Source organism: Lithobates pipiens, unplaced genomic scaffold, assembly GCF_037356315.1.
Source record: "Lithobates pipiens isolate NorthernLeopardFrog02 unplaced genomic scaffold, aLitPip1_a1.2 Scaffold_8, whole genome shotgun sequence".
In the NCBI taxonomy this organism is placed as follows: Eukaryota; Metazoa; Chordata; class Amphibia; order Anura; family Ranidae; genus Lithobates; species Lithobates pipiens.
The window spans coordinates 332282033-332426211 of record NW_027507903.1 but is presented as its reverse complement, the minus strand read 5'-3'; positions in this window follow the sequence as shown (position 1 = coordinate 332426211).

The following is a 144179-nucleotide window of genomic DNA, read 5'->3' as shown; positions in this document are numbered from 1 at the left end:
ATCTTGCCTACAGTCAAGCATGGTAGTGGGAGCGTTATGGAGCTGTACTGTGACATACTGAAGCAGAGCATGATTACCTCCCTTCAAAGACTGGGCTGCAGGGCAGTATTCTAACATGATAATGACCCCAAACACACCTCCAAGATGACCACTGCATTGCTAAAGAAGCTGAGGGAAAAGGTGATGGTCTGGTCAAGCATGTCTCCAGACCTAAACCCTATAGAGCATCTGCTGGGCATCCTCAAACAGAATGTGGAGGAGTGCAAGGTCTCTAACATCCACCAGCTCTGTGATGTTGTCATGGAGGAGTGGAATAGGACTCAAGTGGCAACCTGTGAAGCTCTGGTGAACTCCATGCCCAAGACGGTTAAGGCAATGAAAAATAATGGTGGCCACAAAAAATATTGACACTTTGGGCCCAATTTGGACATTTTCACTTAGGGGTGTACTCACTTTTGTTGTCAGCAGTTTAGACATTAACAGTGGTGTGTTGAGTTATTTGGAGGAGACAGGAAATTTACACTGTTATACAAGCTGTACAATCAATACTTTACATTGTAGCAAAGTGTAATTTCTTCCATGTTCTCACATTAAAAGATATAATAAAATATTTACAAAAATGTGGTGGGGGTACTCACTTTTGTGAAATACTGTACATATTGATCTGTAGTTGAAAGGTTAAATTCTGTGGAAAGTTCCTCAAATGTTTTAATTTTCTTGACTGAGAGAAGATCTGTGATTGAGTATAATACCTTTCCGTTGCCAATGCGTGAGCTTCACGTTTGGAATTCAGTTTTCTAGAATCATGGGGGGGGGGGGGTATAGTAGTTCGGGAAGTTAGAGAAGGCTGGTTGTTCCTCGTCGCTCTCCAGGCCACCACGGAAGCTTGGATCGTGGGAGTTGTTGTAGGGAATATGGTTTCCACATGTCTGTTAGTAGAAAGGAGCCGAGCTCTCCTCCAGGGTTGAGAGTCATTGCTATTTGAGTCCACAGAATATCTGGGGAGGGGGAGAACCAGTGTCTGAGTTGGGTAAGAAGAGATGAGTAGTAATAGTCATTGAGGTCTGTTACCCATCCCTCCTGCCGTTCTATGTTTTATAAGAAGAGTTTGAGAGCACCAGGGGTGTGTAGATTTCCATAAATATTGTTTCAGTATATTCTGCAGAGCTTTGAAATGGTTGTTTCTCAAGAGTATCGGTACAAAATCGGAGGTAAGTATAGCATTTTAAAAGAAGCTAGGCACCTTGAAGTCAGCTCCACCCTAGCTAGGCATTTGGTTTCCTAGGATATTTTATTAACGAGGGGAATATTGTTGACCTCAGCTAGTTTGGAGGGGTCTGCTGTCCTAGGTATGAGCTGGTAGATTCAGACCAGGTATAGGGAAATTAAGTTTGAAATTTAGTTTTAAGGGAGGAATTGATAATCATGCCTATAATTATTGATTTACTATAATTAGCTTTATAGTATGAAATCTCGCTAAAGGTGGTCAGCATTTTGTGGACATTAGATAGAGAGGTAATAGGTTAGGCATAAAATGACATCTTCTGCAAACATATTTATAGTATGGGATTTATTGTGAAATGTGAATCCATGAATGTTTGGATGGCATCTAATTGAGGCTGCAAGGGGCTCTATAAGAATATTAAATATGGTGGGGGATAAGGGGCAACCCTGTCTCTTTCCATTGATTATAGTAAAGGATCTCAAAAGAGTATTTGAGGTACATACTTGTGCCGATGGGTACTAGGATGGCAAAAAGGGCAGGGCCTGTGATGCCAAATTTTTTAAGAGTCTGTGTCATATAGTCCCAATGGACGCTATCAAAAAGCCTTCTCCGCATCCAATGAATGGAGCAGAGAAGGCATGCGATGAGTGTTAGAATAGTAGATTATGTTTTTAATTCTTCAAGTTGCATTAGAAGCTTGTCTGCTTTCAGGTGAATCACATCTGGTCAGGGTTTATCAGGTAGGACAGAATAGGGAGTAATCTGAGAGCAAGTATCTTTGCATATATTTTGATGCTGCAGAATATACAGAGGCAAGGATGGGGCTGAGATTAATCAGAAATAATTTATAATAATCATTCCTTAGACCATTCAGTCCAGAGGACTTTGCTAAGGTTATCAAGACTCTTCCTAATGCTATCTCTGACACTATGATAGGCGTATTCAATGAGGCCAACTGGGTTGGAGAGAGGGAGGGTAAGTTAACTAAGTCTAGAAATTGTTGGATCGCACCCTCGGTAGGTTGGACAGTACTGAGGTCCTCGGAGAGGATATATAGAGAATAATAGTAATAAGCAAAGGAGTTTGCAATCTCTTTGGGGTTCATGATTTTTCTTTTGTCTCATGGGTGGATTAGATAATTACTTTTGGTTTTGGCTTTACGGCTTTTCAGTCTCTGAGCTAGGAGTTTACCAGCTCAGTTACCAGAAGAATAGTGTGATAATTTAAGAGAAGTTTGTTGTTTGTCATGCTGTTCTAGAAGCAGTAGTCGCAGTTCAAATTTGTATTAGTAATTGGATTAGTAATTTGGAAAGTTTGTGCATCGTCACAGTGTTCGGGCTTGCTTCATTAACTGACTCTATTTGTTTGATTTCAGAAAGCAGATTCTCTAATTTCTGCATTGTCTGATTTTTTACTTGAGAGCTGAGTTGTAACAATATTCTCCTGATAAAGACTTTGTGGAGTGGAGGAGCTGGAAACAGCTTACTGAATTTTTCTCATTTAACACTTCCTCTCTTTTGCTATATATATGCAGCATGGGTAGGAGTATGCATGACCTGTGAATTAGCATGCCAAATAAAGATTGGATTATTTGTTTTTTCCTCCTGCACCACTATTGAAATCGGAGTGTGGTCTGACCACGATATTGTGTGAATGGAGGAGGAAGACACTGACTATAGTAGCATTCTGTCAACCAAGCTTTCAACCAAGTATTACACGATACAAGAATAAGTGTAGTGCCTTGAGGAATGCAAAGAATAGTCACGTTCATTCACATGCTGACATCTCCAAATGTCAAATAGGTCACTGATGTGTATAAGGGGCTGAAGTGCTGGTAAAGGTTGTCTAGCCTTAGAAGTTGTATCCAACTGTCCAAGCTTGGATCTGCAGTAATATTGAAATCCCCGCATATAAGTAAAGCTCCCTTTCAAAGAGGAGTAATCTCGCGGAGCATCCTCCTGATAAATCGGAGTTGGTTGGAGTTTGGTGTATAGATATTTGTGATCATGTAAAGTTTATTATTAAGTTCACAAATTAGTATTAGATATCTGCCCTCTGAGTCAGCGTGGATTTCTAGTAGATTAAAGGAAACTCCTCTTTGTTTTGTTGGAGCAGATGCAAGGAGTATGTGAGGGAATAGTCTATGTTTTAGAGTAGGAGTGTTGGATGCTTGGAAGTGGGATTCCTGAAAGCGTAGAACGTCAGCTCCTCGTTTAGGGCTTCATCCATAGTGCCAAACGTTTAATGGGGTGGTTGAGTCCCTTAACATTAAATGAAACTAACTTAATAACCATGTATGTGAAGTAGGAGGAAGTAATAGTCCTGGCCCCTCCCTCCTGTTGAGTGCCCCCACAGCAAGCAGCTTGCTATGGTGGCACCCGAGCCAAGCTGCAGCTCTGTGTATCCATTTAGACACCCAGCTGTGGTTTGGCCCCACCCCCTCTCTCTCCTGATTGACTGAGTTTGATTGACAGTAGCGGAAGCCAATTGCACCACTTCTGTTTCTCAGCTAAGCAGGAGAAATATATTGCAAAAATCTACTAAAAAATATATAAAAAAAATTATTAAATGTCCAAAGTAAAGTGCAAGTGCTCCGTGTGCTGCACAATATCCTTAATATATATGTTGAATCAAAATTCTTTGACAGTAAAGAGGATTAAATAAGGAATGTGACCTCAATTGTTTTTTGGCCAATTTTAAATTTTTTATATTTTTTAAATATATATTTTTAATAAATCCATTTGCAATTTTTAACTATGCATAATCACAAATAATATATATACTGATTCTGTTCTATATGGATCTTCTGATGACTAGAATGGCAATAATATAGTACTATAAAGATTCAATATTCTTATTATTTTTAATATAGTTTTTAAATAATATAATTTTATTTTTTCCATACTGTCAGGGATGTAAGTGTGGTTAATATACCAGTTATTTGATATAATTAGATGTGGGGATAAGGAGTGCACACAGAACTGTGTGATATTGTAATTGATGGTGGCTGTGTACACTACCGTTACACACACAAAGGCATCATTATAGCAGTAGAGTCACTGTGAGTGTAAACACCGCTACAAGAAAATGGCCACTGCTTAGGTATTAACCACTTCAATACCAGGCACTTAAACACCTTCCTGCCCAGACCAATTTTGAGCTTTCAGCGCTGTCGCAATTTGAATGACAATTGCGCGGTAATGCTACACTGTACCCAAATGAATTTTTAGCATTTTTTTACCACAAATATAGCTTTCTTTTGGTGGTATTTGATCACCTCTACGGTTTTTATTTTTTGCTAAACAAATAGAAAAAGGCAGAAATTTTTTTTTGTTTCAGTTTCAAAATTTTGTAAATAAGTAAGTTTTCTCCTTCACTGATGGGTACTGATGGGGCTGCACTGACGGGCACTGATAAGGCGGCACTGATGGGCACCGATGAAGTAGCACCAGTGAAGTGGCACTGATGAGGTGGCATTGATGGACACTAATATGTGGCACTGATAGGCGACACTAATGGGCAATGATAGGTGGCACTGATGGGTGACACAGCTGGGCACTGATAGGTGGAACAAATTGGCACTGATAGCTGGCACAGATTGGCATGGATAGGCAGCACAGATAGGCATAGATAGGTGGCACAGATGGACATGGATAGGCGGCACAGATGGGCATGGATTGGCACTGATAGGTGGCACAGATGGGCACTGATAGGCGGAATTGTATTGTATTATACTGTACTGACGGATGCCAATCAGTGCCAAACAATAATGCATACCAATCAGTGATGCCCATTGTGGGCACTGATTGACATCCATTGTGGGCACTGATTGGCATCCATTGTGGGCATTGACTGACATCCCTGGTGGTCTAGGGTGCCATACCTGGTGCTAGGCATCCCTGGTGGTCCAGTGTGGGCATCCTCAGGGGGGCTGTGCTGATAATCGATCAGCACAAACCCCCCCTGTCAGAGAAGCAGCCGATTGGCTCTCCTCTACTCGCATCTGACAGACGCGAGTGAGGAAAAGCCGATCACTGGCTCTTCCTATTTACACTACGATCAGCCATGAGTGGACACGGATGATCACGTGGTAAAGAGTCTCTGTCGGAGACTCTTTACTGAGATCATAGTTGCGGGGTGTCAGACTGACCCGGGGGCGCGCAGCGGCTCAAAATCCTGATAACGTCATATGACGTCCGGTCAGGATTTTGAAACCACTATGCCGCCATGTTTCTGCTATAAGGTGGTTAATGTGGGCTAAAGAAAAATGGCAACAACCAGTACATTACATAGTAATCACCACTGGGGTCCGTTTTGGCCCTAGAGTGGAATAGACTTATATATGGGAGCACAGCAACCCACCTATCAGATAATAAATAAATATTTATAACACATATTATCATACAGACATTAAGAGTATAAGATACTGACTAGGAAATCGCTGCAATTATTATGTAATTGTGGGATACGAAAAAATGGCTGCAAGCACCACTATAAATGACATGGGAAGTATGTCAGACAATCACAAATCCCAGAGGAAGTCACTAGATTGTGACAAAAGGATAGGAGGAGTTTAATCGGCTGACTTGAAATATATCAGGAAGTGCTCTGGAGCACAGGCTTAGGACGTGGTGAACCCCGCTGACCGGGGCTGCAGATCCCGTTTCAGGTGACACTACCCCATTACACATGAGTTTGCTAAGGAGTTGTTCTTGATCCACATTTTAAGCCAAATAGTTACCACAGGCAGGAGGAATCACAGGAGGATCTCTTAATGCTGGTAATATTTACTACAGGCTTTTAGACAAAGCCCTTAAGGTGAGGGTGCATCTGGTGGAGGGGTACATGAGGATTGTGTGCACACTGCATGAAGGCACCAGCATCACTTTTATCTATGGTTTTATGATGGACTGTAAAAGAATTTGATTCAACATATATATTAAGGATATTGTGCAGCATACGGAGAACTTACACTTTACTTTGGACAACAAATAATTGAATGTTACTTGCACGTTTTTGGATTTGTTTCAAAAGATATATCTTATTATTAATTTAATATATTAATTTATTTAATATATTTTTTAGTAGATTTTGTGCAATATATATATATATATATATATATATATATATTTATTTTATATAGTTATTTCATCTATTTATTCACTGTCTTAGTGCCGCACATATGTTATGTAATTTTTTATTGTATAATTTAGAGAAGTATCGGGAGTGCAGGCAGCTGTCTATATTATTTTATTTTATTTTACAATAGTTTATTTTTTATTTTATTTTTCATTTCATTTTTTTTTTTTTTTTAATCTTTTTATTGAAAAAATTTCACAAATTAACAAATATCAAAATACAGGTTCAAGTATATTCAGTCCGTAACAAGATATTGATACCAAATTCGGGAGCATACCGAACGATTAGTTTAACAGGAGAAATTTGAAATTCCATATCCAGAAAACATAGTACGTGCAAACAACGAGGGTTTCAACATTCAGTAAAAAAAATAAACAAAGATAGGGTGTTATATATGCATAGATCAGACAAGCCGTAGCCGATTTTGCGCACGACTAAGGACGTTTCCTATATTTGTCCCATAGGGCCCATTTACAATGAAAGGAATGCAGTCTATTTTCCTGATATGCTATCGTTTTTTCATACTCAAAAGAATCATTCACCAGAGCTATTACCTCTGACAGTAAGGGAGAGACCAAAGTTTTCCATTTGTGTGCAATACACAGTCTGGCCGCGAACAAAATATGCATCACCAACGTACGTTCCATGGGTGGATATATATCCATTGCCACTCCTAGAAGTGCCTGATCAGCCCAGAGGGGATTCAAGATCCCTGTGATCACAGCTATTATCTTACCTATTTCCCTCCAAAAACTACATAAAGATATGCATGACCAAAAAATATGTGTCATGGTTCCCACTTGACCACAGCCTCTCCAACATACCTTTGCTTCCTCCCCTGCGTATTTCGCCAGCAAGTCGGGAGTCCTGTACCATCTAAAACGTATCTTTTGTGCTCCTTCCCGAAAGTTGGAACAACGAGTAGAAATATAGCTACCCTTAATTGCTCTGATCCATTGGTCTGGGGAAATAGTAATGTTTAACTCTTCCTCCCATTTCGCCAACTGTTTGTGCATTTGAAAATGTAATTTACCGTGAAGTAGATTGTAGATGTCCGTGATACCCTTCTTTTGAGCAGAGCATGGCTGCCACAACTCCCAGATCACTTTCGGAAGACTAAAGTACTGTGATCTATCACTAGAAAGCATGCTGGTTATTCTAGCGTATGTTAAAAATTCCGTCTTGGGGAGGCCCTGAGATATCCTCAGGCTATCAAACGAACGTAATTTCCCCTGTGAAAACAGTTGGTGCACATAACATAATCCATGGTCTGCCCAGTGAGTCACTTGTAGGTCAGGAGTAAGAAACGATAAGGCCGAGAGGGGAATAGGAAGATGTTTGAGTTCAGTAAGGTCGTGCTGGCATCTATGCAGGTAAGACCAGGCCTGAAGAGTCGCCTGTATAGTCGGGTGATGCTTATAACGTCTAGGGTCTCCTAAGGCTGTGGCATATATTAAACCCGAGAGATCCCTTTGTTGTGCCTGTTCTAATTCGCATACCTGTCACTTTTTCTGCTCTGGGGAGTAGAACCAAGTTCTAAGTTGGTCCAAAATAGCTGCCATATGATAATCTCTCAACTCTGGAACTCCCATTCCACCAACCTTCCTGTGCTTGAATAGGATTCTGAAGCTACATCTAGCTGGCTTCCCCTCCCACAAGTATCTACCTAATTGGCTTTGAAGCGATCTATAGAAGGAAGCAGGCAGTGGAACAGGAAGTGCTCTAAAAAGATACAAAAGCTTCGGTAGTAAGAACATTTTGTACGCAGCCAGTCTGCCGGACCAGGAAAGAAAAAACTTTCTAAATCTGGACAATTCTCTCTCAAAAATCGATGGAACATGTTCAAAGTTATATTTGTAAATTTGAGACAAGGAGCTAGTCAGCCTTACGCCCAAGTATTGTATAGAATCTGCTGCCCAAACATATGGCAAAGAGGTTTGTATACGACTACACATGTCTACTGGCACATTGATTCCCAATATGCTGGATTTATTCGCATTGATCTTATAATAAGAAGCATTTCCAAACTCCTCCAACACTTCATATACCATCTTCAGGGATGTCTCGGGATCCACCAAAGACAAGATCACGTCATCCGCATATAAAGTTATAGAGTGTCCGGTGGACCGAGAGCAAATACCCCGAATATTTGGATGAGTCCTTATCCTCTCCGCCAACGGCTCCATCAAAAGGGCAAAGATCAGGGGTGACAAAGGGCACCCCTGCCTCGTACCATTGGTAATGTAAAACTGCTCCGAAAACAGGCCCCCCGCGAAAACATGCGCCGAAGGCCTGGAGTACAGAGCAGTGATGGCGGAAAAAACAGGACCCGAAAAGCCAAACTTCGACAGGACTGCCGAGAGATACCCCCAGTGCACCCTGTCGAAGGCTTTCTCCGCGTCCAGCGACAGGAGGACCGCAGGCCCCCCCCCCACCGGACGCGGAGTGAATTAAGTTCAACACCCTTCTAGTGGCATCCGGGGCCTGCCTCCCCGCAACAAATCCCACCTGGTCGGGCTGTACCAATTGGGGCAAGACCTTTGTTAACCTGTTTGCCAAGATCTTTGCGTATATCTTCAGGTCCACATTTAACAAAGATATGGGCCTGAAGTTCTGCACTCTATCCGGGTCTTTTCCAGGTTTAGGCAATGTGACAATAGTCGCTGATAGCATTTCAGGAGGAAATGAGGCCGAGGAGGCTGCTACCTGAAACATCCTCTGCATATAGGAGAGTAAAATACCACAGAATGTTCGATAATACTCTGCAGAGTATCCGTCAGGGCCAGGAGATTTATTTTTAGGGAGGGCCTCTATAGTCTTTTGAATTTCCGCTATCAAGAATGGGGCGTTTAATTCCTCTAGTTGCTGTGATTGTAATTGAGGGAGGCGTATCTCCCGAAGGAAGCGATCTATAACATCAGGCGTGGGTTGTACAGTAGAAGTATCGTCCTTCAGGTTATACAAACTACTATAATACCAGCCGAATGCATCCGCTATCTCTTTAGGGTTAGAAAGTCTAGAACCGTTCTGAGGATGGATTATATAAGGTATTCGCTGTCTAAGCATTCTCTCCTTAAGCTGTGTGGCCAGGAGCTTCCCTGCTTTATTACCATGTTTATAATAGTTAGCCTTAAGTCTATGAACGTTCCTTGAGTGTTGGGCTACAAGTAATGCACGTAAGTCACTACAGGCCTTCGCCAGTTTGTTGCTGACAGAAAAAGAGGGTGCATCCTTGTTCAAGGTTTCTAAATCAGTTATTTCCTTTAAAAGGCAGTCTAGGCGCAGCCTCCTCCTCCTGTTCTCTCCTGCGCTGATCTTGATCAAGAGACCCCTAATAAATGCTTTGTGTGCATTCCATAATGTAAACGAGTCTACATCATCAACGTCATTAGCAGTAAAGTATTCTTGTAGGGAGGCCGAAACCTCCTTTACAACATCTGGGTTTTTAAACAGTTGGGAATCGCACCTCCACCGGTTAGCCCCAGTAGAGAAGGCGCCATCCCCAACCACGACTGATACTGGTGCATGATCAGTCCATGTTATTGTACCAATCTCCGATTTAGAGATACGCTGCAATAAGAATTTATCGACCAAAAACATGTCAATCCTGGAGTAGGACATGTGTACTCGGGAGAAAAAAGTAAAGTCACGCTCAGTAGAATGCTGGCATCTCCATACATCAAATAGGCAGGACTGACGCGGGGTGGAACTGGATACATCCAGAGTACTATCTGGAACTGCGTTTAGGTCTCCACAAAAAATAACGTGGCCTTTGGCTAAGTTTTGTATTTTTTTCCAGAGCTTATTCATAAAATGTACCTGTCTGGCATTTGGGGCATAGGCGTTAACTATGGTGTAGGCCACGTTGTTAATTTCACAACAAAGGATCAGATACCTCCCCTCTGCGTCCTGCAGATGAGAAACATATTTATAGGCAACTGATTGTTTAATGAGAATAGCGACACCTCTTTTCTTCGTAGAGGCGTTAGACAGGTATATCGTAGGAAAGAGTTTGTTATACAATTTAGGGTGGTTATTTTCTTTAAAATGCATCTCCTGCAGGCACAGAACATCGCTTTGCAATAACCGGGCCTCCTTCCATAACATGTGCCGCTTTTGCGGACTATTTAAACCATTAACATTTAATGATGACACCTTAAATACCATACTGGCGAGCGTGTAATCAACCAAAACCTGAAAGAGAAAACGTTAAACACGCAGAAGTGCTATACTCCTAAATGCGGCCCCTCACCAGAAGGACATATGAGTACTGTAAGAACTGTATGAGGAAAGTCTTGTTTCCAGATAGTGATAATAAGACAAAATAGACAAATAAAAAGTCAAAAAAAAAGGAATTAAAAAGGAAAAAGGAATAAAAAAAAATAATAAAAAAAAATAAATAAAAAAATGCTGAGCAAAAAATAAAATAAAAAATAATTCAAAAAAGAACACAGAAACCTTTTCCAAGGAATCTGAGCCAACAGTGGCTGTATAAACGGGGGAAACACAAGTCTCAATGCCGATGGGGTCATCCAGAGTCGCTAGTAGAAAAATGTAGACTGAGCACGGTATGTCACCGAAGCTTCTTCATCCATCCGGAGGAGTCGTCTTCGCCTGGTGCGCCGAGGGGTCAGCTGGTGTCGAGGCAATGATTTCCCACTTTTCCAACAAACGCAGACCCTCTTCCAGTGAATTAACTCTATATTCCCGGTCCTCTTTAGAGATGATCAAAGTAGCTGGGTGGTTCCACTTGTAAGGTATCTTGTGATTCCGAAGCGGTTTAGTAATGGTCAGGAGGTTTCGCCGTCGCTGCATGGTGTGCGCTGACAGATCCGCAAAGAAAGTAAGCCCCTGTATACAGTCCGGGGGTTGGGTAGCTTGACGTATGGCGAACATTAATTTTTCCTTCACCCTGTAGAAATGAATCCTTGCAATGGTGTCTCTGGGGAGTTTGGCTTGTATATGTTGCGGCTTTGGTAGCCTATGTATACGGTCGATTGCCAGTTCCTCCAAAGAAACCTCCGGCAGAAGCTCGCGCATAATAGTGGTGAGATACGCCATCGGTTCTTGGGGTTTAACAGTCTCAGGGATCCCTCTAATTTTCACGTTGTTCCTCCTGGAACGGTCTTCCAGGTCCGCCACTTTTGCTTTTAGCCAAGCTATATCATCATCATGTTCATTATGAGCGTCCACCATATTGTTAAACGTGTCAGTAAATTCCCCCATCTTATTCTCTATATGGGAAACTCTGTCACTGACCGCACTCACTTCTGTCTTGCATTGAGTCACCAATTGCAGCATGTCAGTATGAATAGCTCCTCTCAGTGTCACTAGCATTTCTTTTAAAGTGGAGTCCATGACAGGCTGATTGTTGGTGGGGAATGCTGCAATGGCGTCCTGAAACTCCAAGGTATCATTCACAGCATCAGCCATGCTTCTGTCCCCTCTGCCTGCTAGCTCCTGTGTCAGCTTGGGCTTCACTTTAACAGGGCTGTTCGTAGTGGAGGAGGATTGGGATGGGACCTGTGGTGCCTTATGTTTGTGTTTATGTCTACTCACTGTTTCCCATCCTGCCGCCGAATCCTCCGTGTCCTCCGCGGCCTGGGATCCCTGTGCGGCATCCGTGCCATCTTGCCCAGCCACGCGGCCTGACCGGCCGAAGAAATCAGTCAACTTCCCGGGCTGCGGACGCTCTCTCCTCCTCCGTGACATGACCGGATTAGTCTCCCGACCTTCCGCCGTGGTATATTGCCGCTTATCCGTGCTAACCATCGCTGTATTTAGCTCTGGATGTCCCGTAAGGCAGGAGCTCAGGACTCACACGTCCATTCACCCTGCGCGCCGGCTCCGCCCCCTATTTTTCATTTCATTTATTACGTTTACAGCATATAACAAACCTATAAAATTTGCCAATATATTGCCCAAATGAAAGCCAGGTTTCCCTCTTTCGTAAAGTTTCTGACATACTCATCCCCTTCCATGAAGGCCTGACAATATCAGGAGTAAATATTGTGAATAGAGTATACAAGATCGCAGCATTTGAAGATGACATTCTCTTGTTTCTCACAAACCCACAGATCTCGCTGTCCAATTTACTCCAAGAATTTAAACAATATAGCAAAATATCAAACTTAAAATGAACCTGAATACATCTTGTGCCTTGAATGTAACCCCACCTCAGGCACTAGCTCATAGTTGTCAGGAATGTTTTTCCTTTTCCTGGCAGGCAGAAGCCATTACATAGGCATTCAGCTACCCACCAACTCAACAGACCTCTACTCACTGAATTTCCACCCCCTTCTACAAGCATTCAGAAAAGATTTAGCTAGTTGGGACAAATCTACCCTATCATGGTTTGGATGAGTTGCTGCAATTAAAATGACGATCCTTCCACGGTTTCTTTATCTCTCACAAGCTATCCCTATAACATTACCAATAGCATTTTTCCTTTATACATGTTTTATTGTTTTCAAGGTTTGACAGAGGTCAAAAAACGAATATCATATTTGTTAAAACGATGTTATGAAAAATAAAATAAGGAAATAAAATATTAGTAATGCTTCTCTTGTGGAGTGTATGAAATGAAAAGGAATGATGATTACATTATATCATTTTACATTGAACATATTTATCTCATGCAGTGGTTTCAGAGATCAGAACTAGCAGACATAAATAATAGGGGTTAAAAAGATAAGGGGATTAAATAATACAATCTATGACAGTGTTTGAAGGAGAGTAAGATTTGTTAGATATTGTAAATAAAAAATGGTGCAGGATAGTTAGGGGAAGTAAATAGGCATTTCCAGGGCCAAGTTCCTGCAATATGGCTTACTATTATCTGGAGATAAAAAAAAACATTCCTAACTATCCCTAGTGACTCTTCCATTGACAGAATCAACTAAGTAAGGGGATAAAAAAGTAGGGCATGAGAAAGTTTCCAGAGAGGATCATTAGTTTAAAATAGTAAATATTGAATAGAGCAGTATTGTAGGTTATGGATCAAATGTCTTCAAGGAAGTAATAATGTGTTATCGAATCCTGGAGGTAGGAAATGCTTAGACCATGGTTTCCATAGGGCTTCATATTTGGATACATTGTCAAGTAGGATTGCTTCTGTTTTTGCGTGAATCATGGACTGAATAACTAAATTTTTGATGACAAAATACAAAGTGAGTCAGATTTCCACACTTTCGCAATGGTCTGTTTTGCCACTGTGGTTACAAAGCGCATTCGTTTGAACTGGCGGTGGGATAAGGCATGTGGTTTGTTTTTTAGGCGGCAAAGTTATGTTGAGCATAGTGGAAAGTATTTTAAACACTTCTGAACAAAAAGATTGGACTATTTTGCATTCCCACCAGATATATACTTGTGTTGAGCATCCTTGGAAGCAGTGGGAAGGATATTGTGGAGAAAATTTAGAAATTCTGGCAGGGACCAAGTACCATCTAGTGAGTACTTTGTAGTTGGTTTTGAGAGCTACTATATTAGGTGAGGCTGATTTGGTAGTTTGCCAGATTTGGGTCCAATGTATGTGTTCTAGTGGTAGTTGGATGTAACTTTCCAATTTTTTGGTATAAATTGGTGGGGAAGAAGAGTTGTGTGAGAGTAGTTGGATATATAGATCAGAAATGAGTCCCCATCTATGAGGATCTGTTTTACAGGCTTGTTCAAATATAATGAAACTAAGTGTTGTCGAGTCTGAGGGTAGGTTATTAATCAAAAAAATTACATTTGTAGGTATCTGAATGTTTCTGAGGGTGAAAGATTACAGGTTTCACATAGGGTTGGAAATGGTGTAATGCTCACGGATTTATATAAATGGTGGGCAGATGCCAATCCTGCTTTTTATCAGGCTAAGAAGGAGGTTAGGGTGGACCAGGCTGGGCAGAATGATGGGTTATGGAGAAAAGAGAGAAAGAGGATTGTGTCGTGATTGTAGGCCAAATATGGTTTCTAGTCTGTCCCAAATAGAAAGGTTGTGTTTGGTAATGGGGTTAGTAATTGTCCGACGTTGTGCAGTAGAGAGCCATAAAAAATTTGCAGTGGAAAGAGGCTCACAGTCAACCGACTCCAATGCTACCCATAGTAGGGTTTCAGACATGGTATTTGGGTAATTGTGACAATCAGGCTGCATAGAAGTACTTGGAGAATTTAAGGTACACAGAGACCACCTCAAATTCTGGGGGAATATAAGGTAGGTTTAGATAATCAGGGTTTAGTTCTGCCCCAGATGAATTGCAAGGTTTTACATTTTAGGGTGCATAAGAAATATGATGGGATTGTCATAGGAAGCACTCTGAAAAGACATAACATTTTTGGAAGAATAGACATTTTAATGACTGTGATTCTACCCATCCATGCCAAAGGTAAAGTTGACCAATTTGTGAGGGTTTTATTAAGTTGCGATAACATCGTGGGTAGTTTGTAGCATAAAGTTTTGTTGGATTGCCAGTGAAATGAATTCCCAAATAGGAGATAAATGTTGTTGAACACGCAAATGGTAAGGAGTGAATCAATTGGGTTTGGCTGTGAAATGGATATTTTGATGATAGGCAACTCCTATCCTCATATTGATTAGTGGTTCCAAATTAATAACTACTGCAGTAGGGAACAGACACAAAAGATACGCTCAGCATCTTTCCAAATAACCGTTCTCCTTTATTATGACGCATGTGAAGGTTTTTATACACATGATTACGTAGGTATCACATTAATATTACAATTGTACGTTTATGGTAACAAGGGGCATTACATAGGCAGGCTTATTCTAATCAGAACTCGAAAGAATGCAAAACATGTACTGAAAACATTATTAGTGCCGTGTGCACAGTGAGGGCATTGTGCAATACATATAATATAGAATACAATTATATACAGAACCTACAAATTTCCATTACAGTCTCCTGTCTTTTGATCAATATTTTGATCACTAACCATACCTGCTCTCACCTTTAACCTGGAACCTCCACACGCTTAGGTGGAGGTAGTCCTGGCCAAAGAAGCAAAAACTCCATTGTGGAGAAAATAATAGCTGAGCAGCTTTTTTCATTACAAAATGACTTTTCACTGTGAAAAACAAATGATTGATAAGACATATTTACAGAGTACTGGCTGTACACTCCTGTGGCCAGAATGGCCTTCTAGCGTAATTGCTGGTATGCTGACTTATCAGCATATGTAAACACAGACGATTCTACATAAAATGGAGGTACAAAAGACAAATATGACTTCAACATGGCTAAACTACTTTTCAAATATATATATCCCTTACAATTAAAGTAATTGAATCAAAAATTGCCCTAGACTGTGATCGCAAGAAGGAAACAAATCAAACACAGAGATTTCTTTCATTTAGTCATTTTTGCAGTGTCTGGTGTAGATCCAGGTCACTTTTCCTTCAAGTTTTGCAAAACTGTACATGAAATAGATGCTGTATTGAGTCTCCAAACATCTCCTTATATATAAATGTCTCTTAACAATCCACATGTCACCTGGCTTTAGTTTTAGATCCTTCCAAACTTTTGGATCTGGAATTGGGGAGAAAACACATAAATAAGTTTGTCAAAAACCTTAAAAAATCAGCACCATTCTCTGTGAGATCCGAATGGAGGACTTCAGCTGCTGAGACAAAATATAAGAAAGTGAGTAACACACTCCCAACCCAAATCCCAAAGGGAGAGAGTCCAATATCCCCTCACGGGCTTGATAAAATATAATAAAACATTCAGGCAAAAGTTTTATAGTTTCTTACTCTACTTTGTCGGCTACATTGTAGACAGTAGGGGGTGTAAAAATAAAACCTCAAAACTTCTAGTAAGGACTCTCCTATAAAAATGATTTCCTCTGTTACTCTCTGTAGATTCTGCACTCTGTACTTAAAAACTACTTCTGATAACATTTTTTTACTATGGCCTTTGCAGTAGCATTTGCCACTGGACATCCATAAAACATGTCCATACAAACAAAATACATACTCATAAGATTCCTGACTTGGGCATCTGGATATATCTTTTTGTTATCTCTGGAAGAGATGTTCAGCTTTTGGTAACACCTTTGGTAACAGGTAAAACAAGAAGTGGTATGTTATAAAAGCAACTGTGGAGAACCCTGGCTCTATCCCACGCTCATTTACTAAAGCAGCCATAACTACTTGTGACTGATGACACGGTCCATGTGTCAAGCTGGAGGGAAAAGAGTGTCTGCAAACATAAATGATCACCTTTTCCAAAGTCTTGTTTCGTAAGAATTTGCCCTCTGTGGACCACTTGTGCTTCTCGTTCTGGGGTCCTTAAAGTTGAATTATTAATCCCAGCTATACTGGGCCAGAACTAGTTGTGGAATCTGTGAGTTGCACAGACCCAGCAAGTGTCCGGGGCTGTAAATGCAGCATCCTTAGAGTCGCCTGGTCTGCTTCCATATGTGAGTTTTACTGTTAGTATGGCTACCTCAGCAAGAACCTAGAAGGCTGAAAACAGCCAATCAAATTAACTTAGCGTGCTTGATTGCTTTACCTGCCGAAGTAAAAACAAACTTCTGGCCCTTCAAATGGAACCAAAAGCTCTCTATCTTGACTATCTATATAAATATATACTCTTTTTATAGCTCACAGGCTTTTCTAAAACATGAAGCTCTGCTTCTTGAGCTGGGGAAAAAGGATCCAATGACTCTGAATACAGGATATCCTTCTGGGTGATAAACTTCATCCTTGGTATAAAACCAGGAATAACACTACAAAAAAGTAAATACTCGGGTCTTCAGGGAGTGTGTCCTGCACTGGGCTCACAGCACCTGATTCCCAAGCCATCAATTTTAACGCATATGCTTTTTCTTTGTCTCCAGCCTCCTCCAATATAGGTAATAAGGTGGCTGGATTCAAATGTACGCATTTTTCATTGTTAGATTTGTACATAAACAAAACAAATTCATATTTTGAACCTTTCATTAGACAAACATTTAGTTAGCTATATATTTGCTGTACAGAATATCGGACCATTAAAAATGAAATATTCAACCAAAATAATATCTGTAACTTTGTCTAATAGCAACTTTGCATAAAGCTACAGCTCTGATCTATCGGGGTGAACCCTTCATTACTGGGTCCAGCTTGCATAAATATAACAATGGCTTGTTTTCTATCATGCTGTTTGTGTAAGAACTCCAGTTTCATGTTTCAAAAAGACAACTTTTTCCTGGCAATATTATAATAAATGATAAGAATACCCTGCAGTGCTGCAGAGATGTCCATAAATCCAAAATATTCTTCTACTTATACCCACTGCACTTACAAGGAAAAGGGGCACATCATTTCACAATCCACACATTCTGCTTTGGATTTCAAAAATAAAAATACATAAAAACAAAAGGACCAACAATATGTATGACGGACCAGAAAGCACTTGGCCATCAAAAACTATAAACCAACTGGCTGCAGGAAGCAGCTATCCTAACAGGGTGTGTGGACTTGATGTGATGGGTCTGTTATATTTAAATGTTATTATTACTCTCACATCATGGACCGCACATCAAGTTATTATCAGACTTTAAGATTTCATTTCTGTAGAAAAACTTCCTTATGTATCCCATCCATCTTGGCTTTGTTAAACATTATTGCAGCTGTATTCAAATTAACATCCTCATCGTAATCTTTTTTTTCTTTCCACTCAATAAATGTAAAATTACAAAATTGTTATCTTAACCTAAACTAATTCCATTTTTACCAATTTCCCCATTAACCTGGATTTCATTTCCAACCAAAGGTTGTCTAAACCAGTTTCAATATATCTATATTTATTAATAAAATTGTTAAACTCATATTAGAAATTAATACTCATATGATAATTTCAATATCACACACTAATATATATGCACAGATAAATGTCCTTAAAGGGGGACATATTACTTAATTTTACTCAATTTCTCTCTTTTTTTTTTTTTTTAAATGCACTGTTTCCACTATCAAAAGATATTCAATTAGTGTAAGACATGGTTAAATGTAACCTTGATTTTACCATGTTTGGAAAACAGATTCAAAAATAATTGTGATCACATTGTTTATCATTAGATTCGTTAACCCGGCACATTTTGTTATAAATGTTTTGTCTAAAAAACTGAAATTGGCATGGTGTCCTCCCAGCTTATCACCAACTCTCATCCCAGCTACATTCTTTGAGGAGAGCACAAAGGAGGGGGTCACATCTGCGTACATGACACAAGCGAGCGAACTAAAGGTTCCAGCATTCACAAACATACTCAAATATATCTCTAAAATTGCTTACATTATTCCCATTTGTACACAACACATGCATATCATTCTCTCACTTTCTTTTAACGCTTTTTTAATACTTCCTTGCTTAAACTTCTGCTTTCTTTATTTTGTTCTGATATCCTTTGCATCCAATGTATTGTAATTCCATACTTCACATACTGTACCTTCTATGATCAGACGGGCAGCTATAGTGCTCATCCCATCTTCCCTCTCTGACAACATATAAAGCATTCTGTTTTAACTCTCATTACTGTTTCTTGACTTTACTAGTTGTAATGCCTGACCCCAAATTCATCCCACAACTTAACATCAAAAAGTCCCTTTCTGTCTAGGGTTAATGTCACTCTTGATCCATCCTGCTCACATAAATAGCTGTTTCTCTAGCTGTATACTCTGCATGATTCTTTGTCCCTGTGGACTTTGGTAACCCAGTTACCCATTGTGGATCCCTGTCCACTTTAACCATTAATCTAGGGGTTCAGTATAGGCGGAAACCGCACCTTCGGTTCATATATAGCGCTCCTCTTGCACTGGGCATTTTTGAGGGTCTCTTACCCGTCATTCCCTTACTTAATTTAATGCCCATAATGACTGGCCAGTCTTCTCTACGTGTGCCTATACCCTTTTGCCTCTAAACTACTTTATTTAGCAGATGTACTACATTATACTCTGTGAACAGCACTATTCTTCTCTTTCTCTATAACACTCTGATGGACAGTAGACAGTGACAACATAACATATAACCACTAATCAATACAGTTCGATTAAGGGGAGTAAAATAGGTACCCTTTGTCCCGAAAATGCCTTACCGATCAAGGAAGTCTGATAACTCAAATGTAAGCAAAAGGCTTACCTCAGCCGGCTGATTATCAGAAATTCCCGGATCGTCTCAAGCTCCTCGTTTCGGATACTCAGGGTCACCTGATAACCCCTGCTGGGCTGGCTTCGCCACCTGAAATGGATATTTTGATGATAGGCAACTCCTATCCTCATATTGATTAGTGGTTCCAAATTAATAACTACTGCAGTAGGGAACAGACACAAAAGATACGCTCAGCATCTTTCCAAATAACCGTTCTCCTTTATTATGACGCATGTGAAGGTTTTTATACACATGATTACGTAGGTATCACATTAATATTACAATTGTACGTTTATGGTAACAAGGGGCGTTACATAGGCAGGCTTATTCTAATCAGAACTCGAAAGAATGCAAAACATGTACTGAAAACATTATTAGTGCCGTGTGCACAGTGAGGGCATTGTGCAATACATATAAAATAGAATACAATTATATACAGAACCTACAAATTTCCATTACAGCTGTTAGGTAGTAATTAAATATTTGGGGCTTTTGATTTGTGTGGATTTATTCAGAGGCCCAGTACTCATTCGGATTTGGAGAGGATATCAAGAAGAGTTGATGCTGATACTATGGGTGAGGTTAAGAATATTAGGACATCGTCTGCAAACATAGATAATTTATGATGGTAGCCGCCAAGTTCTAGTCCTCTAATGTTCGGATTGGATCTAATGAGTTGGGCTAGGGGTTCAATTGCTAGAGCAAAAAGGAGAGGGGAAAGGGGGCAACCTTATCTAGTACCTCTCTCAATATTGAAGGAGTCAGATTTAAACCCTGAATAGGAAATGTATGCTTTCGGGTGTTGATCTAGGGTAATGATCCATCGTAGAAAATGTGATCCAAATCCCCATTGGTTAAGAATAAAGTATAGATAAGGCCATGATAACAAGTCAAATGCCTTTCATATGTCTAATGAAAGGAAACATGCAGCAATACAGCATTAACAGACTACATGTGCTAGGAGTGTAGCTCGGCATATATTGTCACCTGCTTAAATCCAGTTTGGTCTTTATGTCTTAGGGATCCAATAATGGTGTTAAGTCTGGAAGAGAGAATTTTGGCTAAGATCTTGATATCAGTGTTAATGATGGATATCGGTCTATAATTAGACCAAGATGTGTCATCTGTATTGGGTTTAGAAATCATGGAGAAGGAGACGGTGAGTGATTCCGTACAGAAATAGTGACCATTAAGGAGAAAGTTAAAGGCATCAACCATGAGGGGAGTTAGTAATGATGTAAAACGTTTGTAGTAGGTTGCTGATAGACCATCAATACCAGGGTGTTTGTGTAACTTGAGTGACGTTATAGCGGTTTGTATTTCTATTTCAGTGATAGGTTTCTCAAGAGTTTCTTGTTGGGATTGGGAGATTGAGGGGAGGTGGATTATAGATAAAAGTGTGGTGAGATGAGATTGGTTGAATATGTTAATTTCTTTGTATAATTCTGTTGCTAGTATAGGTATCTTTTGTAAGTTTTAAACAGATAGGATTTGGGGTATAATTGGTCTTTCATAATGCCAAAGCCAGGAACGTGTTTGATTTATTAGCTTGCATGTAAAAAGCGTGTTTAGATTTGTGGAGAGTTTTCTCAGCCGCATCTGTCAAAAAAAGATCAAGTGCTAGGTGTGTTTTATCATAATTAAGTTTATTTGATGGGGATGGTGAGGTTTGAAAATTTTCGGCAGCTTTATAAAATACTTCTAGGCGTTTATATATAGTTGTTGTTTTTTTTTTTTTTACAAATATATAAGATATAAGGTTTAAAGGCTTCCCAGCGGGTGAAAGGGTCTGTACCAGTGTCATCAGTGGCATTGTTGTGGATAAAATAATCTTTTATAGCTTTTTACAATTCTTGTTGAAATGTAGAATTTCCCAATAGACTGTCACTAATGTACCATGTTCTATGGTTGGGTTTTGGAACCAATGAGGAAAGAGTTGTTACAACTGCATTATGGTCTGACCAGGTACATGGTATAATATGTCAGTCTACAATGAGTTCTAAGGTGCTAACTGAAACAAAAAGATGGTCTATGCGGGAAAATTGTTTGTGAAGATGGGAATAGTGTGTGTATTGTCGATTTGCAGGATTATATTCTCACTAGGTGTCAAGAAGGGAGTATTGGTTTAGCAATTGGTGGTAGGAAAGTTTAGGTGTGGCATTTGGGGTTGGGGATTTATCAAGGAATGTGTATATAGTGTTTGATTTGAGTCACCAACAATAATAAGGGTATCTTGCTTATGTGATTAAACAACTGAAAAAAGATGGGAAAGGAATGATAGTGGGTTTTTGTTAGGAGCATAATATGAGATGATCATAACTTCACTATCTAACAGTAATCCAAATTAAGATTAGGTATCTTCCTTCTGGGTCTTTAAGTTCTTTTATAGGGGTGAATTGTGTTGTACAGTGGAATGCAATTATGACTTTTTTTTTTTTGTGTTAGCCGAGGCCGTATCAACTTGGGGGTATTTATGGCTAAAATAGTTTGGTGAAGAATATGAGACAAAGTGTGTCTCTTGCAGGCATATCACATGTGCCAATCGTTTGGAGAAAAAGTTAAAAGCTTTGGTGCGTTTCGGAGGAGAGTTGAGACCTTGTACATTAAATGTTAATATATTCAAGGAAGACATTGCTGGAAACAAACAGAACCAAGCAAAAAAAAAAAGAGGCTACTGAATTTGAAGCCAAGGATTCCTCTCTGGAGTAGAGAAGGTTAGGGAAGGTTGGGTTATTCTGTAGAATAGAAATAAGAAAGGGAAATTAAACAGGGGTTGTGCAGAATATACAAACACTAGTATAATAGGTGCTTAAGAGAAGCTTTCCAAAAAATAAAACATTTAATAGAATGCAAAAAGAAAAGTACTTCTAATTGGAGGGAGTATCCAAGGGGTGGGGAGGAAAAAATGGAGGTGCAGTGGGCTGTCTCCGGGATGACAACAGCCTATTAACATTTTTAATGAGAACTGTTTAACCAACGAGTCAAAAGTGCAGGATAGGATTAATGTACAGTAACTGTTAATTTCTATATTATAATACGTAAGATAATTCTGAATATAGTTATAGTATAAAATGATCAAAGGAAAAATTGAACTATTGAGTAGGCAAAAGGTTACCTTTGTAATTGTTTTATAGTTATTTTGTTTAAAAATTGACAAGGCCAACTATTAGGCCTACTTAGCAATGAGTAACTAAGGGTGTATGTAAGATAATTCGATTAGAACGTTGAGAAGTCAAGACTGTCATTTCGGGGTATATCTTGTAGGGGTCTAGATATCTTTGGTTAAAAATTCAATAGAGGGTAGCTGGTTAGATAAAATCCATATAACCAGGTAGTATTAAATCAAATATGCCAAGTGAGAAAGATTGAAGAAGATTTACCCTGTTGACAAATTTGGAGTATAGATTTCTTTGATTTGTTACCCCTAAGGTATAACATGTGTTATGTTGAAAGAGAACATTCTATGGATAAGAAAAGGAAATAAATGAAAACATAGGGGGTTATTTACGAAAGCAAATCCACTGTGCACTGCAAGTGCACTTGGAAGTGCAGTCGCACTTAATCTAAGTTGTAGATCTGAAATGAGTGGAAGCTCTGCTTATTTTATCATCTAATCATGTGCAAGCTAAAATGCTGTTTTTTATTTTCCTTGCATGTCCCCCTTGGATCTACATCGACTTTACTTCCAAGTGCACTCGCAGTGCAAAGTGGATTTTCCTTTAGTAAATAACAAGTAAAGTAAGTTAAGTAAATAGCTATCACCCATTTAGAATACATCAGTCTGTAATGTTTTCTTCCTCAGGTGGTGGTGAAGCAAAGAGTCCTCTTTTGTGGGGGCTAAGTGGGACTTGAACTGCCTATGGGTTCTGGAGGTTTTGGAGCTGTTGAGAGGGTGAATAGTTCATTCGACTTTTGAGTCCATCTGTAATTGTTGCTGGAGTTGGCAGGTCTTTAACCTCCCTGGCGGTATGATTATTTCAGATTTTAGGTGCTAAAAGCGGTACAATTATTTTGCATGAAAATTTGGCGTTTTATATTGTAGTCCTGTAATTCTTAGGAATAACTCTCTTAAATCTGTCCAAACCAGAGTCTAGCAGACATCCCGGGTATAATAAAGTTTGAAAAATGAAATCATAAATTATAATATAATAAATAACTATAAATAATTGTACCAAATAATAATATAACAATAATAAAAATTATTCAATAATGTAATCAAATCAAAAAAACTCAAATTTGCTCAGTTGCAGAATTGTCACTGTCATTACTTTTCAATATTTGATGACGGATCTCCCCACAAATCGCTGTCGCTCAATTCTGCGAGTGATTCTAATTTATTATCGCTGTTTTCTAGCTGGTCTAAAACCATTTTTGATGTTAAGGGACAGTTTTGGTTGCTATGGACAATCTCCAGTTTCCAGGCATAAAGAACAGTTTTTATAATATAAAACTGCATGCAGGACACTGGACAGACCACTAGGGACAAAGGGGATGTGAAATTATTACATACAGCAATGTAATCTGTAAGATTACATTATACTGTATGTATACTGTATGTTTCACTTTTTGAATTTGGTCCCGATCTCCGTCCCCGTGCGTCGCAACGCTCGCAGGGAAGGGAGCCCGGCGATGTGATAGATCGAGCGAGACACGGCTCGCTCGTACAGCGGGGGGACATCGCGATGCAGTCCCGAGTCTGGCTCGGGGTTACCGCTAATGGTACAAAAATTCCACCCTGAGTCAGACTCGGGAAGACCGTCAGGGGGGTTAATAGTGGTGAGAATATCATCTGTTGATTTAACGGTATATAAAGTTCCTTTATAGGAGAAGTGAAGAGAAAAGGGAAAACCCCAACAATATGATATACAGTGGTATTGGAGAATGTGCAAATGTGGTTTCATTTCTGTGTGCTTAATAAGTGTAAATTGAGATAAATCTTGGAAGATTTAATATCCATGTCCCTGAAAAATCAAGGATGCTTTGTTTCTTGCAGCCTCCATCAGTTGTTCTTTAGTGTGAAAATAGTTCATTTTCATTATTATATCTCTTGGAGGTCCATCTTCTTTATGCAAAGTTAGGGCTCTGTAGATTCTGTCCATATCTATCACGATTGATGGAGCAAGTTTGCGAAAGAGTGCTGTTATTGTTGATTGTAGATCCTCTATTTCTTCAGGAATACCATGGATTCACAGATTTGATCTCCAGGCCCTATTATCAAAGCCTTCAAGATGGGTTTTAAGGGTAGTATAATCTTCTTTAACCACTACAGCCCCGGACCAATAAACACCTTAAGGACCAGAGGTATTTTTCCAATTTTGCACTGCGCTACTTTAACTGGTAATTGCGCGGTCATGCAATATTGCACCCAAACAAAATTTGCGTCCTTTTCTTCCCACAAATAGAGCTTTCTTTTGATGGTATTTGATTGCCTCTGCGATTTTTATTTTTTGCGATATAAATGGAAAAAGAGCGAAAATTCTGAAAAAAAAAAGATATTTTCTTCTTTTTGTTATAAGAAAAATCGAATAAACTAAATTTTAGTCATACATTGAGGGCAAAATGTATTCAGCCACATGTCTTTAGTAAAAAAATGTCAATAAGCGTATATTTTTTGGTTTGCGCAAATGTTATAGCGTCTACAAACTAGAGTACATTTTCTGGAATTTACACAGCTTTTAATTTATGACTGCCTATCTCATTTCTTGAGGTGCTAAAATGGCAGGGCAGTACAAACCCCCCCAAATGACCCCATTTTGGAAAGTAGACACCCCAAGGAAATTGCTGATGGGTATGTTGAGCCCATTGAATATTTATTTTTTTTGTCCTAAGGGATTGAATAATGACAAAAAAAAATAATAATTCAGGATTTCTAAGGGCATACATTTTTTATTTTACTCCTCACTACCTATCACTACCTATCACAGTTTTGAAGGCCATAAAATGCCAAGATGGCACAAAACCCCCCCAAATGACCCCATTTTGGAAAGTAGACACCCCAAGCTATTTGCTGAGGGCCATGTTGAGACCATTGAATATTTTTATTTTTTTGTCCCAAGGGATTGAATAATGACAAAAAATAAAATTTATTTATTTTTTTTACAAAAAGTTGTCATTAAATGATATATTGCTCACACATGCCATGGTTATATGTGGAATTGCATCCCAAAATATATTCCGCTACTTCTCCCGAGTATGGGGATACCACATGTGTGGGACTTTTTGGGAGTCTAGTCGCGCACGGCACCCCGAAAACCAATCACCACCTTCAGGATTTCTAAGGGTGCAAATTTTTGATTTCACTCCTCACTACCTATCACAGTTTCGAAGGCCATAAAAAGCCAAAATAGCACAAAACCCCCCAAAATCAACCCCATTTTGGAAAGTAGACACCCCAAGCTATTTACTGAGATGCGTGTTGAGTCCATGGAATATTTTATATTTTGCCACAAGTTGCGGGAATATTACAAACTTTTTTTTTTTGCACAAAGTTGTCACTAAATGATATATTGCTCACACATGCTATGGGCATAAGTCAGATTACACCCCAAAATAAATTCTGCTGCTTCTCCCGAGTACGGGAATACCACATGTGGGGGACTTTTTGGGAGCCTAGCCACGTAGGGGACCCCGAAAACCAAGCACTGCCTTCCGGATTTAAATATAAAATGCTACCAAAAAAAACTGTTAGCGATCGTCAGGGATCAGGCCTGACTCTGCGATCGCTGCAGTTATGTGTTTAGTGTTTTGTAAGTGACAGTGATCGATCGATACTGCACTTGGGTGGGCTGGGCAGAGGGGCAAAACGCAGGTGCTAGCAGGTATCTGGGCTGATCCCGCTAACAATGCGTTTTTTTGGAACCCTAAACTGCTGGGGATGCTAGTATAGATCTGATCAGATCAGATATTGATATGTTCAGATTCTATACCACTACGGGAGGTTTATGCTTTGCGTGTGGGTGTTAGCGGTACTGGCACTAACCTAGCGCTGCCTGGAGCGACGCAGTCCCTGACCCTAAAACCTAATTGATATCACCCGCCGGGTGATCAGGGGGTTAAACCTTTATTGGGTAATAAATGGTGGGTGCCCTGATGCTATAAAAAGCAAACTAACCAGAGTCACTCGTAACACTTATACGGTGATCAGTGGTGAAAGGGTTAACTAGGGGCAATCAGGGGGTTCAAATTTTTATTAGGTAGTATATGGGGGTCCCTGGCGCTATATAAAAACCTGACGGGGAACCTAAATAACTAACTGGCTAACCAGCGTCACCAGTGACACTTATACTGTGATCGCTGGTGAAAAGGGTTAACTAGGGGCAATCAGGGGGTTAAAACCATTATTGGGTAGTATATGGGGGTACCTATCGCTATAAAAACCTGGCGGTGAACCTAAAAAAATAACTAGCTACCTAACGACACTAGTGACACTAATGCAGCGATCAGAAAAACAATCGCTTAGTGACACTGGCAAAAGGGGGTGAAAGGGTTAACTAGGGGCAATCAGGGGGTTAAAACCATTATTGGGTAGTATATCGGGGTACCTAGCGCTATAAAAACCTGGCAGTGAACCTAAAAAAAAAACTAGCTACCTAGCGACACTAGCGACACTAATGCAGCGATCAGAAAAATGATCGCTTAGTGACACTGGCAAAAGGGGGTGAAAGGGTTAACTAGGGGCAATCAGGGGGTTAAAACCATTATTGGGTAGTATAACGGGGTACCAACGCTATAAAAACCTGGCGGTGAACCTAAAAAAATAACTAGCTACCTAGCGACACTAATGCAGCGATCAGAAAAATTATCGCTTAGTGACACTGGCAAAAGGAGGTGAAAGGGTTAACTAGGGGCAATCACGGGGTTAAAACCATTATTGGGTAATATATCGGGGTACCTAGCGCTATAAAAACCTGGCGGTGAACCTAAAAACAAAACTAGCTACCTAGCGACACTAATGCAGCGATCAGAAAAATTATCGCTTAGTGACACTGGCAAAAGGGGGTGAAAGGGTTAACTAGGGGCAATCAGGGGGTTAAAACCATTATTGGGTAGTATATCGGGGTACCTAGCGCTATAAAAACCTGGCAGTGAACCTAAAAAAAAAACTAGCTACCTAGCGACACTAGCGACACTAATGCAGCGATCAGAAAAATGATCGCTTAGTGACACTGGCAAAAGGGGGTGAAAGGGTTAACTAGGGGCAATCAGGGGGTTAAAACCATTATTGGGTAGTATATCGGGGTACCTAGCGCTATAAAAACCTGGCGGTGAACCTAAAAAAATAACTAGCTACCTAGCGACACTAGCGACACTAATGCAGCGATCAGAAAAATTATCGCTTAGTGACACTGGCAAAAGGAGGTGAAAGGGTTAACTAGGGGCAATCAGGGGGTTAAAACCATTATTGGGTAGTATATCGGGGTACCTATCGCTATAAAAACCTGGCGGTGAACCTAAAAACAAAACTAGCTACCTAGCGACACTAATGCAGCGATCAGAAAAATGATCGCTTAGTGACACTGGCAAAAGGGGGTGAAAGGGTTAACTAGGGGCAATCAGGGGGTTAAAACCATTATTGGGTAGTATATCGGGGTACCTAGCGATATAAAAACCTGGCAGTGAACCTAAAAAAAAACTAGCTACCTAGCGACACTAGCGACACTAATGCAGCGATCAGAAAAATGATCGCTTAGTGACACTGGCAAAAGGGGGTGAAAGGGTTAACTAGGGGCAATCAGGGGGTTAAAACCATTATTGGGTAGTATATCGGGATACCTAGCGCTATAAAAACCTGGCGGTGAACCTAAAAAAATAACTAGCTACCTAGCGACACTAGCGACACTAATGCAGCGATCAGAAAAATTATCGCTTAGTGGCACTGGCAAAAGGAGGTGAAAGGGTTAACTAGGGGCAATCAGGGGGTTAAAACCATTATTGGGTAGTATATCGGGGTACCTAGCGCTATAAAAACCTGGCGGTGAACCTAAAAACAAAACTAGCTACCTAGCGACACTAATGCAGCGATCAGAAAAATGATCGCTTAGTGACACTGGCAAAAGGGGGTGAAAGGGTTAACTAGGGGCAATCAGGGGGTTAAAACCATTATTGGGTAGTATATCGGGGTACCTAGCGCTATAAAAACCAGGCGGTGAACCTAAAAAAATAACTAGCTACCTAGCGACAGTAGCGACACTAATGCAGCGATCAGAAAAATGATCGCTTAGTGACACTGGCAAAAGGGGGTGAAAGGGTTAACTAGGGGCAATCAGGGGGTTAAAACCATTATTGGGTAGTATATCGGGGTACCTAGCGCTATAAAAACCTGGCAGTGAACCTAAAAAAAAAACTAGCTACCTAGCGACACTAGCGACACTAATGCAGCGATCAGAAAAATGATCGCTTAGTGACACTGGCAAAAGGGGGTGAAAGGGTTAACTAGGGGCAATCAGGGGGTTAAAACCATTATTGGGTAGTATATCGGGGTACCTAGCGCTATAAAAACCTGGCGGTGAACCTAAAAAAATAACTAGCTACCTAGCGACACTAGCGACACTAATGCAGCGATCAGAAAAATTATCGCTTAGTGACACTGGCAAAAGGGGGTGAAAGGGTTAACTAGGGACAATCAGGGGGTTAAAACCATTATTGGGTAGTATATCGGGGTACCTAGCGCTATAAAAACCTGGCGGTGAACCTAAAAACAAAACTAGCTACCTAGCGACACTAATGCAGCGATCAGAAAAATGATCGCTTAGTGACACTGGCAAAAGGGGGTGAAAGGGTTAACTAGGGGCAATCAGGGGGTTAAAACCATTATTGGGTAGTATATCGGGGTACCTAGCGATATAAAAACCTGGTGGTGAACCCAAAAAAATAACTAGCTACCTAGCGACAGTAGCGACACTAATGCAGCGATCAGAAAAATTATCGCTTAGTGACACTGGCAAAAGGGGGTGAAGGGGTTAACTCTAGGGGCAATCAGAGGGTTAAATCTTTATTGGGGGTGATAGGGGGCTACCCTGGACCTAACACTAACTGCCCTGACAGTTTTTACTGTTACAACTGACACTGAATGCAGTGATCAGTAAAGAAATGATCAATGCAATCAGTGACACTGTGACTGGGAGGGGAGGGGGGCCGGGGGGGATAGGGGGGCGATCGGGGGGGGGATCGGGGGGGGTTTGTGTGCCTGTGTGTACCTACATGTCAGTGTAGTGTTGGTGCACACTTACTTTTAGTCTTCTCCTCGTAGTCCGGTCAAAAAGACCGCCCCGAGGAGAATGACATCACTTCCTCCTTCCTGTGTAAACAATACACAGTGGGAGGAAGCTTCTCATTGGCCAGGAGCGATCCAGATGGGGTGGCCAGAAACCAACGGCCATCCCCTCATCACGGATCGCTCCTGGAGCGAAGCGGACCGCCGTATCCAGCGGGAGGGGGTCCGATCGGACCCCCCACCCGCTGGAAGGAAGGCACGTACATGTACGTGCTTGTGCCTGCCTGCGCCATTGTAATGACGTACAATGGCAATACGGCGGTCCTTAAGTGGTTAAGGGATTCCAATTTTTCAGTATGTGTTGAGGTGCGTCGGCCCACTTCATGAACCTTGCGTGTTAGTTTGTCTGTAATTGCAACTGAGGTGTTCTGTACTGCCTTAAGGGGGGCCCTTTCAAATTGGACAAGCAGGTCAGGGCCGATAGAAGAGTTTTTCCAGGGTAATACCCAGGGCCGTCTTTAATATTGATTGGACCATGGGCAAAAATTTTCTTAGGGTCCCCCTCCCGCCATGCAATTTCGCTCTCCACCTTCTCTGAATCATACAATAAATAGAAGCTAGACTTAAAATCAGTTTACTGTATCAGATCAGGCAGCAATTGCGATTGGTTGCCAGATGTTACAGCATATCATTACTGCTTACAGACTGGTTGCTAGAGGTTACAGCACTCCTTAAGATTAGTTGCTAGATGTTACAGCACATTTCTGCTTGTTGATTGGCTGCTAGAGATTACTGTACAGTAATACTTCTCCCTGGTTGCTATAGGTTACAGCACATCTCCTCCTCACTGCAGGGGAACATGATATATCTATGAATGCCGCCTTTATTTACATATCAATGCCGTTGGCCTCAGCTATTTACATATGCATGTCACTGCTATTTACATATGAATGCCAGTATTTACATGTAAACACAGGTCTGCAGGTGAGCCATCTGTACACAGTAATAGGGCAGAGCTGGGCAGCATTAGTAGCAGCACTTCACACTGAGATGACAGGACACAGCACAGGACTAAAACTTCAAGGGAATGTAAACTGAGATAGTTGGCAAGTATGAAGCAGCTGCTTTAGGCCCCACAACAATGACAGGGCCCAGGGCAGCTGCCCCTTTTGCCCTGCCTTAAAGATGGCCCTGGTAATACCTGAATTATAATCAGGCCCTCTGTGCTGTGGAGGGAGACCTGTATTGTATCTGTGAATTAGGCTGTGAGGTAAAGTAAGACGATGCCGCCACCATTTTATATGTGGCTCTTGTCAGTGCTTCTTGAGGCTTTGCTGATTTTAATTCTCTTCCCCTGTACATGTCACCAAATTATGCCCAGTAACTCCAGGAATAAACTAGACACTATGTAAAGGTTTCAGTCCAGTTTGACTCGGTATATGAGGCTGTCGGGTGCCGGTCAGTGCGGAGCTCTAAGCAGACATGTCTTGCTCAGACGGCTTCGCGTATGTGCCCCCCCCCCCAGAGCATTTTTCACATCATTGCATTTGCTAATCATTGGAAAGGCTGCACTCCCAGACTTAGCCTAGTGAGACTCTCATCCTCAAAAAATGGAGGTGGAATAGGACTACCCGACTTCAATAAATATCACAGAGCATCCCTCCTGACATGAGTGGTAGACTTGCACATACATGAAAAATCCAAAGACTGGATCAATCTAGAAAAATCCTGGGCAAAATGGGCTCTTCTGGATCTAGTAGGGCTTCCTTACAATGAACTCCCTTCTGCCCTTAAATCACACCCACTTATTCGCCCTACTATACAATGTCTTGGTGAATCTGTCTTCAATATCTTCTATCCCAGGCCCTATGACCCTTATTAAGAACAATACAGCTTTCCCTCCAGCATCTGACATTGGCTTTCTACGCACCCTTGCACCTGACCTCCACCCAAGAGCTTACCAATTTTTCACCCAGGGAGTATTCTGCACCAAAAGTGAGCTCACATCCAAAGAACCTGATCTTCCCCTTCCAACCTGGTCATACTTACATGCTAGGCATTTCCTGGGACAATGGTGCACATTTGGTGGGATTGCTCCCGAATCACTTTATTCTAGTCTCAAGTACATAAAATTATACACAAGGTGTCCACCTACCCTATAGAGTTCTCCTCTTATCAATACTTTTATTATTATGCAACTGTAATGAAACATACGTTCCATAAATCTCTTGTAATGCACATGATAAATGCTGCCAGGATGTGCATCCTGGCATTATTGGAACAACCTCATCCCCCTTCGATGAGAGTCTGGTTCAACAGGCTCAATAGGGTGATAGAAATGGAAGCACTAATTGCAACCTCCACAGACAACCTAGACAGGTTTATTAAAACCTGGTCCTGTTGGATCCATTTCCAATCCACAAATGACTACCTCGCCATGAATTCTGGATATCCTTTAAATTACTCCCAAATGTAACTCAGAAAATTAGACAGACATACAGATACCCTGCATACCCTATTAAACTCTTTCACTTATTCCTTATATCTTTTTCTTTTCCCCTTTGCTTTCTCCCTTCTTCCCCCTCCCCTACCCCCCCTCTTTTTTTAGACCATTTGCTATATCGGTGTACCACTTACCCAAAACAAACAATCAAGGTTTTTTTCTTTCCTGAAACTTTCCGTTATAATATATTATACAACTCAAAAGCAGTACTGACTTGTTTACTATGAATATGTAGTTAGTTATTGGTCTTTTGATTTCTCTTAAACGTTTCTCACCCACATATATATTAGACCCCGCATAAGAAACAACAGAAACTTTATTACTACGACGTTCAAACCCTTATATAGGATCAACATTTACTCAGTTATTCTTTCACTCTAAGTAGACAACAAATAATCCTAGCATTTTGATTTATGTTGTTATCTAGGCCAAATGTGATTGTTTTCATGACTGTATAATGTGAACTGTAAGATACATATTTAACCGATTCCCGACCAGCGCACGCCGATGTACGTCAGCAGAATGGCATGGGCAGGCAAATGGGCTTACCTATATGTCCCTTTAAATTTGCTGCCCTGCCATCGCTCGCGTGCCGCCGCCGGCGCGCTCGCATGCTGGTCGGGACTCCCGTGAGTCCGGTCGCGGGTCCCTTGGACTTGATCGACGTGGGCATACCCGCGATCGTCTCACGGGGCAGCTGCACAAGGAAATGCCATTGTAAACAGCATCTACCCCATTCTGCCTAGTAACTAGTGATGCTGATCTCTGCTCCATGTGATTGGGGCAGAAATCAGTGTTCACTAAATGAAAGCCCAGCCCCCAACAGTTAGTAACACACCCCTAGGAACACTTAACCCCTACACTGCCACCCACTGGTTAACCCCTTCACTGCCAGTGTCATTTACACAGGAATCACTGCATTTATATAGCAGTGATTGCTATATAAATGACAATGGTCCCAAAAATGTGTCAAAAATGTCCGATGTGTCTGCCATAGTGTCGCAGTCACAATAAAAATCGCTGATCGCCGCCATTACTAGTAAAAAAAATTTTTTTTTTATAAAAATGCCATAAAACTATCTCCTATTTTGTAAACGCTATAACTTTTGCGCAAACCAATTAATAATCGCTTATTGCAACTTTTTTACCAAAAATATGTAGAAGAATACAGCCTAAACTGAGGGAAAAAAATGTTTTTTTATATATTTTTGGGGGATATTTATTATAAGAAAATGTAAAAAAATAATGCGTTTTTTTCAAAATTTTCGCTCTATTTTTGTTTATAGAGCAAAAAAAATAAAACCGCAGGGGTGATCAAATAACACCAAAAAAAGCTCTATTTGTGGGAAAAAAAAGGACGTCAATTTTGTTTGGGAGCCATGTCGCACGACCACGCAATTGTCAGTTAAAGCGACGCAGTGCCGAAACACAAAAAGTGGTCTGGTCTTTGACCAGCAAAATGGTCCGGGGCTGAAGTGATTAATCTAGTTATGTATTTTCATCTTCTGGTAACTGCACTGTCACCGTGTACAAGTTTCATGTTTAATAATTGAATGTACATGCCATTTTCTTTGTTCAATAAAACTTTATGGAACTAAAAAGGTAGAGGAAATGAAAAGGGATAGAGTGTGAGAAACAAGGTTATAGAATAGGACAGAAAATGTGAAACCTAATAGGCCTGAATAATGTAAGTGCTTTTCAAACCGACATTCTATATATAAGCACTTATATAACAATACAGTGTCGGACATTAATTTCATTGCCTGAACACAGAGTGAAAGTACAAGTACGCTGGCTCACATTCACACATGCCCTTTTCTGCACTTTATAGTATAAGAAATATTCTTTTTATTATTAGATAGCAGTGGAAACCAGTAATGATTCTAATAAAAATGTTCAGTGATTCCATCTGGAAAACACGATGGAAAAACTTCAGATAAGTGTGACAATGTGAGTTCATGGACATGCACAAGCGCAGATGTCAAATTGGGAGCAGCTACATGAATGAGACTCCCTGCATGTGGATGCATGTAATACTTGTGATTCCCATTTGGGAAACACGGCCCTTTGTATGGATACATGCTTACATGCTTCTAGATACCAATTTCAGTCTTCTCAAAGGAAAAAATAATAAATATCTGCGCTAAGTGGTTTGAATGTTATGGAAATTTACCAATTAATTGTAGCCCTAACCCCCGAAGGAGCTGCTGGTTTGATTGGGCTTACAGTTACCTTTTTCTCCTCGATTTGTGTCTAGGGGTTTCCCTTGGTAGATGGCCCAGTAACTTTAGAGACTGACGACAGATCCGCATAAAGGGATTTTTATTTGCAAAAACCGTAGTCAACAACAGTCTCTTAAAATAGGATCAGAGGGTTAGGAATAAAGTTCAGGTACTCTTAGTGTCAAAGTCAATAATGAAGGACTTGTTTACTTTGACTAAATCCAGAGAATAGCCATTCACAACTGGATGATCACTCAAGTTGGATAGTCCCTCTCTCACAAGGCCTAACAGCCAACAAGGTGTTTAACTCAGGAACAAGTCTCTGCCACAGATGTTGTTGTAGAACATACAGGAATAAGTCTCTGCCACAGACGTTGTTGTAGAACATTCAGGAAACTAAAACTTGTAGAACACTCATGTGATACCTGGATCTTTAAGCCAGCTTGGCGATACCCACGAGACTGGATTCACTTAGGTACTTCAGCCCCACCAGGCTCTTGCTAAGAATCCAACCAACCCATACGTGGCCTTCTTCTGTAGAGTCCCCCCCTGGATAGCTACGAAGTTACTGGGCCTCTCCAACTACCAGAGACGGCACCAAAACACCTCAGAATCCTTCTTTAGCTTCCTTGCTTTGCGCTAGCCAGCCCGAGACAATAAGTCGGGTGAATCTGCACCCCAGGCCATAGCCTTCCTGGGCGCTGGTCAGGAGGACCAGAACCATGGAGTCAGAACATACTTCTGGACCGGAACCCGAACCACGTGACATCCGCATCTTAAGTACCCTCTCCCAGAAAGCACAGCAAGAGTGACACTCCCACTGGGCGGTCTCCGAGAGAAGGTAACCTTAAAGCACCCAACCAGACTGTGGTTCCATGCCTTCCAGAAGAGACGGTGCCCCTTGTGGCCAGGCTGAACATCCTATAGTCCAGTCAGACTGATGCTGAGGTCCCAATTTACAACAATTGTACCAAAACCAAACTGCAGTTTAGGTGAAACATTAACTTTCAAAACATATAGCGCATGCTCTTCAGGAGCCGGCGCTACATAATGAACTGCAGCTAAGCACTATAACCCGGATATTGGGCACAAAATAGAAATGCAGATAATGGAGTGCAGCGCTAGGTTTAAACACAAATTGACCCTGTGCTTGAAAACATATGTAAAATAGGTACAGCACAGTATTACAAATGAGCAGTATAACATACACATAAATAACATACATTCAAATAAAGTACAGCTGTGCAGTGCAATGTGATAGCTTGTGCTATGCAACCAAATATTTATTTTTAGTGCAGTCCTATGCGACAATGCATGGTGAAACCAAAGTTGCATACAAAATGCACAAAAGTGCAAAATGATACAAATGAGAAAAATAATCCCTTGATAGCATATAATATTGGGAGTACAGTGTTGGCCAACATCACAGAGACAAAAGATTTATAGAATAGAATTCTAGGATGAATCACTAGAGGGCTCACCAGCAGGAGAAAGGAGGTTCTGATTCCCCTATATAGAATCTTGGCTATAACTTATTTACAATACTATGCCCAGTTCTGGAGACCTTACTTACAAAACGATACTGATAATATAGAATAAGTCCAGAGACAGGCAACAAAATTGGGGAAAGGATTAGGGGGATGAAAATACTATGAGGAGAGACTTCAGGGACTTAACCACTTTCCGACCAGCTACCGCAGTTTTACTGCGGCAAAATGGCACAGCTGCAAAACAATGTTGTGTAACATCGCTTTTCCCTGTGGCCACTAGGTGCGCGCGTGCACCCCCTGCTCACCCACGGAGCAAATGCGAGTGCCCGGCAGTCACGTTCACCGGCGGGCTCCCGCGATCGTTCGTGGCACACCGAGAACCAGGATATGTGTGTGTAAACACACAGTTTCCGGTTCTCCGAGGGGAGAAGAGACAAATCGTCTGTTCATACAGAGTATGAACAGTGATCTGTCATCTTCCCTACACAGTCCCCGCCTCCTTTCAGTTAGAACACACACTAAGGAACACAATTAACCCCTTGATTGCCCCCTAGTGTTAACCCCTTCCCTGCCAGTGACATTTTTACAGTAATCAGTGCATTTTTATAGCACTGATCACTGTATAAATGCCAATGGTCCCAAAAATGTGTCAAAAGTGTCCGACTTGTATCCACCATAATGTCACAGTCCTGATAAAAATCGCCAATATCTGCCATTACTAGTATAAAAAAATTAAAATAAACTAATAATAAAAATGCCATAAAACTATTCCCTATTTTTGACGCTATAACTTGTGCGCAAACCAATCAATATACACCTAGTGTGATTCTTTTTACCAAAAATATGTAGAAGAATACATATCGGCCTAAACTGAGGGAAAAAAATAGTTTTTTTTATATATTTTTGGGGGAAATTTATTATAGCTAAAAGTAAAAAATATTAAATTTCTTTCAAAATTGTCGCATTTGTTTTGTTTGTAGCGCAAAAAATAAAAAACACAGAGTTGATCAAATACCACCAAAAGAAAGCTCTATTTATGGGAAAAAAAAGAACGTCAATTTTGTTTGGGTGCAACATCGCACGACCGCGCAATTGTCAGTTAAAGCGATGCAGTGCTGAATAGCAAAAAGTGCTCTGGTCAGGAAGGGGGTAAAATCTTCCAGGTTAATATGTACAGTCTGAAGGAAAGAAAGGGAAACTTAACTGAAACCTTTAAATTCATCAAGGAGGTGAATAAGGTTCAAGAGGGCAGTATTTTTAATATAAAACCAAGGTCAAGAACACAGGGAGATGACCTCAAACTAGAAGGGGAAATGTTCAAAACTAATCTCAGGCCGCGTACACACGCGGGGACTGTTCGGCCAACTTTGTCTGCTGAACAGTGTTTCGGCGGACAGTCCGCCCGTGTGTGGGCTTTCAGCGGACAGTTTCAGCGAACAGTCCGCTGAACAAGGTTTTTCGGAAATTCCGAAAAACTGTCCGCTGAAACATTGTTTCAGCGAACAGTCCCCTCGTGTGTAGGCTTGTTCGTCAAACTAAGTTCCGCGCATGCTCAGAAAGGATTTACACGCCGAAAGTTATAATGCAGTGTATAGGACGTCGTATTTTTCGTCCCGTCGTACGTGCCGTTCACGTCATCGGTTTCAGCAAACTGTTCGTTCGTCGTGTGTGGCCATGTCCGTCCATGCTAATTTTGAGCGGACTGTTTGCTGAAACTGTTTGACGGACAAAGTTGGGCGAACAGTCCCCGCGTGTGTACGCGGCCTCAGTATTATTTTACCAAAAAGAGTAGTTGATGCTTGCAATAGACTTCCAGCAGAGGTAATGAGCCAGTCAGTAAGTGGACTCAAACTTAGGACAAACAGATTTATACTCAGTGGGTAAGTCCCACTTTAAACTTTTATTCAGTGTACAACTGAAAAATATGGTACATTAATAAACAGTACACGTATTTCAAAAACCACTTCATCTTCCAAACAGGAAAACAAAACACACAGGATAGACAATGCATAAGAAGAAATATATAGCTGGTTTGTTTTATGCAGTCTGGGAAACCTGAAATGATAATACAATATCAAAGAACATGGAACCACGGGGAGTCAGCCAGGTTTTGCCCAGATGATTTACATTTTACTAGTTAAGTCAACATAGTATTTCTAGATTCTTTCACTAAAGTGAAAACTCATTGAGGTGTCACTGACAGGGAAAAATATATATATTCCACATGACAGATCAGCAAAACTCTATTCATCTACCCAATCGAGTATATCACCTTTGGTTTCCTTAACACTTTAATATATTCAATTCTGTCTTAGAAGACCTTGTGATTTTCTAGGCTGTGCTGCCTAGCCCAACATAAAACTAGATTTTTTTAAATGTACTCCATTAAATTTATGGGGATATTTATACATACAATGAGAGCTGAAACTGCGGCGTTTCTGTGCCTTACTGAAACCATACAATTTTTTAATATGGCTTATTTTCTACTTTGCATTAAAATAAAGCACCTTTGAAAAAAATACACTTAAAGAAATTGTGAATCCTCACCTTGTATAACAATCCATTTAGTTTAACCACTTGACCTCCAGAAGACCAAGGCATTTTTTTCTATTCAGCATTGTGCTACTTTAACTGCCAATTGCTCGGTCTTGCTTCACTGTACCTAAAGTCAAGTATATATTTTTTTTCACATAAACAGAGCATTCTTTTGATGGTATTTAAAGTGGTTGTAAACCCTCCCTCACAACTTTGTCCCATGTAAATCAGCATAAAAAAACCCTAATGAACACTGCGTGTAGATATCTCCTTACTTGCTTGGTATTGTTGTAATCCTTGTTGTTCTGTAGAATTAAGTCACTGAGCATGCCCAGATCTCCCCTGATTTACGGCACACTCTCTATGTGCTTATCTATCTGTTATCAGGACTTCCTACAGCACACCACTGAACTCTGCTAATCACTCAGAGCTTCCTCCTACACACATACAGTCTAAACTTGGCCATTACTGGCCATTACTGCAGTCTTATCAGCTGAAGCTGATATGTCTGACAAAGGCAAACATTAGACATCGGCACAAGTAAATACTATGAAATAAACAAGTAAGCTATGAACAGGGAAGCAGGGTCGCCATAGAAACGTTGGATTGAGAAGGAGGCTTGGTTAACAGTACAGGAAGTGCTCAATATAAGGGCGGAAATACACTCCGCTGTGGACTCAGAAAAAGATGGTGCTGCCTACCACTGGAAACAAGTTTTTTAAAGTTTCTTTAAACAGTAAGCAATATGCGATTTGGGCTGGATTACATTGGCTATAGTCTGATAATTACTTATTATAATGGACTAAATGAAAAGAAGCATCAGAGTGGGAGAGTTTACTTCCTCTTTAAATGACCATGGGTTTTTTATTATTTGATATATAAACAAAAATACATGTTTTTTTTTTTTTTTTTTTTTTTTTTTTTTTACACAAATTTTATTGAAAAGTAACAGAGCATTACAATCAAGATTGAATCGCACAGTGACGTTTACATTTCAACACGATATCTTAAATGTAAGCAAAGATACATAAGAGATTGCTAAATTTACAGGGATTGAACAGTTACAAGATAGGATGTTTTAGACAAAAATGAAAAATTGTATTCGTCAGATAAGGCGGAAAGAGAATCAAAGCGTATATAAAGATAAGATAACAATATTCTTGAGGAGGAAGGGGAAGGGAGGGGAGAGGAGAGATAAAAAAAAAAAAAGAAGAAAAAAGGGGGGGGGGAGTTTATATTTAGGCGTAGTGGCAGGAGGGAAGATTAGGCAGTGAGGTAGGGTGGACAGCGGCCTGCGCTGTATGAACATCTTAAGTACAAAAACATATATCACTGACAGAGAATCGGCAACAAATAATACTTAAATAGACGATTTGTATTCCTGAGTATCTTTAAAAGCTAGCCATTTTGACCAGGTCGAGGTGAATTGTAACATTCTTTCTTGCGAGATACTGATAAGCTCTTCAATAGTTTCAATAGAGGTGATCCTTCTGAACCATTCTTTTTTCGTTGGGATTGAAGTTGACCTCCAATGGGAGGGGATGCAGTGTCTAGCAGCGTTTGTCATTATCATAATTAGGGATTTCAAATATCTTTTTGAGGGGATTGTGTTGTGGTGCAGTAGAAAGTGGGCTGGGTCGTAATCTAACGGTTCTGAGGTTATGAATGTAATGGTTTCATGAACCATTTTCCAAAATGGTTGGATATGAGTGCAAGACCACCATAGGTGGAATAGTGATCCCACTTCACCACTGCACCTCCAGCACTTGTTGGAGATCTGGGGGTTGAATTTCTGTATGGTGCTGGGTGTTCTATACCATCTGATTAGAATCTTAAACCCACACTCCTGAGTAGCGACATTGAGTGAGCCTTTGTGAGCGTACATGAAAATAGTTTCCCAGTTTTTATTAGTGAATGAAAGGTTGAGGTCGTTTTCCCAGGCTAGACAGGATGGGAAAGAGAATTCTAGAATTCGAATAATGAGTTATAAATAATTGAAATATTGTGTCTTTGAGGGTGCATACCTGAGCATAGAGTTTCAATGGTCTTGGGGGATTTAGAACTCAGAGTTGTCAATACTACTGTGAGAGAAAATGTCTAATTTGGAGGTACGTCCAGTGGGAGATTAGTCTCGGGTCGTTGTCTTTATTGATTTCCTCGAGGGGAAGAGGTTTCCCATTGCGTAGGAAATGTTTGATCAGTACATTTTTGTGGGGCCAGTTTGCTAAGAAAGATTTTTGTTTGTTTCCTGGGGGGAAGTCGGGGTTGTCTCTGAGAGGCGTTAGGGAACTGATCCAAGGGGTGGGGTCACTTTTTTTATACGTGTCATGAAATATTGCTAACGTGGGACCGATAAGAGGATGAGATTTAATCTCTTTTGAGTGGTATTTGGGGTTTATCCATGGAAGATGACTGATTGGGAAGGGGAATTGGGCTTGTTCTAGTGATACCCAGTCTTTGATAGGCTGGTGTAAATTCCAGTCAACTATACGTGTGAGTATAGCTGCTTGGTGGTACTTTTTCAGGTCCGGGAGGGCTATTCCACCTTTATTTTTTGGGAGAATTAATCTTGTGTATTTGATTCTAGGAGGTTTACTCCTCCATATAAAGGTGGTACATGCTTTGCGAAAGGCGGCAAAGAAGGAAGATGGTAATCTGATAGGGATCGTTTGCATAGCGTAAAGGAATCTGGGAAGAATAGTCATTTTTATCAATGAGGCCCTACCAAACCACGAAATATTGAGGGAGTTCCATCTTATAAGGTCCTCTTGTGAGTCTTTTAGTAAGGGTAGAAAATTGAGTTTGAAAAGGTCAGTTAAGTTTGAGGGTATTTCTATCCCAAGATAGGTAATATGTTTAGGAGACCACGTGAATGGGAAATTTTGCTTACATAGTTCAACATCATTGGAGGGTAAGGATATGTTTAGTGCTACCGATTTGGAGTGATTAATTTTTAAATTGGATATTGATTGGAACGCCTCAAGTTCTTGAATTATATTAGGCAGTGAAATAAGGGGTTGCGAAAGAAAGAGTAGCATGTCATCTGCGAAAGCAGCGATTTTATAGGAATGGTCTTTTATTTCTATGCCTTTTATGTCCGGGTTGGATCTGATTTTATTAAGAAGCGGTTCTAGGGTGAGAACGAATAGTAGCGGGGACAAGGGACAACCTTGACGCGTCCCATTTTTAAGGGTGAAGGCATTTGACAGGTGGCCATTGGTGCGAACGTGAGCAGTAGGATTTGAGTATAGTGCAGCGATGTAGGCTCTCATCTTAGGCAGTAAGCCGATGTTTTTAAGGACTGCATCAATAAAGTCCCAGGCCACTCTGTCGAATGCCTTCTCAGCGTCGAGAGAGAGGAAGAATCCCTGTTTCCTTTTGGAAGTCAGCCAATTATTTATGTTCAGGGCCTTAATGGTATTGTCCCGGCCCTCCCTACCCGGGATGAATCCCACTTGGTCAAGGGAGATTAGTGATGGGAGTAGGGGTAATATTCTATTGGCGAGGATTTTGGCATAAATTTTAATGTCTACGTTTATTAAAGAAATTGGGCGGTAGTTCGTGACGAGGGTTGGGTCTTTTCCTTCTTTGGGAATGACTGCTATGTGCGCTTCCAGGACCTGTTTGGGGGGGTTTCGTTCGGAATGGAGTGATTGGAAAGTTTTCAAGAACCTGGGTTTAAGAATGTCGAGAAAAGTTTTGTAATATTGAAGTGGGAGACCATCTGGACCCGGGGCTTTGCCAATTTTCCTGTCCTTTACAGCTCTATCAAATTCTTCTCCATTAATGGGAGATTCCAGTTCCAAAGCGATATTGTGTGCTATTTTCGGGGGACTGTGTTTGTCTAAATACTCTTGAATGAGTTTAGTTCTAGCCTCTGAGTTTGGGGGAAACTTGGGATTGGGAGGGATATTATAAAGTGATTGGTAGTACTGCTCGAATTGGTTGGCTATCTCCTCGTTCGAGGAATACGACTTTCCTTTGATGTCTTTTATTTGGTGTATGGTGGAAGCGGCTTTCTTACTCTGAACTGCTCTTGCAAGAAGTTTGCCACTTTTATTGCCTTGTTCGTAGTATATTTTATGACGTAATATATATTGCCTTTTGGCCTTTAGATTCAGTTCGTCGGCAAGTGAGTCTCTAGCTTTAGTCAACTCCTCAAACGCGGAGACAGCCATAGTTTTTTTATGTAGAAGTTCTAGTTTGTGTATGTGATCTACTAGGGATTTGATTCTAGCTTGTTTTTCTTTTTTGAGTTGGGTCAGTTTCCTAATAAATTCGCCTCTGATGACACTTTTGTGGGCTTCCCATTGAATGACGTTGGAGGTATCGCCAGTGTCATTACGAGTAAAATAGTCGGTGAGTATGTCTCTGAAGCGGAGAATATCTATAGGGTTTTTAAGTACAGTGGTGTTCATTCTCCAAGTTTTGGTTTTAGTGATTTTTTCCGGGAAAGTCAAAGTTAGTGTAATTGGGTGGTGGTCAGATAAAGTCATTGGCTCAATAGTTGTGTTCGTCAGGAGTGGTAGGTCTGATTGTGTGATGTAGAAGTAGTCGATTCTGGAATATTTTTGATGGATTGTTGAAAAGTAAGTATAATCTCTAGATTGAGGGTTGAGAGTTCTCCATGTGTCGTGTAGCGTTAGCAGCTGCAGCTGTAATTTAATTTGTTTAAGAGCCCTGAAGGGAATGCTCGAAGAGCCATTCGAGGTGTCAGCAATGGGGTTGAGGGGAACATTGAAGTCCCCTCCCAGTATTAGAATACCGGAAGCAAAATTTGTTAGAAGGTCTTTGATCTTACGAAAAAAAGCTACTTGTTTCGTATTGGGGGCGTAAATGTTGGCAATTGTGACCGGGCGTGATGACACCTCTCCCTTAAGGAAGATGTATCTTCCCCCCGGGTCAACCATTGTATCTTGTATCTGCAGTGGAGTGTGTTTCGAGATGAGGATGGATACTCCTTTTGTCTTCCCCTCGGGGTTAGTGGAGTGGAAAACAGTGGGGAAACGTCCATCCGAGAATTTTGGAACATTGTTAGATTTGAAATGAGTCTCTTGGATACATACTATGTTGGCTCTGTATTTGTGAAACTCAGAAAGGAACTTGGTTCTTTTAGTTGGGATATTGAGCCCTTTGGCGTTAATAGATAGTAATTTGAGGGAAAGGGTTGAGGTATGCGATCCCTGAGACGGCATCACTGAATATATCTGCCAACGGCGATGGGAAAGAAAAAAGAGAAGGTAAAGTAATAGAAGAAAAAATAAATAAAATTAGGGGGGAGGGGTAAAAAAAAAAAAAAAAGAAAAAAAAAGGGGGGATGAAGGGATTACCTAAAACAGGTAGGTAGAACAGATACCGGAGGAAAGATTAGACCAGCTAAGCCAACCTATATGTACAGTGGTGTGAAAAAGTATTTGCCCCCTTCCTCATTTCCTGTTCCTTTGCATGTTTGACACACTTAAGTGTTTCGGAACATCAAACCAATTTAAACAATAGTCAAGGACAACACAAGTAAACACAAAATGCAATTTGTAAATGAAGGTGTTTATTATTAAAGGTGAAAAAAAATCCAAACCATCATGGCCCTGTGTGAAAAAGTGATTGCCCCCCTTGTTAAAACATACTATAACTGGGGTTGTCCACACCTGAGTTCAATTTCTCTAGCCACACCCAGGCCTGATTATTGCCACACTTGTTCACAATCAAGGCATCACTTAAATAGGAGCTGCTTGACACAGTAAGGTCCACCAGAAGATCCTTAAAAGCTACACATCATGCCGAGACCCAAAGAAATTCAGGAACAATTGAGAAAGAAAGTAATTGAGATCTATCAGTCTGGAAAGGGTTATAAAGCCATTTCCAAAGCTTTGAGAATCCAGCGAACCACAGTGAGAGCCATTATCCACAAATGGCGAAGACATGGAACAGTGGTGAACCTTCCCAGGAGTGGCCGGCCGCCCAAAATTACCCCAAGAGCGCAGCGACGACTCATCCAAGAGGTCACAAAAGACCCCACAACAACATCCAAGGAACTGCAGGCCTCACTTGCCTCAGTTAAGGTCAGCGTTCATGCCTCCACCATCAGGAAAAGACTGGGCAAAAATGGCCTGCATGGCAGAGTTCCAAGGAGAAAACCACTGCTGAGCAAAAAGAACATCAAAGCTCGTCTCAATTTCTCCACAACACATCTTGATGATCCCCAAGACTTTTGGGACAACATTCTGTGGACCGATGAGACAAAAGTGGAACTCTTTGGAAGGTGTGTGTCCAAGTATATCTGGCGTAGAAGGAACACTGCATTTCATAAAAAGAACATTATACCAACAGTAAAATATGGTGGTGGTAGTGTGATGGTCTGGGGCTGTTTTGCTGCTTCAGGACCTGGAAGACTTGCCGTGATAAAAGGAACTATGAATTCTGCTGTCTACCAAGAGATCCTGAAGGAGAATGTCCGACCATCTGTTCGTGTACTCAAGCTGAAACGAACTTGGGTTCTGCAGCAGGACAATGATCCTAAACACACCAGCAAGTCCACCACCGAATGGCTGAAGAAAAACAAAATGAAGACTTTGGAGTGGCCTAGCCAAAGTCCTGACCTGAATCCTATTGAGATGTTGTGGTATGACCTTAAAAAGTCCATTCATGCTCGAAAACCCTCTAATGTAACTGAATTAGGACAATTCTGCAAAGATGAGTGGGCCAAAAATTCCTCCAGGACGCTGTAAAAGCCTCATTGCACGTTATCGCAAACGCTTGGTTGCAGTTGTTGCTGCTAAGGGTGGCCCAACCAGTTATTAGGTTTAGGGGGCAATCACTTTTTCACACAGGGCCATGATGGTTTGGATTTTTTTTCACCTTTAATAATAAACACCTTCATTTACAAATTGCATTTTGTGTTTACTTGTGTTGTCCTTGACTATTGTTTAAATTGGTTTGATGTTCCGAAACACTTAAGTGTGACAAACATGCAAAGGAACAGGAAATGAGGAAGGGGGCAAACACTTTTTCACACCACTGTATATGCCGGTAGGGTCAAGGAGCAATATATGAGATCACTCCTTGTGTGGGTTCAATGACCAAAAGGGGGGACAAGCAAGTGTCAGATGTTATAACACAAAGTAAGGTGTTTGAGATAAGGTAAGAGGGATCGGCGTCCAGGGAGCTCCAGTGCGCATGGAAATTCAAAACTGGACAGGTTTGTGATGCAATGAGGTGGAAGGGGGATAGCGTGGCAGTATCGCGTAATGTGATCAGAGCCAGCCAATCCTATGTTGCAGTGAGAAGAAGTGTGAATAAGTGATCAACCTTGGATCGTGGATATGCATATCTCCTTATAATGACCATCGAAACAAATTAAGTGAGGACCTTGTGTATGTGTTATGAGGCAATGCGTCAGGGGGATGAGACCCTTTCACCCTCTGGAGGGCTTGAGTAAATATGTTGCTTGGTAGTAGTGTGTAATAAAGGAATCTTCTAAACAGCAATCTTAACCAGTTGCCGACCGCCGCACGACGATGTACGTCGACAGCATGGCACGGGCAGGCATATTGGCGTACATGTACGTCCCTTGCCTCCCGCGGGTCGGGTGCCCGATCGGGCCCCCGCCCGGTGCCTGCGGCGGTCGGTTTTCGTCCGGGAGCGATCCGGGACGAGGGGGCGGCCATTCATTCATGGCCACCCCCTCGCGATCGCTCCCGACGAATAGGAATCCCCCGTGACATCACTTCCTCTCCTGTAATGTAAACACAGGAGAGGAAGTGATGTATTCTCTCCTCCGTGTCGGTATTTTTCGTTCCGACACGGAGGAGAGCGGATCGGTGAGTTGCACCAACACTCTACACACACAGTAGAACATGCCAGGCACACTCACACCCCCCCTTTACCCCCCGATCACCCCCCCAATTACCCCTGCCCCCCAGTCACAGTGACACCAATGTCATTTTTTTTTATTTTATTTTTTTTGCATTGGTGTCATTTGTGACTGTAATAACTGTTAGGGCAGTTAGAGTTAGCCCCCTTTAGTTCTAATGTACCCCCCTAACCCCCCCAATAAAGGTTTAACCCCGTGATCACCCCCCGTTGCAAGTGTCACTAAGGCTGGGTTCACATTGCAGCGGTTTATGAGAACGAATGTGATTCGCACCGCACTGCAGTGCAAATCACATCCGATCTCTGTGCGATTCGAGTTCAGCCATTCGCCGCACCCGCCGCACCCGCCACACCCGCCGCACCCGCCGCAAATTCACACGGGACCCTTTTTTTGGCCCGCAGCAGAATCGGATCGCATGGGTGTTCACACCATGCGATCCGAGTTTGCAGATCGCACTGCGATATGCGAACTGATCTGGGGTTGTCAGTAACATTTCACTGACACTCCCAGCAGTTCGCATAGGGCAGTGTGAACTGCCGCCGGGAGGCATGCGATGCGGGAACCCGCCGCGGATTTGCGGCGTTTCCGCATCGCTCCAGTGTGAACCCAGCCTAATAAGCGATCATTTTTCTGATCGCCGTATTAGTGTCACAGGTGACGCTAGTTAGGCAGGTAGGTATTTAGGTTCGCCGCAGCTTTTTATAGCGCCAGGGACCCCCATATACTACCGCATAAAGCCCCCTGATTGCCCCCTAGTTAACCCTTTCACCAGTGATCACCATATAACTGTTACAGGTGACGCTGGTTGGTTAGTTATTTTTTATAGTTTCAGGGCACCCGCCATTTATTACCTAATAAAGGTTTAACCCCCTGATCACCCGGCGGGTGTCATTTGTGACTAATAACTGTTAGGGCAGTTAGGGTTAGCCCCCTTTAGTTCTAAGGTACCCCCCTAACCCCCCCAATAAAGGTTTAACCCCGTGATCACCCCCCGTCGCCAGTGTCACTAAGGCTGGGTTTACATTGCAGCGGTTTATGAGAACGGATGTGATTCGCACCGCACTGCAGTGCAAATCACATCCGATCTCTGTGCGATTCGAGTTCAGCCATTCGCCGCACCCGCCGCACCCGCCGCAAATTCGCACGGGACCCTTTTTTTGGCCCACAGCAGAATCGGATCGCATGGGTGTTCACACCATGCGATCCGAGTTTGCAGATCGCACTGCGATATGCGAACTGATCTGGGGGTGTCAGTAACATTTCACTGACACTCCCAGCAGTTCGCATAGGGCAGTGTGAACTGCCGCCGGGAGGCATGCGATGCGGGAACCCGCCGCGCATTCGTGGCGTTCCCGCATCGCTCCAGTGTGAACCCAGCCTAATAAGCGATCGTTTTTCTGATCGCTGTATTAGTGTCACAGGTGACGCTAGTTAGGCAGGTAGGTATTTAGGTTCGCTGCAGCTTTTTATAGCGCCAGGGACCCCCATATACTACTGCATAAAGCCCCCTGATTGCCCCCTAGTTAACCCTTTCACCAGTGATCACCATATAACTGTTACAGGTGACGCTGGTTGGTTAGTTATTTTTTTATAGTTTCAGGGCACCCGCCATTTATTACCTAGTCTCACTAGTGTACCCCTAAATTTAGGGGTGTCTACTTTCCAAAATGGGGTCATTTGGGGGGGGTTTGTGCCATCTTGGCATTTTATGGCCTTCAAAACTGTAACGCCCTTAGAAAGCCTGAAGGCGGTGCTTGGTTTTCGGGGCCCCGTACGCGGCTAGGCTCCCAAAAAGTCCCACATATGTGGTATCCCCGTACTCAGGAGAAGCAGCAGAATTTATTTTGGGGTGTCATTTCACATATGCCCATGGCATGCGTGAGCAATATATCATTTAGTGACAACTTTGTGAAAAAAAAAAAAAAAAAAAAAAGTTTGTAATTTTCCCGCAACTTGTGGCAAAATATAAAATATTCCATGGACTCAACATGCCTCTCAGCAAATAGCTTGGGGTGTCTACTTTCTAAAATGGGGTCATTTGTGGGGGTTTTGTGCCATCTTGGCATTTTATGGCCTTCAAAACTGTAATAGGTAGTGAGAAGTGAACTCAAAAATTTACGCCCTTAGAAAGCCTGAAGGTGGTGCTTGGTTTTCGGGGCCCCGTATGCGGCTAGGCTCCCAAAAAGTCCCACATATGTGGTATCCCCGTACTCAGGAGAAGCAGCAGAATTTATTTTGGGGTGTCATTTCACATATGCCCATGGCATGCATGAGCAATATATCATTTAGTGACAACTTTGTGAAAAAAAAAAAAAAAAAAAAAAAGTTTGTAATTTTCCCGCAACTTGTGGCAAAATATAAAATATTCCATGAACTCAACATGCCTCTCAGCAAATAGCTTGGGGTGTCTACTTTCTAAAATGGGGTCATTTGTGGGGGTTTTGTGCCATCTTGGCATTTTATGGCCTTCAAAACTGTAATAGGTAGTGAGAAGTGAACTCAAAAATTTACGCCCTTAGAAAGCCTGAAGGCGGTGCTTGGTTTTCGGGGCCCCGTACGCGGCTAGGCTCCCAAAAAGTCCCACATATGTGGTATCCCCGTACTCAGGAGAAGCAGCAGAATTTATTTTGGGGTGTCATTTCACATATGCCCATGGCATGCGTGAGCAATATATCATTTATTGACAACTTTGTGAAAAAAAAAAAAAAAAAGTTTGTAATTTTCCCGCAACTTGTGGCAAAATATAAAATATTCCATGGACTCAACATGCCTCTCAGCAAATAGCTTGGGGTGTCTACTTTCTAAAATGGGGTCATTTGTGGGGGTTTTGTGCCATCTTGGCATTTTATGGCCTTCAAAACTGTAATAGGTAGTGAGAAGTGAACTCAAAAATTTACGCCCTTAGAAAGCCTGAAGGCGGTGCTTGGTTTTCGGGGCCCCGTACGCGGCTAGGCTCCCAAAAAGTCCCACATATGTGGTATCCCCGTACTCAGGAGAAGCAGCAGAATTTATTTTGGGGTGTCATTTCACATATGCCCATGGCATGCATGAGCAATATATCATTTAGTGACAACTTTGTGAAAAAAATAAAATAAAATAAAAAGTTTGTAATTTTCCCGCAACTTGTGGCAAAATATAAAATATTCCATGAACTCAACATGCCTCTCAGCAAATAGCTTGGGGTGTCTACTTTCTAAAATGGGGTCATTTGTGGGGGTTTTGTGCCATCTTGGCATTTTATGGCCTTCAAAACTGTAATAGGTAGTGAGAAGTGAACTCAAAAATTTACGCCCTTAGAAAGCCTGAAGGCGGTGCTTGGTTTTCGGGGCCCCGTACGCGGCTAGGCTCCCAAAAAGTCCCACATATGTGGTATCCCCGTACTCAGGAGAAGCAGCAGAATTTATTTTGGGGTGTCATTTCACATACGCCCATAGCATGTGTGAGCAATATATCATTTAGTGACAACTTTGTGTAAAAAAAAAAAAATATTTATTTTTTTGTCATTATTCAATCGCTTGAGGCAAAAAAATAAAATATTCAATGAGCTCAACATGCCTCTTATCAATTTCCTTAGGGGGTCTACTTTCCAAAATGGGGTCATTTGGGGGGGTTTTGTACTGCCCTGCCATTTTAGCACCTCAAGAAATGAGATAGGCAGTCGTAAACTAAAAGCTGCGTAAATTCCAGAAAACGTACCTTAGTTTGTAGATGTGACAACTTTTGCGCAAACCAATAAATATACAATTATTGACTTTTTTTTTACCAAAGACATGTGGCTGAATACATTTTGGCCTAAATGTATGACTAAAATTGAGTTTATTGGATTTTTCTAATAACAAAAAGTAGAAAATATCATTTTTTTTCAAAATTTGCGGTCTTTTTACGTTTATATCGCAAAAAATAAAAATCGCAGAGGCAATCAAATACCATCAAAAGAAAGCTCTATTTGTGGGAAGAAAAGGACGTAAATTTTGTTTGGGTACAACATTGCATGACCGCGCAATTACCAGTTAAAGCAGCGCAGTGCCAAAGTGTAAAAAGACCTCTGGTCATTTACCAGCAAAATGGTCCGGTCTGAAAGTGGTTAATAACAATACGTTTAACCTTATACAAAGAAGGAGTAGGGCGAACCGAGAATCCCGCCAGGCATCACCGAGCTCGGAACCCGGAATTAACAACAAATATTTGTGCCAGTGAATTTGGAGACTAGTGCTGATCCCTGTTAGCAGAAGGGTTGTGTCTATACATCGAGCAGGATAGTTAGGATAAGTCTTACTCAGATCCATGGGGGATGTGCACTAGCGGGGTTCTCTACTCGCCCAGTTAACAGAAGCTGTAGCAAAAGAGAGAAGGGGTTATACCCCTTACAGGAGCCTCTGACTGGTAACAAACAAAAGTTGAAATCAAGCACACAACATAAGCTTCATGTATATAATGGTAGAGAAGAAGGAAGAACAAAAAATACAGTTTAACTCAATAACCTTAGTGGAATGGGGGTCGAGCCAAACTAAAAGAAACCTTTAAATATGGCTGGTATTGGAATAACCCAGTCCCTAGAGACCATGAGAGAGACAAACCTAAGATAAATAGAGCCTTGGGGCTTTTGTATGTTGTCATGAGGAAAAAAAGAGACGAGAAAACTAGCTAACATCCACATAGTAGACAGTGAGCAACCTAGATAAAAGGAACAAACTCAAAATTAGACTGACCCCCTAGTGTATTCATATAATAGCCCATTTCAGGGTGGGCATAGAAATAGTGTTCGCCATCTGGTTGTGAGTCCACCTGTAAAAAAAACTTTTGTTATAACATTCTCAATTCAGTCTTTTCCCCAGAAAACAGGAAAAAAAAAAAAGAAGCAGAATGAAAGCAGGAGAAATAAGCATGTTGTGAGTGGGCAACTGTAGGACAATGTGAGTGCAGGCCCAGACGCTAACCAGGTTCCATCTAAGCGATATAGTCTACATTTTGCTCAGAAGCCGGAAAAACCTGAATAAGGGCCTAAAAGAACCCCCTGGAGGGGCATACCTTTTGGGGCAAACTTGTTTTACCCAGACTTGGATGAGGGTAGCAAGCGTTTTCTGGGTGTAGTTTCAAGCTGCAGATAAGGTGTAAGCTGTCGGAGTGAGATCATTGGAAAAGATGATGATGGAACAGTTGGAACATCAGAGAATCAGCGAAGAGGAGGAACAAAAAGGGGTCTTGGGGCTTCTACGAGATAAATGTTTCAGGTAGTTTCAGCGTGCAGGAGACGATGAACTGCGATTTAGGTGTCCATGAGATCTGGCCTATCGATTCGGTCTTGTCTTCTAGGTGGGGAGATGCATGGGCTTCCGTGTTCTGCTCCCCTTCCATGATGCGGCGCTGATGGGGACCTTCGTCTGCGGTCTCTGTTTCTCTGCGCTCTGGGAGTCGAGTTGTTTGTTACTTCGATCCATGTGTCGTGAATCTGGAAGGAGTTGTACCAGTCCGGTACCTCTGTTACAGGGAGGTTGAGCGATTCACAGAATGAATGCAAGTCGTCAGGAGTGCGTAGAAGCGCTGTGTGACCTCTCCATGTTGCGGACAAGCAGAATGGAAACTTCCATCTATAGGGAATGCCTCTGGTCCGGAGTTGGTCCAGCAGTGGGCGAAGGGCTCTGCGTTGCTGTAGGGTAATGTTGGAGAGGTCTTGGTACAATTTGATTTCGTGACCGTTGAAAAGCACCCTGTTCTTTTCTCTGGCTTTTTTAAGGATAGCTTCCTTTAGTGGGAAATTTACCAAGCAACAGACAATGTCTCTTGGTGGGTCAGTGTCTCTTCCTCTCGGTCTGAGAGCCCGGTGAATTCTTTCAAAGTCAATTGGGGAGTCAGGGGGTCTCTCCAGCAGGTCATTAAAAATGGACGTTGCCGTTTGCATTACAGGGGTTTGGTCTGTTGTCTCGGGGACCCCACGGATTCTGATGTTGTGGCGCCTTCCTCTATTGTCGAGGTCTTCAATGTGGCGTTGCATCTCTATAAGGTGACAGAGGTGGTTGTCAGAGGATCTTTGTATTTGCTTCAGGGCATCAGAATGACGTGATGCAGTTTGTTCAGCTGCTCCAATTCTTGCTGCCATGTGCTGGATGTCAGATTTCAGATCTGTAATGGCTGCTGACAGTGTAGCTTTAATATCTAGAGCTACAGCCTGAAGATCTGCAAGGCTTAGGGCCTGTGTGGCTGGGGCGGCTTGGGGGGATACAGCCTGGGTTAGTGGGGGGAAACTGTCCTTGTTTAGGCCCAGCGGACCGTTCGCGCCGCCCGCCGCACCTCCGGAGGTGCCGAGCAGGGAGGATGGCTTAGGCGAGGCCGCGGCTTTGAGGCCTTCCCCGTGCGCCGGGCGAAACATCGCCGGGATACTGGTATGAGGGGACTGACCTGCTTCAACAGTTTCCTTGGATCCCGGAGCGTTCCGATCCCCCTTCCCCATGGTCGGATGGCGGCGGATTGGCCCAGAAAGATGCTTATTAGCTCCCTGTACGCCGGAGGAAAGGGCTCAGGCGTCCATCTCTGTCCCCGGTTAGGCCACGCCCCCCGTTTTTCTTAGTTTCTGTTATAGAATTTTGCAAACATTTTTCAAAAATTTAGGCCAAAATATAGTCCGCAACATTTCTTTGGTAAATAATAAATATATTATATATTCATATTGTATATTGTATATTATTTCATCTGTGTGAACGTTATAGAGTCTATAAACTATGGTGATAGACATGGGCGGTTTGTTTTGTTTCGAATAAATATTCAGATACATTTTTCATTCTTCGGAGAGTCAGCTATTTCTGAATACCTGAATTACAGTATAAACAATGTTTACGGAATGCTTTGAATAACAAAATTCAAATTCAAATTCCAGTTGATTTTAAACTGTAAACATGTTTCTGAAAACAAAGACTGTGTATGTTATCAGAGTATCATTTCTAAATAATGCTGTTTTACTTAAGCCAAAGGTGATTTAAAGAGTCATTGTAATCATTTGATGAAGATTTTTCTTTTGTTTGTTCACTTTGCCGCCTTCGAATTGGGAAAAAAAAAAAAATGTTCACTCTTGCGACTTTCTACTTGCTTGTTACAATGATGATCAATAGTTTGAACTGTCATGAATGGCTTTCAGCCATGATTTATAGTTTACTATTGTGATTAGGGATGAGCTTCGTGTTCGAGTCGAACATACGTTCGACTCGAACATCGGCTGTTCGCCCATTCGGCGAATTCCGAAAGTTATTTGCCGTTCGCACCAAATTCGTGTGGCGCTCACGACCCACAATGCACTGCGATGGCGCAGTGCATTGCTGGCTCATGATTGGCCAAGCATGCACTGTGACCCCGCATGCTTGGCCAATAACAGCGCCGGCAGCGAGGAGAGCCATGATTGGCCACAGGCAGGATGCCTGTGGCCAATCATAGCTCAGGCTGTGTAGTACACGCCCCACACTATATAAGGCCGGCCTTGTGTAGTGTGTTGGCATCTGTAGCAGTTAATGGGTGTTCTGTGTACCTTCAACACAGTATACACCGATCGTTATCGGCCGATTTTTCATTCTTGCTCTTCTGTAGTGGTTGTTGTCTGAGTGCCCTGACCGCAGTATACACCGCTATATTCACCTATATATCTAGCGATATATCTATCTTTTATAATAGAGCTGTCAGTCAGTGTTAGGAGATTGTGCGTGCTGTCTGCGTGCTCTGAACGCAGTATACACCGCTATATCCACCTATATAGCTAAATATCTTGCTCGTTTTAAATAGAGCTCTCAGTCAGTGTTAGGAGATTGTGCATGCTGTCTGCATGCTCTGAACGCAGTATACACCGCTATATCCACCTATATAGCTAAATATCTTGCTCGTTTTAAATAGAGCTCTCAGTCAGTGTTAGGAGATTGTGCATGCTGTCTGCGTGCTCTGAACGCAGTATGCACCGCTATATCCACCTATATAGCTAAATATCTTGCTCGTTTTAAATAGAGCTCTCAGTCAGTGTTAGGAGATTGTGCATGCTCTGAACGCAGTATACACCACTATATCCACCTATATAGCTAAATATCTTGCTCGTTTTAAATAGAGCTCTCAGTCAGTGTTAGGAGATTGTGCATGCTGTCTGCGTGCTCTGAACGCAGTATACACCGCTATATCCACCTATATAGCTAAATATCTTGCTCGTTTTAAATAGAGCTCTCAGTCAGCGTTAGGAGATTGTGCATGCTGTCTGCGTGCTCTGAACGTAGTATACACTGCTATATCCACCTATATAGCTAAATATCTTGCTCATTTTAAATAGAGCTCTCAGTCAGTGTTAGGAGATTGTGCGTGCTGTCTGCGTGCTCTGAAAAAGATGGACGTCAAAACAAATTATACAGGAGTGATAACCTTTCCCTATGTTTTCCAAAAAGCTTAAAAATTGTTTTTTTGACTGGAGCTACACTTTAAAAATGTACCAGTTGAGAATTACAAACCGATTCAACTTAACACAACAAACCTACACAGTCCCTGTCTTGTTTGCACCGCCTGTATACTGCTGTTCTGAGTATATAGGGCCTGGGGGCCACACGTATTTCCTTTTTTTAATATGGGTATGGGGTTCCCCTTAATATGCGTACAAGACCCAAAGGGGCTGGTAATGGGCAGGGAGGGCTACCCATGCCATTTTTCTCAATGATTTTCAACCATATATTTTTTTTTTTTTAAATGTATATTTATTGAGAAAAAAAATTTTCATTTACAGAACAAAAATAAGATTGCTTCCAATACATACAGACAAAATTAACATTGTAAGTATAACAGCAAAAACCGCCACTGGCGGGATATCAAATGTTGGCATCTTGATATAAAACATTGGGGGGAAAGGAAAAAGGATACACCACAGGTCTGCAAATAAAGATGCAAAAGTAAACCAAATGCCGAAAATTATATAGGTGATGTAGGGATAGGATCCCGGGGGAAAGCCACAGGGAGGCTGGCCCGGGGGCTCACACCCAAACAGTAGGGTGTTGCCTCAGGGTTCAGTATGGAGTTGTCCCATCTATCCCATATTTTAAAAAATTGAGGTAGGGAGTCCTGTGCCAAGGCAGTCATATGTTCCATTCTGCGTATGTTTGCCACCGCGGATATCAATTGTGAGTGATTGGGTGGGGAGGAGGACAGCCAAAGCGCAGGAATCACTCTCTTGGCAGCTAGAAGGACATATGCTGTCAGCTTCTTAGCGCTTTTAGATAGTGTTGCCACCGGCAAGCCCAGTAAATAATGCCTAGGGTCCAAAGGGATATCAATCCCCAGCACCGTATGGAGCAGGGATTGGACCATAGACCAAAAGGGTACAATCATAGGGCAACTCCAAAAAATATGAAAATGTGTGCCCTCATGACGCAGACATCTCCAACACAGCTTAGATATAGAGGGATCGTATTTATGCAACATTTCAGGAGTCTTGTACCAGAACATCAGTATCTTATAAGCCGTCTCTCTCTGCTCCACACACCTAGAGACTTTGGAGGTAGACATCCAGATATCCTGCCATTGAGAGATAGTTAAGGGAGACTGCAAAACAGAGGTCCATCTCCTCATATAGAGGTGAGTGTCCGTGTTGGGGGTGGTTGAGTCATGAAGTATGCTATATATGGAGGATATTAGACCCTTCTGGCAAGGACCCTGGGAGCATAAGGTTTCAAAGGTACTAGGGTTGACCAAAGCCAGATCTGGGGATCTGGATTGAAAATAGTGTTTGAATTGAAGATATGAGAAAAGAAGTTGTTTCGGGATATCATACTTATTCTGAAGCTCTGGAAAGGATAGAAATTTACGGGATATCGGATGTACCAAGTGGCGAAGTTGGAAGACACCCGAACTAAACCAGGGGAACATGTTCTTCAGGGAAAGGCTGTCTGGAAGGTCTGGGTTGAAAATAACATTCAGCAAAGGTGAGCATGGAGAAGAGAGAGAGAACCTTTTGTGACATTTTTTCCATATGGATAAAGAAAATAGCATCGGCCCCAGAAGTATGCGTTTAAGCTGGATCATAGAGGAGGGCAAATCTGACCACAGCATAGAGCAAGGGTGAACCGGACTGACAACGCTCATCTCTAGCTCCGACCATCTACTGGTGGCGAAATACGACGACCAGGAGATAGCCGGTAGGAGGTGAGTCGCATAGAAATACTTCAATATATCAGGAGCTCCCAACCCCCCTTGGGATCGTGGCGCAAAGACCACGGTCTGGGCGATTCTGTGCATTTTATTTCCCCATATGAATTTGGTGAAGGCCCGTTGAATATTTCTAAGCTGAGGCATGGGTATAGCAATTGGTAACGTTTCAAAGAGATATAAAAACTTAGGGAGTATGGCCATTTTTAGTACATTAATCCTACCCAGGAGGGATAGCGGGCAAGTCGACCAGCTTCGGAGCAAGCTATGTGTTTCCGCAATCAGAGAAACAAAGTTGGCCACGTATAAGGAATTATATGTAGCGGTTAAATTAATGCCAAGGTACTTGAGGGAAACAGGGCACCAATGGTAGGGGAATTCATTTTTTAACGAAGCTAGAAGTGGGGGAGGGATGTGAATGGGGAGCGCTTCAGTTTTAGTCGTGTTGACCTTATATCCCGAGAGTCTACTGAATGCATCTAGGAGTGTATGAAGTTTGGGAAGGGAGATGTGGGGTTTCGTCAAGGTGAGGAGAATGTCATCGGCAAAAAGCGACAGCTTATAGTCCTTTGACCTGAGGGAAACGCCGCTTATGTCCGGATCATCCCTTATAGCTGCAGCCAAGGGCTCAAGGCATAATATAAACAACAGGGGGGAAAGAGGACATCCCTGTCTAGTACCATTACTATGCGTAAAGAGCGGAGACCTATAAGATGCCAGTTGGACCTGAGACGTGGGTAGCGAGTACAAGGCCTGCAGAGCTGATAGGAAAGAACCAGAAAATCCAAAACGCTGAAGTGTGGCAAACATATACGGCCATCCCAGCCTGTCAAAAGCTTTTTGTGCATCTAAACTTAAAATAATGGCAGGGCGGGATGTCTTGTCGAGCAGGTCTATGAGGTTGATGGTACGTCTAGTGTTGTCACCAGCTCGTCTACCCAGGACAAATCCCACCTGATCATTATGGACCAGGGCGGGAATCATCAAGGAAAGTCGATTAGCTAGAATTTTGGTAAAGATCTTATAATCGGAGTTAAGTAAAGCTATGGGTCTGTAATTATCCGGTAGGGTAGGGGATTTACCCGGTTTCGGGATAACCGTTATGTGCGCATGTAGAAACTGGGAATGAGGTACTATTCCTTTCTGTAAAGAGGAAAAAAGATTTAGTAAATGAGGGCTAAGCGTCGGGAGGAAAGATTTATAATAGATGTAAGGAAGTCCGTCTGGGCCTGGGGACTTGTGGGACGGGAGTGCCCTTACTACCGCTGCCAATTCCTCTGGCGTGACGGCAGCGTTCAGGGTGTCCACCTGAGAAGAGGACAACACTGGCAATTTCAAAGAGGTACAAAAATCATTAAAGTGTTCTTGGGAGAACACGTGGTTGGGATCGGAGGTCAGGCAGTTATATAATTTTTTATAAAAAGCACCAAAAACTTTAGTCATTGTTAAGGGGCAGTAAGTCGGAGTGCCATCTGACTGTATAAGAAGATCAGGATAAGAGTGAAATGGGCGGGGTTTAAGCTTATTCACCAGCATCCTATGAGGCTTGTTGGCAAACTCGTAAAATTTCTGTTTTGCCCAGAGTAGGGCTTTAGAGCATTTATGCATGTCCAGAGATTTTAACCTTTCGCGTAAGGAGGTCACTGTGCGAATACGGGACACCGAAGGGGAGGATAGGAGCAGAGCCTCAGCTTTTTGCAATTACGAAAGGATGTCAAGTCTCTGCGCAGCCGAGTCTCGCTTAAGGCGGGAGCCGGCAGAAATACATATTCCTCTGAAGAAGGCCTTGTGAGCCTCCCATAAGGTGGACACGTCCCGCACAGATCCTACATTCAGTTGAAAAAAGTCAGTTAAGCTTTGGGACAAGTGAGCTTCAGTGACCGGGTCACGGAGAAGGAAATCATTAAGTCTCCAGTGGCAAGTCCGGGGTGTAGAAGTGGAGAGGGCAAGGTCAAGTTGAACCGAGGCATGATCTGACCATGTCATGGGATTCAACTCCGCGGCTACCGCCGACGTCAAAAGAGGTGCCATTACAAAAATATAATCTAATCTAGAGTACATCTTATGGGGGGGGGAATAGAAAGAAAACTGCCGATGTGTAGGGTGTTTAATCCTCCAAATGTCTAGGAGGTTATGGGACCTAGTGAGTTTGCGAAACGCAGTGGATTGGCGTTCAGATTTACAGGAAGGGTTACCTGAAAATAGGGTTTGTCTATCCCTCCTAGCGGACATAGTCATGTTAAAGTCCCCGCCGATGATCATGAACGGCTGGGCATATGCGCCCAACGCATCTAAGACCCCAGTGAGGAACTGAACCTGACCCGAGTTGGGGGCATAAATATTAATTATAGAAAGAGAGCGAGATAGGTAGTCACAGTCCAGGAGAATATATCTACCCTGCGGGTCAAGGAAAGAAGACTTCACCCGCAACGGACAGGTTTTTTTAATCAGTATCGCGACCCCGGCTTTACCAGAGGGGTCGGAGGCCATAAAAGAAACCGGAAAATGTTTGGCAGCAAATTGTAGAGAACCCCCTAGGCGGAAGTGAGTCTCCTGGACTAGGACCACATCTGCGTTGGAGGACTTGAACTCCTTCAGAGCCAACCAACGCTTATGAACAGAGTTCAAGCCCTTAACATTATAAGTAAGTACCCTCAAAGCCATTGTGCATGAAGTAAGTGGAGCTTAAAGGAGGCACATCAGGGGTTCCAGCTCATCTGGAGAGACCCCGCCACCTTCCAGCAAAAGTTACAAGCAATAGGAACAATATACCATAGTCCCAGGCAACCCAAAATTGGGAAGAAAAGAAAAGTCACAACCTATAACTAAGGGTGCGTACATCCCTTGTCAAGGGGAAAAAGGGGGAAAAAAAAAAAAAAAACATGGTGAAACAGGGACCGAAGTCGAGTCCAACCAGACCTGACGTTTGAGATTTCTCTTCAAGGAGGCATTCTGGGATGCAAGTTACGCTGGGGAGTAGAGAAGGATTTCTGCGATTTCTGGTGAGCTGGAGTCCAAATCCGTGCCGGAATAGACGAGGGTCTGGGCGTCGTTGGAAGCGGGATGGGGTCCTCATCTGGCAGAGGTGGTAAACCCAGATTGCGTATGAAAGCCTCGCTTTCCTGAAGATCTCTCATGGAGTATTGAGTCCCATCTTTAGAGGCCGAGAGACGAAAGGGGAAACCCCAGCGATACGGGAACTGGTGATTTTGCAGATGCGTAGTCACAGGACGAAAGCTGCGACGTTTGGCCAAGGTTATAGGGGATAATTCGCTGAAGATTTGTATCTTGGCCCCTTTAAATTCCAGACGGGACTTGTTACGGGTGGCCATGGTCAGCGCTTCTTTGCTGTCGTAGTAGTGGAAGCGCACAATGATGTCTCTAGGGTTGGCCCCAGCTGGGGGCTTTGGGGCTAGAGACCTGTGGGCCCTATCCAATCTCCAATCTATGTCTGGAATTTTAGGGGCGACAACATTGAAGAGGCTGAGTAAGTATGGTTTAATCTCCCCCTCACTAACCGTCTCAGGGATTCCTCTGATGCGTAGGTTTTGGCGGCGTTCCCTGCTCTCCAGATCCTCCTGTTGAGATTGGAGCTGCGAGACTGATTGCTTCAAACCGGCGTTGTCTTCTTCTAAGACGTGTACATATTGCAGTAGGTCGTCAAATTTGGTTTCCAGGACGTCAGTCCGTTCCCCAATCTGAGCAAGCTCCCCCCGCAATTCATGGGCGAGTTTACCCATTTCCTTAGAGACATTGCTGGTCAAGTCCTGCAGGAGAGCTCGCAGTTTATCATCCAGTACTTCGACGGTAACAGGGGCGGACATCGTGTCCAAGTGGCTCCTGGACAGAGGACTTGGGTTATCTGGTGTGGACAACTGGGAAGCCACTTGTGCATATGTAGAAGAGCCTGGAGTTGGAACAGGGGAGGCCGGCCTGCTTAGAAAGCGATCTAGAGTCTGTGAGGGCCGCAGATCAGGAGACAGCGACTGAGGGAGGTGTTTCGGTCCGTATTTCACCATGAGGCAATGGGACTAGGCATACATTCAATTACACGTGGAGCTCCCCATGTGGAAGAAGCAACTGTAAGCGGTAGGGGAGCATTGGAAGGCGGGTAGGACTCGCGAAAAGTGATCACATGTCTGTCAAGCAGAGGGACCCGGGGTGTGACCCCGAAGTAGAATGTATCTGGTTAGAGAGCTAGTGGGGGGAGGGGGAGTCCATGAAACACTGCCACACTACGGTACAGGGAGAGTCCAGGCACTAAACAGGCTGTAAAATGGGCAGAAGTAGGCCTTAGGATGATGGAAGAGGGGACCGGGTGTACCAAGATGGCCGCCGATAGGGCCTAGAGTATACAAAGGACTCGAAGTAGAGGATGAACCAGGCAGGCAGCTATCCAGGGGGGGGGGCAGGCTGTGCTTAAACTGGGGTACTGTCCGCGTTGAAGGATTATGCAGGACAGGTGAGAGGAGGGGTGCAGAGAAACTGTAGCAGGCCTCAGGTGTACCAAGATGGCCGCCGGGTCTCACCTCTCAGTGCTGGTTCTCCTCCAGGCCCCAACGAACAATCCGCAGCTCCCTGTCCCCAGCGGGGGGGTCCCATGAGCCCAGCGGTGGGTGATGTCTTGGATGTCGGCCCGGGATGTGCTCCGCGAGGCGCCGTTTGGAGGATCCGCGATGTGGAGTAGGCCGCAAGATGGCGGCGGGGACCGGCCTGTCCCGGCGTCTGCGGCCCTGTTTACCGGCTCGGCGGTGAATCGGCCGAAGATAATGGCTCCGTCCGGAGCTATGACGTTCCCCCGGACAGATGGAGGGTCCGGTGGGGCGAAAAAACGCCCGACGAGCGAGGATGGACGGGGATGCTGAGAGGCCTCGGCGGAGCTCAGCCCTGGCACGTCCGTCCACTTCGACTTCCGGTCACGCCCCTGATTTTCAACCATATTGCAGGAACCAGATATAACATTAAAACCGCAAGCAGCTTTAAATGACGTTATTTCCGTTAAATGTCATTTTGTGCAGGGACTGTTCTAAACACCGGAAACACGTGGCACTTCACAGGCATACTACAGACACCCCCCAGGCACCATATTTAAAGGAATATTTTACTTTTTTTTTTAAATTTTAATCGTCATTAAAATCAGTGCTCCCGCCAAAACAGCCGCTTTTAAAAGTTTTTTTTGTAGTGACCCATGTCCCCTGGGGCAGGAGCCAGGTCCCCAACCCCTTTTTAGGACAGTATCTTGCATATTAGCCGTTAAAATTAACACTTTTAATTTCGAACGTTCGAGTCCCATAGACTTCAATGGGGTTCTAACGTTCGTACGAATTTGGGGTCCGTTCGAAAGTTCTGGTGCGAACCGAACCGGGGGGTGTTCGGCTCATCCCTAATTGTGATGTTGTGATTGTACTGATCAGTACTGATGTACTATTGATGAGGGGACAGATTGGACCCTTTTGCATCCATTGTGCTATGTGCTGGGTGTCCAGTGTTCCCCTGTGCCTTTACGTAGGATTGGGGTACCTCCAGGCCCACCTGCCCTCTATCTATCCATTAGAATGCATGTGCTTGTACTATGGAGGCTCTCATAAATTGACAAGAGTAAGGACTGCAGATAATAATGGAGTGCCTTGGAGGCGCTCTGCAACTCACCCATGTATTTGCAAATGTGTGCTAAACTCCTGTTTTTTTTTTATAATAAACTTTATTAGAGTTTTGCTCATTTTCCCAGCATAAGAGCAGGAACAGACATACAGAGAATGTTTAGACAAAAAAGTCAGTAGTAACTAATAGTCACGCGCGAGCGACAACAGCAACAGTACATAACAAATATATAACACACCTGACCAAACTGGGGCCCGGTGTGTAGGGTCCCCACCTTGGGTGTAACTGAAGCTTGGATCAAACTGTGTAATCATCTCCTCCCCTTGCTCCCTGGATGGGCAGCAAAAGAAAGAGGCGGGGAGGCAGTTGGGAGGGGGGTGAAAGAGGAGAAGTCAGGTCTGATAAGGAGAGTTATCTCGACCAGACAGGTCCAGTACAGTTAGTAGGAAAGTGTTGAGAGAATGATGTAGACAAGCCCCGAAATGGAGACAGATGGATGGATTAATTAGGGTCTGACTAGGGTGGCATATAGAATAGCAGATTGACAATAAAGTGAACAAGATCTTGTAGTGCAACCAGGGGAGGATGGGGATGGAAAGAAAGGGCCTCAGGCATTTTAATGTATTTAAGTAGTAATTCTGGGGTGTCTGATTAGGACGCAGAGAGTCACGTGCGGAGTAGATAAGAGACATACACCCATAGTTCAGAGTGTAGGTGATTATATGACGAGCTTGGGAGCATCTAGAAAGACAGTATCATTGTGGGAGGGAACTGAAACCAGTGGGCCGAGTTTGGTATTTAGGTTGGTAGAATCCTTGTGATAAAGGGTAACCATTTGAGCTGTAGGCGAGATAATGTGCAGGTGTTTGACAGATCGGCATCAAGTTTTTCCTTGCGCAGGAGGGTTAGGAAATCTTGTATGACATCTGACATAGTGGGTGGGATGGCGGAGGACCATTTTTTGAGAATGGAGCATCTGGTTGACAGCAGGCATTGTTTCGCTGGACAATTACTTGTTTTGCTGCTGAGTCCTTTGGAGAGACATATGTTAAGTTGCCAAACAACAAAGGGTAGACATATTTTGTGGGAGAGTGTCCTGTCACCGTTGAGGCTTGGTTTGTCCACACAGTGGGCATAGGCATTTAAGGCCCGTCCACACCTATGCACCTATGCAAATTAGATGTGGCTTACATCGCATCCAATTTGCAGGACATTTCAAAATACATTCATTTTAATGAGGCTGGTTCACATATCTGCGGTGCATTCGCACTCCGCATTGCACAAACAACGTGTGAGTTTTCTAGGCAGTGCGGTCCAGCTCAGGTGCAAATTCAGGCCCATTATCTTCTATGGGCACGCATCTGATTCACAGATGTGTTCCGTTGTGAACAGGATAAAATACTGATGCAATCCTGAGCTGATACTGAAGCAATCCGGAGCTGATACTGAAGCTATCCTGAGCTGATACTGATCAAAAACTGACATGAAACGCTGAACAACTGAGTTTTCTCTTCGCAGGGAAACCTGAGCTTCAATTCACACCGCACATGTGTGAGCCCAGGCTAAGTGGTTGTTGCGGAGAGGGGAGGTTATTAGGCTCGGTGCATTATTATATTAACTGTTATTCATGCCAGAACTCGTTGAAATCAAAGTGCATGTGGAGTTGTACCCAGCCAAAATACAGTGTACTACTACAGTGGCTACTGGGGAGTTTAGGTTTTTATTCCAGGATGTCACTGAGGTGGAGGAGAGAGGCTCGTGAGGCTAGTGTTTAAAGGCTTGTAAAAGTCCGAAAGTTTGTATTGCTGCTTTTCCAGTAGAGTGTCCAAGATTTTAGTGTGAAATCTTTGGAGTCTGTTAGGACATAAGCTTGCGATGTGCTGAACTGCTTGGTGAATAGGGATGAGCCGAACACCCCCGTTCGGTTCGCACCAGAACATGCGAACAGGCAAAACATTTGTTTGAACACGTGAACACCATTAAAGTCTATGGGACACGAACATGAATAATCAAAAGTGCTAATTTTAAAGGCTTATATACATGGTATTGTCATAAAAAGTGTTTGGGGACCTGGGTCCTGCCCCATGGGACATGTATCAATGCAAAAAATTGCTTTAAAAACGTCAGTTTTTTCAGGAGCAGGGATTTTAATAATGCTTAAAGTGAAACAATAAATAAATTTCATACCTGGGGGGTATCTATAGTATGCCTGTGAAGGGGCGCATTTTCCCATGTTTAGAACAGTCTGACAGCAAAATGACATTTCTAAAGGAAAAAAAAAAGTCATTTAAAATTACTCGCGGCTGTAATGAATTGTCGGTCCACAATACACATAAAAGTTCATTGATAAAAACGCATGGGGATTTCTCCACAGGGGAACCCTGAACCAAAATAAAAAAATTTGTGGGGGTCCCCTTAAATTCCATACCAGGCCCTTCAAGTCTGCATATTAAGGGGAACCCCGCCCCAATTTTTTTTTTAAAAATGGCGCTGGGGTCCCCCTCAAAATCCATACCAGACCCTTCAAGTCTGGTATGGATTTTAAGGGGAACCTCGCACCAAAATTGAAAAAAAAAATGGCGTGGGGTCCCCCCAAAAATCCATACCAGACCCTTATCCGAGCATGCAACCTGGCAGGCCGCAGGAAAAGAGGGGGGGGCGAGAGTGTACCCCCTCCTGAACTGTACCTGGCCATATGCGATCAACATTGGGAGGGTTCTTTGAGGTAGCCCCTCAAAGCACATTGCCTGGTGGTTGTGGGGATCTGCGGGCAGGGGGCTTATGGGAATCTGGAATCTGGGTTACTGGGTGGACCCGCCCTTCGTTATAAGAAGTGTCAGAAGAAGCGGAGCATCACACTGCCGAAGACTCCCACAGAGGCAGATTGTGCGGACGGCGTGGAGAAGAAGCCGGAGCAAGATGCGGGACAACAAGAGGGGAGGAAGAAGAAGATGAAGAAGAAGATGGAGAAGAAGATGGAGAAGAAGAAGAACAACAACAACACCAAAGGAAAACCAGAAGAAAGAAGATGAAAGAAGAAGTGCAAAAAAGAAGAATTTAATAAAGGACGTCAAAAACTGTCTTTTGTCTTTAACCTTTTTGTCACTTATTTTGTGAAATGGTACATTTTCCGATAAGCCCCCCTGCCCACAGACCCCCGCAACCACCGGACAAGGGTTGTGGGGATGAGGCCCTTCTCCCCATCAACATGGGGACAAGGTGCTTTGAGGGGCTACCTTAAAGCACCCTCCCAATGTTGAGGGCATGTGGCCTGGTACGGTTCAGGAGGGGGGGCGCTCCCGCCCCCCCTCTTTTCCTGTGGCCTGCCAGATTGTGTGCTCGGATAAGGGTCTGGTATGGATTTTTGGGGGACCCCACACTTTTTTTTTACATTTTGGTGTGGGGTTTCCCTTAAAATCCATACCAGAATTGAAAGGTCTGGTATGGATTTTGAGGGGGACCCCAACGCCATTTTTTTTACATTTTGGTGTAGAAATGTCATTTTGCTTTCAGACTGTTCTAAACACGGGAAACATGTGCCTCTTTACAGGCATACTATGGACATCCCCCAGGTACGAAATGTATAGGAATATTACACTTTTATTGTTTCACTTTAAGCATAATTAAAATCACTGCTCTCGAAAAAATGGCAGTTTTTAAAACTTTTTTTTGCATTGATACATATCCCCTGGGGCAGGACCCAGGTCCCCAAAAACTTTTTATGACAATACCATCCATATTAGCCTTTAAAATTAGCACTTTTGATTTCTCCCATAGACTTTTAAAGGGTGTTCCGTGGCTTTCGAATTTGCCACGAACAGGACCCAGGTCCCCAAACACTTTTTATGACAATACCATCCATATAAGCCTTTAAAATTAGCACTTTTGAATACCATCCCTATAAGCCTTTAAAATTAGCACTTTTTATTTCTCCCATAGACCTTTAAAGGGTGTTCAGTGGCTTTCGAATTTGCCACGAACACCCAAAGTTGTTCACTGTTCGGCAAACTGGCGAACAGCCAATGTTCGAGTCGAACGTGAGTCCGTCTCAAACATAAAGCTCATCACTGTTGGTGAACATACAAGAAATGATGTTGCGGTAGCTTAAAATGAGACAGTATTTGAGAATTGGGTAGTGCCGAACCTGTAGTCAGATCAAAGAGCTGAGCAAAATGTGACAGACCTTGGGAAGCCCACATCATGTAGCCTGTATGGAGTTTGGTGTGCTGGAAGGAGAGGTTTTTGTGGATTGGGAGATAGCGAGAAACCCATGGTGACAATTTAAACTTTCTTCTGGTCTCACGCCAGGCAACCAATGTATCCCGTATAAGTAAGTTCTGTCATAGGTGAGCAGGGATAGATCATAGCTTGCAGTGTAATAGGGCTGGTAGACTGTATGGGCTTGCCATATGAGTTTCTAACTCGTGATTGGTATATTTAGAGCTTTGCGTAAACCAGTCCATACAAACTCATAACAGACAAGATAGATTGTAAACCCTTAGGTTGGGAAGGTTTGCTCCCCCTCGCCTCTCAAGAGGAATAGTTTATGCATAGCAATATGGGGACATCATCTTTGCCATAGAACTTTTGATAGAGTGTTGTATATTTTTTGTACGTCGCTGTGACGCAACAATATTGGGATGGTTTGTAGGGGGTACAGGAGTCTGGCAAAGCTGACCATTTTAAATAGGTGACACCTCCAGAGAAGCGATATGGGGAGATCCATCCATGTCTCCAGTTCACTCGCAATATTTGAGATTACTGGAGTGAAATTAAGATTGTATAGGGAGGAGGGTATTTTACCAATGTTTATACCTACAGTAGGTAAGTGATGTGGGATTTTGCGACAGAAGATGGAGGAGCTGTTCCATGAGGGGGGCCTAGTGTGGAGTAAGGGGAGAATTTAAATTTTGGAAAAATGTATACGCAGGCCCGAGTGACTCTGAAAACATGTAAAAAGTTCTTGAATAGTTATCATATCTGAAGCCAGGTTGGACGTGAAAAGGAGAATGTAATCCACGAAGATTGCTAGTCATAGATTTTGTTGGCCAATGTGTACTCCTTGCAGGGAGGGATGGGCAAGTATGTGGCGGAAGAGAGAGGTTCCAAGGCCAGATTGAAGAGAAGTGGGGAGAGGGGGCAGCCTTGTCTGGTGCCTTTGTGTAGTTTTATTGAGTTGGAAATGAGTCCAGCTGCTACAATGTTTGCTGTGGAGTCTGCATACATTGTTGAAATTAGGTTTAGAAATGGGCACCCAAACAAAAAAAAAAACTTTATAGGACCTTTGAGAACCAGCTAAAACTGATGTTGTCAAGGCCTTTTCCACATCCAATGAGATTATGGTGATGTCGCTGTCAGGGTTGGCCTTTGAATATTCAAGGAATGCAAACACTTTTCGTATATTGGATGCCGCAGGGCAGTCCTGGGTAAAGCAAGCCTGCGCAGGGTGTATCAGGGTGGGCATAATTTATTGGCCATGATTTTTGAAAGAATTTTGGAGTCCAGGTTTAAAAGAGATATTGGTCTGTAGAAGCCAGGTTCCGTGGGATCCTTGCCCTTCTTGGCTATTAATTTTATGTGGACTTGGTATCTGGACGGTAAGTAGTCTCCTCCTTTTAGGATGTCCTGGTACACCATTATTAGTTGGGGGGCCACGGTGTGTGCCATTAGTTTGTAGAATTCAGAAGTGTATCCGTCCGGCCTGGGGCCTTACCGTTAGCTAACGAGATTGTCTTAAGGATCTCCTGCTCCGTTATCGGAGAATTAAGAGTGTAGGGTCAATTTGAGATAGAGGGATTTGAGCTAAAAAGACTTGGGCTGCAGAGATGTCAGTTTGGTCTGGGCTGTATAGTCTGGTGTAGAAATGTTCTAGGATTAGGCTAATGTCGGCGGCGGAGGAGATGCTTCCCTGGGAGTCTTTTAGTGACAATATGTGGGTGGGGGTATGTGTGCCCCTGCACAATCTCGTCAATAACTTCCCTAGCTTATTGCCAAATTTGTGATAGTCTAGATGTGTTTGATATATTCGTTCCTGGGCCCCAGTGTCATGGTACTACTTACAGCGAACCCACAGGCGAGCAGGTGACACGGGATCCCCCAGGGCGTGGAATCTAAGAGTCAGCTGGTGTTCCGCCAGGGACCCTCTCATGAAGGTTTGGCCTTAGCTGCGTGCTGACCCCAGGTCACGACCCCCGGGTTCACCCTGCTCGCTAGGGAAGTACCAGAAGACACTGTAGACAGGGATGGATGGATGAAGCAAGGAAAGCCAGGTAGTGAGCCAAGGTCAGGGCGGGCTGCAGACAACGTAATCAGAACAAGCTGGGTCGGTACACAGAAGATCAGTTCACGAGAAGTCAGGTAAAACAGGTTACACAGGGGAGCTTCAGAAACAAACGTTGCTCAAGCAATGGTAGCTAGTTAGGAAGGGATTTAAATAGAGAAGCACATGAGGGGCTGGACAGGAAGTAGCAGGAGGAAACATATATTAGGCAACAGGTGAAGGGCGTCGACACCCATAGCTGGTGAGTGCACAGAGCTGAACATCAGACAGTGGACAACAGATGCCAGCCGACCCACTGCAGTAAAGGTGAGACACAGATCAGCTCCGCAGCTGATCTGTGACACCCAGCCCATAAGTCAAATTCAGCCTTGGCTTCTCGCCATGATTTGCAATGCTCAGGGGAGTTGTTCTGCAAGAGCAGTAATTGGGTGTGTCAGAGGGTTGCTGGCTTCTTGATAGTGCTTTAGAACTTTTCTTTTATAGGAGGCCGCAAATGCAATAATTCTACCTCACAAGAGCTTTGCCAGCCTCCCAGTATAGCTTGGGGCAAGTACTGTGAACCACATTAGTCGATTCTCATTCAAACCAGGCTTATTGTAGTATTTTCTGGAGTTATGGGTTGTGGGCTGAATATTGGGGGAAGCACCATGGGGGTGGTAAGCCATAGTCTCGAATTGAACCTGTGACAGGGGCATGATCTGATATTGCTATTTCATGAATGAGAGTATCTGACGTATGAGCAAAAGAGCGGGGTTGCAAAATAGATAATGGATTCTAGACAAAGTGTCCTGAGGGGGTGAGTAAAAAGGGAATTCTCTACCCTTGGGGTGAGTTAATTGCCATAGATCAATAAGTTGGAGAGTGTCAGTGAAAGAGTATAATGGGGTGACTGGAGATTGGGAATGCAGGTGGATGGGGGGTGTTTTCATGGACTTGTCTTCCTGAGCTACCATAACTGAGTTTAGATCGCCTCCAATCACCAGAGGTAGATGCATGTATGGGGCTATATGTGATGAGGCTGACTGGAAGAAGGTTTTGGTGGGAGAGTTGGGGCCATCCGTTTGTGATCGGGAGATCTCTGGTTGCAATATGCAAGTGGAGTGTCAGAAGACAACATTCCGTGTCTTTTGCTGTGGATATGTGCATGGGAGGTTTTTATGGATAACGATCAAGAGTCCTGCTTTGCGGTTAGTTGATGCTGAGTCAAATACTTTACCCACCCATAGTTTGCGCGTGTGTGCCAGAAGTCTTCTGATGGAAGATGTGTCTCTTGTAGGAGGGCAATGTCAGTTTTTAGCCTTTTTAAATGTCGCAGTACCGCCATTCGTGTATGTGGGGAGCAAAGCCCCTTAACGTTCCAGGATGCAATTTGCATAATGGGGGGAGGGGAGTAAGTGATAAACTGGGTGGCCAGTGTTGGGGGGCACTCAGAGGTTAGAACTGGACAAAGAGAGGAGTGGGGAAGAAGGGATCAAAATGGCCCTAGTCGGGGGGAGAGATAGATACAGTTGGGGGGGTGCAATACACGAGAGCAGTGTATAGGAAAAGATCAAGTCAGAGCGATTAAAAAACGTACAGTTATAGGGAAGCCTGGGCCTCACTTTCTTCCTCACGTAGCCACCAATACTGTGACAGCATTACCGGAGAGGGGACTGCTGACAAGATGTCGACCAAGCAGTCATTGACATGTCAATGGCAAGGACTGTAGGAACCTCTATGTGACAAAGTCGTCAGGTAGTGGTGCAGGTCGCACGTCTCTGGGAGGCTGTGATGTGAACGGGAGCGTAGAATATAAAAGGAAGCAATAAAAGTTAAACTAAATTAACAGCAAACATTGTTAACAAACATATAACAAACCATAGAGACAAGGTTGCTGCTGGGTGCCAGAAGGCACAAAAGTACCAGAGCGGCTGGGTTGGGTGTTAAGCTAGCTCTGAGATCCTGGTAACCTAGGGAGCTATCAGTGCTTAGCCGAGCCAGAGGGCTGCTCCCTGGGACCCTCTGGTTGATCTCCATTGGGACTATATCCTGGTGGATGTGCAGATGTGTTTCAAGATAGGTGGCAGCTTCCTCGGGGTGGGAGAAGAATTTGGTTTCTCCAGACTGATCAGTGAGTTGGAGAATAGCTAGGTACACCAAGGTGAATTTCACACCCTTGAGGTGCAAAGCTGAGCATATGGGCTGGAAAGATTTTCTCCTGTGTGACCCCTCCTAAGAATAGTCAGCAAAAATCAGCAACTTGTGCCCATCCAGCTGGACGGAGTTGGCATTGCAGAAGGATTTTAGTATGGCCACTCTATAGTTTAGATAGCACACTATTATAGGGCGAGGGGAGCGTCTGTCATCTGAAGGGGGTCCTACACGACGTGCCCTCTCTACGACGCTGTCAGGGCTGGTTTAACCCTTCCTCCTCTGGGCTGGCCGCTCAGCTGTCGGCTAATTGCCAGCTCTCTCCCCTTTCACAGTTACCAGCTGTTCCCGATGATGCTCGTCTAACCTGCCTATTTAAAGCCTTCCAGCTCACTCTTTCCTTTGCCTTCGTGTTGGTCTCATCACTAGGAACCATCTCCTGCTGTTTGTTTCAAGACTAGCTTGCTGACATCCCTCCTGGCTTCTATCCCGCTTGCAGTTGCTCTCCTTGGATACCCGACGTCTGGACTGGCTGATTACCTGATCTGGTTTATGAACTTTGGAGTGGCTGACTACCCGATCTGGCTACTGGACTCTGGCTATGCTTGACTACTCTTTTTCCTATTTACCTTTTTATTTTTATTAATAAACAAGTGTGATTTTATTGTACTTCTGTCTCTGTCTGTTTCATGGTTCCTGACAGACGCAAGGTGTGGTGATCCCAAGAGCTGCAGGGATGCGCACTATGCATAGCTCTGACAGGGATTCAGAGTAGTTTGATTCTGGGGGTCGATGATGCTTAAAATTATTTCGGCGGGATGGATTTTTCAGATCATCCAGTTTTTCTAGGATGTAATGTTGGGTTTGGGAGGTTTGGTGAACCTGTGAATTCTGAGCCTCTTCTTCTAGCTCAGATATGTAATGTTCAGCCTCATTGAGCCTGCCTGCCTGTTCCATGATCTCCCTTCTAAGCTGATCGATACCAGCAGTCACTGCTTTGTCAACAGCTGTGTAATTGTGGGGGAGAGCAGGGCGGCCACTGCCTGTGCTATTCTGCTATATTGGTCTTCCAGAGAGGCAGGGCATGTAACATTGAGGGCTGGCTGGGACAGGAGCAGCACTGCACTCATGTCTGTCCCGTTGGCTATTTTGGGCTGCTGAGATCTTGTGAGGACTAGAGCCTCTGGTGCTGCGGCTTGCTGAGGACCGGAGCCACCCGGTATAAGGTATTGCTCCATATGGCAATGCTAGGAGTGTGTTCTGGAGGTGGGAGAGGAACCGAGGAATGTGCCTGGACGATGAGAGCCGTATTTGTATGTAGTCCCCGCCGGAGTCGCCGTCTCTTTCTCCTTCTACATGAGGCGCTGGAACCGGAAGTAACCCCTGTTTTTAACACAAACTATCAGGATGATTTGGTTGGTTGTAGATTTGAGCTGGGAATTTTTCTTTGTGTATGTACAATCACATGTTATGTATTTGTCTAGGTTCTGATACCCTGATAAAGTCCATAATTCCCTCCACCTGTGACAATGATACGGCACCCCCCACAGGTTGGGGGGAAATCTATACCTGTGTGTGTGCGTGTGTGTATATGTATGTATGTGTATATATATATATATATATATATATAGCACCCTGGGGGGGGGGTGTCTATAGTATGCCTGTAAAGTGGTGCCATTTTCTTGTGTTTAGAACAGTACCACAGCAAAAAAAGTTATTTAAAACTGATTGTGACTGTAATGAATTGTTGGGTCTCAGCAATATAGATAAAAGTCATTGAAAAAATGGCATTCCCCCCCCCCCCCCCCCAGTCCATTACCAGGCCCCTTTGGTCTGGTGTCAAAATTAAAGGGAATCCCCGAACCAAAAATGAAAATTCATACCAGCACACAACCTGGCAGGCCGCAGAAAAAGAGGGGGCGCCCCACCTCCTGAACAATACCACGCCACATGCCCTCAACCTGGGGGGGTGCTTTGGAGTAGCCCCCCCAAAGCACCTTTTCCCCGATGTTGATGGGGACAAGGGCCTCATTTCCACAACCCTTGTCCGGTGGTTGTGGGGGTCTGTGGGCGGGAGGTTCATCAGAATCTTGAAGCCCTCTTTAACAAGGGGACCCCCAGATCCCAGCCTCCCCCCTATATTAAATGGTAATGGGTATATTTTACCTCTACCATTTCACAAAAAAGTGCAAAAATAGTAAAGAAGACAGGAGACACTATTAAAAAAATAAAAATAAAAATAAAAATAAAATGTCCCGCGATGTAGATCCATCTCATGCCATCCGACTAGACGAAAAAAAAAAGCTGCAACGGGGTGGGGTGCGTTTACATCACCGGGTGGCCCCCAGCCTCAGCTATATAATAGCTCTCACTGAGAAGAAGAATCACTTGGCAGGAGCTTCCCATGGAGGTGGAGCTGGGAGCTGTTGTTTCTTCTTTTTTCTGTCTGGTACACCCCCCAGGCACGATATTTAAAGTTTTTAAAACTTTTTTTGCATTGATACATGTCCTCTGGGGCAGGACCCAGGTCCCCAAACACTTTTATAACAATAACTTGCATATAAGCCTTTAAAATGAGCAAGATTTTTCATGTTCGTGTCCCATAGACTTTAACAATGTTTGTGTGTTCGTCCAAATTTTTTGCCTTTACGCAAGTTCTGGTGCGAATTGAACCATGGAGTGTACCGCTCATCCTTAGTTGCCACTAAGGGACCATCCACCTTGCTGCCAGAGACCATTGTGAGTAAGCTGAGGCCAGTACCAGAGCAGACTTCTCATCAGCTGAGAATGATGAAGAAGTGGGAAAGCATCAGCAAGGGCCAAGTCAGGGACCCAGATGGACAGCAGGGGTGACATTTGTGGAGCATCAGTGAGTGCCAAGCCAGAGACCTAATGTGTCAGCGGGGTGTGAAGCTTGAAGAATATCTGTGAATGCCAAGCCAGGGACCCAGCAGGGAATTGGGAATGATGCTTGAGGAAGATATTGAGTGCTAAAGTGGAAGAGCTCAGGGGATCAAGTGATTAGTGGATCTGAAGTCTAATGTGAAAGACTGGGAGCTCATTGAGTGGAGACCCACAGCGAAAGAGTGTGGGAAAAGCTGAGGACTGTTCATTTTGCAAATAGTTGAATACATTTGTCATTAGTAACAGCTACAAGATTGTTGCCATAGGAGACAGCGGTCCTACCTATACAGAAATGGTGTCCGGCTTGAGGCCAATACCTGTATAGCTGTCCACCTATAGAAGTCTCTGAGTCTGCCAATTAACATTGCATCTACCCAGGGGTGTCCTGGCTCTAACCCTCTCTCCTACAGTTCTGTTTAAGAGACAATACATCTCTTTTTGTATTATAAAAGTGTCTGGCGTCCACCCTTTTATCTTGCATTACACCTACCATGCCTTGCAACCCACTCTGCACTGAAGCATGTCAGCTGTCCCTAACTCTGGAGGTCCCCATTAAGCCTTGAGGGGCCCGGACTTAGCAAATTCATATACAGTATCTCACAAAAGTGAGTACACCCCTCACATTTTTGTAAATATTTTATTATATGTTTTCATGATTTCATGATGTTTATATGGTTTCAAGAATGAATGACACTTTGCTACAATATAAAGTAGTGAGTGTACAGTTTGTATAACAGTGTAAATTTGCTGTCCCCTCAAAATAACTCAACACACAGCCATTAATATCCAAACTGCCGGCAACAAAAGTGAGTACACCCCTGATTGAAAATGTCCAAACTGGGCCCAAAGTGTCAATATTTCACGTGGCCACCATTATTTTCCATCACTGTCTTAACCCTCTTGGGCATGTAGTTCACCAGAGCTTCACAGGTTGCCACTGGAGTCCCCTTCCACTCCTCCATGATGACATCACGGAGTTGGTGGATGTTAGAGACCTTGTGCTCCTCCACCTTCCATTTGAGGATGCCCCACAGATGCTAAATAGGGTTTAGGTCTGGAAACACGCTTGGCCAGTCCATCAACTTTACCCTCAGCTTCTTTAGCAAGGCAGTGGTCAGCTTGGAGGTTTGTTTGGGGTCGTTATCATGTTGGGATACTGCCATGGCCCCACAGCCCCGTCTCCAAAGGGAGGAGATCCTGCTCTGCTTCAGTATGTCACAGTACATGTTGCCATTCATGGCTCCCTCAATGAACTGTAGCTCCCCACTGTGTGCAGCACTCATGCAGCTCCAGTCCATGACACTCCCAACACCATGCTTGACTGTAGGTAAGACACACTTGTCTTTGTACTCCGCACCTGGTTGCCAGCACACACACTTGACACCAAATACGTTTATTTTGGTCTCAACAGACCACAGGACATGGTAATCCATGTCCTTAGTCTGCTTGTCTTCAGCAAACTGTTTGTGGGTTTTCTTGTGCATCATCTTTAGAAGAGGCTGCCTTCAGGGAGGACAGCCATGCAGACCAATTTGATGCAGTGTGCAGCGTATGGTCTTTGCATTGACAGGCTGAACCTTCACCCCTTCAACCTCTGAAGCAATGCTGGCAGCACTCATAAGCCAATTTTCCAAAGGCAATCTATGGATATGATGCTGAGCACCTGCACTGGTGAGACCTGTTCTGAGTGGAACCTGACCTGTTAAATCGCTGTATGTTCTTGGACACCATACTGCAGCCCAGTTTCAAGCTCTTGGTAATCTTCTTATAGTCTAGGCCATCTTTATGTAGAGCAACAATTCTTTTTTTTTAGATCCCCAGGGAGTTCTTTTCCATGGGGTGACATGTTAAAATTTCAGTGACCAGTATGAGAACGTAAGAGCGATAACACCAAATTTAACACACTTGCTACCCATTCACACCTGAGACCTTGTAACACTAACAAGTCACATGACACCGGGGAGGGAAAATGGTTAATTGGGCCCAATTTGGACATTTTCACTTAGGGGTTTACTCACTTTTGTTGCCGGTGGTTTGGACATTAATGACTGTGTGTTGAGTTATTTTGAGGGGACAACAAATTGATACTGTTATACAAGCTGTGGTTTAGATATTAACCAGTTCCCGACCAGCGCACGCCGATGTACGTCAGCAGAATGGCACGGGCAGGCATATTGGCGTACAGGTACGTCCAATCTTTACTGCCGCCCTGCCATCGCGAGCGCACCGCCGGCAGTGCGCTCGCATGCTGGTCGGGACCCCCGTGAGTCTGGTCGCGGGTCCCACAGACTCAATCGCCGTGGGCATACCCACAATCGTCTCACGGGGCGGCTGAATGAGGAAATGCCGTTGTAAACAGCATTTCCCCATTCTGCCTAGCAACTAGTGTCGCTGATCTCTGCTCCATGTGATTGGAGCAGAGATCAGTGTTCACTAAATGAAAGCCCAGCCCCCAACAGTTAGTAACACACCCCTAGGAACACTTAACCCTTGCACTGCCACCCACTGGTTAACCCCTTCACTGCCAGTGTCATTTACACAGGAATCACTGCATTTATATAGCAGTGATTGCTGTATAAATGACAATGGTCCAAAAAATGTGTCAAAAATGTCGGATGTTTCCACCATAATGTCGCAGTCACAATAAAAATCGCTGATCGCCGCCATTACTAGTAAAATAAAATTAATAAAAATGCCATAAAACTATCCCCAATTTTGTAAACGTTATAACTTTTGCGCAAACCAATCAATAATCGCTTTTTTTTTACCAAAAATATGTAGAAGATGTGTTTTTTTCAAAATTGACGCTCTATTTTTGTTTATAGCACAAAAAACAAAACCCGCAGGGGTGATCAAATACCACCAAAAGAAAGCTCTATTTGTGGGGAAAAAAGGATGTCAATTTTGTTTGGGAGCCATGTCGCATGACCGCGCAATTGTCAGTTAAAGCGACGCAGTGCCAAATCGCAAAAAGTGGTCTGGTCTTTGACCAGCAAAATGGTCTGGGGCTGAAGTTATTAATGGCTGTGTGTTGAGTAATTTTGAGGTGACAGCAAATTCACACTGTTATATGAGCTGTACACTCACTACTTTACATTGTAGCAAAGTGTAATTTCTTCAGTATCGTCAGATGAAAAGATATAATAAAATATTTACAAAAATGTGAAGGGTGTACTCACTTTTATGAGATACTGTGTATAAACATATACATTTTTATATACAGTATATATACTGTATACATTTAGTTGATTTTTTTGTATATAGATAGCTGTGTATGTACAATCACATGTTACGTAATTGTCTAGGATTCCACGTGAAACCTGATGTGCAAATGCATACCATCCAGTTTAAGCAAATCTGGCCCAGTATTTTACCACTGACACTAAAGCTTTACAAAGAAATACAACAGGAAACTAAATGGTTAATCCACCTCTACTCACCATTCTGCTTTATAATTACAGATGATCTCAGGAATAGCACTTTTTATACAGACTGTAAAAGTCACGCAGTGACATCTTATGTCCAACCATGGTATAAAATGAAAGTAATGACAATCATTTAGCAAGCCGGTGCAGCTATTCTTATTATGCCTCAAGTAAACAAAATGAGCGATACACGGTGCATCCTGCAAATAATTAGCAAGCTGCTTTTAGTCATTTTGAGCCACTTGGGAATGTACCCGTTAATATGAAACTAAAATGACTTAACCAAGTTATCAAACTTCTTTAATTGTAAATGTAAACAAAATTCAATTATGCCAAAGTAAAATTAGAAAACTAGTTGCCTTTGCCAATGCACACTGGATTTTTTTTAACATATTAACTCAATTTCTGCTGCGCAGAAAGTCTAAATCAAGAAGCATCAAAATGGTTTATTGCTCTGCCTGCTGTTATTGTAAGTATCTTGTTCAAGGGGTAGGTGTGATACACTTGCTGGTTTTAGTTAGGTACAAGGCAACAGGTGCAAGTGGCTATAATGCTTGTATATCAGTGTGTTCCAAGCAGTTAACCACATGCTGATCACTTCAGGACAGATGTTTGCTTGCGTCTAAATTTTAAATTCATGAGGTTAAACAGTGCATTGTTGGAACAGGTGCATTCTTGTAAAAGAAACATTTTAGTGATGTAAGAAGTATAATAACAGCTTAGACAAACACAAAAGAATGAGTTTTTTTTTTACAGTAGAGAAGTACAGAACTTCTGATTTTTAACACAAACCTTTAATTTCATGACCTTCCTCTAGAAATTCTAGTTGTCTGTTGATATGCCTGAGGAGAAGAGATTACAGAACAGCCAAAACAAACTAAAGCCTCATACACACGATCGGACTTTGTACAAACTTTCCTGTGGATTTTTGTGCAAAGGGCGTCGGCCAAGAACTTGTATTGCATACACACGTCAGGACTTTTTCAGCCAACTTTCACCAAACCACGTGGGTTTTCTGCTCTTTACCGCCACCTTTGGTCAACTTCTGTATTGTTGTCTGATCTTTTGCATTGGTTCTGAGCATGCCTGTTTGTACTTTGTACAAAAGTCCTATGGTTTTCTGTACACACGATCAGACTTTGCTCCATCGGACTTTTGTTGCCAGAAAGTTTGTCCGTTCCCACAGCCAACAAAAGTCAGATGAAAACCAAAAAAGTTTGTCCAATGGAGCGTGCATGTTTGTTGTCAAAAAGTCTGATCGTGTGTATGGGCCTTAAATCTACCTTGCTGCCTAGCACCTAACTAACTAGGAGGGTGCTATATCAAGGAGACCTTTTCACCTGAACACTTTGAGATAAATAGTATTACATTTAGCAAGTAAAACACTTAAGCCCCGTACACACGAGCGGACTTTTCAACATCCAAAGTTCGACGGACTGATTCCGTCAGACTATTCGATCGTGTGTGGGCTGCAACGGACTTTTGATTCACCAAAGTCTGACGGACTTTAGAATATGGGACATGCTTCAAATTTTTCCGACGGAACTCCGCCGGACCCGGTCCCTTGGAAAAATTTGCTCGTGTGTATGCTATTCCGACGGACTAAAACCGACGCTAGGGCAGCTATTGGCTACTGGCTATGAACTTCCTTATTCGAGTCCAGTCGTACGTCATCACGTTCGAATCCGTCGGAGTTTAGTGTGATTGTGTGTGGCCAAGTCCGATTAGCCGAAAAGTCCGTCAGAACTCTGTCGGAACTCCGGCAGAACTCCGGCAGAACTCCTTCGGAAGTCTGTCGGACATAAGTCCTCTCGTGTGTACGGGGCTTTAGGGTCTGTTCACATCGGTGGCCAGGGGGGCGGTAGGAGCAGCAAGTTGAGAAGCAGTTTTTACTTTTTATAAGCACAGCATCTCCAAACAACCTCTCACCAAAACTGGTGAGTTGGAGGAAAGAGGAGATTTACCTAAACTATCATTACCCTACAATGTATAAGGAAAAACATGCCCCTGGTTTGCTTACGTGTTGCATGCTAGCCCACTAAAAACAGTAAAGTATGAGTTTTCTGAAAACCTAAGAGAAGAAACCGAAGAGATCCCCTCAATAAAAAGATGAAAAGTGTACCATTCAATGCAATGATACACACATTTCTTTATGCACAGTTTGGTTTATTTCCAAAATTGCAGGTCCTTGAGAGCTGCAGTTAAGTGAACTTCTATTCCTGCCACATAACCAGTCATGTGAAAGAGAAGATGCCTTTGATTTAACTCACCAGTATTTAGGTTGGAACTTGTAACATGTTCCAGATCCTGCCCCATCTTCTCCTCTCCCTGTGACCATAGGCTGAGATTCTGTCACTTTTTAAAAACAGCGTGGCTGTGCAGGGCTCAGCCCACACAGTTGAGTCATTCATTCAAAGATTCTTGTAAATAGCTTCATAGTTAGTAAGGTTGAATAAAGACACCAGTCCATCCAGAGTGAGTGTCTACAATTGTCCCCATCCCTGTACATTGCACACTCACATTGGTCCCTACCCTCAAGGATACCCACAATCCAAGGTCCCCATTCATATACTAGGGCCAATTTTGGACAGAAGCCAATTAGCTTACCTGCATGTCTTTGAAGTGTGGGAGGAAACCAGAGTACCCAGAGGAAACCCATGCAGGCACAGGGAGAACATGCAAACTCCAGGCAGGTAGTGTCATGGTTGGGATTTGAACCAGCGACCCTTCTTACTGCCAGGTGAGAGTGCTACCCACTACACCACTGTGCCGCACTGCATAAACTACAAGTACTGTTTCCACCACGGCAGAATTTTCCGTAGTTTCAATGGGCCGATGAACACTCTTATAGTCCACTCATATATTATCCAGCTTTTAAACAGAAAGCCCTTACAGAGTTAAGTCTGAAAGCTGGGGGACATCTCTTAAGGGGGCCACATTTCACCTGTGATCTACAATCACGGGTGCAATGCTTTCCAGGCTCCTGCAGGGAAACAAATAAGTGAACATTTTTTTTTCTACAAAAATATGTACATTTATAATTTTTTTTCAGTAAAGGTGCATTTAGTCTTTAAAAGCCACATAAAATCACATTAAAGGATATCTAAAGCCAAGAGAAAACATGTAATATATTGAAGCTTATCAGTCCTTAAATGTGGTGGCTGCATTTTTTTTCATTTTTTTTTTCAGGCAAAGAATATTTTCAGCAAGCACAGACCACTGTAAGCACAGAAGCAGATCCATGCTGCGGACAGGATGCCATGCAGATGCACAGCATGTATGTAGTCCTTTCCCCTTTTCCCCTTTTCTGTTTGAGCTCTGTGCTGTGAGGACAGAGACTGCTTGAATGTGTGTACGTATGCGATGCATACTAGCACATTATGCAATTATCTTTCAGGGTTTTCTTTTTAAAGATGCGGTTTACAACCGCTTTAAGTGAATAGCCTCCACTACTTCATTAAATTAACCCCTATGAACAGGTAGGTATAATTAGTTCCCCAGATAAATTACAGCATAACAGTAAAGACCTGACAAGAGTTCTAATCCCCCCATATTCTATTGAAAATTAATGACAACATTTAGCTGAATATGCAATTTACTAAATGCTTAATTATATCTTTGCTAACATTTATACTTTCTATTTTCTATAGTTTTTTTTTCCAGAATACTTTTTTCAGGTGGCATAGCTAGCATGAGTGGGCTGGTAAAATATGTATGCATCTAAAAAAATTTACCAAATTAATTATATTCAGCCTCAGAGCCGATGTGTTATTAACAAGATTTATATAATCCTTTTAAGGAAATTAATTTATGGTCCAATAATAGGAAAACAGTAATTGAATGCTGAAGAATTCTTACTTTATTAAAGTCCTATTTCATTTTGAAATGATTAGTGTTTAATATAGTCAGTGTGCATTATTTTAAAGGCAGTGCATCTTAATGACAAGGTAATGTATTTGTGGCATTTGAAAACTTAATGTGCTTTGTTACATGCATTATAAAACTGTGCCTGTTACAGCTTACTGGTGAGAGATTGTATTTTGCAATCTTTTTATGACATTTAAACATTAGAACTTATACAGAGATTTAACATGCTAGATTAATGACAGAATGCCTTGACTTTTGGTCAACCTACACTATAGAAATAATTAAGTTAAGCTGAAAAAAAAAACTCTTCTTAGTCCTTGTACACACGGTCGGAAATTCAGACGGAAACGGTCCGATCAGATTATATTGTCGGAAAATCCGATCGTGTGTGGGCTCTATCTGACTTTTTCCGTCAGAAATTCATTCACCTCAAAAAGAAGTGAAATGTAAAAAAAAAAAAAGGCAATCTGTCCACTGCAATGTTGCAGTCCTGCTAAAAATTGCTGATCACCGCCATTAGTAGTAAAAAAATAAAATGCCATAAATCTATCCCCTATATTGTAGACTCTATAACTTTTGTGCAAACCAATCAATATATGCTTATTGCGATTTAAACTGATGAATACATTTGTTTTATTACATTTTTTGTGGATACTCATTATAGCAAAAACTAAAATGTATATTTTTTTTGTTTAATTGTCTCTATTTTTTGTTTATAGTGCAAAAAAAAAAAGAAAAACGCAGAGGTGATCAAACACCACCAAAAGAAAGCTCTATTTGTGGGGAAAAAGGGATATAAATTTTGTTTGGGTACAACGTTGCATGACCGCACAATTGTCAATTAAAGCAATGCAGTGCCATATCTCAAAAATGGCCTGGTAATTAAGGGGCCAAATCCTTCCTGTCCTTAAGTGGTTATGGAAGGCCATACATTATCATATTTTTTTTCAATAAACCAGCAGCCTAAAAAAAAGAAGTGCCAATTTCCCTCACTACCTATTCCGATGTGGACGGGGGAATCACTCCTGTAGTGCTAATTTATTCTGCCAGGGGGAAGCTTTTCCCGCTGGCAGAATAAAATGATCAGTGCTGCTGGCTATAGTCGATTGCACTGATAATTCAAGAAACACCCAACAGGATGGTTGTACACAAGTCAATCGATAGATTGACTTGTGTACAACTAGCTAGCTCATATATGGATTGATATTTGCCCAGTCTCTGCTAAACTGGCCGAATTTCGATCCATGTATGTCCGACTTAAAGTGGTTACAATCCTAATGCCGCATACACACGATCAGACTATCCGGCGGGCAACCCGCCGGACTTTGCAATAAGCGGACCTGCCCACATATGCCCACACATGACCGGACTTTTACAGCGGACTAGGTTCGGCGGACAATCCGCCGGACTATGGCGGGAGTCCACCGGACTTTTGAAATGAACGGACTTGCCCATGCAGAGAGTAAAGTTCGTTAATTTTGAACATGTCTCCAGGTAGACGGAACTAGCGAAGGAAGTCAATGTCGCCACCTCCATCAGCGAGATTGACACCTTGTGAGCCCCATCACCTGGTATTGATTTAAAGGGGAACCCGTATGCTGAAAAAACAGCACGGGGGTCCCCCCAAAGTTCATAGCAGACCCTTATCCGAGCAGGCAGCCCGGCCGGTCAGGAAAGGGGGTGGGGACAAGCGAGTGCCCCCCCTCCTGAGCTGTACCAGGCCGTGTGCCCTCAACATGGGGGGCGCTTTGGGGAAGGGGGGCCCTGCAGCCCCCCCACCCCAAAGCACCTTGTCCCCATGTTGTTGAGGACAAGGGCCTCTTCCCGACAACACGACCGTAGGTTGTCAGGGTCTGCGGGCGGGGGGCTTATCAGAATCCGGGAGCCCCCTTTAACAAGGGGCCCCCAGATTCCAGCCCCCTACCCTATGTGAATGAGTATGGGGTACGATGTACCCCTACCCATACACCTGGGGAAAAAAGTGTACATAAAAAAACACAACACACGTTTTTAAAGTACTTTATTAGACATCTCCGGGGGTCTTCTTCCGTCTTCGGGGTCTTCTTGCTGGACTAATCCACTATCTTCTGCTCTTTTTCTAGCTCTTTTGCTAGCGGAGGAGCCCAGCTTTCTCCTTCGTCTCCACCGCCGTGGTCTTCTTCCGACTTCGGGGGTCTTGTCCCAATCTTTGCTTCTTCTTGCCGGGCCTCCGCTTTCTTCTTCCAGCTCTTTTACTAGCATTGGCCTGGTCTTGTCGCTGTCGCTGCCACCTTCAGCTTCTTCTGCTTCTTCTTCTTCTTCCTTCTTCCGATGTTGACACGACGCTGTCTCTGGACATAATGGCAGGGACGCGTTGTGCGGTAACTTATATAGGGACAAGGTGCGGGGTCACAGGCTGATGTCACATGATGACCCTACCCCTTATGATGTCACAGTCCCAGCATCTTCCGGTACTGTGACATCATAAGGGGTGGGGTCACCATGTGACATAACCCGATGACCCCGCCTCTTGTCCCTATATAAGTCGCCACACAACACGTCCCTGCCATTATGGCCAGAGAGAGCGTTGTGTCAACATCGGAAGAAAGAAGAAGAAGAAGAAGAAGCAGAAGGCGGTGGTGACAGTGACAAGACTGGGCCAACGCTAGTAAAAGAGCTGGAAGAAGAAAGCGAAGGCCCAGCAAGAAGAACCGAAGAGCAGGACAAGACCCCTGAAGTCGGAAGAAGACCCCCAGATGGCGGTGGCAACAAAGGAGAAAGCTGGGCTCCTCTGCTAGTAAAAGAGCTAGCAAAAGAGCAGAAGATAGCAGGGGAGTCCAGCGAGAAGACCCCCGATTACGGAAGAAGACCCCCGGAGCTGTCTATTAAAGTACTTTAAAAACCTGTGTTGTGTTTTTTTTATGTACACTTTTTCCCCATACTCATTCACATAGGGTAGGGGGCCAGAATCTGGGGGCCACCTTATTAAAAGGGGCTCCCAGATTCTGATAAGCCCCCCGCCCGCAGACCCCGACAACCAATGACCAGGGTTGTCGGGAAGAGTCTCTTGTCCTCATCAACATGGGGACAAGGTGCTTTGGGGTGGGGGGCCACAGGGCCCCCTTCCCCAAAGCACCCGCCCATGTTGAGGGCACGCGGCCTGGTACGACTCAGGAGGGGGGGGCGCTCGCTCGTCCCCATCCCCTTTCCTGATCGGCCGGGCTGAGAGCTCGGATAAGAGTCTGATATGGACTTGGGGGGACCCCAACGCTATTTTTTCATCGTAGGGGTTCCCCTTTAAATCCATACCAGGTGACGGGGCTCGCGAGGTGTCAATCTTGCCGATGGAGTTGGCGACATTCACTTCCTTCGCTAGTTCCATCAACCTGGAGCCACGTTCAAAATGAACGGACTTTACTCCATGTGTGGGCAAGTCCATTCATTTCAAAAGTCCGACTGCAGAGTCTGGAGGACAATTTTGTGTCAAGACTTCTTTCTAAGTCCGCCGGACTTTTGGGAACAAAGTCCGCCGGATAATTTGATCGTCTGTACGTGGCATAAAAGGAAAAAAATATGGTTCTGTTTTATTAAGGCATGATCTAAAGCATAGTTCTTGTACCATGTACTGTAATTTGTCCCTTTCTATGCTGTTAAATACCTGGTTAATCCTGTGTCCCCCTGTGTGTGTGTTGACCACAGTAATCATGGCTGCTGATCCATGATACCGTGGTCAATTTATGTGCCTCCGCCATCATGCTCTCTGCTCTCTACTCTGAGTCTCTCCCTACCTGTCAGTTCAGAAGCCTGTGTGTGAGAACAATCTTCTCCCCCAAAAATGTGCGCTACCACTATACTAGATTTAAATGGGGCCTGAAAGTGAAATGGGTGTGTTTGCACAAGAACCATGAGGCTCCATTTACATCTGCGCATTTCTGAATACACAGCAAACTGCACAGAAATGCACTCTTTGCCGTGCATTTTGGAAATGTGTTGCAAATGTGCATTGCACTTGCAGTGCCATTAAGTGTTAATGATATCCCAAATTATGGTAGCAGGCACGCATCTGCCATGCAATGGACACACTACAAGCTTCTAAAAAGCATGGTAAAAATGTGCCACGCTCTAAAATAAGTTCTGAAGCTTCTTTTGAGTGTTTACCATCCATAGGGCAGTGCATTCAAGTGAAGGGGCTGCCCTTTGCATGATGAGCGAATATGCTCCCAAAAACAATGCATGCAGGAGCGTGAGTTCCAGCTATGCAGAGATGTGAATGGGGCCTGACAGCTGAGTGTCTCCGTCCACTCCCTCATATGTACTTATAGAGATGGCCATACACTATGCAATCTGATTGTACAATCTCTATGGAATAGGAGGACCCACCTAAACAATCCATTTAGTTTGTATCAAATCAGGCAAGCCCTTGCACTACATAGCTGGTGGTAGATCTAAAGGAAATTGTACAATTAGATTGGAGGAAAATGGGTGGAAATAAAACAAGAGGTGATGTAGTCATGAGGCAGGTGTGATCCAGAGTAGTAATACGTGCCTATTCTGTGATGCATTAAGGTCGTTCATAATGGGATATGATCTACAGCAAGTTATGGAAGCAGAAGTCATTTTTTTTCAAATAGAAAGGTGAACATTTAAAGCTTCCATGAACGAGGTAAGTGAAAGACAAGCACATTGGGATGGATTGAGCAGAAAAGGCGTGAGCAAAGTCTTTTAATTATTATGAAAAGTGAAATTCTGCCTGAAAATGTGAACGTAGCCTTTAAATGCAAAGAAAATCTGCATTCCTAAGCCCAGCTCTCACCTAAATTATATCATGTGAGAATGCACTGAATCGTAAACAATCCCTATGATTCTCTGCATGAGTTATTTTAGCTGTGTTTTTTAATTTTTTTTTATTTTATCTCATGCTAATTCCTCATCAAAACATTTACTTCAAATACATAAATAGGTGCGCAATCATTATTTTTTCACACAATAAATCGATGCCAGATGTTAGTTGTTACTTGAACAAAGCTATGTGATAATTCTTCTCAATTAACTTTTACATACAAATGAGTCAAAATTTATAATATAGCATATGTGCATTAAATTTAACTGATCCCTCAAGTAAAACATTTAAACGCATGCACCAGGAAGTTACTCCTGCAGTGATAGTTTGGCGACTACCACATTTATTACTTTATAAATATGCCACTTAGTGAACTAAAAATATATTTTTTGATGTTAAAATGAACAAGTATCCAACACTAATGAAAATACATATTTTGTAATAAAGGGTATTACCCTCTATAGAGGAATGGGAGTGTGAGATGGGCGAGATGTGTTCCTTGGAGGAGAGGATGGTGATTACAAAAGGATTAAAAAAACAGATAATAACAACATGGCAGATCTGGAAAGAATTTAGAGACTCACAGCTTCTGTGGAGGGAGATATAGGACAAAGGCTCAGGTAGAGTTATGGGAGAGAGAGATGAGAGGGGAGGTGGGGATGTGGGAGTTGGGGGGTGTCCCCCCTTTTTTTGTATGTATATATATATATATATATATATATATATATATATATATATATATATATATATATATATATATACATAAAGGGTGAGTGAAGTAGTGTGAATGGGGTGAGTGGGTGTGAGTTGTTATATGAGGGAGTGAATAAACGGGTACATTTTATAAATTAGGATATGGATTTAATAAGAGAATAAATTGAATAATAGACAAGCTGAGGGTAATACGGTATAGGAACTGACCAATGATTTGATTAGGATTAAAGAATGGAATCCATATACATAAATAGTTAATATGTGAACTTGTAAATGTTGTATAAAAATTTGAAAAAAAATGTTTTGTTAAATAAAGATTATAAAAAAAAAATACATATTTTGTAAATTGACCTCAGTGGATCTCAGGAACAAATGCACCTAAAACATAATAGATGTGTAAGTTGTGGAATATGGCTGTAGTTTTATAGGTGAATTAAAATTGGCACAAGAGGTATAAATTATAACAGGAACCCATTGCAAACAGCCGCTATCTGTTTCTAAATCGTTCTCATCATGTGCTGAGACCTGCATTTTTCTGCACCCGTTTTTTGAAAGGTCACACAGAAAATGATTGTTTTCCGCATGTTCTGTTCACACCACAACTCTGGTGTCAAGTGTGGTTTTTTTTTCTGCAGGGAAAAACACAAATGGCACCAGCATTTTCATGTCAAGGGGGCACAAAGAAAACAATTATTTTTTACAAAGAAAACAATTATTTTTTGCAAAGAAAAGATTCAAATGACTTTAGTATTGTGGTGTAAATATGACACATAGAAAACAATTGTCTTGTGCCCTTTCAGACACCAGCATTAGAAAAACTTGAGTCGCTGCACATGCTCTGAACAAGTGCAGAATATTATATGCAAATCAAACCTGTGTGTTTGTATGCATGGTGTGAATTGAGCCCTCACCACTTCTCACTCATTGTATCCTAAAATACAGCCACAGGGTGGTTCAGCGATCACATGATAACATGTAAACAAGCTGTCATGAATGGCTTTAATTCAGGACAGTTTGCTTACTACTGTGATCTGATCTATGTGATTGATCACAGTAATCACTGTGACATTGGCCATGGCCATTCACAGTGACCATATACCATGTGATAGCTATAGCCAATCACGGCAATCAAAATAGTAAGCAAGCTGTCATGCATGAAAGCCATTCATGACAGTTAAAATTATTGCTATTACAGTGATCATTGAGCAATGTCGGTTTATTTGTAGGAGGAAAAAGATTTTTATGGACTAGTGGAGATAGTGGATTGATAATGCCCTGTACACACGGTCGGACTTTCCAAAGGAAAATGTGCGATCGGATCTTGTTGTCGGAAAATCTGATCGTGTGTGGGCTCCATCTGACTTTTTCCGTCTGAATTTCTGATACACAAAGTTTGAGAGCAGGATCTAAAATTTTCCGATAACAAAATCCGATCGTTTAAATTCTGATCGTGTGTAGACAATTCTGACGGACAAAGTGCCACGCATGCTCAGAATAAATTACAAGACGAAAGCTATTGGCTACTGGCCTCTTTATAGTCCCGTCGTATGTGTTCTACATCACCGCGTTCTGAATGATCGGATTTTCTGGGAACTTTGTGCGACCGTGTGTATGCAAGACAGGTTTGCGCCAAATCCGTTGGAAAAAAATCAGACGGATTTTGTAGTCGGAATGTCCGACCATGTGTATGAGGCATAAGAGTGCATTATTTTCCCAGGCTGGAAGGGTACTGTGATATATTTGATTTTTATGGTCAGCTGAGCCTTTTAGTAACCACAGTAACCCTCTGTATCAATCTGTGCCCTTGGGCCTCTCCACTCAGACAGAGAAATTGGCCAATGGTAGCTGAAGACATACTTGCTGTCTGGCTGTTATTTCCCTATTATAAAAGCAGTTGTATATCCGTTCCATCATTTTTTTATTTTTGCACTAATTCCACATTGCCCTATAAGGTCATACACCCAGAACCCTTATGACTTCCTTTCATTTTCTACATTATGAGTTTTAGACAGTTATGAATAAAAGTGAATTTTAAGTCTTAGTGGGTTTGGTGTGTGGTTATAGCACACTCCTGCTGTTCTCTAATAATATTTCTCACATAAAGACCTTGGATAGTGGATGACTGCCCAAAGGAAGGCTTTGGCTACGGCGGCCTGGGACTGTTGTACGTGAAGCTGACATGGGACTATAACTTTGGGAGCAATTTGGAGTGGCGGTTGGATGAAATCATGGATTTTAGAGAAGAGATAGTGAATGTCTTGGAAGTGCACTGGGCACTAAAAGATATAGAGTTTCTGTCCATCAAGGAATGGGAGCCAGAGATCGCCTTCAGACAGCTGCTAGACTCTGATCAGCACCAGGGCTGGGCTCCCTTTGCCTGGGACAATCAGGAAGTACCAGCAGATAGTTCTGAAATCTCGGCTGAAGTGTCAGCCATGGATTTCATTGAATTTTCATCAGAGGATGTTATCGATGATGAGTCACCTGCCAAAGTTTTGGCACTGGGCCCAAGGGCCACCAGTCAATTTCCTGGACTTTTAGCAATTCCAGAGACTGGGTGTTTAATAGATGTTTCTGTAGAGGAGGTGGTGTTTCTTCTTCCCCAGTGGATTGCAGAGATGCAGGGAAGGGGAGATGCCATTCCCCCTCCCCAACAAGGATCGTGCACCTGGAAGACAGTACCAGAGAAAGGGAGTTCCAGCAGCAGATCGTGCCCCAGAATTATGACACCAACTCAGCTGAAGCGCTGGCAACTGGACAGAAGGTCCAAGACCTCTGCCCCACAGTTCTGGAAGCCCAGGGTGAGAAGGTGCCGGTCACTCCCAAGCTTCAGATCACGATCCAACGATAGAATGCAATCGGCACCTCAAAACTGCAGTTTGATCAGGTGTCGTGGATGGGCCTGCTGTCTCCACTAACAGAAAACCAAAAATCTAATTTGAATTAGGTTGTCTGCTATTGTTTGAAGGTTTGCTGTGTTTGCGCTTATGATAATGTGTATTGTCTGCAATTAGCTTTGAGTCGGCAAGGCTGGTCTGCAATGTGACATCTGAGTCATCCAGGTGGTTAATTAAGTGATGTGATGAGATAAGCCATGAATCAGCTGTACCTCGTTAGCTAAACCATTGTGTGATGTTTTGGGTTAATATTTGGGATTGTGTATGTGAGGGACTGACATTCTTCTCAAATGTATAAAAGACTGTATTCTTGTCCAATAAATCATTCCATGTTCAAGCTATGTAACTGAGCTAGTCTCGCCTGTTTTTTTAGTTACAATATATGGGCTGTAATATCTGATATCTGAAGGTCCAGATTGGAGGAAGCAATGTACTAACGGAAGCACTCAAGTGGAGTGTGACGGAGATCCATTACAGTCTTCTAATTAAATCCAGGTCCCTACTCCACTGCCCAAGACTTCCATCTTGTGTACTAGCGCTAGCTGTTGGTTGTAGGGAGGAATATATGTCACCAATAAGTGCCTGTTTTGAGCATCTGGTAGATACTGCCATAGTTAAGCTTGAGGAATAGTGATGGACGAACTTCTGACGGGACGTTTCGCGAACGCGGACCGCGAACGCGGCCTATAGTTCGCGAACCGGAACGTTCGCGGTGGGCCCCATTGACTTCAATGGGAGGCGATTTTCGCAAACCTACAGGTCAAATTTGCAGCCACAAAATAATTAATAGCTGTGCAAGCATAGTCCCACCACATGGCCAATGACATAACACATGTATGAGGTGAATCTGGGATCGACAACTACAAGCATTCTTTTTTTATATGGGAAATTGTTGTTACAATTCAGGACTGTGGAGCGCATGAAGGCAATGGAGGAGAGGGAAGGTCAGGGTAGGCAAAGAGGGTGCAGGAGATGATCACCAGCAGCGTGACATAAAGCACTAACACCAGCACCGTGAAATACAGCACTGACAGCAGCACCGTGATAGAGAGCACTGACATCAGCAGCGTGACATACAGCAATGACACCTGCACCGTGATAGAGTGATCTGACAACAGCACCATGATAGAGAGCACTGACATCAGCAGCGTGACATAACGCACTCACACCAGCACCGTGATATGCAGCACTGACAGCAGCACCGTGATAGAGAGCACTGACATCAGCAGCGTGACATAAAGCACTCACACCAGCACCGTGATATACAGCACTGACAGCAGCACCGTGATAGAGAGCACTGACATCAGCAGCGTGACATAAAGCACTCACACCAGCACCGTGATATACAGCACTGACAGCAGCACCGTGACAGAGAGCACTGACATCAGCACCGTGATATACAGCACTGACACCTGCACCGTAAGCAGCCCCAGGAGGAAGTCAGCATAGCACAGGGATGGTGGGAGCCCCTCATAATGAGCATAGCACAGGGATGGTGGGAGCCCCTCATAATAAGCAGCCCCAGGAGGATGTCAGCATAGCACAGGGATGGTGGGAGCCCCTCATAATAAGCAGCCCCAGGAGGATGTCAGCATAGCACAGGGATGGTGGGAGCCCCTCATAATGAGCATCCCCAGGAGGATGTCAGCATAGCACAGGGATGGTGGGAGCCCCTCATAATAAGCAGCCCCAGGAGTAAGTCAGCACAGCACAGGGATGGTGGCAGCCCCTCATAATGAGCATAGCACAGGGATGGTGGGAGCACCTCAAAATATGCACAGCAGAGGTACAGCCCCAGGAGGAAGTCAGCACAGCACAGGGATGGTGGGAGCCCCTCATAATATGCACAGCAGAGGTACAGCCCCAGGAGGATGTCAGCACAGCACAGGGATGGTGGGAGCCCCTCATAATAAGCAGCCCCAGTAGAAATATGACACCGCTCAACCTCTTCAAAGAGCAGGGTACGGGCATATAGTACGGTGTGCTTTTTTTGGACAAGGAAGTGAGCCAAATGAAGAAAGAAGGTCTCTGTGCTCGATTAAAAAAATTGTTTATAGACATATACATGGTCTACTGGTCACATGTGTTGAATTCCTCCGAGATCCATGCCTCATTCATTTTTAGAAATGTGAGGTAGTTAACACTGTCGTGAGCTAGGCGAGTACGCTTATCGGTCATGATCCCCCCTGCTGCGCTGAACGTCCTTTCGGACAGGACACTGGACAACAGTTCGATTGCAAATTGGGCAAGCTCTGGCCAGAGGTCAAGCCTGCCCACCCAGTAGTCCAGGGGTTCATCACTCCTCAGAACGTCCACATCGGCCGTTAACCCGATGTAGTCGGACACCTGACGGTCTTGGCATTCCCTGATGCTGGATCCGGATGACACCTGTCGATGGGTCGGCTGAAAGAATGACCTCATATCCGAAGTCACCAACACATCTTCAAACCGGCCTCTTCTTGCAGGCGCTGTTGGATTGGTACCCGCAACTCCTTCTCTGGGAGTGGGAATTGCTCCTCTGCCAGCGCACGCAAAAGCAGAATGCAGCATTTCTTGAAGCAAGGCCTGGAAGTGCTGCATTCTGACAGCCCTCTGTGACGGCGGTAACATTTCCACCATTTTGTGTTTGTACCGGGGGTCTAAGTACGTTGCCACCCAGTACTGGTCCTTGACCCTTATGCTTTTTATACAGGGGTCCCTATTAAAACACTGGAGCATGAAGGCCCCCATTTGCACTAAAGTGAAAGCGGTGTGGTGGCCTGGCTCCTGCTCATCGCCCAGGATAATGTCGTCCTCTTCATTCTCCTCTCCCCATCCTCGCAGAACAGGGATCCCAGAAAGGTTTAAAGCATGCTCTTCTTGCTCCTCCTCATCCGCCCCGGCACCATCCTCCTCTGACACCTCTTCAGACTCCTGTTGTTCACTTGTCTCAGATAGAGTAGCCCCCCTGGAAATTCATCCAGCATTGCGACTTCCTCATCTTCGGGCGGCACAGTGGTGTAGTGGTTAGCACTCTCACCTAGCAGTAAGGAGAGTCGCTGGTTCAAATCCTAACCACGACACTACCTGCCTGGAGTTTGCATGTTCTCCCTGTGCCTGCGTGGGTTTCCTCCGGGTGCTCCGGTTTCCTCCCACAATCCAAAGACATGCAGGTAGGTTAATTGGCTTCTGTCGAAAATTGGCCCTAGTATATGAATGGGGACCTTGGATTGTAGGCTCTTTGAGGGTAGGGACTAATGTGAGTGTGCAATGTACAGGGGTGATTGTAGACACTCACTCAGGTTGAACTGGATGGACTGGTGTCTTTATTCAACCTTACTAACTATGAAACTATGAAACTATGAAACTATCTTCCCGCTCCTGCTCCTCCACAGCTTGATCAATGCAATGCAATGCATGCTCCATAAAGAAGGCATAAGGTACCATGTCACTGATGGCACCATTGCTGCGACTGACCAGTTTGGTGATCTCCTCAAATGGGCGCAGAAGTCTGCATGCGTCACGCATGAGCAGCCACTGGCGCGGTGAAAAAAACCCCAGCTCCCCAGAACCGGCTCTGCCGCAGAGTTCATACAGGTAGACATTAACTGCACGTTTCTGCTGGAGCAGCCTATCAAGCATATAGAAGGTTGAGTTCCATTGCGTCAGGCAATCGCAAATAAGACGTCTGACCGGCAGATTGTGTCGCCCCTGAATGTCAGCAAGGCGAGCCATGGCCGTGTAAGATCTTCTGAAATGGGCCGAGATTTTCCTTGCCTGCCGCAAGATGTCCTGGACCCCAGGGTATTTGACAAGGAATCGCTGCACGACCAAGTTTAAGACGTGTGCCATGCATGGCTGGTGCGTAATTTTGCCCTGTTTCAATGCACTAAGCAGATTGGCACCGTTGTCACACACCACTTCACCAACTGTCAAATTGAGCGGTGTTAGCCACTGATCTGCCTGTGAACGCAAAGCTGAAAGGAGTGTCAGGCCAGTGTGGCTCTTGGCTTCCAGGCACAACAGACGCAGCACGGCATGGCAACGTCTCACCTGGCATGTCGAATAGGTTCTGGGGAGCTTGGTCGGCGCAGCGGAAAATACGCTAGCAGCGGAAAAGGAGGAGTCAGCTGAGGAGGAGAGGGAGGAGGATGGAGTAGGAGGAGGAGGAGAAGAAGAGTCAGCCCTGCATGCAATCCGTGGCGGTAAAACGAAATCTACACGGATGCCACAGGTTACATGCTTGACGGCCGTCAGAAGGTTCACCCAGTGGGCAGTAAAAGTGATATACCTAACCCTCCTTTGTCCCTTTGCTTTCCTCTCTCTCACCTCCCCTATCCTCTCCTTTATGGTGAACTAGAATGAAGGTTTGATCTCTGCAAATGTATATGTATTGAGAAATGTGCATAAGTTGTAATGATGCCTTATTTTAATCAATAAAACGTTTCTGTTAAAAAAAAAAAAAGTGATATACCTTCCCTGCCCGTGTTTGCTAGACCACGTGTCTGTGGTCAGATGTATCTTGGCACCGACATTGTGTGCCAGAGATACATTCACTTGCCGCTGAACATGGCCATATAGCTCTGGGATGCCCTTCTCTGAGAAATACTTCCTTCCTGGGACCTTCCATTGTGGTGTCCCAATGGCCACAAACCGTTGGGCAAGAGGGTTATCCGGCGTCATCATTTTTTTACGCTCGAACATTAGGCCCACAGAAGCCTGCCTTTTTGCAGAAAAACGTGAGCTTGGCGTGATAGAAGGTGGAGTGGAGGACAATTGTGAGGAGAGAGGAGAAGGAGAAGTAGAAGACGAGGCTGGACGGTGAGAGCCTGCAGTGTAGCTTTGTGTGTTCCGTTGCTCCCACTCGGCTCGGTGATGGCTGCTCATGTGCCTTCTTAAGGCGGTCTTCCCTAGGTGAGTGTTGGGCTTACCGCGACTAATGCGTTGACTGCAAAGATTGCAGATGGCAACGCTATTGTCAGCAGCGGACACGTTAAAAAAAGCCCACACTGCGGAGCCATGTGCCGGTGTCCTGGGAGCGCCAGATGTGACCGTACATGGTCGATGACTCGCTCCTGATACATTTGCAGTCTGCTTTGTCCCTCCTGTGCAATGTAAGTTATTCCTGCTTCTCCTCCCTATCTGCTGGTCCATATCTCCCTCTGAACTCCCCTCCTCTTCCTCTCTTGTGGGCACCCACGTGACATCACTAGACACGTCATCATCAACGTCACCTTCCCCACCGCTATAAGTAGAGATCTCGGAGTAGGCAGCAACACCGGGGACCAACCTCCTCCTTGGGCTGATCTGAGTACTGTCGTCAGACTGCTGAGTAGCGGTTGTTGCTGCCTCCTCTTCCTGATCCAATACCAAGAGTGGCTGCGCATCAGAAATGTCTTGATATGGATCGGAAAATAATTCCTGTGACTCAAGCGGAAAGTATGTGGTGGTGGTGGTGGTGGTGTTGTTGGTGGTAGTGTCTTTGGGGGTGCACATAGCAGAGAGTGAAGAAGAGGGTGCAGATCGAGAGGATGAGGAGGGTGCAGAAGAGTAAGGCTGAGCGAGGCACTCAACCAAGTCAGGTGCGTCCTTTAAAGTAATTGAACGCACCTTCTGCAACTTCCCACTTTGGCTCAAGCCTGCTGCTCCTGCCCTACCCCTACCACCCCTGCGGAAGGGCCTGCCTCTTCCTCTGCCTGTCATTTTTTAAAATGACCCTGTGACAAAACTCTCAGTCCCTATACCGATGAAGTACTGCTGCAGTATAGGGCAGCGGTCAGCAGTAGTGCACCTCAACCTTATGTATTGTGGACCGATACCAGTCCTTATAGAATGGCAGACTGTACCTCACTCAACACTATGTACTGTAGTACCCTATACCTTACCAGTCCTTATAAGGACCTTTGTGGACCAAGTAGGTTGTGTGTGAGTGATTAGCAGACTGTACATCAGTCCCTATACCGATGAAGGACTGCTGCAGTATAGGGCAGCGGTCAGCAGTAGTGCACCTCAACCCTATGTATTGTGGACCTATACCAGTCCTTATAGAATGGCAGACTGTACCTCACTCAACCCTATGTACTGTAGCACCCTAGACAGACCAAGTTACCAGTCCCTATAAGGAGCTTTGTGGAACAAGTGGGTTGTGAATGATTAGCAGAATGCAGCAGTCAAGTATAATATTCTTTCTATATTTGGAAGAAAGAATATTATACGTGTACAAGCCTATTACCATACCACTGATACCAGTCCTCATAAGAACCTTTGTGGAACTAATAGTAACAGCTACTGATTAAACTGACCCTCACTGCCTCACACACTGCTTCCTGCCTGTCCCTATATAAACTGACAAAACAGAGGCTACTGGAACAATAATTGAAATAGCACTTTTGTGGACCTGATAGTAACAGCTAATGACTAAACTGGCTGTCCCTGCAGCACACACCGTCCTGTCCCTTTCTCTAAACTGACAAAAGACACTCAGGCTGCTGCAACAATCACTAGCACAGCACTGCCTATCCTGAACTACACCTAACACCTATACAAGTCCTGAAAAGAACTTTTGTGTACCAAATAGCTAGCGATTTGGGTCACTGTAATCTCTCCCTGCTCCACACAGCAACCTCTCCCTATAGTGACAGAAGAAAGAATGTAAAATGGCCGCCGGATCGGGTCTATTTATAAGTTAGGGGGAATGTCCAAGTGTCCATGTGCTGTAATGTCTCAATTGGCTGTCCTGTACCCCATGATGGATGTGTCATCATAGGTCAAAGTTCTTTTACACAGTAAACACGGAAGTCCGCCGGGCGAACCGCGCCAATAGTCCGCCAAACGGGCGGACCGCGAACAGACAAAATTCACTGCGAAACGACCGCCGGGCGAACCGTTCGGCCATCACTATTGAGGAAGGATTATATTTGATCGGAAAAGTCGCTGTCTGACTTTGCAGAGCCTGCCACAAATGCAAGTACTGAAAAAATTATTTGTTAGACAGATGGTATTTCTCTGCCAATTTTTTAAATGGTTGTAGAATCTCATTATCAAAAAGCTGACGAAGAAGCACAATGTCAGCCTTTTTTCACGGGTCAAAGTTTTCAAGATTTACTACCTTGGGTAATCATAGGTTATTCCATATGGGCATATAATGGGAGGTATTTTGTTGGACAGTAGTTTAGACTTTATGAATTAAATGATATGTGAGAAATCAATGTTTACTATAAAAACGATGAGCTACTGTTAGTTGCACTGGTGGATCCACCGTAAGTTGAGAATGTATGATTTGCTGCTTAGGATCCTCAGGATCTATAGCATTCCAGCCATATAGATGCTGAAGTTGTGATGCCAGATACTATAACCTGGCATTGGGGACAGCTAGACCCCCCCCCCCCCCTATCCTTAGGGAACTGCAGGACTCCCAATCTAATCCAGGGGTGTTTATATCTCCAGACACATAAAGACCAATCTTACAGTATAATTATACATCAGATAGTTTTTTTTGTGTGTTTCGGGACATAATTAGTCCAGACAGTGAAAAAGTCTCACATGTGGTATCATCATACTCAGAATTACAACCCATAACACATTTTACTAATTCTTCTAAGTATGTAAAAAGTATATGGTGCTGCATTACACTCAGGGCCGTCTTTAATATAGATCGGACCCTGGGCAAAAATGTTCTTGCCCCCCCCCCCCCAGACGCAGCCAGTCACAGATCGCTAGAAATGCCAAAAATCACAGCGGCCGTTTACAGCGCGATTAGCCTATCCAATGAGAGATGATCTCATATGTAAGCATATGATATCATCTCTCAGCGCCGCTCTCCCTCCTCACACAGACAGCGTGTGAGAAGGGAGAGATGAACGGCTGCAGCGGCCATAAGTAAAAAAAAGTGCCATGCATCCCAGTGCCATCCTCCCCAGTGCAATCCTCGCCCAGTGCCATCCTCCCCAGTGCTATCTGTCCCCAGTGCCACCTGTTAGTGCTATCTGTCCCCAGTGCCACCTGTTGTCAGTGCCATTTGTCCCCAGTGCCATCTGTCATCAGTGCCATCTGTCATCAGTGCCAGTTGTCATCAGTGCCATCTGTCATCAGTGCCACATATTAGTGCCATCTGTCATCAGTGCCACGTGTCATCAGTGCCAGGTATCAGTGCCATCTGGCATCAGTGTCACGTGTCATTATCCTGGTGCTCCAGGGCCTTCAAAAGTGTAATAGATAGTCAACAAGTTAGATGTGCAATTTATGCTCCTAGAACACATGATGGCGCTCCCTGCATCTTGGGCCTCTCTATGTGGCCAGGCTGTGAAAAAGTCCCACACATGTGGTATTGTAATACTCAGGAGGAGTAGCAGAATTTTTTGGGGGTGTCATTTGTGGTATACACATGCCATGTGAGAGAAATAACCTATCGCAATGACAATTTTGTGGAAAAAAATAAAAAAAATTAAAAATCTTAATTTTGCAAAGAATTGTGGGAAAAAAATTACAACATCAAAAAGCTCACTATGTCTCTTACTAAATACCTTGGAATGTCTACTTTCCAAAAAAGGATAATTTGGGGGGTATTTGTACTTTCCTGACTTGTTCGGGTCGCAAGAAATGAGATAGGCCACCAGTACATCAGATGTGATCAATTTTGTATGATTCGCACCACAGCTTGTAGACGCTCTAACTTTCACAAAGACCAAATAATATCCACTAATTTGGGTTATTTTTACCAAAGACATGTAGCAGTATAAATTGTGGCCAACATTTATGAAGAAAAATTTATAATTTGCATAATTTTGTCACAGAAACAAAGAAATATGCGTTTTTTTGTAAAAATGTTCGGTCTTTTTTCATTTATAGCGCAAAAAATAAAAACCCCAGAGGTGATCAAATGCCACCAAAAGAAAGCTCTATTTGTGGAAAAAAAAGGACAAAAAAATCATTTGGGTACAGTATTGCTTGACTGAGTAATTGTCATTCAAAGTGTGAGAGCACCGAAAGCTGAAAATTGGTCTGGGCAGGAGGGGTGTTTAAGTGCCCAGTAAGCAAGTGGTTAATCTCCTCATTTAAAAAAAAAAAAAAATGTGAAGAAAATTACAACTTCAAAAATGTCTCTTACAAAATACCATTGGCTGTCTACATTCCAAAAAGAGATAATTTATGGGGTGTATGTGCTGTCTTGACATTTTAGGGACATTTTAAGGACGTTATATGGAAAATTTGCACACTGCACTTTCTTATTAACTATATTGTTTGATTTATTTAAAGCGGGAGTCCGCCGGGACTCCGCGTTTTTTTTTTTTTGTTTTTTAAAAGCCAGCAGCTACAAATACTGCAGCTGCTGACTTTTAAAATAGTGACACTTACCTGTCCAGCGCGCCCGCGATGTCGGCACCCGAAGCCGATCTGTAGATCGTTTCTCGGGTGCTGCCGCCGCCATCTTGGGTATGGGAATCAGGAAATGGAGCCTTTCGGCTTCATTTCCCGGTTCCCTACTGCGCATGCGTGAGCCGCGCTGCGCAATAAGGATGGTCCCCGCTGCCTCTGGGATCTGTGTGTTTTCCCAGCAGGCAGCGGGGCACTTGCGGAAAGGGGTGGGACTTGCGGATATACGCCCCTTTCCACAGAGAGCTATCCCGGAAGTGGGTGCAGATACCTGTACTGTACTGGTATCTGTACCCCCCTCCCCCCTGAAAGGTGCCAATTGTGGCGCCGGAGGGGGGGAGGGTTCCGATGAGCGGAAGGTCCACTTTAGGGTGGACCTCCGCTTTAAGGACACTTTGGAAAATGTGTATATTGCACTTATTTAGTATTGTTTACATATATGCACATTATATCCCTCCAGGGATATTCTTAGTTTTTATTTAACACTGCACTTATTCTGATTTTACTTTTCTTTATTGTACATGTATGGGAAGTGGGGTTAGTGCTGGCAGCTCCACTAGAGCTATATAGCAGCTCACAAGGTTTTTATATACATACTGAGATTTTAGGGCCTCAAGAAATGAGATAGGCAGTCAGTACATCAGAACTGATCAATTTTCGAATATATGCACCTTAGCCTGTAGATTCTATAACTTTCACAAAGACTAAATAATATACACTGATTTGGGTTACTTTATCAAACAAATGTAGCAGTATAAAACTTGGCCTAAATAATAAAGAGAATTGACTTATTTGAAAAATTTTATCCCAGAAACATTTTGTATCAAAATTTTCGGTCTTTTTCATTTGTTTGACAAAAAAATAAAATAAACCCAGTGGTAATTAAATGCCACCAAAAGAAAGCTCTATCTGTTTCAAAAAATGATGACATTTTAATTTGAGTACAGTGTTGCATGACTAAGTAATTGTCATTCAAAGTTTGACAGTGCAGAAAACTTAAAAATGGCCTGGTAAGGAAGGGGGTGTCTGGTACTGAGGCGGTTAAAGTATTGAAAGTCACTTGGTGATTAGCCATAGTGATATATTGCTGGACTTTGAAAAATTGTATCATACGCTAGACATTTCTGACCTTAAAGGGGTTGTAAAGGTAAATGTTTTTTCACCTTAATGCATTCTATGCATTAAGGTGAAAAAACATCTGACAGTACCGGCTCCCCCAGTCTCTCCGTTTTACTTACCTCACCCCTCGAAAGTCCCACGCTCGTCCCCCGACATCCTTTCCACCGTTCAGCCTGGCCGCTGATTGGCTGGAGTGGATGGATGGAAAGCAGCGCAGCCATTAGCTCGCGCTGCTGTCAATCACATCCACTGATGCGGAGTGCCGGGGGCAGGGCCGTATGATACAGCGAGAGGCTATAGCCGACGGCTGTATCACAGGAGCGCGCCCGCAGATGCTTCTCACCATGCGAGGGAGCTCGCATGAATGTGAGAAGCACCTGCTTGGAGGAAGCTGAGACAGCCGCCGAGGGACCCCAGAAGGCCAGGTTCGGGGCCACTCTGTGCAAAACAAGCTGCACAGTGGAGGTAAGGATAACATGTTTGTTACTTATAAAAAAAAAAAAATTCACTTTACAATCCCTTTAAAGTGGATGTAAACTCTCACATATACCCAGTGAAATGAACAGCCTCAGATGATACATCGGGATGAAATATATCTCCCTACATACGTTTTACTTGTTGTCTTCAGCTGTATATATCCTTTAGAAAATTCAGATCATGTTACAGATTTTCTCTCCCTGTTCAACACTGGGAGGGGATTATTAGCATACAGCCAAGATGGCTGATTGGAAGAAAGGCACACACCCCCTCTCCACATAGGCAAAGGAAGGAAGTAATGTGTAGAGATCTGCACTGACAAGTCAAGCTCTGTGCTAATCTATTTATAGCAACCTCCCACGACACTCTGCTTTTATCTCCTGTGTCAGAGAACTCGTCAGAAGTTATCAGGCTGATAACAGAGCTACTGAGCAGGAGAAAGACACAGGACTCAGTGCTTTGGAGAAAGATAAGAAAACACTACAGATATATGTGCCAAGCCCTCCTTGCCCCCTGACATGCCACATTTGGCATGTGGTTTTTTTTTGGAGGGGGGAGTGGGTACCTGGTTTAGAGTGGGACTTCCAGTCCCTCTTTCAGCTTCCTGCTCTTGGCTGCCTAGGTAAACTAAAAAACGTCTGGAACTCCTCTTTAAGCTATTAATAAAGAACAAACATCACATATTTGTGATCTGCCGGCTCATAAACAGGAAAATGTAAACACTGGGAGGTGACTGGATCATAGTGTGTAATAGGAATACTCGTATCTTTTAGGTCAAGGCACCTTTTAGCCTATTCTACATTGGACCACCTAACTGCTGTGCACCCATGAATGCATATGATCCCAAATAGGGATGTGCCAAACACCCCCTGGTTTGCTTTGCAGCAGAACATGCAAACAGGTAAAGAAAATTTGCGAACACCATTAGTCTATGGGACACGAACGTGAAAAATCAAAAGTGCTCATTTTGAAGGCTTATATGCAAGTTATAAAAAGTGTTTGGGGACCCAAGTCCTGCCCCAGGGGACATATCAATGCAAAAAAAGTTTTAAAAACTAATGTTTTTTCAGGAACAGTGATTTTAATCATGCTTAAAGTGGAACATTAAAAATGAAATTTTCCTTTAAATATTGTGTCTGGGGGGTGTCCTTAGTAGATGTGTAAAGTAGTGCATCGTTCCCATGTTTATAACAGTACCACAGCAAAATTACATTTCTAAAGGAAAAAAAGGTAATTTAAAACTGCTTGAGGCTGTAATGTACTGCCGGAGCAATATAGATAAAAATCATTAAAATGTTGCGAATGGCGTGAGTCATCACCCCCCCCCCCCCCCCCCCCAGTCCATTAGCAGGCCCTTAATATAGGGAAGGAAAAAACACATATAGGAGAGATGTACACGCTGCACACCCCGAAACAATATAGTAGCAAAAAGGACAGTTTCCCCAATGGGGCCTTGGACAGCAATATCTTATGGTCAAAAATTGTATATGGCAGATAACCAATGAATGTATTTATTTTAAAAAATAAACAGATGTCATCCAATGACACCCAATCAATCTTCATAAATGAAATGCAGGGAATTAGGTAGATTAACTCAGCACATTAGCAAGTGTATCAATTAGGCTATAAACATTGGGTTTGTGGGCCTAATTCAGGGGGATAGCCAACTATCCCCCTGAAGATGACTGCTCAAAGGTCGAAACACGTCTGGGATTTCATACCTTCTATACTTCCGATATGTAACCATGTGTACATTTTCGTGTAGTTTTGCCTATATTCTATATTGTGGAACATGTACCATACCAGTTGGCCAGTTTTTATATGTTATAATCAAATTATATTATGACATCTTTTTTTTTTTTTTATAAATGCATTCATTCGTTATCCACCATATACAATTTTTGACCGTAAGATATTGCTGTCCAAAGCCCTATCAGGAAAACTTTCCTTTTTATTACCAGGCCCTTTGGGTAAAAAAAAAGGCATGGATGTCCCCCCAAAATCCATGGCCCCTCAGGTCTGGTATGGATATTAGGGGAACCCACACCAAAATGTAAAAAAAAATGGCGTTGGGGTCCCCCAGACACTATATACTCTGAACAGCAGTATATATACTATACAGCCTGTCCTATATACTCTGCAGAAAAACTAGGCCTTTGATGTTGGTGGTACCAGTACACTGTAACCCCTCACAGTTACTCTTGTTGGGTGCAGGAATGGGCCCTGCTGTGAAATATTATATCAAAAATTGTAATTACATGCCCCTGTTAAACAGGGGCAGAAAAATTGGACCTTTGGTTTTGGTGGCGCCATAACACTGTAAGCCCTCACAGTTACTTTTGTTGGGCACAGGAACAGGCTCTGCTTTGAAATATTATACAATAATTTGATCCCACATGCACGTGGGGTTCAAGTGGTGCGAGAATTCATGGGTGAGTGAGATTTGGATTTGTGCAAATACAATGATTTTGTTGAGGAAATGTTCACTTTTGTCCTTATACATAATGTCTTCATTTTCAAGGGTTCCCACTACCTCCAGGTGGAGGGTGTGGCTATGGGGGCCAAGTGTGCCCCCTCTTATGCCAAACTGTACCTGGGGAGGGTGGGAATGTGACTTATCTAACGATTAGTCAAAATCCTTGGAAATAGGACAAATTTGGCTTGGCATTGTTATATTGATGATGTTTTCATGGTATGGGCAGGATCAAAAAAACGACTTGATTGAATTTTTGAATAGCTTGCAACAAAATCTTTACAATCTCAAATTTACATTTACATTTGATCAACAAAGGATCACATGTCTTGATGTGGGAATTTTTATCAATGAAATGGGTATCCTTTGCTAACATTATACAGGAAATCATCAGCCAGAAACAGCATGTTGCATGCCATTAGTTCCCACCCATAACAATTGATCAAGAGTTTTCCTTACAGCCAGTTCCTTAGAAAATTGCACCCAGTATGAGGACTTTCTCAGGGAGGCCGATTTTATTGTGGGAACGCCTCCTGTTGAGGGGATATAGCAAAACGAGCCTTAGGCCATTAATAGGGTTAAAACCCAGAATAGACACTCGCTCATCTATGAACTGCATAACACACAGATCAAATCTACAAGGGTTATTACAAAATATAGCAGACAACATAACAAGCTACGCAATGCCTTTAAATAAATTTTTGGTACTAACGGTGGATCAGAAAATTATGAAATTCATTAAACCCTATCCTGAAATAACATATAAAAGATCAAAATCGCTGAGGGACACTTTGGTAACTAGTCATCATAGAACTATGGATAATGGCAAAAGCAAGACGCCTGGTACATATCCCTGTGGGAAGTGCAATTTTTGTTGTTTCATTTTGAATGCAAAATCTGTCACTCTCCCTAATAACACCATGGATCTCTAGATATAGGACCACCTGTCAATCAGTAGGAGCTGTGTTACATAATGAAGTGTTGCTGTGGAGCCTTTTACATAGGGAAGACCAAGCGACCCCTATTTTGTAGAATAAGAGATTATGTCTCCCTAATTGCCAAGCACAAAATGGAAACCCCCATCAGTAGACATGCGGGCCTATATCATACAATTAATTTAAATTCAATCTGTTTCTTTAGTCTAAAACACATCCCCCATCATGAACGGGGTGGTGATATAAACAAGAAACAACTTGAAACCAGGTGAATTAATCTCCTACAAGCGACTCAATATCCAGGGTTAAATGAAGGCATTCATTATAAATCCTTCCTGTAGATATTGTTGAATACAATTGGCCAATTGCCCTTGTTCTTTTCATGTCCTCCACTGCTCCTTTCCAACTTTGGACAGTGGGACTGTTGATATCCCATAATAGTGTCCCCACAATTTGGATGTGTCACCACTACTGTGCAGAAGCATGCACAATATTGGTGCTTATGTTTATCCAGAACATTAATAGCTAATATGAAATGATAGAATTGGATTGAACGTCTTTTTTAACCACTACAATACAGGGCACTTTCGCCCCTTTCCTTCCCAGCCCAATTTTCAGCTTTCAGCGCTCTAGCGCTTTCAGTGACAATTGCGCAGTCATGCTACACTGTACCCAAATTAAATTTTTATCATTTTGTTCGCACAAATAGAGCTTTATTTTGGTGGTATTTTTTCACGACTCCGTTTTTTATTTTTTGCGATATAAGCGCAAAAAAGCGGAAATTTGGAAAAAAAAACAATATTTTCTTTTTTCTATTTTAAAAGAAATCCAATAAAATCAAGTTTTGTCATAAATTTAAGCCAAAATGTATTCTGCTACATGTTTTTGGTAAAAGAAATTCCGTTAAGTGTATAATAATTGGTTTGTGTGATCACGGACATATGTACGCAAATGATCATGTACATATGTGTGCAGGTGATCACGTACATGTGTGCAATCATTGGGACATGTGATTTTAGTGGGACATATGTGGGGGACATGTTTTTATTATTAGTGACATGTGTTTTTATTATTTGGGGACATGTATGTTTTGGGGACATGTGTGGGGACATTGTGTTTATACTGTGTGGTGTGTTTACTGTGTGGTGATTTGTGTGTACACTAGACTAGTGATCAGTGAGTAAAAAGCTGTAAAAAACAGCTCATACTCACTGATCATCAGCCGGCTGCAGCGATCTGCTCTCCTCTCCTCAGCGATGACTTCTGTGTGAGGAGAGGAGGAGCCGATTGCCTAGCAACCGGCTGTTTGTTTACATCACATGACGGCCGTGATTGGACACGGCCGTCATGTGATCAGGAGGGCCAATCACAGAGCCCTCCTGCCGATCTGAGATGCGCCGTGTCCGGGTGACACGGGCGCATCGGGATCGCGCCGCTGCGCGGGCGCGCACGCGATCCCGCTCCTCCTGATGGACGTTCCTGAACGTCCTATCAGGAGTAGACGGCTCCCACCCGGCCGTATATGTGCATTGGCCGGGTGGGAAGTGGTTAATGTGCACTTTTGCAATTGGTAAGATATGAATTGCTCTTTAATACATACATTTTTAGCTTTTATTTATAACTATATAAAAGGAACCCTGCCATCGGCCAATTATGGCTCATTCAGCAGAGCGCACTGTGATTGGCCAAAGAATGCAGGTCAGGTGCATGCTTTGGCCAATCATCATACAGCAATGCACTGCCATCTCGCAGTGCATTATGTGGTGTTCTGCGGTGCTCAAATTTCCTACGAACGCCCCATATGTTTCGGTTTGTTTCAGAACAAACGAACACCCAAAGTCAAACTTACATTTGACTTGAACCACGGGCTCATCCCTAGTCCTGAATATAATTACAATTCGGTACAACATTCAACCCCATCCAGCCCCGGCTTGCCATACACTTTGACAGGCTGCACAAAGTGGGGCTGAACATTGCATCTGTCCTTATCAGGCTACTAAAATGCTGGTGTGGACGCACAACAGATGCATGCCTTATAGTTTTGTTATCTAGAGTAGGGATGAGCTTCGAGTTCGAGTCAAACGTAAGTTTGATTCGAACATCGGCCGTTTAACCATTCATCAAATTCGAGGGGTGCGTCACGGCCTATAATTCACTGCAGCATCGCAGTGCATTGCTGGCTGATGATTGGCCAAGCATGCACTATGACCTGCATGCTTTGGCCAATCACAGCGAGGTAAGAAGGGAGAGCTAAAATTGGCCAAAGGCTGGGTGGCATTGGCCAATTATGCCTCAGGGGATTTAGCACACGCTCCACACTATATAAGTCCACCTGGAAGTTGGCCTTGTGTAGTGTGTTCCGGCGTGCTGAGAAATAGAGAGAGAGAGCGACAGTGTAATTTAATTTGAGTTAGATAGAGCAGGCAGGCGAGTCAGTTAGCTGCAGTCAGTGTATTTAGTATATATATGCATCCCAGGTGTTGATTATCCATGTATACACAGTATTCATTTTAGCTAGATCCGTTCCTTTTATTCTCTTCCCAATATACTTGCAGTCAGGCAGCTGCAGTATTTTCAGTCAGTGCACTGTATCATGTGCACAGTGTGTAACTAAAGCTAATTGCAGACAATTGCTGGTGTTCTCTACCTAATAATACCTCAGACAGGCAGCTGGAGTATTTTCTGTCAGTGTACTTTACTGTATCCTGTGCACAGTGTGCAACTAAAGATAACTGCAGACAATTTCTGCTGTTCTCTTCCTAATAATACCACAGGCAGGCAGTTGATTCAACTAGCTGCAATATATTAGTGTACTGCATACTGGGCACAGTGTGCAGCTAAAGCTCACTGCAGACAAGTCCTGTTGTTTTCTTCCTAATAATACTACAAGCAGGCAGGTGATTCAGCAAGCTGCAGTATATCATATATATACATATATATATATATATATATATATATATATATATATATATATATATATATATATATATATATATATATATATATATACAACCCAGCTTTGTGCAGCTACATCTCACTGCAGGCCATTCCTTGTGTACCTATTCCAATACATCAAAGACAGTATGTCTGGAAGGCCAACAAGGAGAGGCAGTCACAGGCCAATAAAAGAGGGCAAACAGGCTCTGTGTCTAGAGGCAACAGTGCTGGTCATGGACACGGTGCATCTTCATCAGCATGTGGCTGTGGGGCATGCTTGTCCTTTTTCTCGGCAGTTGGCCGCATTGAGCCACAAGATGTAGAAGAGTTGGTAGAGTGGATGACCAAGCCGTCCTCATCCTCCTCATCCTCTGTCACCCAGGCTACCTTGGCTGCCAATGCAGGTGCCAAAGTGGCCTATTCCTTAGACTCAAGGTCATCATCAGTTACTCCTTCCCTAGCCTCATCGGAGGAGTCCCCCGAACTGTGTGACCACAGTGTTGAGTACATGCTGCAGGAGGAGGCACAGTGTCTTAAAGGCTCCGATAATGGTACCCAGCTCGAGGAAGGCAGTAACGTGAGCCCAGAGAGAGGAGTTGCCCAAGAAGGACAGAAAACTGGCAGTCGTGTTCCCCCAGCTGCAGCATACTGCCAGGTTTGCTCCAGTGATGAGGGGGGAGGGGATGATGAGCTCACTCAGAGCTCCGCAAGTGCAGGGCGTTGGTGACTCCACAAGTTATTCCAAAAGTTATTTGGTGTGAGCCTTTTTTGAGATGTGTGCAGCAGATTGCAACATATGTCTGAAGCGTATCAAGCGTGGACTAGACAGCAAGCGATTGGGAACCACATGCTTAATCAGACATATGTTGAGCTCCCATGCAGCCCTAAAAATACTACCTAAAAGATCCACACCATAGAACAAGGCAGGCCTCTCCTTGCTCCTCCTCATCAGCTGGGATCTCCAACCCCACTATATCTTCAGTCCTCTCAGAAACCTGCACTGAGAGAAATTAAGGTGTAAAATTAGGTGTGCCACTGCCAAGTACTTGCGCCCAATCTGCTATCGTCACACCAATACCCGATTCTATCAGGCAGATTTCCCTACCTCAGTTGCTCCACCGGCAAAAGAAGTTCACTCCCAGCCATCCACATGCCCAGCGTTTGAATGCTAGCTTGGCTAAATTGCTAGCACTTCAACTGCTGCCTTTTCAGTTGGTAGAATCTGCCCCCTTCTGTGAGTTTGTGAAATGTGCGGTACCTCAGTGGCAGGTTCCCAAACTGCACTTTTTTTCACGGAAGGTGATTCTGGCTCTCTACTGGCATGTGGAAGGCAATGTCCATGCCTCGCTGGACAGGGCGATCAGCAGTAAGGTGCATATTACCGCTGACTCATGGTCCAGCAGGCATGCACAGGGATGTTGCCTATCTTTCACCGCTCACTGGGTGAATCTGCTGGTAACTGGGAAGGATGCAGGACAGGGTGCAGTAGTATTGGAGGTTGTTCCGCCACCATGCCTCCAAAATTCTACTAGTGGTGATTCTGCCACACCTCTCTCCTCCACCCCCTCCTTTTCTTCTTCCTCTGTGACTTCTTCCTGTGCTGATTTGTCCTTGGAACCAGTGGTGCTCTGTAGGCGTTCAAGGGGCTACGCAAGCATGCAGGCAATAAGATGCCATGCGGTGCTTGAGCTGATGTGCTTGGGGGACAGGAGCCACACTGGGGCAGAGATTCTGTCAGCTCTGCAGGGGCAGGCTCAGAGGTGGTTGATGCCATGACAGCTTAAGCCAGGAATGGTGGTTTACCACAATTGCACCAACCTCCTCTCTGCCCTCCGACAGGGACAACTGACCCATGTGCCCTGTTTGGCTCACGTCCTTAACTTGGTGGTGCAGCGGTTCTTGGGCAGGTACATGGACTTACAGGATCTCCTGAGGCAGGCCAGGAAAGTATGTGTGCATTTCCGCCAGCCGTATGATGCCAGTGATCGGCTGGCTGACTTCCAAAAGGAATTGAACCTGCCCAAGAACCTGTGACATGCCCACCAGGCGGAACTCAATGTTGGCCATGCTGCAGCAGCTGCACATGCAGCAGAGGGCCATCAATGAGTACCTGTGCGACTATGGCACCAGGACAGGGTCAGGGGAGCTTGGTTTTTTCCCCATGCCAGTGAGCCATGATCAGGGATGCATGCACTGTCCTTTCACCATTTGAGGAGGCCATGAGGATGGTGATCTGTGACAGTGCATGCATCAGTGACACTGTCCCTCTTGTCCACCTGTTGGAGCACACGCTTCATGGAATAATGGACCGAGCACTTGAGGCAGAACAGAGGCAGGAAGAGGAGGAATTCCTTACCTCTCAAGGCCCCCTTTATCCAGACAGTGTTCCTGCGTGCCCGCCGATCACACGGGAAGAGGATGAGTAGGAGGAGGAGGAGGATTGTGTCAGCATGGAGTTGGAGCACTCAGCATCAGCAGCAGTCTTCAAGGGATCATTTACTGTCCCAAGAAACCCATGGACTTGGACATGACTGGGAGGAGGTGGCTTTGGAACATGTCATCCTTAGGTCCGGAGTCCTCTGGGTTACTAATGCCTAAGCAAACCTATTCTGCATGGCTTCCCTGATCCTGCAAAGCCTGCGGAAGGATCCTCGTATTTGTGGTATCATGGAGAGGAATCATTACTAGCTGGCAACCCTCCTTGATCCACGTTACAAGGGTAAGGCTGCGGACCTTATCTTGCCATTGCAGAAGGAGCAGAGGATGAAACATCTTCAGGAGGCCTTGCAGAAAGGTTTGTGCAATGTGTTTCCAGAGCCTGGGAGGTTATAATTTCCTGGTCCTCCTGGACAACGTGTTGCTGAGGCTTTGGTCAGTCACAGAAGGAGTGGTGGAGAAGGTGGCTGTCTGACTGATGTGTTCAGACATATTTATAGTCTGCAGCCCCAAGGTATGATCGGTTCCAGTAACCATTGCCAGCGTCTGATTCACATGGTGCAGGAATACCTAGGGGCAAGATCAGACGTGGACACCTTTCCCACTGAAAATACTCTGGCTTACTGGGTCTTGAGGATGGATCACTGACCATAGCTTCCATAGTATGCAATTGAGCTACTGGCCTGTCCTGCATCCAGCGTTCTTTCGGAACGTACATTCAGTGCTGCTGGAGGATTTGTGACCGATTACAGGGTGCGCCTGTCCACCGAATCGGTCGATTGGCTGAAATTCATAAAAATTAATCAATCTTGGATCACCAGCTACCAAGCACCTGATGCTGATGTAACCAAATCATTTTTTTTAATTTGAGATCCCTTCAAGACTGCCTATGCTGATGCTGAGTGACTACCGTGTTATGCTGAGTGACTATCCTTTTCCTCCTCAATGTTCACGCTGATAGTTTGTAAGAGCATTTTTGGTTCTGGGCACCGCCACCAGTGGCTAAGGCCCAATTTTTCAGCCCCTGTTTAACAATTTTTGATGCAATACTTTGCAGCAAGGCTCATTCCTGTGCTCCAACTAGAGTATCTGTGAAGGGTTGCAGTGTTGTGGCACCAGCACCAGTGCATTAGGTTCAATTGTTCAGCCCCTGTTTAACAGGGGCATGTAATTACAGTTCTTGTGAGGTGACAGAAAGTGAGGTGAACTCTTTTGAACAGAAGCACAGACAGCAAAACAAATGTTACAGGGGTGATAATCCTTCCCTATGTTTTCCAAAAACTACACGTAAAAAATGTACCAGTTCAAAATTGCAAACATATTCTACTTAAAGAGGAGGTCCATTCTAAAAAAAATGCATATAAAGGCTCCAAAAAAAAAAAAAACCACAGCGCGCCCCATTCACAAAGCGCCGCGAGACTTGGGCATGCGCAGTAGGAAATGGGCAGTGAAGCCGCAAGGATTCCACTGGCTGTTTCGCTTACTTTGAATGGTGGCGCCGGGACCCAAGAGCCGAGAGATGGGTCGGCCTTGGGCGGCCGACATCGCAGGCACCCTAGAAAGGTAAGTGCTTGAAAAATCAGCAGCTACATTATTTTTTATTTTTTTTCGCTGGCCCACCAATTTAAGAACAAACCTACACTCCCTCTCTTGTTTAAACCACCTGTATACTGCTGTTCAGAGTATATAGGGCCTGGCCAGACATGACATTAAAGCCGCAACCTTGCCTACCGGCGCACGCCGATATAAGTCAGCAGAATGGCACAGACAGGCAAATGGGCGTACAGGTACGTCCCTTTAAATTTGCTGCCTTTCCATTGCGCGTGCGCCGCTGGTGGCGGGCGTACGTGCCGGTCGGGACCTCCGTGAGTCGTTTTGCGGGTCCTGTGGACTCAATCACTGCTGGGATACCCGCGATTGTCTCATGGGGAGGAAGAATGGGGAGATGCTAATGTAAAGAAGCATCTCCCCATTCTGCCTAGTGACAGTGTCACTGATCTCTGCTCCCTGTCATTGGAGCAGAGATCAGTGATGTGTCACACACAGCCACGCCCCCACACTTAGAAACACGCCCCAGGACACACTTGACCCCTAGACTGCCACCTAGTGGTTAACCCCATTCACTGCCAGTGTCATTTACACAAGAATCAGTGCATTTATATAGCACTGATTGCTGTACAAATGACAATGGTCCCAAAAATATGTCAAAATTGTTCGATGTGTCCGCCATAATGTCACAGTCATGATAAAAATCACAGATCTCTGCCATTACTAGTAAAAAAAAATTATTAATAAAAATGCCATAAAACTATCCCCTTTTTTGTAAACACAATAACTTTTGTGCAAACCAATCAATAAACGCTTATTGCGATTTTTGTTTTACCAAAAATATGTAGAAGAATACGTATCGGCCTAAACTGAGGGAAAAAAATGTTTTTTTTTATATATTTATTATAGCAAAATGTAAAAAATAATGCTTTTTTTTTCAAAATTGTCACTCTTTTTTGTTTATAGCGCAAAAAATAAAACCACAGGGGTGATCAAATACCACCAAAAGAAAGCTCTATTTGTGGGAAAAAAAGGACGTCAGTTTTGTTTGGGAGGCAAGTCGCACGACCACGCAATTGTCAGTTAAAGCGACACAGTGCCGAATCTCAAAAAGGGGTCTGGTCTTTTGGCCAGCCAAATGGTCCGGGGCTTAAGTGGTTAAATTACTTTTTTTTTCCTTTAGAAATTTAATTTTGAGCAGGGGCTGTTCTAAACACGGGGAACATGTGCCCCTTTACAGACATACTATAGACACCCCCCAGGCACAATAGTTTAAAGGAATATTTCACTTTTATTTTTTCACTTTAAGCATCATTAAAATCACTGCTACTGAAAAAACTGCAGTTTTTAAACCTTTTTTTGCATTGATACATGCACCCTGGGCCAGGACCCGGGTCCCCAAACCTTATTAAGGACAAAAATAACTTGCATATCAGCCTTTAAAATTCACACTTTTGATTTCTCACTTTCGAGTCCCATAGACCTTTTAACAGGGTTCAAAGTTCGTGCAAACTTTCGGTCCGTTCGAATGTTTCTTATGCAAACCAAATCGGGGGGTGTTTGGCTCATCACTAATCTACAGATTTAAGAGAAAATTGGCTAATTCTGTAGGCAAAGTAGAACCGTAATTTAAAGTAAACTAATCCTAAACTTGTCTCCTTGTAACTTTATAAGCGATGAACATTACATAAGCGGAAATGAACTTTCTCATTAAAAAGTGAGTATGTGTCAAAATATTCAGTGGAATCAATATAAAGACAGCTTAAAGTATAAGCAAATCACCAGTCTTCCCATAAATGTTTTGGCTCTGCTCCATCCAATGATCCAAGCTCCCCTCGTTTCTTAGATTTGATAGACAGCCTCACTGACTAATTAGCAGGTAATAATACCATTTTAAAAATTCTCTTTACCTAGGCTGAGCAGGTGAAGATTTACAACCTATAAATTAGCCGTATTACCAGCCCTGCATGTTAGCACTACTTATAATATTGTCTTTTCACACAGCCACTACACAGGGTAAAATAAATTTAAATAAACATAAAGAATAAGTGCTGTCATACAGTCTTTGGAACCTTGCAGTATCTAAAATTAAAGGAGTCTTGTATATTGAATAAAGCAAGTCATAAACAGGATGGTTTTATTTAGCATTCATAGTAATATGTTGGCATTACTCATACTGACAATGATTCCAAAATAACCAATGAACTTTTAAGCAGATACAGTGCTGCATCCTAGCGGTAGATGGTACTATTACACAGCACTACTACAGGAGGAGAATTGAGGATAATGCCGCGTACACACGACCGGACTTTTCGACAGCAAAGGTCTGACGGAACAAAGCCGTCAGACAATTCGATTGTGTGTGAGCTCCATTGGACCTTTGCTGTCCAAAAATTTGGCGGACTTTAGAAATACTGTAGAACATGTTTCAATTTTTTTCGCCGAAACTCAGCCAGACCCAGTTTCTAAGGAGAAATCCTCTCGTGTGTATGCTAGTCCGATGGACAAAAACTGGCATTAGGGCAGCTATTGGCTACTGGCTATGAACTTCCTTATTCTAGTCCAGTCATACGTCATCACATTCAAATCCGTCGGACTTTGGTGTGATTGTGTGTGGCCAAGTCTGTTCGTTTGGAAAGTCCATTGGAACTCCGCCAAAATCCGTCGGGAAGACCGTCAGACCTAGTTCTTTGGAAAGTCCAGAGGTGTATACGTGGCATTAAGCCCCATACACACTATCAGATTTTCTGCTGATTTTTGTCTTCAGATTTACCAAAACCATGTAGTAGAAGGGCCTGCCTGACTGCATACACATTGAAATTCCTAAGGTTTGACCTCATATTATATGGTTTTGGTAAATCTGAAGGAAAAAATCAGCAGACACTCTGTTAGTGTGTATGGGGCTTTAGAGGAACTTTGTTCCTCTAAAACCTCTGTACTTGTCATCTGGGTAGCAGCTGTCTGATTGGACACAGCAACCCTGGATGATCCCGGTGGCCATATTTAGTGAGGGTGGTTTTTATAAAAAGCAGTGGCTCACTGCTTTTGGTATGTGGTTAGGTCAAGGACAGGAACCTGCTGCATAGTGAGAGTGTACCTAGCATAGGAAGAGGTTCCAGAGGAGGAGGGACAGCATATGCACTGCAGTCAAAGCTGCTTTGGGGAATTTACTAATTCTTTGTGCCTACTGCTTCTCAGCCGCCAACTGCACCAGGTGCTGTCGGTCTCCATGCATCTCTCTCTGCAAGTGCTATACATCTTTCTGTGCATGTTGCTGCCAGTTCTGAGCTGCTGCATAGACTTTGTTACTGTATGTTGGATGTTTTTGACAATACGTCTCCTGCAATTTCAACCACTGTGTGTCCCATTCCTTCTCAGTGGGGTGCCTACCCTGCCCCACCACCCAGCCTACAAACTGGTAGTTGAGGATTATGCATTTGAAGGAAAATCTGGATTGCTCATGTAGCACTATGTAGCAGCAACATTACCAGAATATTTTTTAGTAATGTAATTCCACTGTGTGTGTCATTTTACACATTCATTAGGTCACCACATGTCATTTTGATTATAGGTTTTTGGACAATGGGCAATTGAATAACGTGTGACTGAACAAGTTGCTTTTCTCCATGTGCTGTTAAATGTTAAAATGCCCTAAGAAACTGGAAGTCACACAAATCCATAGTTCTAATATTTTTTGGTGAAGCAAGGCTTTTCCAGCACAGCTTGCGTCATTAAAGAATATCATGCACTCCGCGCTTCAGGCTGCAATTTATTTCTAATTGGAGGCCCTCCAGTTATTTCCAGTAGGCTGACATAAGTTTATTTTTCCTTGCTGGTTTCCCTTCTTCATGCCCTCTTCATTTCTGCCTGTCTGTTGCCTGCATTTTAATTGAAGTGATGTGCCCTGGAGCAAAAAGACTTTCTGTTCTCTGCATCCTGTACTGTAAAAATAAAATAGATCTATCTGCACTAAGTGGGCCTGCCATGTTTGTTTGTTTATAGCACTCTTGCTTTTTAGTATGGGGGAAATTCATGATTAGCTTCATATTAGGAAAGAATGTCTACAAATAAGCAAATCAAAAGTTGTAAGTGCCTACTTCTTCTATAAAGAGAGAGAATATAGAATAAAACCTTAAAATTATTTTTAAAAAAAATCACAGTTTTGCAATTGAACATTATCTTGCACAGAGAGGTATCCATAACTTAACAGACAAAACAGACCTTTGAACTTTAGAACTTGACAAATAGGGACACCTTTGACACAAAAGTTGGGGAATTGCAATGAATGTGGCATTCTGCAGTGAAAGATGGGTGTTTTTTTTTTGTTTTTTTTTGTTCAATAAGTTTTTATTAGAAGGTAGTAAACATTTTACAGTAAAAGAATAACTGAGTAGGTACAATATCCCCATATGTCACTTACAATGGTAGTACATCTTATCATGGGACACAGGCCACATATGAAAAAAATAAAAAAAAACGGTTGAAGTACACTTTATGAGTATCATGGTTAAGGGCCAGCCAATACTTCTGGTCCACTTCAAGTCTGCGGCCTAGAAGTGGAGAGATGGGTATGGTTTAACTATGCTGAATATTAGATGTACCGTAACAGATTCTGAGCCTACTCACAGTACACGAAGGGGGTTTATTTACTAAAGAGAAATCCACTCTACACAACAAGCTGAAAGTGCACTTGTAAGTGCAGCCACTGTAGATCACTGATTTTATCATCCAATCATGTGCAAGCAAAAATGCTGTTTTTTTATTTTCTTTGCATGTACCCCTCAGATCTACAACGACTGCACTAATGTCGCGTACACACGGGAAATTTTGGATGTGAGCTTGTTGTCGGAAAGTCCGACCGCGTGTATGCTCCATCGAACATTTGCTGTTGGATTTTCTGCCAACAAATGTTTTATAGCAGGTACTCAAATTTTGTTGTCAGAAAGTCTGATCGTGTGTACACAAGTCCATTGCACAAAAGTTCACACATGCTCGGAATCAAGCAGAAGGAGCCGTACTGGCTATTGAACTTTTTCTCGGTCTCTCATACGTCTTGTACGCCACCATGTTCCCACGTTTGTAATTGTTGGCCAACATTTGTGTGTATGCAAGACAAGTTGGAGCCAACATCCTTTGACAAAAAAATCAAGTTTTTTTGGTCAGAAAGTCCGTTCGCGTGTACGGGGCATTACAGGGCACCTGTAGTGCAAATTGGAATTTCCTTTCGTCAATAACCTCCTTTGTGTATTTGCCGTATTCACTGTACTCACAAAATACTCCTTAATTAGGCTTACAGTTACATCAATTTCTCAGCAAAAAGGATAATTTTTTTAAATTGAAACTCTTTATTACACGTGCCATTCTCTGCGCAGCATAAGCAGAAAGCTAAGACTTTGCCTGATTCTACCTTAATAGTTGAAAGCCCTTACATATACTCAATGAAGTGATTAGCCTCAGGAGATATACAGCAATTCTTTCTGTATAAGTTGTATGTGCTTATCTGCAGCCCTCTCCTCTCTTCAGACTTCCAAAACACATATTTTACACAGCATCTCTCAGCTCTGAAAAGCAGGTGGGGGGAGGGGGGTTTAAAGTTACACACTGAAAAGCTCAGTGGGGAGTCCTGTTTGAATGGAAGACATGCCCCCCACATCACACTGGTAACATTCACAGCTGTGACTGTCAATCACAGGCTGTGTGTTGAAGCTCACCTCCCCATCCCCTTTGTATCTCTTGGAGTCAGGAAAAGCTGCCAGAAGTGACTCATGCAGATAACAGAGGAGTGAGGCAGCAGAGAAAAATCACACTCAGTGCTTGGACATAGACAGCTACACAGTATAGAAGGATGTACTTTGTTCATATTTCATGTCTAAGGTCTACAACCACTTTAATGAAGAATGTCACTTAAACAGAGGAGGACTGCACAGCAACCAGCAACTATTTAGAAAATAAATATTGTGGTCAGTAGTATGTAGTTTACAGTGCAGCGTTCAGGACTTTAAGGCTGGGTTCACACTGTTGTGTGGAGCGGCTCACAGCAGGGGTCCGGTGCGTCCCTGTTTATCGTTTCAAGTCTGAATTCGGCCTTAATTTTTGGCTGAATTAGGACCTGAAATGGACCAGAAGATGCACGGGACTCTTGCAAACCACCCTGCAGACGTCCGGGAGCTGTGTGAACAAGCCCCATTTAGAGCCAGTCACAGTCTCCTGACATGCGAATTGGATGTGGAGAACTCTGCATCCAATTCGCACCACTGTGAACCCAGCCTAAAGCAAAAATTGCAGCATACACAGTGCAGCAGCTAAGAGTATACAACATAGCTTTAAAAAATGCAGAGATCAGGTGTAGAACATTCAAAGGGCAGAGGTCGGGAGTATGTAATACAGTCTTGTCTGCTGGTAAGTGGGTGGTAAAATTATCAAGGGTTCAGCAGTCAGTACAGAAACACACGCAGAGCCATACTCCATCTCCTCTACTCCCCTTCCTCTTTCTGTTGGGGTACCCCAAGTCTTCGTCCTTGGGTCTCTCCTATTCTCACTCTCACTCTATACCTCTTCCCTGGGCCAGTTGATAACTCCCCATGGCTTCCAATACCACCTCTATGCCGACACCCAGATCTATCTCTCCACTCCTCAACTCACCCTCTCGATCTCCTCACAGATATCAAATTTACTGAATGACATATCGATATGGATGTCACACCACTTCCTGAAACTCAATCTTTCTAAAACTGAGCTTGTTATATTTCCTCCTTTACCCCCCCCCCCCCCCAATGACTTCACCATTAATATCAGCAACACAACCATTGGTCCCTCCACACATGCCAGGGTCCTGGGTGTAATCCTTGACTCTGACCTCTCCTTCAGCCCCCATATCCAATAACTGGCTAAATCCTGCCCCTTAACCTACGCAACGTCTCCAGAATTCGAGCCTTCCTTACTAATGACACCACAAAGCAACTTATTCACTCGTTGATTATTTCCCGCCTTGACTACTGCAACTCTCTTCTTAATGGCCTACCCTTAAGCAGGCTATCCCCCCTTCAGTCTATTCAGTGAATTCTGCTACTAGACTAATACACCTCACTAACCTATCCATGACTGCTGCTCCTCTCTGCCAATCCCTTCACTGGCTTCCCCTACCCCACCATGTAAAATTCAAAATGCTAACCAAAACATACAAGGCCATTCACAACATCACCCCCATCCACATCACCAACCTCATCTGCAGATATCACCTAAATCGTCCCCTCCGCTCCTCCCAGGACCTCCTGCTCTCTAGCTCCCTTGTTATCTCCTCCCATGCTCTTCTTCAGCGACTCTCCCATCCTCTGGAACTCCCTGCCTCGGTATATCCGATCAACCCCTACCCTATCCACCTTTAGGAGATCCCTGAAAACTCATTTATTCAGGGAAGCCTACCCCACACCCACCTAAGAACTGTACCTGAGCCACCCACATCAAAACATCCTCCACAACTATTACCTTTTGTACCACCACCCCCTCCCTTTAGAATGTAAGCTTTACGAGGAGGGCCCACCTGTACCTTATGTATTAAGCTGTACTGTAATTGTGTTGTCCCCCCTATACATTGTAAAGTGCTGCGTAAACTGTTGGTGCAATATAAATTGTGTATAATAATAATAATAATAATAATAATCCATAGCTCCACTCAAAACTGGCCTCTCCTGGATATGGACAACCTGTGTGCTGGCCATCACAGTCCATCTCTACTCTTCAAAGAAAATAGGGGAAAAAAAAATCAGCTGCACTCAAATTAGCTCTTCTTGCAGTATTTTTATTTAATCAGTGAATTGACTGCATACATTGATGTCTCCAACCCCAAACCAACCAACCCACACATACAACTAAACATCTGAAATAACCCTCCTAATCCTCACATACTTCAAGTTTCACTCTAACCTGGGCTGTTTGTGAGCTTGATCGGGAAAATTTTACACCTGGGCAGTGAGATGTCAGGGAAAAGTTAATGCCTGGGCAATGGGGTGTCAGGAAAGGGTTAATATCGGGGCTATGGGGTGTCAGGGAAGGGTTAATACTGGGGCTGTGGGGTGTCAGGAAAAGCTTAAAGTGGATGTAAACCCTCACATATACTCAGTGAAGTGAACAGCCTCAGATGATACACAGGGATGAAACAAACTTACCTACTTACATTTTACATGTATATCTGCTGTCCACAGCTTGCTATATTCTTTAGAAAGTTCTCACTGTGTTAGATTTTTTTCTACCTGTCCAGCAGTGGGAGTAAAGTCTTGTCATACACTGTGTGACATCTGATTGGAGGAAAGGCACACACCTCCCTCCACATAGGTAGAGGAAAGAAGGAATGTGCAGAGCTGTGCTATGAATAGACCAGCTGTCTGCTAATCCAGTGGTCATCAACCCTGTCCTCAGGGCCCACTAACAGGCCAGGTTTTATGTATTACCTTGGGAAGATGCAGACTAGAATAATGCAATCACTGAGCATCAAGATATCACCTGTGATGTATTTCAGTTATCTTGCAAACCTGGCCTGTTAGTGGGCCCTGAGGACAGGGTTGATGACCACTGCGCTAATTTATTTATAGCACCCACACTGACACAAATTTCAGGCTGGTTTTTATCTCGGTTGGAGAACTTGTCAGAAGTTATCATGCTGATAACATAAGAACTATGTGTGGGATGCCGCACTGTGTGGTGGGATGTCAAAGAAAAGATTGATGCCTGGGCAGCTCCCTGAGCTGGGATACTGGTGCACTCCCAGGTAAATGCTGGAGAGATTGTAAAGTCCCACTTGGTGTTAGCAAAGCCAATATGAGTACCGAGCTAAGTGCTAAAACAAGGGCACAGGGCTCAGAAATGGGTATTACACAGGGTTCAGAAGTAGGCACATCACTCTGTAGTGTATATCTCATAGGGAACAGGACTTATGTTACCTGTTTTGAAAGGAATAAAGCGTTTTTACTGCATGTATGTGCACATGAATAGGGCCTGTACTATTGCTTTATTGCGATATCCCTTCAACATATAGTATATATGCCTGCCTTGCCATCCTATTTGCATCCCCCCCCACACACACACACTTTACTATAGCCATTCACTGTACTCATTTTATTTTAATTCAATCTTATTTTATTCAGAAAAAAAAGGGTGAGAAAGAGAAGGTAAACAACACAAGCAGTAACAAGATACACCAACAGTATGCTTCGTATATGCCTGAACAAAAACATGTCTATGTTACATATAAATGGATTGACAGCACGTAAATAAGGCCTTCCAGGAAACCGTCAATGAGACCAATCCATATTTGCGGGGGAAGGGGAAAAGGAAAATAGAGAAAAAAAAAAAAAAAAAAAAATATATATATATATATATATATATATATATATACATATATATATACATATACATATACATACACATATATACACATAAACAAATACATACAGAAAGAGTAAAATAAATACATCGTATAATCTAAAGAACCTTTCGTCTTCAGTACTGCCAGGGGGGTTCAAAACTGGCCCCCGCGCAGAACTCCGGACGAAGTTATATAAAAATCTGCAGGGAAGATATTACGTAGGGTTCTTACACCAGTTCAGGAACATTAGATAAGTCGGAGCCATGGTACATTAGCTAGATGTATTCCTAGGGGTGTATGGAAATATATAAAAAAGAAAGAGAATCAGGGACATAGAAGAGGGGGCACAGAGATAGGGGACGAGAATCGCTCCATCATGGACCCAGTGCGACGTTGTCCAGGCCACGTTCAGCCCAGGAGATAAACTCAGAGGAATATCGGAACATGGACCAAGATGTCCAGGTGAGAGTAAACTGTTCATTTTTACCACATTCCTCTGCCAACAGACGTTCCAGGTCCCTTATGCGGTCCACCTCCATAGCCCAGTCCCCAAGGGAAGGCATGATCATCGATCTCCAGTGACGGGGGATCACTACCCTGGCCGCCGCCAGGAAGTGTCGTAAAATATCTTTTTTGATGGATTTGAATGTACCAGGGAGTATAGATAAGAGAGCCACTTCAGGTGAGGGGTGTATAGAGGTCGCCATCAGCTTACAGTAAAGTTTGAATATCTGTTGCCAATACTTTTGTACCGGAGGGCATTCCCACCATATGTGTAGCATGGTTCCCCGGGAGCTAAGACACCGCCAGCAGGTATCTGGTACTCCCGGGTTGAAATGGTTTATCGTCGATGGGCATCTGTACCATCTCGTCACCAGTTTAAATCCCTTTTCCTGGGTCTTAGTGGCGAGGGATATTTTGTGCGTCAGGATAAAGCATTTCTGCCAGTCAATAGGAGAGATAAGGTGTTGTAGTTCTGTCTCCCAGGCCTCCGTAAACGGAGGGAGGTCAGGGGAGGAGATATTGAGCAAGAGGGAGTAGAGTTGAGACACCACATGCGTTGGGGGTTCTGCCTGCAAGAGCAGTTTCTCAAACCCCGTCGGTTCAGCAAGGATATCTGGAATGGAGGGGAAAGTCCGGATGTAAGAGGTGGTTTGTTGTCTCTGCATCCACTGCATGGGATATCGGGAGGTTGTACTGGTAGGGGTATCTGTCCTTAGAGTGGGATCTGCTCGAAGAACTTGGGCAAGTCTCCCATGGTCTTTCCTTTGCCATGGTCCAAATTTTGATACACCCATAGCTGGAGGAAAGGCCGGGGTCCCAAAGAAGGGAGTCATAGGCCCCATATATTTCGATAAGCCCCTTTTGGGCAGCATACGGTCCCAAATCCGGATTGTGTGACGAGTAAAGTCGTTGAGAGGGCCCGACCCCCCCCGGACCATGGGCAAGGTCCATGGGAGGGCAGATAGATCTATTGGGTTCATGTAACTTTCTAATTGAACCCAAAGCTTGGTGGAAGAATGATGGAACCAATCCAGTATGCGTGTGAGCACTGCTGCTGTATGATACAGGGAGGCGTCCGGGGCTCCGGCCCCCCCCCGATCCCTTGGACGAGACAGCGTTTCATACCGTATTCTGGGGCGGGCAGCATTCCAAATAAATTTGGAGAACAGGCGGCGTAATTTCTTGAAGTACGAATTGGGTATGTGGATAGGAACGGTTTGAAACAGATACAGGAAACGAGGAAGAACGTCCATTTTCAAGGCATGCACTCTACCCAGCCATGAGAGCCGTTTCGACGTATATGTAGCTAGATCTGCCTGGGCCTTAAGAAGTAGAGGGGCAAAATTCAGAGCAAAGAGCTGGGACGCGTCCGCCGGTATTTGGATTCCGAGATACTTAATGGAAGAGGAACCAGTTTTGAAGGAGAAAGTAGTCGAGAGTCTTCGTATGTCCGACTTAGGCAGGGATACATTAAGGATTTCTGATTTACTATAATTAACTTTGAAATTGCTAACCGCTCCGAATTTTTGGAATTCCCTCAATACTGAGGGTAGGGATGTGCGTGGGTGAGTCACGTACAAGAGCAGATCATCTGCGAATAGGGCAAGTTTAGTGTGAGTGGGCCCGACTGTTACACCCTGGATAGAGGGATTGTTGTGTATAGCAACGGCCAAGTGTTCCATAGTTAGAACATAGAGGAGGGGGGACAATGGGCACCCCTGACGTGTCCCGTTGGAGATTGAAAAAGCTGGAGATAAGGAACCATTCAGTCTAATCCTAGCATACGGAGAGGAGTATAGGGACATCACCCTTGCCATCATATTAGTTCCCAAGCCTATTTGTTGCAGGGATAAACGGAGGAACTGCCAGTCTACCCGGTCGAATGCCTTCTCCGCATCGACCGTTAAGAGGCATAGTGGAATATCATGGGACCGGGCATAATTAGTCAGAAGGAGAGTCTTAAGAGTATTGTTCCTAGCCTCCCGGCCGCTCACGAAGCCAACCTGGTCTAAGTGTATTATCTTGGGCAACAATGGTTGCAATCTATTGGCCAGGATTTTGGCAAAGACTTTCAGATCGACACCAATCAAGGATATTGGCCTATAGTTTGCACAGAGAGTGGCGTCTTTGTCTGGTTTTGGTATGAGGCGGATGTGGGCCTCAAGTGTTTGTGGAGGGAACTTAGAGCCCTCCGTCAAGGAGTTGAACACCCTAGTGAGAAAGGGTGTAAGAAGGGTGGCGAAAAGTTTGTAAAATCTAGGAGTGAAGCCGTCGGGGCCTGGGCTCTTTCCACTTGGCGTTCCCGCTATGGCTTTGGCAACCTCGTCCTCAGTAATAGGGGTTTCTAGGTCAGCAACGGTGTCTCCGTCCAATTGAGGGAGCGCGGTTTCCGAGACATAGGATAGTTTGTCTGCCAAGTCGATAGAAGGGGGATCCCCTTGTCGAGACAGAGGGATATTGTACAGAGACTGATAGAAGTCCCTGAATTCCTCAGCCATCTTAGAGGGTGAGGAGACCAATTCCCCCCGCGCCCCCCTAATATGGGGTACAAAAGCAGAAGATGCCTTGGGGTGCAGGGATCGAGCCAGTGACCTACCACATTTATCCTGAAACTTATATTGATGGAAAGCAATCTTATCCGAATAAGTGCGTGCGGAGGTCTCATATAGTTCTCTGAGTTGAGATCGCGCCCTAGAAACGTCCGCCAGCGTGGTCACTGTCGGGGATCGTTTATGTTCAGTTTCTAGGTTCCTAAGAGTTTGGATTGCAGCTGTGATGGCGGCTGAGCGTTCCCTCTTTAGGCGTGTACCCAGTTGGATGAAGGTTCCACGTAGGACTGCTTTTAATGCCTCCCATTGAAAGGGCAGCGACGTCGTATCAGAGGTGTGGTCAGCAAAATAGTTAGATATGGCATTCGTAACCTGCGCCACACACTCCGAGTTTGTAAGCAACGAATCGTTCAACCGCCATGTCCACTTCCTAATTGGAGTGGAGGGGATTGAAAATGTCATATGAATGGGAGAGTGGTCAGACCACACCATAGGGTCTATGGTGCAGTCAGGGGACCAATCTAGGCAGCTGTGGTCACACATTAGGTAGTCTATGCGACTATAAGTGTGATGTACGTGAGAAAAGTGGGTATAGTTACGGGATGTGGGGTTTAGTACCCTCCAAACGTCAACAAGACGCAGATCGTAGAATGCGCGTTTAAGTGCCCTCAGTTTGGGGAACGAGAGACAAGATCGCGAGGTGGAGGAATCCAAGAGAGGTTCTAGAGGTGTGTTAAAATCCCCTCCCAAGACGAGCTTACCCTCTAGGAATCCTGACAGAATCTTCAAGTACTGCAACGCAGATGAAACTGGGTTGACATTTGGGAGGTAATTATTAGCTACCGTAAATTTGGTGCCCCATAACATGAATTTCACGAAAACATACCTTCCCTGGGGGTCAGACAAATGATCAAGCACTTCTATAGGGAGCGTCTTATGAAAGGCAATAGACACTCCCTTGGTTTTCTGAGTCGGATTAGTACTATGGAACCATCTGTTAAAGTACCTACTGGAACAGGAAGGAGTGGAGGCAGAGTGAAAATGTGTCTCCTGTAGCAGAAGCACATTAACTAGGCGTTTGTGCATCTGGTAGAGGATTTGGCCTCTTTTAGCGGCAATATTAAGGCCATTTGCATTGTATGAACAAAACTGTAGCCTGGGTTGAGACGTCGCCGTGTGGGCCATGATAGAGCAACAAACAAAAAAAAAAAAAAAAAAAAGGGGGGAAAAAGAGGGGGGGGGGGAGAGATGGAAAAGGGGTAGGTCAGAAAGAGCCCCTGGGGTAAGGCGGCTCTAGAAAAATCCTAGAGTGTCCGTGAAAACGGAACACTTTGTGAAATATCACGTAGTAGGCACGGATCGTGCCGATCCTATGGAGGGGGAGAGAACAAGGTTAGAATAGCTGAGTTGTGATCCCGACAACTTAGCAGGCACATATAACATAAGTGTAACATACCCAATGACCATGGCGTCTAATGCTTAATTTCGTAGACACTGAAAAATAAAATGTATAGCTAATACCATGGTACCCTCGGGCTACATAAACATTATAGGAATATAAACAAAAAGAAAAAACAGGAGTGAACAACAAGGCATAAACTGGCTAGAGGCAACATAAGGGCTCAGGTATTCCCATGTGGTCCCAAGGAGGTTAGACACACCAATTACCACAGTCATAGCAGCTTTACCCAAGAGTGTTGTCATAGCCTAGCTCCGATAACAATGTAAACGTACAGTAGTTGCCCTCGACAAGGGCTACCGATCCCGGGCCACAAAGAAATTTGGGGTTGGTGCTGAGGAGAGACTTGGAATCCCCAGAACAAACCAGGGGACCATGTCCGAGACACGTCAAGTCAGTCCGCAGGTCCAACATTTACAGAGACATAATAAACGTGTCCACTACATCCCAATAAACAACATCAGTGGTAATGTCCGCCCTTCCAGAGCCCCAGCTATCCCAACTGTACCAGCGGAGGGCAATGGAAGCTTCAACTATCCCATCCAGACAGCCAAACCACCCATAGCATTCAAATTACATAGTTATCTTGAGTCAATGAGAGGGGAACAAACGTACAAAGGGATGGAAAAAACAGAGCATAGGGAACATTGTTAAGGCAAAACTGGCCTGTATCAAGGACAATACCCGCAAACTCCTAGAGAGGAGAGAGAGTGCAGATTAGTCTTCTGGTGATGTGGCTCTCCGTATTCTGGGACCAGGGGGAACAAATCTAGGACGTGAGTGTCTCCGGCGTTGCAGGGGAGGACCCGGCAGTCTTTGACGATCATCTGGAGGATCCAGCCAATTTGGAACGGTGATAGGGTCTCGGTCCAGAAAGAGGAAGAAGGCAGGAAGCTGGTCCGGATCTGATAGGACAAATTTGTGGTTATCCCCCCGGGTCACTTTAATGCTAAAGGGGTGTCCCCACGTGTACGTTGCACCTGCTTGGCGAATCAATTCCAGCAGTGGGCGGACCACCCGCCGCATGTACAGCGTGTTGCGGGAAAGATCTGGGTACAGGTGTATGGAGGATCCGTGAAAGTCCAGTGGGCCCAGGCGCCAGGCCTTGCGCAAGATCTCCTCCTTCAGGGTATAGTAGTGCACCCGGCAGAGGACATCACGAGGGCGGTCCCTGCCGTCTCCCCCCACACCCCCAACCCTATGCACTCTATCCAATTCGATAGGGGACGTAACTTCCCTCTCCAGGACCTGATTTAGGATAGCAACAATAGTGGGTTTGAGGTCATTACCCGAGGTTGCCTCCGGGACACCCTGCAGCCGGATGTTATTCCTGCGGCTCCGGTTTTCACTGTCTTCTATGCGGAGCTGGTGTTGCCGCAACCGGGAGAGGTGAGCCGTAGATGCGAGTTCAAGTGCCGTTATACGGGACGCATGGTCATCTTGGGTGGTGGCCATTGTAGAAATTGCAGTCTCTGATGCCGAGACCCGCTGTTTGAGGGCATTCAGTTCACTTTGGAGAGAAGTTTCCATTTTGGATGCCCAGGACTCAAAATCAGCCCTGAAGGCAGAGAGTAGGGCAGTGGATGTGGAGCCCGGATCCCTGTTCAAGGCTGAGGAAGACATCTCCTCCGTAGCAACGGTTACGTTTGTGGTAGGGGACAGTGGAGATCCAGCCAGGGGATCCGGAGGGTCCATCAGGGGATTCGGCTGAGCAACCGAGTTGTTCCCAGGGGTAGGGCAAGACGCTGCAGTCGGGGGGGGTGGCTTCAGTTTGCCTGGGGTTCGGCTGGACGAGAGCTTGTCTTTTCCTGCACGGGAGTCTTGTGAGGTTGTACGGAGTAGGTAACGTTGGATAGAGCCTTGTTGTAGTTCAGCAAAGTCAGCAGGATGAGAGCTAGAAGCCGCCATCAGCAAGTCGGGTATGATTAATTGGGAACACAGCCTGCAGTTGTCGGGGTAGCACAGAGCTCAGCGGTACATATCGTCAGCCAGCCATCAACAGCCACACGCACCCGTAGGTAAAGTGGTAGAGCAGCTTATGCGGTCCGTGTTGGCGGTGGAAGTGGGCTCCTGGTGCAGTGACAGCGTCCGGGTGGAGTAAGATGGCCACAGGATTGGAAGTGGGAGCAGCCCTCCTATCAGGCGTTCATAAGAGGAGGGGAGGAGAGCAGGGGGGAGCTGGAGTATGGTGTGGTAGTCCGGGGTGCTCCTGAGGCCAAGGAGGGGGACGGGCCGTGGCCAGGTACAGAGGAATGACAGCACTGGGTGTAGCAAGATGGCTGCTATGGCTGTAAGAAGCCAGCCGGGTGTAGCAAGATGGCCACTATTCCACTAAGCCACAAGTCTTTGGGTGGAGCAAGGTGGCTGCTTCTTCAGGCCTAGGTCTGCTCCCCCCCCCCCGCACCACATAGGCCAGAGATGGATTCTTGTTCGGGCGAAGAGAGGGACGCCCCGCTCCCCCAAGTCAAGGCCAGGCCGGCCGCACCGCCCCTCCGCGGGGCGCACACTTCAGGACACACCGGGGATCCGCAGGCCCCACTAGGCCGCACTAGGCCGAATCCGGCCGCGGCCTCCACGAGCGCCCCCGGAGCTCAGCCGGGCCACCGGAGGGTGCAGGGAGGACGTAGGACAAGGCTGGGAGGGCGGATGAGGGCTCCCTACCTCCCGGTTCGTGCGGATGAAGGCCGGTGTCAACAGGCCCCGGATCTCCAAGATGGCGGCCACGAGTGTCCAGGAGAGCAGGCCGTCGGGCTGTCCAGAGCAGGGACTCTGGGCAATACTGTCTCCAAACCCCGCAGGGCACCCAGACGGACAGCTGGGCAAGATTTCTGGCTCCCAACAGCTCCAAATATGCGCGGATGGCGGCGGATTAGGCTGCAGGAGTAGCGGAGCTCACATAGGAGACGTCCGCCGCTGGTCACCTCCGGACACGCCCCCCTACTCATTTTATTTTAATATATGGCAAGTTATGCAAAGTCTAACCTTGATTTGCAATCTGTCTTCTGTACCTTGTAAATGCAAATACAAATTGAAAGAAAGGTTACATATGTCCTAGGTAAGTAACCCAACTTTGCTGATCTGTTATCACAATTTCTCTTTCAGACATTCAGGATTTTGGCTCCAGAAAAACATTTGGAAGATAACAGATGCTCCCAGCATAGATGGGATCTAATTTAGTCATGATTTCAGAAAACGATAAAGACTTCATTAGCTGTTGCTGTTTGAGAGGTTCACTCTGCTGCTTAGGGAAGTTGGCTATTTTTTGTTTCTGTTAGTGGCACTAATGCATTTTCTGAACAAAGGGTTTGATTTACTAAAGGCAAATCCACTTTGCACTAAAAGTGCACTTGGAAGTGCAGTCGCTGTAGGTCTGAGGGGTAAATCTGAAATGAGGGGAAGCTCTGCTGATTTTATCATCCAATCATGTGCAAGCTAAGATGCTGTTTTTTATTTTCCTTGCATGCCCCCCTCGGATCTACAGTGACTGCACTTCCAAGTGCACTTTCAGTGCAATTTCAGGTTCACTTGTAGTGCAAAGTGCTGTTGCCTTTAGTAAATAACCCCCGGAGTGTATATTTTATATTGTGATGAAAAAAAATACTGTTTTTCTACATTTGCAGAATATAGTTACCGTATATAGAGTTTTACTTTATCTGCATTTTTTTTTTGTTGCCTAATTGCCTGAATATACCTGTAGCAGCTTTCAGAGCCTCCTACTTTGCCACAATGCTTGGCAACACTGGCAGGAAAAGTCCTGACATATGCACTTTGCTTAAAGTCTTTGTATGTTTATTTTTATTTGACGGTGAATTATCATATTATAATACAAATGCTTTGGGGCTTTATTGTCTTTTGGCACTTCTAAAATAATACTTAATGGCACTATTGCATATTTACTAAATATCTTTTTTTTCCATATTTTTTTTCCATGTAGAGTGTATGCACTAAGCTTACATTATAGGTACCTTATCATGGTATGATTATAGTATATGATATACTTTTATTGTATGCACAGTAACACTTTTGAATTTTAAAGGGACAGCACGCCCACTTTCATTAAAATAGTGTTATACTGGGCTGTTCTGACATTTATGCATATATTGTATAATTACATGGTAGGTGAGATTGAAAAAAGACACAAGTCCATCAAGTCCAACCTATGTGTGAGATTATATGTCAGTGTAGCACTAACCCTCGAAGGAGCTGCTGGTTATTTTTGGGCTTACCGTTACCCTCCGTTCTCCTTGTTGCACGTCTAGGGGATGTCCCATGGTAGATGGCCCAGTTGAGACTGACAATAGATCCACTTGAATGTATTTTATTTGCAAAACTCAGACAATTGAACAGTCATTCAACTTGGGATCAGAGGGTTGGGAAAGGAAGTTCAGGTAGTGTTAGTGTCAAAGTCCAAAAAACGTTAAAGAACTTGCTTACTTTGACTGCATCCAGAGAATAGCCATTCGCAGCTGGATGATCACTGAAGTTGGACAGTCCCTCTCTCACAAGGCCTAGCAGCCAACTTAGTGTTTACTCAGGAACAAAGTCTTTGTCACCGACGTTGTTGTAGAACATGTAGGGAAACTAAACGTGAAACTCTTGTAGGATACCTGGGTCTTTCAGCCAGATTCTCTCGGTTACTTCAGCCCTTCCAGGCTCTTGTTAAGAAAACCAATCCGTACATGGTGTTCTTCTAAAGAGTCCTCCCCTGGAATGCTTGAAGTACACTGGGTCTCTCCCGAACCGGAGACGGCACCCATCCACCTCAGAATCCTCCTTTAGTTTCCCTGCCTTGGGCTAGCCAGCTCCAAGACATTAAAGTCGGGGGGATCCGCACCCCAGGCCATAGCCTTCCTGGGGGCTGGTCAGGAGGACCAGGACCATGTAATCCGTACATCATACTGGACCGGAACCCCGAACCACGTGACTTCCAGATCTTATGTACCCTCTCCCAGAAGCGCAGCGAGAGCGCCACTCCCACTGGCCGGGCTCCGAGAGAGAGTAACCCAAGCGCCTGACCAGACCACAGTTCCATGCCTGCCAGAAGAGACAGTGTCCCCTATGGCCAGGCTGAACATCTCACAGTCCAGTCAGACTGATACTGAGGCCCAATTTAGATAATTACACCCAAACCAAACTGCAGTTTATGCAACTTTCATTTTAGAAAAATCGCATAGCGAGGAGCTGCCGCTACATCAGTATTACATTGTATATCCCTGTATGTTGTGGTCATTCAGGTGCTTATATAATAGTTTCTTGAAACTATCAATTACCCCCGCTGAGACTACCGCCTGTGGAAGGGAATTCCACATCCTTGTCACTCTTACAGTAAAGAACCCTCTACGTAGTTTAAGGTTAAACATCTTTTCTTCTCATTTTAATGAGTGGCCACGAGTCTTGTTAAACTCCCCTACAAAAAGTTGTATCTCTATTGTGGGGTCACCAGTACGGTATTTGTATATTGAAATCATATCCGCTCTCAAGTGTCTCTTCACCAGAGAGAATAAGTTCAGTGCTTGCAACCTTTCCTCATAACTAATATCCTCCAGACCCTTTATCAGCTTTGTTGCCCTTCTTTGTACTGGCTCCAGGGTACATCCTTCCTGAGGACTGGTGCCCACACTGCCCAGAACTGGACAGAATATTCCAGGTTCTGCCAGACCAGAGTCTTGTAGAGCGGGAAAATTATCGTTTTTATCTCTGGAGTTGATCCCCTTTTTAATGCATGCCAATATTCTGTTACAAAATTATTACATTTTTATTTTACAAATTTGAAACTTAAGTATGGAAATTGGAACAGTAGTGCCCAGGCAATATTGACAATGATTAACCATGCAAACACACAGCTTCAGACCCGTGGTATGTCTCACTTGCAGTGTGCGCTCCAGCTGCATTCCACAGTCTCACTGACCGCTATCACACCCAGAAATTATGTCAGTGCGTGACTCCGCCTTATGCACGTTTCATTATCAAACGTCTTCTGAGGTGGTGCGTAAGGAGGAGTCACGCACTGACGTCATTCCCGGGTCTTATAGTGGTCAGTGAGCCTGTGGAACGCAGCTGGAGCACATGCTGCAAGTGAGACATACCACGGGTCTGAAGCTGTAATTTCTCCCATAGTTGTAGAACTTTGTTAGAAGTTTCCATAGTATGCAACATTTATTTTTATTTTTTACTTTTACTTTTTTTGTCTCTCTTTTTTTTTTTTTTTCTCCATAAAAGATTTTATTGAAAAAATGCAAGACATACAAACGTGCAAGTCATATAAGCATCATAAACATAAAGTGCTGCCACGACCTTAGCTACTCGCAATACAGACAACGCTATTACCCTGCTACATTGGTCGTGGCTAATAGAACATTGCTATACAGAGGCACAACTGATTAGCAAACACAGAAATAATGTGGACCTATCTTATAAAGAGGCTTACTCAGGTCGTGCCGGGTAGTGCTGGGCCAGAGTCCCCAGCCTTTCAGGACCGGTATCCGCCGGACCCGCTAGGGTGCATGGGGTGGCGTAGTTCCCGACACTCGTGACCGAGTGGGAGAGCAAACGGCTGCTTTATTCAAGCCCCATAGAATGAAATATTCCAGGTTTGACTGAGGAAATGTGAGGGGGTAAAAGGATTGAGGGGGGGGTAAAGGGAGAAAGAAAGTAAGGAACTCGGGGGGGAGAAGAGGAGGGGGAGGGTAGGTGTCCCCCCCCAGCCCCCGCCGACCGTGCGCCTCTTTAGTTTATATATGTAGGGGAAAGAATGTTTTGTATCAATCCGTGGTTTGAAAATGCTTCCAACACGCCCAAATAGTCGAGAATTTCTGTAATCGGTCTTGAGTGGTGTATATCAGCTCTTCCATTGTCTCTCTTTTTTTACTGTTTTAATTTTGGAATAAAAACATTTCCTTATTTAAATACCACACTATGGGAGCCCATATCTAATTTTTTGCATGAAAACTTTATCTATACTTAATATTGGAGCAAGCATTAGGAGAGGAGCACAGCTGGTTGATCTGGGCTTGGAGAGAGATCTTTTACACACCTAATTTGGTCCAGCTGCGAGATATGCTTGGAAAGTCCATAAGAGTTGGAAATTGGTTGGAAAGGTTGGATCCTGGCTGCATGATCTATCTTGCAGGCCTATAGGCACCTGTAGGGGTTATTGGAGCTGGTGAGTGGGGAGCAATTAAAAGTTACCTGGATTTTGTTCCTGTGTTTATCGTCACCAAGCACTTAATTATCACAGAAGACTTTGGTTGGATTGATTTTTTTTAAATGTATTTTTGGACTTGGCACGCTAATTTATGGGGGTCGTTTTATATCATTTCAACTTTTTTTTATTATTTAATATTTGTCTTACACTTTTGGAACTATATATATCTATATATATATATATATATATATATATTCATTTTTATTTATTTATTTATATACTTGAATTTTTGGTATTGGAGTATCATGGTTTATGCATAACTTTTAAACATTTATTTATATCAAGTTCATATTGTTTTGGCGACCTAGTGAGGTTTGCACCACTGGTATATGCACATTGGTAATTTATTAGGATTGCACTATTGGTATATGGTACTTTGGTATTTTGTTAGTCACTATAGAGGCACATAGCACCTTACAAGTGAACAGGGTCTGTCGCCTTTCATTATGTAGGTAGCGCCATTTACCCTTATACTTGCACTATTATCATTCTAGTCCCCTATTGGGGACCTAACAGGGTAGGCTGCACACCTTTTTTCCCCTTTGGACTAAGCGCAGATACATTTTATTTGACCTTGCCACTAGATATGTGCAGAATGAAACAATGTACCGTATATACTCGAGTATAAGCCGAGATTTTCAGCCTCTTTTTTGAGGCTGAAAGTGCCCCCCTCGGCTTATACTCGAGTCATCGCTGTCTGCCCGCTCGATCAGCGTGTCGAGCAGACAGACAGCGGCCATTCTATTCAAAAGCCGCGCCTCCGGCGCCGCCTTCGCCTGTGATAGGCGGAACACTGAATTTCCCAGCAGCCTGTGTTCCGCCTATCACGGACATCGTATCATCCTCGTACTACGGACGAGGATGATACGACGTCTGTGATAGGCGGAACACAGGCTGCTGGGAAATTCAGTGTTCCGCCTATCACAGGCGAAGGCGGCGGCGCAGCTTTTGAACTTTACAATGGCCGCCGACGAAGAGGGCACGGGACGGCACGGGACGGCACGGCACGGGACGGGACGGGACGGGGGCAAGGCAAGGCAAGGCAAGGCAAGGCAAGGCACGACACGGGACGGATGCAAGGCGGCAAGGCACGGGACGGAGGCAAGGAGGCAAGGCACGGGACGGAGGCTCGGGACAAAGGTAGGCTGGACACACACACACACACACACACACACACACACACACACACACACACACACACACACACACACGGATGGATGGATGGATGGAGACACACACACACAGGGATGGATGGATGGAGACACACACACACAGGGATGGATGGATGGATGGATGGAGACACACACACACAGGGATGGATGGATGGATGGACACACACACACACAGGGATGGATGGACGGACACACAGGGATGGACGGACACACAGGGATGGACGGACACACAGGGATGGACGGACACACACACAGGGATGGACAGGCATGTCTCACCCTCGGCTTATACACGAGTCAATAAGTTTGCCAGTTTTTTTGGGGGTAAATTGGGGGCCTCGGCTTATATTCGGGTCGGCCTATACTCGAGTATATACGGTATTTTGTTTTAATTTGTTTAGTTTCCAATGGATTTGTTAAGTTAAAAAAATGTAATTTATTTATATTCGCTATCTTAGAATGATTTGTTTTTGAAATTCGTCTTACTTTTTTTTTAAAGCTAACTTGATTCTAATTCAATTCAAATTGAATCTGTTAGAAATTATGACAACAACTTTATGCATTGCATAAAAAATATAATTACTATACCTAACATGAAATTCACGTAATCAAAGATTCTATCTTTTTGTATCCCTTAAGCAAGGGGTCCCCAACCCCCAGGCCGTGTACTGGCCTGTTGATGACCGGGCCACACAGCGGGGGGATGAGCGGCGACCTCACTTCACAGATGGCTATCACAGATTGTGGTCGCCACTCACCAGATGCTGTGCGGCCATTCCTGTGTGTCCTCTTTTGGCTCCTCCGCCTGCCCAGCCCAACTGCAGATCAGAATAGAGAGCTCCTCCCAGCCCCTGCCCTGCTGATAGGATCAGGGCCGAAACTAGAGGAGGGGTTGCCACTGTTGGAAATTCCCAGAACAGAGTGCAAGTCTTGCCCCAGCCATGCCCGTCCTGCACCAACCTCACAAACAGTCCTCTGGGGCTCTGCTCCCCCCTCCGCACCACCACAAGAGGGGGGGCATAGGTAAGCTCCACAAGGTAGAGGGTGCACAGGGAGAGCTGCACAAGGTAAAGAGAAAGGGTAGGTTGCACAAGATGAGGGGAAAGGGGAGTACACAATTTTGAGGGGGAGAAGCTTCGCAAGCTGGTGGTGATGCACAAGGTGAAGGAAGGAAGGAGGAGCTGCACAAGGTGAAGGGGATGCACAAGGTGGGGGTGGCAAGGGGGGGGGGCTGCACAAGGTGAGCGGAGTGTCAGATGTGCACAAGAGGATGGAGAAGCTGCAAAAGGTGAGGTTGGTAGAAGAGAAGTTGAGGGAAGTGCACAACAGGGGGAGGGGATTGAGAAACTGCACAAAATGAAGGGGGAGGAGGACAATGTGGGAGGCATTAGGTGGTGCACAAGATGAGGGGGTGTTGGAGAAACTGCAGAAGGAGGGTATGAGTTGGGAGGAAAAGCTACAGGGGGGATGGAGAATCTGTGCAAGGAGAGTGGGGGGGCATGTGGGAGTTGCACAACAGGATGCCTGTGCTTGCCCCCCTCCACTGCAGCTTTCCCTTGGGCTTTGCTCCTTCCTGCCCTGCAGTGGTTCTAAAGTTCTGTGGTGATGGCTCTTCCAGCTCCTGCACCCGTCCAGACCCCCTGAACCCAGAGAGCAGGGGTGCAGCTGGCCTGAGTGAGATGAGAACTGAAAGCTGGGTGGATCAAAAGGTTTGTGAGGCTGGCTGCTTCTCCTGGGTCTTCTACTACTGATCATACACATTACTGTGCTCTGGGGGCCCTGCTATTCCAACCAATTTCAGCTAGGTGTAGGTGAGACCCATCAATAATTACTATATGATTATATGTGTTCTACCTTCACCATTTCCCCTTCCCCACAGTGATATAACGGAGGGACTGTACTATAAACAGGAGTTGTGGTATGAATGAGGGCTAAGGACAAACTGCATTAATATCCTAATCCCCCTCCCCACCCCCGGGAAAATTGTCTGCCTTGAAACTGGTCCCTTGTGCCAAAATAGTTGAGGACCGCTGTCTTAAGGCACACTGACTGTGTTGATGGGGACCTGAGGTTGCAGAAAAGACAATCACACAATCTATGGCTGACTTATACTGTACCTTAAATAAAAGTTTTGAAACAGAAAAAAAATGGAAGGGCCCTACCTAGGTTATAAAAGGCATATATGTTGTTCTGGACACAAAATAAAAATTATTAATTCACCGGAAATATTGACAGTTTGATTTTTGGCACGTTAATCTTCTTTGTATAAGTAAGGTTTATTCAGAATATGTGACGTGTTCTAAATTTTAAAAGAAAATATCTCACATCAACATTTTGCTGTCTTATTGTACAGTACTGTGCAAATGTTTTAGGCAGGTATGAAGAAATAATGTAAAGTAAGAATGCTTTCAAAAATATATATTTTACTAAAAATCTAAATTCATTGGCTTCAAAGCAGCATAAATTATTTTAAATATACTTCCGCATTAGTCAGCAATATGTTTACATTTCAAATTTGTTTTCTAATTCAAATTAATTTTGATTCAAACTTGATTTGAATTTAAATGAAATTTCATTTTGTTATAATTTATTTTTCATTTGTTTAAATTTGCTGCTATTGTGATTCTGAAATTTGGATTCCTCCAAATTTCTAAATAACAAAAAAATTGTTAGAATTTTGTTTTGGAACAAAATGAACGGCACATGTCTACTTACCACCCAATAAGTATGCGTATGAAGCAAGAATGGGCAGGCAAGTGTTGACATTAGATGGTGCCAAGGATTTGGCAGATCGGTCTGAGATTCAGCCATGAAAAGAGGTTTCAGAAGGCTGCATGCTTTCACTTGATACCTGCAGCCCTCCTTTCCCCGCATTGACAATGTTTCATTATAGTGGTATTATTACATTTAATATATTGTAGCTCACCAATCATTACATGCGGTAGTTGCATTTATTTTCTTTTTTAAGCTTTTCTCATTCTGTTTTCACCCGGTGATCTGGCCAGTAGAACACCTCCCGTATTAGAATGTTTCCACTCTCGATGAAGCAGCCACAGGGCACCTTTGGACAGCAGCATTGTTTATTTTGCTCTATTGAGCTATTGAACAATAATTGGATGCATTTGGAGACTCTTTAAGCCAGCCATAGATGATCAAATCTTGGCTGGCTCAGCAGGGACTGGCCCAAGATTCAACCAATCTATTTGCAAGCTGGTTGCACTGAAGTCAATCCATAGATTAAGTTCAGTACATCCAGGCTGTCGGAATTATTTCTATGCAATCACTGATGGTGGCTATAACCACCAGCATTGATTGCAATTTTCTGCCAGCAGGAAAGGCTCCACCCAAGAGGAGAACACAATAACACTGCAGGAGTGATCCCCTCATCAACACTGACTGTATTGATGGGGGCAATTGACAATTTTCTTTGTGGAAGGAAAGAAAATTGTATAATAAATGGCTTGCTTTATACGTTTTGGCCTTTGTTGACAGTGAGATTGGATGAATTGCACACATTACCAAAAAATGACAATAATCACAATTTCCATTTGGTGTGTGACCAGATAATGGGCATTCATTTTTCTAAAATAGCATAGCTGTTTCCCTTTGAAAGCTTTCAGACTAGGCAGGCTGATTTGTTTTTGTTTGGAGCAGATCTAAACGTTACCTAGTTAACATCTTGTTTGCTAAATCAAATGTTTTATAAGCTATTACTTTTTTCCTAATTTCTTTCATCTGTTTTTTACATCTTGGTGTTTGCATTCTCCCCCATTTCCTTTCAGATACTTCCTGTCCACATAAGTTTGTTCCAGAGTCGGGAGCAATTCATTGCCCTGGACCAGATTACCCATAGTAACAACTTAGGAACATACCTGCACAATGTGTGTCATTACAGCCACTTGATGTCCCCACCAGGGACACATGAGTGACAATGCAGGAGCACAATCAGGAGACAGTTGTTACCCCATAACAGTAAGTGCATGAACAGGAACCTTTATGGCAGGACCACCAAGTATTATTTTAAGGAAGGCTGCCGATTCATAAAGATAAAAACTTGTAAAATTACATTAATAAAATGTTTTCTGGAGCTATGTGAACCAGCTAGACTGAATAACTCTGTCAATAAATGTAATAAAGTCTGTCATCCATGGCCCATTTTGGGCATAGCTTGACCTCATCTGTGGATCTACAACTTTGACTCTCAATACAGTACTTACAGAGAATCTCCATCACAATTGGATTTGTCCGGCAGAAAGGGGCATGGAATTCCCTCCTTTTCCCCATGCTTTCCAATATTCCCGATTTACCTGTTCCACTCTCCTTCTATATTTCTCTCTTACTTTCTTTTTTTTTCTTACTTTCTTTTTCTGTTTCATTATTTTTATTCATTTCCATCAGTGACAAACAAAATAACATTAGAATTTATGTTAATGGCCTGCAAGGCCTTGCATGAAAAATATTGGGTAACATGAATGTCCGACCGAGCCCCCCCCCCCCCCACCACCCCATTGGGTTCACTCTGTGGACTGGGGGAGTCCTGCCAAGCCAGCCAGAAAACAAACTCGTTATCCAAATTCTGGACCTCTTTCAGACTGGGACTTAGGAGGATTGTGTAAGTCACTACCCCACAACCCGATTAAGTGTAATTTTTTTAATTAGGTAATCCAAAGAACTTCAAATAAAAATGTAATTGTTACCCATCAGTCATCTTACCAGGAAAGAGTGACCCAATGTAAGAGCTTGAAGTTTGACTCTTTTCCTTCATTTTATTGGCAATTATAAAAGACAGGGGAAAGGAAGAGTTAGAGTCAGGGATAGTTGGGAAGGATTCCTGGAGGAGAGAGAGTAGAAGAGAGAAGGAGTATTAGGGAGTTTCCTTTAGGCTCGATTCACACTAGCGCGTTTTTTGATGCATTTTGCAGAAATGCAAGGACATTTTTTAACATGGGTTCCTATGGAGCATGTTCACATCAATGCATTTTTGTGCCTCTGCGTTTTTGGAAAGGGTCAGGGACTTTTTTCCCGCAAAATGAAGCGTTTTTCATGTAATAGAAGTCAATGGACCTGTGTCAAAAACGCAAGTACCGTTTTTTTACCGTGTTTTTGCCGCGTTTTGGCAGCGTTTTGCGTTTTATTTTATTTTTTATTTTTTTAACTATATATATCTGGTTGCTAAGCAATCACAGTGTGAAAAAAAAAAAGCAAAACGCGGTAAAAAAGCGTGTCCAAAAACGCAGCAAGCACCGCAAAAAGCACTGCAAAAACGCTCAAAAGCAACATGCATAGATGTGAATCGAGCCTTAGAGGGGATTGTGTCCAAGATAAAGCGGTATTTTGATGTATTCTGCCCAGGGTTCGCAGGTTGATTCAAAGAGTTGGACTTTATCTAGAAGTTTAGCCACAATTTGTTCCTAGAACATAATCCAGGAAATTTTATTTTTTGCTGCCAGAAGTGATACTGAAGATTTCTTCCAGGCACCCACAATGGTGATTTTAGCACCCAAGAGCATGAAGAAGGTCTGAGCACTTTTAGGTGCTTTGTCTACCCTGTGGTTCAGAAGGGTGATTGTTGGGTCCTATGGGACTTCTAACCCTGTGACTTTGCGTATTAAAAGGAACACCCTGTTCCAGTGGGACCTGATACGTGGACATGTCCACCAGGTATGGTGCATGGAGCCGATAAGGTTGAACCCTCTGAAGCACAGGGGAGAAGCATCTGGATAAAACCTGGCCAATCTAGCTGGGACATAGTACCACCTTGTGAGGATTTTGATACTAGCTTTGATTAAGGAGATATTTATAATACCCTTGTAGGACCTTTGGAATGCCTGGAACCATTTCTCCGGGCCTATGTGGATTTCCAGATCTGACTCCCAGGATTGAGTGTAGGAAGGCTTGGACGTTTTGTCTGCCAAGGAGGCGCATATGATAGAGATACCTCCCCTCTGATCCATCATGTTGGCACACCATAATTCGTAATTAGTAAGTATGGGGGGTTCAGGCTTGTTTATCTAGATGGAGTGCAAAAAATTATTGATCTGGGAGAGTCTGAACCTCTCCAAGTGCGGCATTTCGAGTTTGCTTGTACAATACCCCAATGTTAAAGGGCCCAGCGAGGTGAAGAAATTACCAATTCCAAATATTCCTTTATTTAGCCACCATTTGAAGGCTAGGATATTCATGCCTGGAGGAAATTCTGGATTATGGAACAGATGTGCAAGAGGTTTCATGTCAGATATTAGCGTCTGTTTTTGGACGGAGTTACAAAGGGCAAACTAATGAGATAGTGTGGGGGCTAACACTGTGGGTCTTAATTTGGGAGGACACCAGCAGAAATAATCTATTGTGTGGGAAGATATCTCCTGTCGTGCCATAGTGACCCAATTCGACTTAGGACATTTAGATATATGCTTTGGAGATTTGGGTCAATTGTGCGGAATTCCCCCCTGTTTTTTAAGACAAAAAAAGGGTCTTTTTCTGCAACAGTATGGGGAGGGTTTCCCTTCTTTTTCAACTACAACTAGGTAAAGATTACAGTGGTATTTAAAACTAACTTTACATTTATGAGGAAGTCAAATTTACCTGCAACAGCACCTTGTCTATATGCAAAATTGTATGACATGCTGTCTGCATTTTTGAAAAGGTGCATGCACCTTTTTTTTTGTTGAAATGCAGGTACAGTAGCCAATTCATTTGACTGCCGTGCCCACACAAATATGGCTTGCACTAAACACAGAAGTATGAACCTAGGTGAAGTGACAGTTCATACCAGGATCACATGATTTTGTCAGTAGCATTTTGATAGTCTGTTCATTTGAATGGGCTGCAAAAAGTAACAAAACTTCAGGAAAAGTAGTATTTGTACTACTTTTAAAAACACACTGCACCAAACCGCATAGTACTGTGGTAACATGCAATTGTGTGCCTGTAAACACACTGCATTTGCGATCTGCATTTGGGGTGCCATTAACAATACATTGGCACCCACTTGCAGCAAATTGCAAGGGTAGTGTGTTCACCTGCTGCATGGGAAACACGCACATAGTGCACCTTAGCTGCACTGACCATGTGCTGGTGTGAACCAGCCCTCAATCAACCAGGTATAATACACATGACATCATCATGACATTTACAGTCGGGCCGGGGTGATCACTCTCTGGCTGGCTCTAATAATGTGGTGGTGATACGGGTGTCCCTTTTGTCTGTTCAATCCAGCAGTGTGCCCGTCGGGAGAGTTTATAGATAAGTTCTGGTCACAGGGCTGTAGTGGCTGTGGCTCCACCTCCTTCCCTTGCCTGCCCTCCCTGGAGCCCCTTCTGTAGCCGGTCTGTGTGGGTAGCAATCCCAGCTGAGTGATACAGTCCCTTGCCTGGCTGGGAGGAGGAAGAGGGTTGGTGAGCGAGGCCCCTACGAGAGTGAGGCCTAAGACAACCACCTAATTTGCCTAATTAAAGAGCCACCTCTGACGCCCCTCTCAATGTGCCACCTGGGTCCAATGCAACCAGCGGGACCAATGGTAGGGCCATCACAGACTTCATACCTTTTGCTTTGGTGTTAATGAACAAACACTGCTTCTTGATTGGGATATGATATTTTATATGATGCTAATAAAGTATAATTTGATCCATTTTGTTTTACATTTATAATAAGGTGCCATATTCATTTCAATAGCTCATTTGATGTTTGTATATATTTATTTGAATATGTTTCATAAAGTTTCCAATGTCCACAGTCCCATGACGAGGTGCACTGTAAAAAATATTGTGCTGGGTCTACTCAAAATAATTGAGGTGAGGGGGTGTGGCGACCGCCGAGTGAGATGGCCGCAAGGAGTTCACACGAGGGGAATTAACAAATCCACAGCAGGCAGAACAGCGCACAGAGCACAGCGGAATCACCGGAGCATAGCGCAGAGACTCAGCGACACAATGTCAAAAAGGATGAGGCAGTCACAAGCACTTAAACTGCCGGATTTCTATCCGGAAGTCGGCAGAGGACTACAACAAGATGGCGATGGGGGACACAGACCTCCGCAGATGCACAGCTTTCAGCCATCCATCCCGCCGGAGCAAGGTGAAACAATGCAGAGACAGGAGGGTGAGCGCAGCACAGCAGAAGATTCTAACTCCAGTGACACCCGCTCCACTTCTGTCTCACCTTCGTCCAGGAGTCCTGCCAAATCTAAACCTAGGCTGGAATCAGACACAGCAGGTGCCTACACAGGGACATCACAGTGCATGGAGGTGAGTGACCCACAGCACCAAGTGTCACACGGCAAAACATACACAGATCCCATGTCCCAATTCCCTACAACAGGCCAACCAATTTCTGATATCATCATGAAAGAAATGTTAATGACACTGCGTACATCTATACAATCTGACTTCATTGCATTTATTCAGCAGTGCAAGGAGGAAATAAGAGACATCGGTGATAGAGTACATAACGTTGAAACACAAATGTGCGAGGTTACATCATCCTTTAATGCACTACTGGATTCTCACTCAGCACAACAACAGATCGTATCCCAGATACAATCGAAATTGGCAGATCTTGAAGATCGCTCTCGCAGAAATAATCTAAAACTCCGGGGAATACCTGAATCTATCTCGGCTCAAAACCTGATGCAATTCACCCGGGAGTTGTTCCAAGCAGTCATTCCTTCATTGACTCAAATAGATCTTATTATTGAATCCACAGGGTACCCAAACCAACTTTCCTACCACAAGAAATTCCCAGAGATGTTCTGCTAAGAGTCCACTTTTTTCAAGTCAAAGAAAAAATGTTAGAAGCATTTCAAAAAGCTGAAAACATACCAGAACAAGCACAAAACATTCAAGTTTTACCTGATCTGTCACAATATACTTTACAACAGTGTCGCAACATGGCAACACTCACCAAGGCATTACGTAACCACAAAATAATGTACCATTGGAAATATCCAGCCAAGCTCATTATTACATACAATGGCATAAATCATCTGGTAAACACGTTGGAGGACGGAATCCGCCTGCTACAAAATTGGCAAATCTTGCTACCAGAAAGAGCTCCAAACATACCTCCATACCCACAAGGTCCACCTCAAAGTGGAAAAATCTTACCAGATTGGTCAATTAAAACGCAAAGGAAATCCACTACAAAACATCACTAAGGTCTATCGTTTAGATCTCTGTGCGCTTTATGAGGGCACTAGAATTTCGCCAGTGTTGGACAATTGGTACCTGACACCTTACCTGACCCCACCGTTGTAGGCGTCTTTTTCGCCTGTCCTTTGGACCCTTGTTCTTAAGTTGTTTGGTTCACAAATTAGGATGTTCCCCATTGGGAACTGTTCAGTTGATCTCCACAGTTCTAACGAAAAAATGGAGCGGCAGAGAGATCGGGAACTTTTCCTTTGTTTAGGATACAGTGGTCAAGAACTCTTAGGTTCACACCCTTTTCACTTGGATAATCCATCTCGGTCACTGTCTGCATCGGTATGCGTGTTTGAAGAATTTCTTCTATTCTCTTACCACCCTTTAAGCAGAACTTCAATCAACACTTCGACACAACTACCACACCATCCAAAACTCCAATCAACTTTCCGGCACGAATACTAACAATTACTAGATTAGCATCTCAACTTTCGGATTATCGACACACACTTAGAGAAATGCTGTGCACTCAACATGAAAACTACATGAGAAAACTGAAATTAAACTATTACGTAAATAATAATAAAGCAGGTAGACTTCTGGCTAATCGCCTCAAAGTTCAGAGATCCAAAGCCAAAATATCACACATATATCACCCTAAGAGCTCTTCAAAGCTAATAAATCCCCAGGAGATAGCAGACGCTTTTGCGGATTACTATTTGTCCTTATATAATCTAGCAGATGACCCGGACACTGCCCAACCAGCTATTAAAGATATAGAGGAATTCTTGACTAAACTCAATCTCCCCACACTCTCAGAAGATCACATCCACTTATTAAATACCCCTTTTTCAGCAATAGAAATAGAAAAGATCATAATATCCCTACCCTCGGGAAAATCCCCAGGCCCAGATGGACTGACAAATTCGTATTATAAAGAATTTAAACAAATTCTAATACCCAATTTATTGACACTATTTAATGAAGCCCTAAATAAAGGTACATTTCCAGAAGAGATGTTAAAGGTGTATATTGTTACTATCCCCAAACCCGGTAAAACCCCCGATACACCAGAAAATTTCCGTCCAATATCTCTGTTGAACATGGATGTCAAAATTTATGCCAAAATGCTCGCCTTGAGACTGCATGATATTTTACCTATGTTAGTCAAACAAGATCAGTCAGGATTTACTAAAAATCGACAAGCATCTCATACCACTAGACGTTTAGTAAACATTATACACCTAGCAGAATCATGGAAAAGCCTTCTCTGCTTCTCTCGATAGACGCAGAGAAGGCGTTTGATAGAATCCATTGGGGCTATATGAAGAGAGTCCTATGTAAATTCGGCTTTCAGGGAAAACCCATCCGCGCAAGTCCTTACATCTGGACTCGTCTCTAAGAAATTTAAAATAACAAACGGAACGTGCCAAAGTTGCCCGCTTTCTTCATCCATATTCAACTTAATGATGGAACTTTTGGCAGAACCGGTAAGAACTCAACCCCATATTACAGGTTTTAAAATACAACAAGATACACATGTAATAAATGTATTTGCGGATGATGTTATCTTAATTCTCACAAATCCTATCATATCACTGCAGTTTGCGCATAACACTCTTACTTACTTTAGTAAACTTTCCTTCAATAAATCCCCCATACTGGACTTAGGCCTAAACCACCACACTCGATCGCATCTACAGCGTCACTTCCCGTACGCATGGGCAGAAATGCAGATACCCTACCTAGGAATTCTTCTGACACCAAAGGTAGCACAACTAGCAGAAGCCAACATTAAGCCTTTAACAGGGAACATACGAGAATTGCTAAATCGTATCACAAAAGTAGAAATGTCCTGGGTAGGAACAATCTCTGCCTTCAAGATGTTAGCGCTCCCCAAAATACTGTACATATTTCGTACACTCCCAATCCCATTTAAAAACTCTCATATATCAGGTCTTCAAATTGCACTCAAACATTTTCTGTGGCAGGGGAAAAGAGCAAGATGCTCCCACAAACATCTTATTCAACATCGCAGAGTAGGGGGAATAGGTATGCCTGACATTAAGGACTATTATTGGGCCAATCTTCTTAACCAAATTGGGCACTGGTTTATCTCCGGTGAGACGCAACACTGGGTAAAGATAGAGTCTGCTATGCTCAAAATTCTGCATCTATTACATCTTTTATTAGCAGATATATGGAAGTCAAGACCATTAGGACTTCTCTCCCCCACTCTACAGGCTTCGCTCATGGCCTGGAGACACTTGCAAACATGCAAAGATAGTGACGTTCCGTCCACTGCTGTCAGGGTCCCTTTGGAAACGCTAGAAATACTCCTCCCGTACAGTTAATTTACTCCCTGGAAGGATAAAGGTATATTATGGATAGATGAACTGATGAGTCAGGG